We start from the raw sequence: 114836 nt of genomic DNA, 5'->3' as shown, positions 1-114836 counted from the left end.
GGACCCCAGATCTGGAAAGGGCAAAGGGAGTTGAGCACCAGCATTTATCACTCTGCTTCCTGATGCTGATGCAGCGTGACCAGCTGCCTCATGCTCCTGCTTCCATGCCTCTCCCACCTTGATGGACTGCTCCCTTGAACTGTGAGCCAAAATAAACCCTTAAGTTGCTTTTGTCAGGTAAATGCCGCAGCAATGAGAAAAGTAATTAATACAGTAAGTAAATGCAGGACCAAAGCCTGGCATCTCTGCCTTCATTCTGCTTTCACATTGGGTCATCATGTCAGTCACTCCAAGAGTATGTACCTAACCTCTTGTCTTCAAGTCATTGTCCTAAACCTAGAGTCTTAGAAGAACAGACCTCACGGGATAGAAACCCCAGCTTCCGGAGGACCAGGCTGCCCCAGGAGCAGAAGTGAGCACTCCCGAGACCTGCTTTTCCTCTTCACGCACTGACTTTTGAGCAACTTTGCAGCACCAGAGATGAGCCAGTTTTAGAGGGACCTCCTCTACACAAGAACTGTTTAATTGTGCACAAGTCTTGCCCCTGACCCAGTCCTTTTTCTAAAATCCATGTCAGTTCAAGCCCCTGGGCCCCTTTACTTCTTCCCTTTCCTACCATGACTGACTGAATCTCCTCCATTTTCATCATTAGTTAGCACTTCAATGGTCCAAGTAACTGAGCTGGTCTATCGGGGATGCTTGACCTGGAACTTTTGCTCCCAAATGAGAGTGACATCCTGGGGTCATCTCCAAAGCAGGACTCCCTCTAGCAGTGGCCAGCCCATGGACAACCTCTGTGGAGGTGACATGACCTATCAGAACATTTGTGTTTGTGGTTCTGTGTGTGATTTAGCATACATGAGTACGTTTTTAAAAACATACTGAATAGTGTCTATATTTGCATTTGTTTGATTATGAAAGTTGTGAAAAGTAATTTAATCAGCCCTGGGACTGCCAAGAGTTGTGAAGCTTTTTTCCCTTCTGGAAGGGTCCTTCCTGTACTCGAGTTTAAGGTCATGTGAAGAATTAGAGCCTGACCTCCGGGACCTCTGCCACCTGGTCAGGTGTTTGTTTATTCAGAGCTGGAAACTGGATCTTAAGCTTTGCACGTGGTAGGCAAGTGCCCCGCTGCTAGTTTACATCCCAACCCTTATTTTTTTGTTTTTAGTTTTCCAGACAGGGTGTCTTTGTGTAACATCTCTGGCTGTCCTGAACTCTGTAGACCAGACTGTCCTCAAACTCACAGAGATCGGCTGCCTCTGCTTCCCTAGTGCTGGGATTAAAGGCGTGCGCCACATCCCAGCCCAGCCCAACCCTGGTTTTCACGGGAATCTCACCAAGTTTTCCTTTATAGTTCAGGCCACCCTTGCATTTATTAACCTCCTGACTTGGCCTCCAGCCAGCGGTTCCAGCCTTTTTCTGTTTTTTGTTTTGTTGTTCTAAAATGTTCTCATGTTATATCCCAAGGCTGTCTGAAACGCTCCACACTCTGCCTCCCGAAGGTTGAAATAACAGCTATGAGCCCCCCTCCGTGCTTATCTTGCTCCCTAGTTCTAAGGTCCCTCTGAAAGTGAAGAAAGAGCCTGCAGAGCTGCAGTCACAGGTGGCAGGTGACATTTACACAGGCTCTACTAAGAGCAAGAGGAGACAGTGTCACAAGTGGGTAGCAGGGGCCCGTCTACTCTCTGAGGCTGGGGCCATCTTGGCTTTGATGAAACAGAAACACCCTGAGAGCCCTGGCTGATCACCCACAGATGATTAAGTGAGTACATGCTGAGTTTGTTGGACTAGATATTAGATAACATGGCAAGGTCTTCTAACCAAGATTCCAGAAGGTAACGGGACTGTGTGATGTTTGGTAAACCTCTGCTGCATTGAGAAACCATTTGCAATAAGCTGCAGCATTAAAGGCTTAGAATGCAAAATGAATAATAAAGTAAGGGGGAAGTAGCTCAGCCAGATTACCCGTGTTGGATTCCCCAGAAACCACATCAAACAAAAACAAAGGAATAATGAAATAAGCTAGGCAGTGGCAGCCCATGCCTTTAGTCCCAGCACTCAGGAGGCAGAGGCAGGTGGATCTCTGTGAGTCCGTGGCTAGCCTGATCTACAGAGCTAATTCCAAGACAGCCAGGGCTACACAAAGAAACCCTGTCTTGAAAAACCAAGACCAAACCAAAACAACTAGACAAAGCCAGGCCTGGTGACTCACAATTGTAACCCCAGCACCATGGAGAGAGGAATCCCTAAGGGTTGGTGATTAGCCAGTCTAGTTTACTTAGTCCCAGACCAGTAAGAGGTCTGTCTCAAAACAAAGCAAACCAGGGCTAGAGAGATGCCTCAGTAGTACCAGCTGTTCTTCCAGAGGACCTGGGTTCAATTCCCAGCACCTCTGAGGAAGCTTACAACCATCTGTAATTCGTAATTCTAGTTCTAAAGGATACTACACCCTCTTCTGACCTCTCACCATCAGGCAGGCATGCAAATGTTGCACAGACATACATGCAGGCAAAATGCTCATACACATAAAATTTTAAAATCGACAAAACAAACAAGGTAGACAAACTGTACAGTGCCCAAGGTTTGAGACCTGAGTTGACCTCTGGTTCCTGCCACCCATTGGTTTTTAGCCAGGCATGGTGGTGGTGTTGCAAGCCTGTAATCTCATGTAATCTCTAATCTCAGTACTCAGGAAGCAGGAAGCTGAGGTAGAAGGTTACATATTGAAACCATATATATATATATCTCCAGGCACTGGGTGGTAGTGGGGTGGTGTACACCTTTAATCCCAGCACTGGGGAGGCAGAGATAGGTGGATCTCTGTGAGTTCAAGGCTAGCCTGGTCTGCAAAGTGAATCCCAGCACAGCCAGTACTATTACACAGAGAAATGCTGTTTCAAAAAAAAAAGAAAAAAAAAGAAACAAAACTAGGCAAGTAGGCCAGGGAGATAGTTCAGTAGTTAAAAGCTCTTGGTAGGGGCTGGAGAGATGGCTCAGTGGTTAAGACCACTAACTGCTCTTGCAGAGGACTCGGTAAGCATAAACACATGGCCACTCACAATAGCTTGTAACTACAGACAGTTCAGAGATCTGATGCTCTCTTTTCCCTCTATAGGCACAAGATATATGTGCAGTGCATATACATACATCCAGGCAAACATTTAATTAGTTTTTTGTTTATTTGTTTTGAGACAGTGTCTATGTAGTCCTGACTATCCTGGAATTCACTATGTAGACTAGGCTGATATCAAACTCACTTCCTGAGTGCTCGGATTAGAGGTATATGCTACCATATCTGATTTAAAAATTAACAACAAGCCGGGCGTTGGTGGTGCATGCCTTTAATCCCAGCACTCGGGAGGCAGAGGCAGGCAGATCTCTGTGAGTTCGAGACCAGCCTGGACTACCACGTGAGTTCCAGGGCAGCCTCCAAAACCACAGAGAAACCCTGTCTCGAAAAAACAAAAAAACAAAAAATAAAAAATAAAAATTAACAACAACAGGCAGACAAATAACAACCTTTTGGTGACAAGAAATGAAAAGAATCCCCTCCCCCTCTTTACTCCCGGGACAGGGTTTCTTTGTGCAGCTTTGGAGGCTGTCCTGGCACTTGCTCTGTAGACCAGGCTGGCCTCAAACTCACAGATATCCGACTGCCTCTGCCTCCTGAGTGCTGGGATTAAAGGCATGTGCCATCACCACCACCAGGCTAGAAGTCCTCTTACTAGACTCCACCCTTGATGTTCCTGCTACCTTCCAGTATCGTACCAGTGGACAACCATGCCTGTAATACAACAGTGCCTGTAAAGAATATTCCAGGTCCAAACTAGAGATTTTCATTTCTGCCTTGTCTAAGGTGTCAATATTTTCTTTTGCTAAGATCTAATTTCTTTTGTCCCCTTTCTTTTTTTTGTAGTTTTGTTTTTATTTTTGAAACAGGGTTTCCATGTGTATCTTTGGAGCCTATCCTGGAGCTAGCTTTTGTAGACCAGGGTGATCTCGAACTCACAAAGATCCACCTCCCCCTGCCTCCCAAGTGCATGGGCCACCACTGCCTGGCTCTAATTTCTCTTTATGTGTATGTGCATGTGCATATGTACAGTGTATGTGCAGCTTATTTCCCTGGGACTACAGTTACAGGTTGCCACCATGTAGGTACTGAGGATCAAACCTAGGACCTCTGGTAGAGCAGTCAGTACACCTAACCACTGAGCCATCTCACCAGCCCCAAATATTTTAATTAATTTTTACATGTGTGGGTGTTTTGCCTGTATTTGTTTATGTACCATGTATATGCCTGTTGCCTATGGAGGCCAGCAGAGAGCCTTGGAACCTCAGTTACACATGGTTGTTAGCCATCACATAGGTGCTGGGAATCAAACCCAGGTGCCCTGAAATGTTCTTACCTATTGAGCCATCTCTCCAGTCTTAGCACCAGTATTTTAAAAACAACCTAAAGGTGCTTTAATAGAGAACCTGTAAAGTTGTAACAGCATGAGAAGATCATCACTTTCAAAAGCCAGCTCGCAGAGGTTCACCATGGCAGAAACTCACAGTCACTTCTGCTGCCTCCTAGGACAATAAAAAGCCTGGAAGTGTTTGTGTGTTTTAAGGTGCAAGGCAAAGGATGGATGGATATGAGCACTAGATGAGGCAGTGCACGTCCAGGCAATGCAGCCTCAGCATCTGCAGTGCCAATGAGTCAGAGGTGGTCATGTGTCCAGCATGTCCACAGCAGCCTGTCTTTAGGAAGCCTTGGCTCAGGCAGGTGCCAACCTGGACTTGAAAGGAGACCAGGAAGAGTGGTCTGAGCGAGGACAAGTGGTCCATTTGGGATGTCTTCACCCTTTTGGGGTTGTCCAGAATTTAATAGGATATCTTATGTGGGCAGAGCGACTTCTATGAGGAGTGTGGGCACCAAGAAATTGGAAAGAAAAAGCCACCAGCTCTAAGAAAGCCTCCAGGAGGAGGCGCTCAACAAGTTCCTGTCTGCCAGCCTCAGTAGCCCCCTAGGGTGGGGAGAAGGGGCCCAGGGTGATGTTCTAAAATAAGCCTTGCCCTTTGCAGCACACTGCCCTGAAGCCTCACTCACAGCTGGAGCTGTGAGCAGTTGCTCTGTGCTGAACACCAGGGAGAATGGGCTCAGAGAGCTGTGGGAGAGAAGTCAGAGAAGGAGCCCACTTTCAGTCCCTGCGCTTCATGGAGGCAGGGGCCCTCCTTGCTGGCAGGCAGACTTTTTTTTTCTTTTGGTTTTTGAAGACAAGGTTTCTCTTTGTAGCCCTGGCTGTCCTGGAACTTGCTCTGTAGACCAGGCTAGCATCTAACTCAGAGATCCTCCTGCCTCTGCCTCCCGAGTGCTGGGATTAAAAGTGTGTGCCACCACCACCCACCTGGCAGGCAGTTTCGAACTGAGGAACAAAGCCTCTGTGCAGTGCACTGTGAGCAGCAACCCAGGTTGATGGTGAAGAGGGCGGCAGGCTGCTATTGTGAAGTTCCTGGATGTTCATCTGCTTCCAGAGTACCACAAAGGCCAGGGAAGGATCACCTGAGAAAGGGGAGGGGCTGGTTGGACTGTGGGTGCTCATAGCCCATTAAGGATCAGGGCACGAAGGAGGGCCTAGGACTTCTTACCTGTTCCCTGGAAAGCCCACATGATGGATCTGTGACCCACATACCCAAGTAGGAAGTCTCTGCCCCTCCCAGCCCCATGCAGGTGAGGACACCAGCCCAGCCTTTATATTGTAACAGTTTATTTCAAACTCAGCCTCCACTCAGGCCCAAGGTCCCTACAGTCACTGGCCAGGTGAGGGCAATGTTTCCTTAGAACCCACTGCAGCCTTCTGGAAACCTGCCCGCTGTCACCACACCAAGGGGCAAGCTGGGGCCAGCCACACTAAGGAGGGGCTGCACAGCAGGTCTTCCTGCAGGCAGTGGGTGGTCGTCACCCACTGGGCAGTTCTACTCTACCTGTGTTATTGCATTTATACGCTGTTAGACTCAAGGGGGTGTTGGGTGCAGGCAGGCAAGGGCAGTCTGTTAAGGGGTATTGGGCTGGTGTAACTATAATATGGATCCTCCATATTTCCTACCTCCCCGCCAGTTTTTCAACCCCCCCACCCCTCCAAAAAAACAAAAAAGAAATTGCTGCTCTGGGCATGGGGTAAGGTGGTCCTAGCCTCAGGAGCTCTCCTGGGGCACATATTGAAAAAGGGAAGGGAGGATCCCACCCCAAATTTAGTTGTTAAGCTTTATTTCCACTCAGCCAGGACAGGGACAGTGGGCAGAGGTAGCTCTGCAGATCTGATTCACACCTCGGGTCAGTCCCCCTGTGTCAGGCCCAGACAGACTGCCCCCAGCTGCACAAAAGAGAAGTAGGGGAGTAAAACAGCCATGCCCTTTAATGTCCCTACAGGGCCAGCCTACTCCACCACTTAGCTTTCAGAGGCCATACCCAGCATCTGTTCCTGGTTGTTTAGTTCAGGCTATCCCCTCTGCCCCATGCTAGTGCTTCCTGCAAACTGCAGGGCTGGGCTCTTGCCCCAGGACTTGGGAAATAATGTGCTGGGGTCAGTGGAAGTGGGCTCACTGTCTCTCTCTCTCCTGCTGCATGGATGTATGTAGCATACATATACGTGTGTGTATGTGTATGTGTGTGTGTATGATGTATGTGTGTATGTATAGATAAGTATCTAAGACCTTGCATGCACTATATATTCAGGTCTGTACAGAAAGTGGCTCTGTGCCCCCACCTGGACACCAGGCATCATTTTTTCCGGGCTAGGAAGACCACACCAAGAATTAGGGCCATGGTGGCCACAGCCACACCCCCAGCCACTAGCAAAGGGGTCAAGTTCTCACAAGGCCAGGGACCTCGGCCTCCAGTGTTGGACTCATCTTCCTCTGCCCCATCCCCAGGACCCTTTGGCTCTGAGGTTGCATCAGGACTGCTGGGGGCTGTGGGCACTGCGGGGGCTGGCTTCAGGTTGCTGTGATTGTTGAGAAGTACAGGGTCTGCCTTGGCCGGTGTCTTCTTGGCAGTAGCTGGCCCAGGGGCTGTTGGTTGCTCCTGCTTCTCTGTTTGGGTGTCCTTCTTCACAGGCTTGGTCGAGGGGGCTTTCCCATCAGCAGCTGGAGTGCCCTTGGCCTCAGCTGTGGCCTGAGGCATCTTCGTGTCTGGCTTGGGGCTGCTGGCTGACTTTCCTCGGGACTCCATGGCGATTTGTGCCGGCAGCTGGCTCGGGGCTTGTGGGACTGGCAGGCGGCTGGATCACAATGTCTCAGGACAGCTCACCTCTGGGCATTATATGGGTCTAGAGGGAGACAGAAATGAGGTGGTAACGGGAACAAAGCACCTTCTGTTTAGCTCGCCCGGCCTTGCCCCTGCCCTTGGAGATAACCTTCTCAATTCCCTGGATTCTCCAGAAGCTCCAACCCAACTTCCTGTGAGCCAGTCCCTCCTCTTCCAAGGACTGGCCTCTGTTTGTTTCTGACCATTCTTGGAGAAGCCCCTCCAACTACTGAGAAGTTGGGGGGGACCAGAGGCCCATTTCCTCACCTGTAACCTAGTCTTGCTTCACATGAACTGCGTCTACCCCACATTGCTGTAGACGTATGGATCTAACCCTGGAAACTGGAAGAGAGGATTTGCTCAAGGGAGGCAGGGAGGAGTCACAGTGAGCTCTGACAGCTGAGCACTGCATGTCATCTTGGGAGCTTGTTGCTATTTCTCAGAATTGGATGCGATGGGCCTTGGTCTCAGCCTGACCAGAGTCTGAGAGGAAGGGAAGGGAAGGAGCTCAGAGTCTGAGTTCTCAGATCCTGTCTGGGGGAGAGTGAAAGGATCCAGGTCACCAGGACTCTCAGGACAAGACTGATAAAATGGAGGCAGAGAAGCCATTTGGGAATCTGCTAGCCTGTGCTTCTGGTCAGCCATCTGCCCCACCCAGCTGAAATCTAGTGCCCTTTCCTGTACAGGCCTCCACTTCATCCAGCTCAAGGGCAAGCATTTCTGGCTGTGCTATGGGAGCAAAGAGTGTCCCTGGCAGTAACATAGAATGGGGTGACAGAGAATGACTTCAGGCTATAGAAAGGCCTCACCTTGATTCTCTGTGTCCTAGCTGGGGAGATTGGGGCCTGGCTACCCTGTCCCACAGTGACGCCCGTCTGGAAGACCCAGGACCACCTGCCTGCCTCCACTCTGGGAGGACAATCGCCCGTATGCAGTGAGGGGGAGCCACTTTAAGAAACCAGACCTCAAGCTCCAAGCCCCCCATCAGGCAAAATGAACATAATGAAGGTCATTTGAAGGTCACATCATGATGGAGATGACCAGTGCAGAAACCCAGATGCTGCCCACCTACCAGAAAAACCCAGAGTCCCCTCCATGTCACTGTTCTGGAGAGACCTTAGTCACAGGGCACCAAGTTAGCATAGTGCAAATTTGTCCCGGGTTATTTTTGGCTTTCACTTATATCCCATTCTTCCAGTTGCCTCTTCTGCCTTCCTTCCCAGGGCTGCTGAGCCCGGGAGAGAAAGGTGTTCGTTCACACCACAACCCCGGTGACCTTCAGGGCCAAAGCACTACTGCTTGGCCACCAGACCCGGTGCCCCCAACCCACCCCACTTCCCAGTCCCGGTCTGCCCTTGGAAGGGCCTCCTTACGTCTTCCTTCGAACCTCCAGCTTCTCGCTGCGCACTCCCGCGGGTGGGATGACAGCGGGCGGCGGCTGCAGATACCGAGGAGTGCTCAGGAGTTTCCCATAATGCACCACTCCGGGCGCAGGACCAGGAGGACCAGCGGCAAGGGGAGGGGCAGGCAGCAGCGACAGCGGCTGCGTCAGCGGGGCCACGCCTGCCTGCTCCACCCTGGGAACCCGGGGGTGGGGTCGGGTAGAGTGTCCCTAAGCCTAGCTCCACTTCTCACATCTAAGGAGGCTGAACCAAAAGACCAGGCGAGGTTGCCTGCCCGCCCCTCCCTTATCCAGACTGAGGTAGGAAGGAGGTGGTTCAAGAGTGGGTCTGCTGGGCTGAGACCTGGGCAATGCTGGTCTGCAGAGGAGAGAGCCTGGCTAATGTGTCACCCTGTCCCCACTGTCCCACCCATGCACAGACTCTGAAAGCAAGCATCTATTTAGAATATTTTATTTATCTTTTACATGACAAGACACAAAAAGTTACAACTTCTTAAACTCTTCAAAAGAAAAAAATATAATTCTTTAAGCAGGAGCAGCAACTTCCAAGGTACAGACATGATAGGAGGGGAGGCTCCCAGGAGCAACCGTGAAGTAGGAGGCCCAGGCTTGAGCCCCAGGTAGTGTCACTGGGAAGGGGCCTCCACGGAGGGGGTCGGGCTTGAGGGACACAGCACCAGCACTTCAGTCAATCACCAAACACAATCACATGGCCAGGGCAGGGGAGGAGGACTGATTTGATTCAGAACAGAGGATCCAGGGCGTGGGGGGGGCCGGGGGCTTCCCAAATATGGACAGAGGCCCAGAAAGCTAGGTGGCCCGGGCTCCATACTGGCCTTCATGTCTACCCTTTCCCCACAAGCAATCTCTGTCCAGGAGTAGGGCTCTATCAGAAGAGCCACCAGGCTGGAGAAGTCAATTATTGGACGGGGTCAGCAGAAGACCTGAGACACAGCACTCAAGCACGGGATGCCTGACCCCACAGGGAAAGGCAACTGGGCCCTTAAGGGCCTATCCCCATGCAGCCTGGTCAGCCGGCTGCTGGGGGCAGAGCAGAGCAACCTGCCCCATCACAGGCACACAAAGACCTCAAGCATTCTGGGTCCCACACAGGGTGGGAGCCCAAAGGCTCACCAGGAAGAGTATGTGCGGGATGCCTGGGATCCGCATGGATGTGGCCACACACCCAGCCTAGGAATCCTAGCTTAACATGAGGGTAGAGCACTCCAGTCCTCCTGTAAGGCTGACTGGGGAGGCAGAGTGGGATTCTGGTTGAGGCAGAAAGAGCAGCAGGGGCAAACAGACCGATGGACGGAGACAGGCAGAGCCACGTGGGCACAGCAAATTCAATAAATAATTTTGTATGTGTAGATGGGTCCCCTTTGTAGACCAGGAGAGCCTCAGAGACCGGAGCCAGTGAACTACAGGGTAGGGTCTGCCTGCCCAAACCAGGCCTGGGAGCCCCAGCCCAGAGACCAGCTCTGTCTCAGGGGGTGTTCAGGCCAGGTGAGACTGGGTTGGGTACAGGGATGGGACAGGACTGGCTCAACAGGACTGGCTTGAGGAATGTACAGAATTCTGCATTTTCTACATAAATAAGACCTTGATCCCAATTTTTTGTCCCTCAGGACCCCATGGGGGCCTATGTGTGTACCACCCATGTGGACCCTGCACCCTCCCCCTGCCTTCCTGTTTGATGGGGAGGACTGGGGAGAGACCAGTCCTTCTCAGGCTTGTGCTGGTCACCCTGTTCTGGCCTCAGCCCATAGGCTGGGGAGAAGCAGCACGGGCTTAGGCCTGGGGTTCCTGCAGCAGCCCCAGCAGGGACTCAGCGATGCCCAGGAAGTAGACCACCTGAGCGATGCCGAACAGCGGGGCGATGACCAGTGCACGGCAGTACGCGCCTTTCAGGAAGGCCGAGGGGCCCTCATGTCTCCAGATCTTCCTGTAAAGGAAAGGATGCTCAGAACTGATGCCCAGCCCAGCCCAGCCCTGCCCCAGCTCATGGAACCTGGCCCCACCTGGCACAGTCCAGGAACCCTGAGTAAGTGTCCTCATTGACGCCTCGCTCAAGGGACTGAAGCCGAGTCTTCACCACTACAAGGGACATATGAGTCATTATGGCGACCTCGCCTCCTGCCCTCCTCCCTACTGTGGGCCAAACCCAAGCACTGACCATCACAGGGGTTGACAGCCACAGCGGCTGCACTCCCAGCCACACAGCCTGCCAGGAAGGACACATAGAAAGGTGACTTCTCCTCAGAAGGTGGGCGGCCCAGCTGGTTCAGGTTGGCAAACAAGGGGAAGTAGACAATGGAGAAGGGGACATCCCTGTGGGGAGGGAGGGAGAGAAGCGGGAATGATGCTGATGGTAGGGGCTAGCCCACAGACCTCTTCTTCCCACAAGCCCATCTTTCCACCTGAGTAGCGTGGCCCCCAGTCCCTTGTAGAGGCCAGCAATGCCATGGTTCCGCAGCAGGTCACGGGTCAGCTGGGTGGCTGTGGGCCGAGGAGCAGCTGGAGCCTCTACTGAGGGCTGGGTACCTCCCTGGGCCGAGAGCTGGGCCTGGGCAGCTAGAATCTTCCTCTGAGCAGCTGGTGAGAAAGGATCTCTGGTCTCTTCCTCCTGGCTTGGGGAAGGGTCAGGGGACAGGGTCTAGCTGTTGTCCCCACCCAGGCTCTGTCCCCTCCCTGCACCTTACCGATTCGGCCTGCATCTTGCAACTGGATCTTCAGCATCTCCATGGGGGTGGTCACAATCACCTGGCAGGTGCCAGCCCCGCAGCCTGCCAACATCTCCTTGGGCAGGGTCAGCTTCTGTCTACAGGGCAAGGGCAGGGCTGTGATTGAGGTGATAAGGAACACTACGTGGGGCAGTGACTGTCTGCTTCAGAGGTGTAAAGGGGGATGGGAACCGTGGAGGTCCCAAGGGGCACAGCCCTGGGCTCCTGACCCTCTAGCACGGGCATCCAGCCTAAAGGACAGATGATCTTATATGCAAGGGCTCATAAAGAGAAATGGGAACTAGAAGGGGCTAGACTTGTAGCTCTATACTCCAGTGATGGGGTGGCTGCTTAGTGCCCCCAAATTCTGGCGGCAGACAATGGCTAGGGGCCAACAGCCACTGACTCAGCAGATGCTTTATACCTCCTCTCGCGGCAGCAGGGAAGTGCCCGCCCTCACAAGGTCAGGGATGTTGAGCAAAGGGACTGGGGTAGAGGAGCCTCTGGGGGACACCAGCCAGAGGGACTGCTGAGTAGGGGTAGGATTAGCAACACACCCTTCCTTAGGACCCGGGCCCCAGCAGCTAGGGTGGCCGAGCCTCTTACCCATCCTTAGAGAGCTGATGTCTGAAGAAGTCATTAGCTGCCAGCTTGATAGCCTTCTCGGGGGTGACAAGGGTCAGGTTTACTGCTGCTCCTGTGGGGCATATGAGGGTCAGCTGAGGCTTGGGGGACACAGGTAGGTCAGGTGGGGACTGACTAGCTGGGTAGCTCGGGTTAGGGATGTTTTGGGATAGCACTTTGCTCCACGCTGGCAAAGCCCTGCCTGGCACTCCTTGGCTGCAGCCTCCTGCCCTCTCACCCACATATGGGCTTGTTTTGTGCCAGGCAGGCAGGAACCAGGCAGGATGGGGTGGCGCTGTGTCCTCCCTCCCCTCCCTGTTTGCCCTCCCCAGAATTCCACCTCCATCTGTCTCTGATTTTTGGCAGAGCAGGCCTCTCCTGGAAGGCAGTGAGGAGCAGGCCCCTAGAGACTGTGGTGAGCCTCCTTCCTGGGGACAGGTGCTCCCAATGGTGGGAGCTCAGTGTGGGTCAGGGCTCAGGGAAGGCTGTTGAGGGCTCAGCATCTGGGCAAATCCACCCTCAGGGATTGTTTTCTAAGCTGCTTTACATAATGCCCCCTGCCCTGCCTTCTAGGCACAGATGTGGTCCTGTCACATAAAGTAGTGGAGGAGATTTGAACCACCAAGATAGAGAAGAAGAAACACACCCTGTCCTGCTCTATTAGTAGGGGATAGGAGAGTGGTCAAGTGAGGGTTGAGAGCCCACCCCACAAAAGAAATCCCCTCAGACATCCAATTCTCCCAGCATGAGGGGTGGCAGATGTCCCATTGTGCTTGGGTGCACCAGCAACACATAACACGTCCATACTTACAGCCCAAGCCCAGGCATGCATCTCTGACCCTACTCCCAGCCAGACCGCCTGTCACCCATCCCAAGCCTCACCTCTGTACATGCCGAAGTAGCCCTCAGAGCGGATGGTCTTGATGAGGCAGTCAGACCTGTAGCCAAGGGAATGGCAATAAGCTGTGGCCAGCGGGGCCCTGGCCCTGAGTCAGGCAAGGGCAGCCAGTGCTTTCTCTGCCCAGTATGATATTCCAGGGCCCAGAGAGAAGCCAAACACTCTGCCAGGGATAGACTCTCCCTCAGGTCTGGCCCACCCTGCCCCCCTAACCCAGCCCAGGGGTGCAGAGTGGAGCTCACAGGTGGAAGCTGTGCCTCCCGCCTGTGCTGTCCTCACTCACATGCTGGCATACATGCGCTGGCCATTCTGCTGGTTCTGCAGCCGTGTCTTAGCCAGGTCGATGGGGAACACACAGGTGACCCCGATTAGCCCAGCGATGCCACCATTGATGAGCTTGGCCGGCAGGCTGTGTATGCAGGGTCAAGTGTCAGGACTAACATCCTCACCCACAGGACAGGGGGATGGGGAGGTCATGCTGGGGAAGGAGTGAAAGCCAAGACTGAAGCCCAGGGCTTGGGGTCCCTCTGACCTGATCTGCTTATCAGCCATTTACACCAAGTGATGCAGGAGGTTGACTCGGGCCAGGCGGGCCAGGCGATGCAAGTGGTGCTGATGGGGAGGGGCTGATGAGGACAACGTGGGTGGCTGGCGGTGGTGGCTGATGGTGGGGGAGGGGATGTCCTCACCTTCAGAGCAATTTCAAGACTCCTGCCACCTGAAAGAAAGAAAGGGACAGAATGAGTGACAGGTGGGGGCCTAACAGAGAAAGGAGCCTCCCCACCCACCAACCATCAAAGCCCCACACTCCCTAGACCCCATACTGCAGGCTGCAGCCATCAAAGTGCCCTGGGGGGTGGGTGAAGGAAGAAAGGGAGGCCACCCATCCCTGGAGCCACCTGGCTTTCCTTCAATGCCCTCCCCACGGCGTCCTCCCAGGCAGTCAGGAACTCACGCTCACACACGCATAAGCACGCACAGAAGGCAAGCTCCAGCTTTTAAAGGGCCAGGTGCCTTTTAGTGCAGTGGTACTTGGGACCCTGTACTTGAGCTGTGGTAATCATTCCCATCCCTGAGCAGAGGCAGCTAGCATCTGCCATTTTCAGTGGGATAGGGTGGTGGTGTCTTCTCCTTTGTGGCGCTCCTGGGCAGAGCAGACCTAGTTCCACAGCGCCTCACTCTGGGTCATGGAGCCCCTTTCCCACAGAGAAGCATGATGCCCACCCACACTGAGCTGGTTGCCCAGCTTCCTGACCACTTCCCAAGGGACACGGGAGTCCAGGGATAAGGACTTGGGGAAGACAGGGCAGGGATAAACGGTATGAGGAGGGAAGCAGAGGGATGTCTGTCTCCCAAGGCATCTGTGACCGGTATACCCTATCCCCTGGGGGGGGGGAAGGGCCTCTTCTATTAGCAGCATGGATGGGAATCTAAGAGCCAGCCTTGGGGGGGGGCGCTCCCCCGAAGGACACAATCATAAAAACTAAGCTAGAGTGGGTTCCAGGAGTCCTGGTCCTCCCCTGTGTATCTCCCTGAGCCCTCAGAGGTCAGCTGTCACACACATGTTAGTGTCCCCAGAGCTGCCACATGGGGTCACATGGTTGTCTCACAATTAAGAGTCCCCACTGGACTTGTGACCCTGAGCCTGCTACCTCCTCTCCCCACACAAGCTGCTGGGTTCTGCTCACCCTGAGCGTACCCCAGAGTGGGCACAACTGCTCCTCCACCGCTCCAGAGCAAGCTGGCTCACTGAGGAGATAAAAGAGGCTGGCCAGGGGGAGGAGGCGAAAGGCTACAGGGATTGGCCGAGGGGCGGGGCGGGGCGGGCCTCGGGGGGAGGACTTTCTCTTTCACTTTGGGCTAGATGATAATCTCTGCAGCTTCGGGTAAAGGCCGTGAGGGGTGAGACAACTTCTGGGGGTCTGGGGCTGGGCCCAGCCTGGGAGCTAAAGAAGGGACAGACTTTAACCATGAGAACCACAGGGACCGCATCCCAGGCCACCAAATTCTGAGGCCACTCAGTAGGTTTCTGTCTGCAGCCTATGAGCCGGGCACAGATCTGTCTATGGCCCTGGAACTCCAGGCACGGGACAACACTCACTGTGCTGTGAGACTCGGGTGTACCCATCGGGAACCTTAGGTCAGGCTACAAAATGGTATGCCTGCTCTCTGGAAAGAGCAACGAAGGGATGCCTCACTATCAAAGGCCACTGTCAAGCACACGCCCTGCTCACCTGGCAGGTCCAGAGGACATGGGGGTGGTACTCCGGGTGCCCTCTGCCCTCTGCCCCACCTCTGCAGACCAGGGGCCTGAGTGGAAGAGTATCTGTCCCTCCTAAGCCTGGTATGTGACAAAAGCCTGACCTCTGAACCACAGTCTGATTTCTCCCTCCCCACACAGCCCATGCTCCAGATGTAAACTAGCTACAGCAGCTCTCCTGCCGTTCCTTCTCCATCCTTCCCTGTGCCTCTGCCCTCAGGAATAGTGAGCCCGGGGTCCCTCAGGTGCTATCTCTCCTCACATCTGGACTCTGGGCACCTGGGTGTTGTTCGTGCCTGAGAAGTCAGAAGCTAGTAGGGAAGAGACAGGCAGGCACTGAGATCCCATGGGCTGAGTCAGCCCTGCACCCAGAACAAAACAGGCAAACACCAGACAGGACAGTTGCTTAGCTGAGAATGAGGGGCTCTGTTGCTTGGGAAAACAGGCAAGGGAGCCCTCTGGGCTGTTCTCTCCCTCTCCCATCCCCAGGGGTTGTTTTTGTCACCCCCCCCCCCCAGATTTCTCTGTGGATCCAGGGCTGTCCTAGAACTTCCTCTGTAGACCAGGCTTGGCCTCAAACTCAGATCTTTCTGCCTCTGCCTCTACCTCGAAGTGCTGGCGCTAAAGAGCTTGTTACCATAGAAACATGACGGTCCAGTCTAAAGGCTGAGGATCCAGAGCTTTCTGCCTAGCTGGCTCAACCTTCCCCAGTCAGGCCACGGCCCACTGAGAAAGATGAGTCTAGCATACAGAGGCTAACAGCTCCACACACCTTTCCCCCACATTTCCACGAATGAAGCTGCCCATTTCCTACCTAAAAGAAAAGCAGTCAGGTGGTGGTGGCGCTCACATAGCCAACACTTGGGAGATAAAGGCAAGTGGATTTCTGTTGAGTTCGAAGTCAGCCTGGTCTACACAGAGAGTTCCAGGACAGCCAGCGCCACACAGAGACCCCTGTCTCAGAATAAAGAAAAAGAGAGAGACGGAGAGGGAGAGGGAGAGGGAGAGGGAGAGGGAGAGGGAGAGGGAGAGGGAGAGGGAGAGAGGGAGAGGGAGAGGGAGAGAGGGAGAGAGAGAGAGAGAGAGAGAGAGAGAGAGAGAGAGAGAGAGAGAGAGAGAGAGAGAGAGAGAGGAAAAGGAAGAAAGAGGAGGAAAGGAAAAGGAAAAAAGACTGGGCTGGGGCTGAATCCCGCGTGCCCCTCCCCCAATCCAGTCTCCCTCACCCCTTCCTCTTAGGGAGTTAGCTCTCTCTGCCTTGCTAACTAGAAGGGCTGCAAAGAGTGCTTCACTGCGAGATGCCCTAGCGGACCACAAAGAAAAACCAGGGATGGAGCACATCCTCTGCTCCAAGACATATCATACCCTTTACCCTACGGTCGGAGCTGAGCTGGCCTCGCTATCTCCAGCCAGACGACGCAGACTCTGACCATGTACGTGCCCACGCACGTCCACCGGGTTCCCACGTGTGCGGCGCCCCCACCCCGGCAAAAAAATAAAATCTTCAGCTCTGGGGTTTTCACACTGCTGGGACACGTGTGCAGGGAGCGCGCCCGGCAGCGCCGGGACCGAGCACGGCCTTCCGAAACACCCGAGAGACAGCGGGTCAAGGTACCCGCAGGTCCAGGCTCTGCCGGAGACGCAGTGTCTGAACAGATGTCACCTCTCCCAGCCACCAATACCACCCCTTTCCACCCCGCAAGCCAGCCAGATTTGAGTGGGCGCCACAGAAACTGACCGGCTAGCACTCACCACACGGCCGCCGCCGGGATCGCCTCCCCGCTGTGCCGCGCGCGGGGCCTGCACCTAAGCTGGGAGGCGCGTCTCTCGGAGGCGCGCCCGCTCCGCCCTAAACCCTCGCTGCCGTCGACTCCCCCTCCCGGCCGGCGTGGTCACTGCCACAGCCTCAGGCCACCCTTGAGGGGGTGTGGGCTCCCTCCCGTATCCCTAGGCCCTCTCTTTGGTCTTTCCACCTCATGCCGGGGTAGAGACCAAGAACAGGTGGCAGGAAACGTGTAAGGCGTGACCTGGGGGAGACAGATGCTCCTTAGACACCGCCCAGGAGACCACGGTGGGCAGGCGCAGAGCTGTCACAGATAACTTTGTATCCACACCTGCTGCAGATGTAGATGTACAACGGCTCCTCCCCATCCCTGAGGAAGACACACGAGGACCTAGAAACGGCTCCCTGGGTAAAGGTGTTTGCAACCAAGCCTGATGACCCTGAGTTCATTCCCAGGGAGCACATGCGAGGGAGAGCAACCTCTGCAGTTATCCGCTGACACATACACACAATAAATAGCTTTTATTTTATGCATATGGATGTTTTGCCTGCATGCATGTCTGTGCTGTGGAAGCCAGATGAGGGTGTCCGATCCTCTGGAACTTGAGTTACAGACTGTTGAGAGCCCCCTTGTAGGCGCTAGAAATTGAAACTGGGTCCCCTGGAAGAGCAGCCAGTGCTGTTAACTGCTGAACCGTCTCTCCAGGCCTTCTCTGCCCTCATCTTAACGGGAGGACTTAGCATGGAAGGCGATGCGGACACACCCAGGGACTAGGCTTCAGCTCACTTAGGCAGCCCTCCCCTCTATCCCATATGTAAGTCAACCTCTGAGGTGTACTGGGAGTTGGAGGGTAGCTTGCGCTAGACTCTCCAAGAGTAAGTAAACCAAACTTTCAAAACTATGAGGAAGCTTTTGTATGCTGGGGCACTGTACCACACAGGTGAGGTAGAAGGAGAGGGGAGGGTTCTGCCCACTGGCCAAGGCAAGTCAAAGGCCAGCTAAGCTTAGGCCTGGGAAGACTCTGGGGCCTGTGAAGCCGAGGTGCCGGGCACAGTAGAGTCCTCAGAGGCCAGTCCTGTGCGCCGGATGCTGTCCTGATACTTGTGGCGGCCAAGCTCCAAGATGGCTCGTACTTCTTCAGCCACATCCTGCCGGTCACTCTGTTCCAAGGCCTGTACCAAGTGTCCCACAGCCCCAGGCTGTCCAGCCTGGCGCTCAGCCCAGGAGAAGAGCATGTGGCGGATCTGCCCATCTAGGTCATCCCTTGGAGGGGAAAACAGTGGTGATGAAGGTGTTCTGTCCAGGACCACACACCACGTACAGAGGCTCACTGTTCAAAATGGATGGAGTTCTTTGCTCCTTGGGCTAGTGACCAGACCTTCCTTTTCCAGGCTGGTGTTTGCTCCACCTCCATCATCTTGAAAGCTTTCAGCTAGTGTGTTTGTGGGGCTGGGGGGCAGGGAGATAGGGGTGTGGGGGGGGCCTGGGTGGTGGTGGGGTGTCTGTGTGTGGTAGGGTGTGGGGAGGTAGGGGTGGAGGGTGTCTGTGTGTGGTGGGGGATGTGGGGTTGGCCCTGAAGCTAAGGCTGGGAGTGAGAATGCTCACTAGAATTCATGAGGCTCACCTGAATTCATGCCGGATACGCTGTAGCTCACGGTAGGGCATGCCTAGGTGCAGGGCCACGGCTGGCCAGTCAGGACCTAGGCGCGAGGCCACACTCAGCAGGTTGCTCTGAGTCAGGAAACCAGTTTCTGCATCACCCAGGTTCAGAGGCATCAGGGAGAAATCAGTGCCCTGCCCACTTCCCTGGGGCCCCCCGAAGTCTCTGTCAGGAGGCAAGGGTACAGTAAGCTTGAACCCACCCTCTTGTGTTTGGTCACCCTGGGACTATGTCTCCTGTCAGCTCACGCCTCTCCAGCCTCACCGGCAGCTTGATGGGCAAGGTGGCCATCCACAGTGCATCCGTGCCCTTCCTCTGGCGGGCAGCCTCAGCCTCTTGAGGCACCTCCATGGGAAGTGAGCCCCGATAAAAGGACACCTGGGGAAGGATCAGGTGGGGTTCAGGGCTCTGGCCCCAGTCCAGGTACTTTGGGGGTCCTGACACATCAACCCACCTGGCCTCGAACGGCCTGAGCTTCCCGGTCCAAGGTTGTGGTAATGTACACCTCCTTCACATTCTTCAGATGTGAATAGAAAACAAAGCAGATCCTGCCATCCACGCAGTCTGGACGGTCTGTGGAGGGGGGCAAACTCAGTAGGAGGGGTCAAAGTATCAGACCTCAGTGTGCCCCGCCCCGAAGAAGAGACCTACCAGCATCTACATCAATGCCCCGCTCAAAGGCTGCAAAGAACTTCTCACCCTCAAACATCTCCACAGTATCAGAGGGCTCAGGGCCGTGGTATCGATCCAGCAGACGAGAGAGGGTGGCATCCACCTGTGGAGCACCCACAGGGACTGGAAGCCAAAGTTCCGTACCCACCCTAGCCTTCCAGTCACCCCGCTGCTTTCCTGCCGCCCCACCTTGTTCCGGGGCAGGCACTGCAGCAGGACCTGCTCAGGGTCCCGACGCCTCTGCAATGCAATGAGGTTTACACGGTGCAGCCGCAGCCGTTCCCAGGCCTTCCGGGCCAGGCCCCCCACACAGGTTTTGGTGGTATACCAGAGCCAGTACCTGCAAGTGCCAGAGTTGAGGTGTGGCCATTCAGATGAAGGGCAGATGGGGTGCTGAGGAAGCTAGGGGGACACTGACCAGGAGAAGTGTGTGACCTGGAAGCGTGCATACAGGTGGGTGAGTTCTAACGCCACCTGAGCGGTGATGTCATCCCAGGTGGCTGCCGAGGGTGTTCGGTGCAGCAGATGAAGGTGGGAGCGGTCCAGACCGAAACCTGGACAGGAAATGGCAGAAGGCTGAAAGCCCTCTACAAGCAGCTTCCCCTTCTCACACCCATCTTCGGTCTTATAACGTGCAGCCTCACCTGTAACGCCAGGGGGCAAGGGCAACTGCACAGTGACTGGTTGTAGGAAGCTGGGGGGGCCACTCTGTGAGAGGCACAGCAAGGGGCTCACCGACGCCTCTGCTTCTTCCAAGAGCGCTCTCAGCTCTAGGCCAGCCATATGCACCACCTGGACAGAGAACCGTTTGAGGATCCTCCTGCATGGTGAGGCACCTGCTGCCACCCTCGGCACTGCCCTGACTATACCTGCATGGAGACTTGCCGGGGCTCTTCTGTGGCCCCAGAGGGAAAGGTGACTTTGACCCCAGGATGACCTGAGGAGCAGAGAAGTGCTCCCTCTGGTGGCAACAGGCAAGTGTTGGATACAGGGCGTAAAACGACAAGGAACCAAGAGAAATGGGGCACCTGACATCGAGCCCAGAGCCTCTGGAACACATGGGAGGGTAGGGTCAGGTCAGGGACAGTGGGCAGGGGTGGGTGGTGTCAGGGCAGGCTGCTCCTGCCCCCTCACTCCCAAGGGCCTAGGCAGCTGTCACCTTGGGTGCCTCTTCCTCCAGGTGGGTTTCTAGGTCATTCCAGTTGTTGTCACTCCGTGTCCTCACAACTACCTCACGGCAGCGACGGACTCGTGGGGGGACAAAGAGCAGCCATAAGCTCACATCCTGTCAGGCAATGGTAATGTGTAGGAGGGCCAGGCCTAGGCCATGTCTGCCCTCCACCCATCCTTGACATACCTGCTGGAAAGCCACCCCATGGGGCTGCAGCTCCAGAACACCACTAAGCAGGAAGTCATGAGGTCCCAGGGAGACCAGGTGGGGCTCCGGCAGCCACAGTCTATAGTGGATGGTGATGGGGGTGGCGGTAGCTCCTGCTGGGAACTGGAGGCGGACACCACAGGCCAGGGTCACAGAACAGCCATGGGGAGTCACTAGGAAGCTGAGCGAGGAAAGAGGTATGAGGGCAGGTACCCTGACGTGACCAGGGAGACAGGGTAGACAGATGTCTTCTAGTCACCTTCCCACCGATAGATACCTGTCCAAATCTGAGGTCAGGAAAAGCCTGGGCATTTCTGGACTCGGGGATATGTCTGCACAAGGGACAGGTATGAGGTCAGAATGATGAGGGGCCTTCATCCTCTCACAGCCTGGCCACGCCCCAGGGACAAGCCTACCTGGGGGACTTAGAGGTGCTGGAGAGGCCTCCCCTAGAGGGTTCCCCTGCAGGCGGACAAAGGGAGCTTCTAGTAGCTCTGCAGGCAGGTCCCGGAGCTGGTTGTCCCTCAGGTCAAGCCGAGTGATCAGTGGCAGGTGGGCCAAGCCAGTGGGCACTGAGGTCAGGAGATTGCTGTGCAGAACAAGGATCTGCAGGGACCGCAGCCCCGCTGCAGGCAAGTGCTGGCTTAGGATTGGCAGAGAGCTACTCATGGTGGCCCTGGGCGCCTTGACAAGACACACTAAAGGAAGGCTTCAGGCTCTATCACATGGTGGGACAAAGACGCATGTGAGCTACGAGCAACCAAGCAGGCAGAAGCCAAGTCAGGGGCCACCCGGGAGCACTAAAGGTTCTTGGCCAAGCCAGTCCCAAGACTTTAGGGCTACAGGGACCCCCATGGGAGCGGAGGTCTAGGCAGTGGCCGAGGGGCACTCTACATTAGCTGGTGAAGCAAAGCTGGTACCATGGCTACTCACCAAGGGAGGCCGGGAGGTTCTGCAGCCGGTTGGAGGCCAGATTGAGTTCAATGAGGCTGCTCAGGTCTCCAATCTCAGAGGGTATGGTGTCTAGAAGATTCTCAGAGAGATCGAGACGCTGAAGGGTGGACAGGGACCCCAGTGTTGTGGGTAACCTTTCTAGGCAGTTGTGTCTCACAGAAAGGAAAGTAAGGGTGGGCAGGGCCCCCAGAGCCTCCGGCAGCTCTGAGAGACAGTTGTGAGAAAGCAGCAACGCATCCAATTTGCGCAGTTCCAGGATGCAGGTCGGCAGTGTCTTCAGTCTGTTGAAGCTCAGGTCCAGATGGGCCAGGCAGGCCAAGTCACTCAGGCCAGCAGGCAGGGCGGTCAAGGTACCATGGAGGCAGGCACCCAGGGCACCCCGGCTCTGGCCCCCTGGAAGTGGGGGAGACAGCTGTAGCCCTCAGAATTGGAGTCTCAGTTCAGCCCCGATTGCCAGAGAAAAAGCAGGAGGGAGGATGCTTCCCTTTGAAACCAGCCACAGGGACAGAGAAAGACAGACAAGCAGACAGAGAAGACCACCAGTTCATATCAGACGATAGTGTTGCCCAACTACAACTGGGAACCTTCATTGTCCAGGCTCAGGAGACAGAGTCCAGACAGCCTCATCTTGGGGAGGAAGGTTAGATAGGGCTGAGGACAGGGAACAGGGGAGGAGTAAGGGTTCACCCCTGAGGTGCAGGGAGAAGAGAGGTCTGGAGCTAGGGCTGGGACAAGATGGCCTTTGTGAACCAAGAAGTAGACTCAAAGCAGGGCTAGAGATGAGGATAAGGTCAGTAGTAAGGATACTCACCTTTGAGGACCAGAGAGCGCAGGCGCAGCAGACTCCACGGAACCCGGGCTAGGGTGTCAACTAGCAGTCCAGGGTCCTCGTGGGTACTGAGTCGCAAGAACTCCACCCGCAGCAGCTCTGGGGGCTGCTGGGAACACAGGTACTGCAGCCGATGGCAACCACCTGGACGTATGTCCAAGTTCAACTGGTTCCCAGCCAGGAGAAAAGGTGCTCCAGGCCTGGAATCCACAGCCTCCACAGCGGGCCTTGCAGCATCCTCTGCAGTGGCTGCAGTTTCCTCCGACTCCAGCCCCTCCAGCACTGTAGCCATCACCCATGGAAGGTCCTCGGGGACCAGACATGTCCCAGCTTGCCAAGCGAGCCTGCTCAGGCAAGGCTGAGGGAAGCTGCAGAAGCAGGGGGAGGAGTGAGCCGTAGGGGACCAGTTTGTTCTCCCGAGCAGAGTAACTCAGCCTGAAAGCAAGCAGCTCTTGAAACCACCGGCCCAAGAACTCAGGGCCTGAGGTGTACAGAGCGGAGTGGCCACTGCAGCCCTAGGACCTACATCTGTGCTGTTAATGAGAACTACTATGTCCTCCCGCCCGGGAGAGGTACCAGGCAGGGAGACTCTGTGAACAGCTAGACAGAACTCTACTAGATCAAGCACAAGGGTAATGTTGCCACGTGACCCCTGACACCACCTACAGGGCTCTTGTAATAAGGGTCCACCTTCAACCTTCACACTCATTAGTTTGGGGAGGACCCTCTTCCAGTGCAGGCTTCGCTTTGTATGAGAGGGTCAGCAAACAGTGCGAGGACTTTGGGGTCCCAGGCTCAGATCTCACATCCCGGCCCCTAGAAGAGGCTCTTGCGCCACAATTCCCAATTCACACCTCCGTTATATGGGAAACACAGAGAGGGGCTCCTTTGGTGTGCAATCACTTTGGTCCCGCCTCTGCAGTAAACTTCCCGCCGCCCACTGAGTACCTGCCACGATGATCTCCGCGCCTCCACAGGCGCGCTCCACATCGGCTTCCCGCCGGCGCGCTTCCGGGCGGGCAGCGGCTCGAGCTCCGCCCTTCCCTGCTAGCCAGTAGGAGCTCCCTGGAACTCTGACTCCCACCTCCTGTTCGGTTGCAAGCACTAGGGAGGCAGGCTTAGCGCAGGGAAACTCGCACTTTCAGACCTCCACAACCTGAGACCTGCTGCGGCACTGCATAGCCTGGGCCCCAAGTGCATTCTAAGGCAGGAATTTGGGAGAGAACTTAGAGAATTATCGCACTCCTTGTTAGAAGCTAGGACTCTGAATGCCCAAAGTGTAGCTAGCACCAAGGGCTTCCTGTGGGAACCCTGTAGTACAGCAGCTCTCAACTTGAGGGTCGCGACCTCTATCTTCAAAACATTTACATTATGATTCATGACACCAGTAAAATTACAATTATGAAGTAGCAATGAAAATAATTTTACGGTTAGGAAGATACTACAACATGAGGAACTGTATTAAAGGGTCACAACATTGGGAAACTTGAGGACCACTGAGTCCAGGACTGCCTTCCCAGGCTCTGCAGTGAGTGCCAACTTGTTGGAGCTTGGACGCCCTCCTCACTGAACATCACTGTGTCAGCTGCCCAGACAGTGAGTGAACTTTCCAGCTTTCTGGCTTTGCCTCTTTGAATCCTGTGGATATCATAAGAAAAAAAAAAAAAGAAACAAACCAAAATAAATAAATAAAGTTGAGATAGGAGATCTTGCTTAAATCCTTTAATTGACAAATACCGAAGCCAACACTCAGCATCCTCAACAGAGTGGTGGACTGGAGATGAGCAAGTGGACAGTCTACAGTCTATGTGATGGGCAGGCTCCCTGCTTCCATCCTTCCTAGCACCTGCCTCCTTTTCAGTTTCCATAAAGCTGCCAGAAGGATCCTTATAAAAACCAGTCCCAGGAGCTTAGTATAACTGTGCTCTTCTGCAAACCCAGTTCCTAGCTGAGATGGGAGGACTGCCATCCTGGGCTGTCTCAAAGCAATAATCGTAGGATATTACTTAACTTTATACTAGTAAACTGGGCATGGTGGAACATGCCTTCAATCTGAAAATTAAGCCATCTCTCCGGCCCTGTTGTGTATTAGAGTTAAAAATGAAAAACAAAATCATGCCGGGTAGATCTCTCTAAGTTCGAGATCAGCCTGGTCTACAGAGCGAGTTCCGTTCCAGGACAGGCTTCAAAACTACAGAGAAACCCTGTCTCGAAAAAAGCAAACACCACTTGGGAGGCAGAGGCAGGCGGATCTCTGTGAGTTCGAGGCCGGGCTGGACTGACAGCCTCCAAAACAATACAGAGAAACCCTGTCTCATAAAAACCAAAAAAAAAAAAAAAAAAAAAAAGAAAGAAAGAAAGAAAGAAAAAAAAAGAAAGAAAAAAAAGCAAACACCAACGAAAAAAATAACAACACTAAAAAAAAAAATCATGTCTCTGTGAGTTCGAGACCAGCCTGGACTACCAAGTGAGTTCCAGGACAGCCTCCAAAGCCACAGAGAAACCTTGTCTCGAAAAAACCAAAAAAAAAAAAAAAAAATCATGCCGGATATGGTGTCCATGTCTTTAATCCCAGCACTCTGAAAGTAGAGGCAAATGGATCTCTGTGAGTTCCAGGCCAGCTAGAGTCACATGATGAGACACTGTCTCAAAATAAAAAAATAAAATAGAAGTCTGGAGGAATGGCTCAGCACCCACACCAGTTCTGTACCTCCAGTTCCAGGGGAGTTGATGCCTTCTTCCTGCTTCTGAAGGCACTGCACACACATAGAACACATACAAACAAGTAGGCACATATACATTCACATTTAAAAAGAAAAACCAGTGAGGGCGCTAGAGAGATAACTCAGCTGTTAAGACTACAGGCTGCTGTTGCAGATCTTGGTTTGGTTCCCAGCACCCACAGGGCAGTTTACCATCATGCCTAATTTCAGAGGGGGCTGGAGAGATGGCTCAGTGGTTAAGAGCACTGGCTGCCCTTCCAGAGGACCCGTGTTCAATTCCCAGCACTCACATGGCAGTTCACAACTGTAACTCCAGTTCCAGGGGATCTGACACCTTCACACCAATGCACTAAAATAAATAAATTATTTAAAAAAATAAATTTCAGTCCCAGAGCATCTGGTACCCTCTTCTGACCTCAAGGAGCACCAGGCGCACACTTGCTGCACATACATGCAAGTAAAACACATAAACTAAATGAATCTTTTTGTTGGTTGGTTGGTTGATTTTTCGAGATAGAATTTCTCTGTGTAACAGTCCTCCTGACTGTCCTGGAACTCACTTTGTATACCAGGCTGGCCTCAAACTCACTGAAATCTGCCTGCCTCTACCTCCCAAGTGCTGGGGCTAAAAGGTGTACACCACCAAAACTAAATGAATGTTCCTTTAAAAAAAAAAAAAGCTACCTTGCCAGGTGGCTTCCCTAACTCATTCTAGCTCTATTAAGAAAATCCCCCTAGGGGGCTCGAGAGATGATGCAGTGGTTGGGAGCACTGGCTGCTCTTCCAGAGGTCCCCAGCTCAATTCCCAGCAACCACATGGTGGCTCACAAACATCTATAATGAGATCTGGTGCCCTCTTCTGGCACATAGGCAGAATACTGTATATATAATAAAAAATAAATAAATAAATCTTTTAAAAAGAAAGAAAATTCCTCTGGGGGCTAGAGAGATGGCTCAGTGTTTAAGAGCACTGGTTGCTCTTCCAGAGGACTTGAGTTCAATTCCCAGAACCCACATGGTGGCTCAGAACCATCTATAATGGGATCTGATGCTTTCTTCTATCATGCAGACATACAGGAAGACAGCGTACTCATATACATAAATGAATAAATCTTAAAAAACAAAAGCCTCTGTGCCTTACGTGTGGGTGAGAACAGCCACATCACGTAGTGTGGGCTCAGTCTAGCAATGTGAGGCACTCCACACAAAGTAGGCGTACACTATGCAGGAGGCTGCCCTCCCCAGTTGGGCTGTCAGCATAACCTTATGTCCAGGCAACTTCTAGTCTTGGCACGGAAAGCAAAGGCCTCTCTCAGCTCAAAGTTACTACTTGGGAAGATTTACTGGTCTTGGAAGACAAAAAGCTTCCTGATCTAAGGCTAGGATTTTCTTTCTGTTTCTTTTGTTTGTTTTGTTTTTTGGGGTAGGGTTTCTCTGTATTGTTTTGGAGGCTGTCCTGGAACTCGACTGTAGACCAGGCTGGCCTTGAACTCACAGAGGTCCGCCTGCTTTTTGCCTCCCGAGTGCTGGGATTAAAGGCGTGTGTCGCCGGGCGTTGGTGGCACACGCCTTTAATCCCAGCACTCGGGAGGCAGAGGCAGGCGGATCTCTGTGAGTTCGAGACCAGCCTGGACTACCAAGCGAGCTCCAGGACAGCCTCCAAAGCCACAGAGAAACCCTGTCTCGAAAAGCCAAAAAAATAAAAAATAAAAAAATAAAGGCGTGTGTCACCAACGCCCGGCTTCTTTCTGTTTCTGTGTTTATTTATGAAGTCCTGAGTTGGAGGACAACTTGAGGGAGGAACTTTTTTCTATCATGTGAACCCTTTGCCTCACGATTGCTGGGATTAAAGGTGTGCCACCACGCCAGCACTCTCCGAAGTAAGAGGCAGACGGATTTCGGTGAGGTCGAGGCCAACATGGTTTACATAGAGATTTCCAGGATAGCCAGGATTATATAGAGAAACCCTGTCTCAAAAAAGAAAAAGAAAGCCACGAGATATGGCCGCAGTCACTAAACTCCAGACAGCCCGACTTCAGATCCCTGGTGTCCAAGGCCAGGAAACAAGCCACACACCCAATTTAAACCTTCAAGACATCTAGCCCTCATGCAACAAGAGAAAGCTAACGGGGCGGAACTTCCGGTGGCAAGGTCCACTCTGGCAGCGATGGATCATGGGGCTTGAAGTTCGCCTTGAAAGTTACGGCTCGGGCGGGGTCTCAGCACGGCATACTGGGAGCTATAGGGCCGGGGCATGCTGGGAAGGCCAGGCGTTAAAAGGGTTTGAAACCTCCTTGAGGTCTTTCGCCCGTGCCCTCATGGATTTCGGGGAGTCTCGCCCACGTTACATGAGCACCTGGCCACTAAACAACCCGTTGTCTTTGTTGCGGGGTACACCACCGGAGACGGGGCAATGGCTGCTTCACTTCCGGTCGCTCATTTCGTCAATGGGAGGCGCCGTGCGCGTCCCGGGGGCTTCTGGGTAGCGGTTTACCCCCGCCCACTGCATCAGCGTCTTCCTTTCGCTGCCGGACGCCGACGAGGTCGCACGCGTGAGGCCTGTCCGCAGCTGCCAAGTGAGTGGGCCTGCTGGCCCGGCCGCGGGCGGGGGTCGGGACTGAAGGGCGGGTTGGCGGCCGGGAGTCGAGGGGGTGCACGGCCTCGCATGGACGGAAGCTTCGGCCCGCACGTGGCCTCACTTGTTGGCTAAAATGGAGGAGTGAGCAGAAGGCCTCTTGGGTAACGCCACCGCCGTATCCTCTCTCTGTCCCTTTCAGCATGCGCTACGTCGCCTCTTACCTGCTTGCCGCCCTTGGGGGCAACTCCTCTCCCAGCGCCAAAGACATTAAGAAGATACTAGAAAGCGTGGGCATTGAGGCGGACGATGACCGACTCAACAAGGTATCTTGGTGCTTCCTGCACCCTGTGGTGTGGTTACAAATGTCGACTCGCGGCGGCCCTTGTTACCATGTTAGACCTAGGATCTAGCCTAAAAGGAGATGTGGATGACTTTGTGGGAAAGATGGAGGGAGGAGACCTAAGCCCAACGTTGTGGTGGTTTCTTTTATTTGTTTTTTTGGTTGTTCGAGACGGTTTGTCTGTAACAGCCGTAGCTATCCTGGATATAGCTTTGTGGACCAGGCTCGAACTCCCAAGAGATCCGCTTGCCCCTGCCTCCCGAGTGCTGGGACTAAAGGAGAAGCACACCACCGCCGCCCGGCTAAATATTCTTTTGAGGACCTTGTTTAGTCAAAGGATTTAGTGCAAGCCACCAAAGGTCTGATCATCGTGCTTTTTAGAAGTTTGATGCGACTTATTTGCGTGGTATTATTATTTTGCTACTTTTTCATGACAACAGTCCAGCCTGTTCTGGAACTTGCTCTGTACACCAGCCTGGCCTCGAACTCAGATGAACTTGCCTCTGCCTCCCAAGTGCTGGTTTGAAGGCATGTGCCTCCCCTCACGGCGGTTTTATAATGGTTTGTGACAAAGTCTCACAGTATTAGCTCTGGTTATCCTGGACATCATGTAGATGCCCTTTTTTTTTCCTTCAAGACAGGGTTTCTCTGTAGCTTTGGAACCTGTACTGGAACTGGTTCTGTAGACCAGGCTGGCTTGAAACTCCTCCTGAGTACTGTGACTAAAGGTGTGTGCTACCACACTTGGCCTAGACCAGATTTGTGTGTGTGTGTGTTTTTTGTTTTTTTTTGTTTTTTTGTTTTTGGTTTTTCGAGACAGGGTTTCTCTGTATTTTGGAGGATCTCCTGGAACTCGCTTTGTAGACCAGGCTGGCCTCGAAATCACAGAGATCCACCTGCCTCTGCCTCCCAAGTGCTGGGATTAAAGGCATGTGCCACCAACGCCCGGCTGTGGTTTTTTTTTTTTAATTTAAATTAGAAACAATCTTATTTCACATCTCAGTTTCCCTCCCATATCCCTTACTGACCCTCCCCAAGATCCATCCTTTCTCTGCTCCCCTGGGAGGGTGAGGCCTCCCCTGTGTGTCTCTGCTGAGGGAGTATCCCGCAGTGGGCTCTCCCAGAGTACATTCCTACACTAGGTGTAAATACTGTTCTGCCCAGACCTGGTAACTGACACTTTCAGGGGGCCTGGTTCTGTTCTCATGCTGGTTTCTCAGCTATCAGTCTGGGATCCATGAACTCCCCCTTGTTTAGGTCAGCTGTTTCTGTGTTTCCACAGCCTGATCTTGACCTCTTTGTTCACTCCTCCCTCTATAGATCAGGTGTTTTTTAAGGGTTATTATTACTGTGTACAGTAGGTGTTATTTTCACAGAGTGTAGATGGCTTGTCAGTCTCCCTGGTGCTGGAGTTATAAGTGTTGAGAATCAAACACCAGAACTTAGCAAGAGTAGTAGCCCAAGCTACAGAGTGAGATCCTGTCTGGAAAAAAAGACAACCCAAAACAGTAGTATATGACTTTAGTGGTGGAGCTTTCTCTTTGCTCCTAAAATCCATTAGAAAAGTATTTTTACTCTTTAGGTTGTGCAGGGATAGAACCTAAGCTCCATCATGAGCCTTAGAATGTTAGCTTAAAAATTTCCTATTGCCAGCGTCTTTGTTTACAAGACTGAGTCCTGTGGCTCTGAAGCAGGTCTAGAAGCTTCAGAACACTTCACTGTGTATTGCACTACCAGTTCTGTCCACATATGTGTTGATACTGACCACTGGATATGTTTATCTACTCAGGTAATCAGTGAGCTGAATGGAAAAAACATTGAGGATGTCATCGCCCAGGGTGAGTTTATTTAGGGTAAGATTGTGTTTGGGGTCCATACTAATCCCTGCTGGTCAGTCAATGATCTGCCAGGCTTCGCTTGTGGACCAGAGCATCCTAGAAGCCATGACAGTTGAGCAAAGCCTTTTTTATCTTAGGCTTGTGCCAGCAGCACTTCTGAACACACTTGGGACTGGGCAGAGGGAGCACACTTACTGTTCCTTCCAGGATGTGAAAGGCCTTTTTGGTGAACAGGGACTGGGTTTTCTAAAATGGTACAAGCTCTTAATCCTCTCTTGGTGGTGGATAGATAGATTTCTCTGCTGTAGACTGAGACTTAACTTAAGTTCATCTTAAGTTTTTTGGGGGAGGGTTGGAATTCAAGACAGGGTTTCTCTGTGTGTGACATTTGTGGTTGTCCTAGAACTCACTTTGTATCCAGACTGGCCCCTAACTCACAGGATTAAGAGCATGTACTACCACTGCCCAGCCCGGTCTTTAAGTTTTTAGCTTGATTTAGTTATTTGGGGGCATGATTTTTTCTGAGTAGCCCCAATGTTCTGGAACTCCCTGAATGTGCCAGCTTGGCCTTGATGTCAGATCCACCTACCTCCTGGCTACTGGATTATAAGCATGTATCATTGTCTTGATATATACATGCATGTATTGTATATGTATGTAAAGTTTATTTCTATGTTCATTGGTGTTTTGTCTGCCTGTGAGGGTATCAGATCCCCTGTTTGTTTTTGTGTAGCTCAGGCTGATCATGAACTCATCTTTCTGGGATTAAAAAGTACTGTACCTGGATTGTCCATCTTAAGATCATGATGAGTCAGGATAGGGGAAAGAAGTATTATGTGCCTCAGTGTGTACAAGGTTGGTTGCCTTGTGATCAGAGTGAAGCAGGTGACAGTGGTATGAGTATGCTGAGCCACTGGTGTGATAGCTTCCTTTGGTTGGTCACTCTATCCTTGTGGAAGAGCTTTCTTGGCCGGGCCTCTTTTCTGGTCTCACGTTCTTTTTTTATTTATTTAGGTGTTGGCAAACTTGCTAGTATGCCTGCTGGTGGAGCTGTGGCTGTTTCTGCTGCCCCTGGCTCTGCAGCTCCTGCTGCTAGTTCTGCCCCTGCTGCAGGTAAGTAGGTAGAGGTGGCGATCTGTAGGGATTGGTATTTAAGACTTGGTGTTGGGTGGGGCTTGCAGGGCAACCTGTGAATGAGTTCTTGGGGCTGTGCTTACTATGGTGTTCTTCCACAGCAGAGGAGAAGAAAGACGAGAAGAAGGAAGAGTCCGAAGAGTCAGATGATGACATGGGATTTGGCTTGTTTGATTAAATTCCTGCTCCCCTGCAAATAAAGCCTTTTTATGTATCTTGAGTGGCCTTTGAGCACAATTGTTAGCACGCAACACCCATACTCCATCCAGAGAGCTGAAGTATGTTGTGTAAAAGAGGAGGAACAAGAACCTCCCATGTCCCTTAGCTTCAGTGAACTTTCAGGTTCTGTGAGAGATCACTGCAGCTTTCACGGAACACTGAAAAGTGTATGTGCCAAATGTGAGACTGAGTTACGCTGTTTGAGGGGTTCAGTGCTCTGCTGTAAGGGGAGAGGTACCTGGACCTCCACAAGCTGGTCAACAAGGGACTTACTAGGTCAGACTGCACCCCAATAAAAATGGGTTGGCTTGCTTTTAGTTCCATACAGAGGGGCTGGAGGCAATCTGGTGCTTGTGTTGGAACAAAATAGAGACCTATGTATACAGGAAGAGTGGGTCTAGGAAGCATAAGAAGTCACAGCTTTATTGCAGTGGAGTAAGCTACGAGGGAGCAGGTAAAGGTAGGGCTGAGGAAAGGATGGTCTCAAGGGCAGCTTTGGTGGTCTTGGCCAGGCTGGATTTCAGTCTGGACCCTAAAGAAAGGGGCCTGTCCTCATAAGACCGCAAGTGGGAGTTGCCTAGTCAGGATTCTGAGAAAGGACAGCCATGTTCTTGGCACCAGCATCTCCCAAAGGGCCTGAAAGCATGTGTACCCAAACAGCCTGACTGTTCTGTGGAAATAAGAGCAGAGGTCCCATTGAGTTGGCAGCACTGTCCCTTGAGCCTGTTACTGAAACCGTGGAGAGGATCTTCAAGGTTCTTAGCTTTTTTTTCTCTCGAGACAGGGTTTCTCTGTATTGTTTTGGAGGCTGTCCTGGATGGAACTCCTTGGCTACTTGTGACCACCATAAACCTTAGATTTACTCGCCACCGCTGAGGACTTGTTCCTATTGTACCATGCTTCTAAACTGGTCGTATTAATCAGGACATACTCATACCCCCACCTTGAGAGCATTTGGCCTAAAAGTCACTAGGTGCCCTAGGCCAGTATGGAACAAACTTGCCAGCATGGAAGACCTTCAAAAATTAAGGTCACAAGCTAGGTCGGTGGTGATGCATGCCTTTAATCCTAGTAGGGGTATCTCTGAGGTTAAGGCTAGTCAGGGTGGTTACACAGAAAACTATAACCCTGTCTCAAAATCAGGGATTGAGAGATGTTTTAAGAGTACTGTTCTAGCCGGGTGTTGGTGGCGCACACCTTTAATCCCAGCACTCAGGAGACAGAGGCAGGCGGATTTCTGAGTTCGAGGCCAGCCTGGTCTACAGAGCGAGTAAAAGTACTGTTCCCAGTATCCACTCTAATTCAAAGGGATCTGACCTACACTCAAGTGTACCTGCCCTTTATACATGTAATTTGAAAAGTAAACATGGATGTTGTGCCCTTGAGAGGTAGAAATGGGTATATCTGAGTTTAAGAAATCCAGGACAGCCAGGGTCACAAAAACTCAAAGCAATTCTATTACATCTTTCCCTGCTCACCCCTCCTTGAGTTCTGTCTGCTAGAGCTCAAGTAGTCTCAGGGCATCTTCACTCCTTTTGATTGCACGTGTACTGGGGCACTGTTGACTTCACCTTGCTACCTATTCCTGTACCCATGCCTGTTCTTAGTTGTGCTGAGTGTGAAATGACTCCATCACAGGATGAATCATTCTGATTTCCGAGAATGTCTCTTGTGCCCTTGCAGCCACACAGCTCTCCATTCCAGACGCTAGGATCCCTTCTGTGGCTTCACTTCTTTCCCTCCATCTATCAGCAGTCCCACCATGTCTCCTGGCTTCATTCCCAACTTAGTCCTTGCCCTGGGAACCGCCAGAGGGATTTAAAACCCAGCCCTGGCAGCAGCTCACCCAGCCCTCACTCTGCTGGTGCACATTTCTTTCTCTTGATGTCTGACATCCAGGGGTTTTCAACATTACTGACCAGACCACCTGCCAAAGAACTGTACTCCCTTTTCTGAGAAACTTCACAAACACAATGGCTAGCAAACTCAACTGCCTCTATCCCAGCATCCCTGTGGCATGTGTGAGGCTTCCCCTGAGTTTTTTCTTCCCTACACACGTCCTTCTCCAGCTGTAAACCTGTATGGTGTACCTTTAAAAGGCTCTTAAGGTAGGCATCTCTAATCCCAGCACTTGAGAGGTGGAAACAGGTTCAAGACTACAAGGACTGAAGTCCATAGATAAGAAAAAAAGTGTATCAGCACATCCTTTAGTTTATAGATTGAACAGCTTCGAAATTCCCCCAAGACACAAATACAACTACTGCTCAGGCACTTAGGCACTTTACTAAGGCCTGCATTTGACTCTTAAAAGTGCCTCTCATTTGTATGCTTAACTTCATTCCTACTGGTCTTGGAATTCTTTGTGGTGCTTGTCAAGGACCTGGGTCACCTGAATAAGAGTCACTGGCTTGCCGGGCGTTGGTTGCGCACGCCTTTAATCCCAGCACTCGGGAGGCAGAGGCGGGCGGATCTCTGTGAGTTCGAGACCAGCCTAGACTACCAAGCGAGTTCCAGGACAGCCTCCAAAGCCACAGAGAAACCCTGTCTCGAAAAAAAAAAAAAAAAAAAAAAAAAGAGTCACTGGCTCAGATCTTCTGACTGAGTTGTTGGTAACATATGTATACTTCAGCTGTTGTGACAGGTCTAAAGCTGAGCTGGGAGTGAGAATTTCTGGGCAAAAAGACACACTGTCATCCATCACCCCAACCTGGACCCGCACCTTGTTTAGGGTAGGGCAAGATGAGAGCTGTTCCTAGGTCTAAGCTAGCCTAGCCTGTCCCACAGCTGAGGGAACAATGCGGAAAAAGGGCGGGAGGGTGACATTATCCCAGGAGCACGCCGCTTCCTGGGACAATTATTGGGGGTGTGGCCTTAGTCTGAGATCAGGTGAATCACAAATCAGGAGCCAGAGTCAGACAACTATACACCCAGGTGAGCAGTCAGGGTATCGAGGGACCCTCTAGGGTGGAACAGGACTTGGGTCTGTGTTTGCTGGGTCAGTGTCAGTCTGTTGTTGGGACCGTGGGTCTTGGGAGCTGAAGTCTCAATGGCTTAGGTTTTCAGGCCCAAGGGGATACTATCTCTGCGTTTTCACCCAGGTTCCAGCTCTTCTGTGTCTGGGTGGGTGTCCCTGGAGAACGGGGAGACGCCTGATCACAAACCAGAGCTCTTCTTAGTCCTGGTACTCAGGCGGCTCTAAGCCCGGGTGCTAACCACGATGTGGGGTCGAAGGAAGGAGGATCAAGGGCTGGGAGGCCCTTTGAATCTCAGATGGCTTTGCCCACCCAGCAGGTGTCGTGAGGGGCGGGGCCTCGGGGGCGCGGCCGTTCCTGGCGCCATCCAGTTGGGTCTCGCGCCCAGGTCCTGCCCCCTGTCGACCAGGCCCCGCCCTCGTCCCCGCACTAAAACACCTCCTCTTCTGCCTCCCCGTACAGCGTCTCCGCCTCCGCCGGCGGGGACCCCAAGCTACCACGACTGCGGGACCCACAGCCCGCAGGCTACTAAGCCACGATGTTCCCGAGGGAGACCAAGTGGAACATCTCGTTCGCTGGCTGTGGCTTCCTCGGCGTCTACCACATTGGCGTGGCCTCCTGCCTCAGCGAGCACGCGCCCTTCCTGGTGGCCAACGCCACGCACATCTACGGCGCCTCGGCCGGGGCGCTCACCGCCACGGCTCTTGTCACTGGGGCCTGCCTGGGTGAGCCGGGCTGCGCGGAAGTTGGGCAGGGTGTGGTGGGTACGGCGCGGGGCCGGGTGGATGCTCTAGCGTCCCACGCCCAACCCGCGTAGGGAAGCCGATACAGCCGCTAGTGCAGTAACGCTGTGGAGTCTCTGCCTGTATCCCGGAACTGCGACCGAAGGTCCAGTTCTGAGCCCTGGTCCGGGGCGGGTTTTGGTTTGTTTTGTTTCAAGAGTGTCCAGGGATTGGGGTAGGGCCTGGCGCGCTCCCGACTGGTGGCATTCTCTCCGCGTAACCCACCTCAAGGGGCACAAAAGTTGGGAACAGGCAGGTGCTGCCAGTCTGTGTTATTGGAAAGAGAAAGTAAATAGTGGGCGGGACTATGAGAGAGAGAGAGAGGAGGGGCATACTTCACTTCGAACCGGCTGCCAGCGGTCACTGCGTCCTGAGGCTCTGCTGCTGCAAACTGCTGTGGCTCTGGGGCCTAGTACCAGGGTATCTCGAGTGGGCATCTGGACACTGTGGTAGTGTCCTTAAAGGGATCTCTGCAGGCAAAGCCCAGCTGAAATCAGGGGTGGGCATAAGTGTATCCTCTGTCCATGGTGCATTGACAGCCTGACACCCCAGCTGTGGCCAGCTGACCCACTTCACGGGGTGGCCATACTTCTGTGTTCTGAAGGGTTTCAAGAGTACAGAGATGGGAGGGGGACTGCGTCTCCGGCTACTTCCATGGGACTTCCGGCTACCACGTGGGGTGTTGTTTACAGTACACTACGTTCTTCCTCCTAAGAGTCCTGGAAACTGCTGCCCATCCCCCGTCCCATAGGTCAGCCAAGGTGGCAAGGGAGTCCTGCTCAGTTGGAGCCTGTCTGGGGTTCTCTGCTGTCTCTTTCCCATCCCCTTTGCCCTGAGGAGGGAAAAGGAGAAGGAACACAGCTCTTGTTCCTGGTACCTTGGGGATTCACCCTGTGATCTTGCCCCCTGGCTCTCATGGAGGCCTTCAGAGGAGTGGGTATAGTGGCCAGCTGGGCTCAGACATACATCGAGACTCCACCTGAGTTGAGACTGAATTAGGGATACCAGTGTCACAGAACTACTTACTGCCAGTACTTTTCACAGGTCATCTTGGGCAGCTAGAACCATGACAATGTGGTAGGTGTCAGCTGTGAGTCCTTGGCCTGTATACCCCATGACTGACAAGGAGCCTTAGAGGAGGGCATGGATCCTCAGGGGAAAAGCCCTAGACTCTCCTTTCCCTGGCCACTATTGGCCACTCCTCTCCTTTACTATTGCTCTGGGCCAGCACCCATGGACTCCTAAGAGTGTTGGAGGACTTGGTTTTGACTGAATTGAGACCATCATGTCTTCCCAAGAGGTGGGCTCCTCACTTTAGCTTTGTGGACCTGCCCACCCACCCATATCTGGCCAAGTAGATGAAGGTTGAAGCAGGTCAGAGTTGACCCTATGTCTTCCCCGCTCTCTGGGCCACGTGCCATACCACGCTAGGCACAGTGACTCATGGGGACAGGCAGTTGGGAAATACCAGGCATAGGGCAGGTTCCAATCCCAGCTGGCCAGCTCTTGCTGTATACTATCCCCAGGGTGGTGGCCTGTCTCCTTCCACTTAGGTGGCAAAGTCCCAACTGTGAGCCAGTCCCCAGTGTGAGTATGCGTCTTCAGGGTCAACAGAATGTAACACATCTGAATGTCTTCTGGGTGTGGAGTCCTGGGGGAAGGATGGTTACTAATCTGGGAGTGTTGTCCCTGATCCTGGCCCTGCTGTCCCAGGTGAAGCAGGTGCCAACATTATCGAGGTGTCCAAGGAGGCCCGGAAACGGTTCCTGGGCCCTCTACACCCTTCCTTCAACCTGGTGAAGACCATCCGTGGCTGTCTACTGAAGACCCTGCCTGCTGATTGCCATGAGCGTGCCAGTGGACGCCTAGGCATTTCCCTGACTCGTGTTTCTGATGGGGAGAATGTCATCATATCTCACTTTAGCTCCAAGGATGAGCTCATCCAGGTAGGCCCTGGAGAAACTGTGGTGGGGTATGGGATTAACTCAAGGCAGGGCCCTGCTACTGTCCTGTGTCTTGTTTTTCAGGCCAATGTCTGCAGCACTTTTATCCCAGTATACTGTGGCCTCATTCCTCCCACCCTCCAAGGAGTGGTAAGTATCCCTGCTTAGCCCTGCCCTGGAATGGCAAGCATCATCTACTGTCTGGGCTGTCAGATAAAGGGGTAGATCAGAAGGCCAGGGGGCACCTCGCTCCTCTCCTGTCCCTCACTGCCTATGTCTCACTTCCCATGACTCAAGATGGGGGGAATCCCTGGAGAGATACACACTTCCTGTGGCTGGCGCCCACCTGAATTCCATCTGTCTGCCATTTGTTGAGCCCCAGTGAGTGGCCAATGCCTAGTGGGCAAAAGGCTCAAATGGAACAGCTACTAGCTAGAGCTACCAGAACACCCCGCAGGCCCCTAACCATGTGACTATGAATGTGTGTTCTTGCAAAGCGCTATGTGGACGGCGGCATCTCAGACAACTTGCCACTCTATGAGCTGAAGAATACCATCACAGTGTCCCCGTTCTCAGGCGAGAGTGACATCTGCCCACAGGATAGCTCCACCAATATCCATGAGCTTCGTGTCACCAACACCAGCATCCAGTTCAACCTGCGCAATCTCTACCGCCTCTCAAAGGCTCTCTTCCCACCAGAGCCCATGGTGAGCCAGCACAGCTAATCCTAACTAAGTACCAGGGGAGAGAGCTGCTCGTGACTTCTGAGCGCTGGGACAACATCAGAACTTTGCATGTATGCTTTGCAAGGTTTACAGCACTTGAAGTCACCTATCCGTGGATAACCTATCCGTGGAAGTGGCTGGTACAGGAACTTAGCTGTTACAGTAGGACTTGACCGCACTGGTCTGGGCTGATTTATACGTTCCTCTCGTAGGTTCTCCGAGAGATGTGCAAGCAGGGCTACAGAGACGGACTTCGATTCCTTAGGAGGAATGGTGTGTGGGCAGCCCTGGGTTGGGAGAAGCTGGCTCTGCAATGCCCCCTGCTGGCCACAGACTCTGATGGCATCTCTGTCACCCCACCCCCAACCCAGGCCTTCTGAACCAGCCCAACCCCTTGCTGGCGCTGCCCCCGGTTGTCCCCCAGGAAAAGGATGCAGAGGAAGCTGCTGTGACTGAGGAGAGGACTGGAGAGGAGGACCAATTGCAGCCCCATGGAAAAGATCGAATTCTAGAACACCTGCCCGCCAGACTCAATGAGGGTGTGCCATGGAGAGGGAGGGCCGAGGAAGGGACAGGGTCCTTTGGAGAAGCTTGACCAGCAGGTCTGCGAGGCTTCCACTTCCCTAATTGGCTACCACCTTCCCACCTGCAGCTCTGCTGGAGGCCTGTGTGGAGCCTAAGGACTTGATGACCACTCTCTCCAACATGCTGCCAGTGCGCCTGGCGACTGCCATGATGGTGCCCTATACTCTGCCGCTGGAGAGTGCAGTGTCCTTCACCATCCGGTGAGGGTGGGAAGGGGAGTCTGGGGAGAGTGCATCAACAGAAGTCTAGGATCATCTATGAGCCATGAGCTGCTTGGGAGATCTGGGGAGGGTGGATATTCAGTATCTGTCAGGTGAACATCAGAACCCAACCTGTTATTTCTGAGGTCATACTTGGTGCCCCCTCCTTAGCTTGTTGGAGTGGCTGCCTGATGTTCCTGATGATATCCGGTGGATGAAAGAGCAGACAGGCAGCATCTGCCAGTATCTGGTGATGAGGGCCAAAAGGAAACTGGGTGATCATCTGCCCTCCAGGTGAGCGACCACGGCTGCCAATCCACCTGGGGCCTGGGGCCTGGAGCCTGGGGCCTCCACTAAGCCTTCCTTTCCTCCATGCTTCCCCATATACAGACTGTCTGAGCAGGTGGAACTGCGCCGAGCCCAGTCTCTGCCCTCTGTGCCACTATCTTGTGCCACCTACAGTGAGGCACTGCCCAGCTGGGTACGAAACAACCTCTCGCTGGGGGACGCGCTGGCCAAGTGGGAGGAATGCCAGCGTCAGCTGCTGCTGGGTCTCTTCTGCACCAATGTGGCCTTCCCTCCGGATGCCTTGCGTATGCGCACACCCACCAGCCCGGCCTCCACAGACCCCGCCACCCCACAGCATCCACCTGGCCTCCCGCCTTGCTGAGAACCATCAGTCCCCGTTTCCTCGGCTACCAGCCAAGCTCCAAGTCTGCTCTGCCTCACTTAAGAGGAGCCCTGGGGCAGACCAAGTCGCTGTCCCTTGGCTTTCCCCCTTACATGCTATGGAATGGGGACATAGGACCCTGCCCAGCTGGAAAGGGGGTTTGGATGTAAAGCCTTTTGCCAGCTGCACTGATGCTACTCCTGGTGGGGAGGGATGAGGAGTAACCTCCCCTGGAGCCCACCAAGCCCTCCCTTCCCCGAGCCTTACTCTCCTCCTGCCCTCCACCTTTTCAGTGCAGGCTCAGTCCTGAGAACTCCACAGCTGCTGCTGCTTCTCCCAGCCTCTCCAGTTTCCTTGCAGAGTCTGTGAAGAATTATTTATTTTTGCCAAAGTAGATATAATAAAAGCCACAGCTCAGCTTCTGCCTTGCTCATTTCAGCATGTTATTCATGCCTCTGAATGAGGCCAGGGGACAGCCATTTCTCAGATGACCAGTGTCTCAACAGCTAGCAGTTGGGCCTCAGAGTTGCTTTAAGCCCTGGCATCTGGGGACCCTCCCTTAGGGTCACCCTCTGACAAGGACACATGTATGCTCCTCTGTTTGCTCTGAGGCCTACTGACTGTCTCTTGGGCAGCGTTTCAAGCTCCAGCTGATATGTTTAGGGCTGAGAACCGTAAGGTATAAATAAGAACTAAAATGTTGGGTTGGAGTATCTCAGTTGTTGAGCATTTTTCCAGCATGTACCAGGCCCAGATTCCATCTCAAGCACGAGGGGGAAAATGTTTACAAAAGGTGTCACCCACACTTCTGCTCCACATGGTGACACAGTAAGGGTGTGGATCAAGGCTGACTTCAGGGCTGGATCCTTGTGAAGGGTGAAGCTTCTGGAACCGAGGCTTGGGGACAGGGAGGCTCAGTCCCTGACCCACACTGGGCGTCTTGCTCAGAACTTGGTTGTCACACCATCATTGGCAGGGACATGTGTCCATGTGCCTTGTCTATACTGTGAACATACCCGTTTCCTCCCAGAACCTTGGGAGTGGTCTGGAGCACTGAGGCAAGGTAGTGAGGTCTTAACTCCAGGGGGCCGCTCACCATGGTTTCCTCAAAGTACCCTCTGCTGGGATGTGTGTGTTGTACTGTCTTGAGGAAGGAGAGCTGTGATGGGTGAGCTTAGTTGCCAATCTGTGGAACTTGGCTTAGCACCCACTTGCCCCTCCCAAAAGCTGCACAGTGGCTGCGGTTGCAAGCCCCTAGCCAACAATAACGGTTGGTCTGGTTATGGGACCTGGGACAGCAGGACTGGGCGAGCCGGCCAGGCAGGTCCCTTGCCTAGGTGCCAGGGGCCGCCCCTCCTCTTGTCTCCAGGTCCTGTCCTATAGGGCCAGCCTGTTGTGATTCTCCTTGAGAAGCACAGGGCTCCCAGCACCTCAGCAGCCTGTGACAGCCAGGGCAGCCTTTCAGGTCAGTTTAGGGGCTTGGTGGGGGGCATACCCTTGGAAGTGGATGGATTTCCTCCTAAGTAGGACTTTGACATCATCTCCTAGAGTTCTTCTAGGCCTAGGGGAACCCTAACCAGGACTGTGCCCCAGAAGGAGTGCTGGGGGCAGACTGCTGATGTGGTCTCACTGTGACCCCACACTCACTTCACCCATACGCGAGTGCTGCTAACTTACATGCCATTCGCTAGCGTTAAAACTTAGAAGACTCCAAACTGGAAAAGTATAGAGAAGCAAGTGTAGTCTCCCAAGTCCTGGATACAGCCACTGAAAGTATTTGTTCTATTTCCTGCTCGGCATTTTCCTACACACACTTCTTGGCACCCTAAGTCTGGATATTCCGGGAGGGGTGGGGGTTGGTATCTGCCCCTCCGCGGCCTTGATCCTGTCCTGGAAGGGTCTTGGGGGGGGCGGTGAGGGACACGACGTCAACATTGCTGCCCCCTGTGGCTCTCCCGGGAGAGCTAGCCACCCTGGGTCGAGTCGCCAAGATAAGAGAGGCGGGACAAAGCAACAACAGCCCTCTGGTGGATCCACCCGGACGTGCTATCCCGGGGTCTCCCAGCCTTACAGGCCGCAAGGTCGCTGTGGGCCGGCGCCCCTCGCAGGCTGTCAGGGTCCGGGCAGGGGTGGGGCACGCCGCGCGTTTCCGGGAGGAGCGGCCGGTCTGCGGCAGGTGCGGCGACGCGGCTCCCAGGTAGGCATAGGCTCCTAGGTCCCGCGGCTGGGGTCCCAGAGCTGCACCTGCCGGACTTCCCTACCCCTAACCCCGGGTCCGGGTGGTCGCACCTTCGGACCGCTGTGTGGAGCGGCGACCCGCACACGTCAATCTGGGACGGCTGTGATTCCGCGGTGCAGCGCAGCTAGCCTTAGACGTGTGTGGATGAGGTTTGCCTGTGGGTCCACCCGCTGCCCTTCCTCTGGACTCCCTGGAGCCTGGCTGCAGTTCAGTTTCCGGCTCGGATGGACCTCCCGTCCTGTAGAGCCCGGGGGCGGTTGGTGACTGTGCCTGGTTGAAGTGAGGGTAGCCGTCAAGGGGGCAATGACTCCAGGTTGCCCTGTCATGCTGCTTCCTCGTGTTTGCTTATTGGATTATCGTCCCTCTCCTCCTCAAATATGGGTAGGGGGAAGATAACCCTAAGGACTGTGAGATAGTCTGGGTTGGTGTCACTGTGTGGCTTTGGGAAATCAGGGGTTAGTACACTGTGGGGCAGACAGGGGACTCTGATTAGAGGTGGGGTGTTCATTCCAGGAGGTGAGAGGGAGGCTCCAGGGGAAGAGAAAACGACTAGAGGCTGTATTAAACCAAGATGTGGGGGTGTTTCCTACAGAAGCTGTCCAGTGCCCAGGGCTGGGGCCTTGCACCTGCACCCTTAAGGCCTTATTGGAAGGTGGGAGGGACTGATGGAGTTTACTCTCTGCTTGCCAGCTGTCAGAGGGCCAGGGTATCACAGGCTCAGTCCCGAGGCTAGGGACTTGGTCAGAAGTGATTCAGCCCTCTTCCTTAAGCAAGATCTCCCAAGTCCAGGATGTGGCAGACTCTTCACACTCTGGCCCTCTTTCACTACAAAATCTCTCTCTTGGCTGCCAAGAGTTGGTCACCTGTTTTTACAAGTCTTCTGTGGTGGTAAAGTCACACTCTCACTTTCTTCCTCTTCTTCTTGTTTTTTAGAGAAAGGGGTTCTTTGTGTAACAGCTGTTCTGGAACTCACTCTATAGACTATGCTGGCCTTGAACTCAAGAGATCTGCCTGTCTCTCCCTCCCGAGTGCTGGGGTTAAGGCTTGCCCCACTATATCTGGTTTCATTTTCTCTTTTTCTTTTATCTTTCATTCTTTCTTTTTTTTTTTTTTGAGGTACGATCTCACTATGTAGCTTTACATGTCTTGGAACAGATATCTGCCTAACTTTGCCTCCAGAGTGCTGGGATGAAAAGTGTATGCCACTTCAGGACAGCCAGGACTGTTACACAGAAACCCTGTCTCCAAAAAAAAAAAAAAAAAAAAAAAGTATAAGCCACCATATTCAGCTAACCCTCACTTCTCCAACTGGCTCCATCCAGGGATTCAGGCTTTCCCCAGAATTTCTACTTCCTGAGTCTGCCTCATCCCATCCCAGTGGCCACGGACCATCCCTGTCCCAATGCCTTGCCTTCTGTTCACTTTCCTACTTGGTGCAAGGAGGCCCCAAGCCCTCTGTCTTCACCCTCTGACACACCTTCATCCTTCCTCCCCTTTCTTCTGACCTTCCCTTGGCTTCTCAGTACCTACTAGAACCAAGAATTGCTCCTATGGCCAGCCCTGGGCAGCCTGGGCCTGGGGAGGGCCAGGAGGAAGAGGAGACAAAGGGAATCTCGGCAGGACATGGTGCCGAGGTGCTGCAGCAGGCCCAGGAGCTCTTTCTACTGTGTGACAAGGATGCTAAGGGCTTCATCACTAGGCAGGACTTGCAGGTGAGCCACAGTTCCAAGAGGCTGCCAGGCCCAAGGCCGACCCTGGCTGCTCACCTTGATCTTCCTTGCCTGGCTAGGGCCTGCAGAGTGACCTTCCCCTAACTCCTGAGCAGCTGGAGGCTGTGTTCGAAAGTCTGGACCAGGCCCACACTGGCTTCCTCACAGCCCGGGAGTTCTGTCTAGGCCTGGGTGAGCAGGTCCCAGCCACCTGGAGACCCTATTCAGGCCCCTGTGAGACTACATAGCCTGTGCCTTTCGCAACTACCCAGGCATTTGGTGTCTACAAGCAGTCACTCTGTGAGCTGCACCCCCCATCCCCCCCCCCTCTGTGCAGTGTGCACGGTCTGCCCTCCCCCAATCCCTTCTCCTCTGCCAACCCAGGTGGGGCGGGGGAGCTGGCTGTCATTTCCATTCCCAGGCCAATGGAACCAGAACAAGGAAGAAAAACAGGAAACTGGGCCCTGAGAGAGGGCAGGATATGCTGTGTGTGGTCAGGGGAGTTGGGTAGGCCTGGGGTGTTAACCCACAGTCCTGGTCATCTCTCCTCCCATGTCTGCAGGAAAGTTTGTGGGGGTGGAGTCGGCCCAAGGTGGGTCCTCCTTGAGGACTCCTGAGGAAACCTTTGAGTCAAGCACAGGAGGCTCTCTGGAGGAGGACGACGATGCTGAGACATTCTGCACTTCCTTAGAGAAGCTGGGAGTGGCCCGGGTCCTGGGCGAGTGAGTTGATGCTAAGCCCACTCCCTTTGTGCGCCTGATCCCTCTCCTCTGTGTGTTCTGTCCACCTTGCCCTCCTGGCTGCTGCCACAGAATCCCTAGGCCGGGCCAATCCATCCTTTGTCACTTGTGGTTGTCTGGGAGAGCGCCCTGGCGTGATTTTCCTCAGGATTTGCATTTCAGGAGGTCATAGCTCTGTGGGGCGGGGTGCCACAAGACACCTAGTCACTCGTGCAAGGCCACTTTGCACTCATAGAGGCTAAGCAGGCATGAGAGCACATTCCATAGAGTGCGCCGCGGATGTTCTGGGCCGCTGGGTTCTCTTACGGGTTCACCTTTGCAAAGGGGACACGCCCCCAGCACCGGCCAGCTCGTCTCTATTCACACCCTCTAGGCAATGGGCTGTGAGGACACTCTGGGTTCGGCTGCAGCGCGAGCGACCCGAGCTGTTGGGCTCTCTGGAGGAAGTTTTGATGCGCGCGTCGGCCTGCCTGGAGGCTGCAGCCCGGGAACGCGACGGTTTGGAGCAGGCACTGCGGCGGTGAGGAACGGCCTGGCGAGGTCTGGGGTCTCACGAGGGGACAGAGAAAACTGGCAAATGCTCATGCTTGTGATATCCCGGTTCCTCGAAGGCGGGAGAGTGAGCACGAGAGGGAGGTGCGCGGACTCTACGAAGAGCTGGAGCAGCAGATGTGGGAGCAGCGACACCGCGGCCAGAGCCAGGTGGGCCCGCGTATGCCACGCCCAGCCACGCTGGCTTCTCTGGCTCCGCCTTCCCCGAACTGGTCCCGCCCTAGAGGACTCACCTCGGGAGTCCAAGCTGCCCTAAGTCCAGGGAACTCTGCTCTGCCTCCGCAAGTGCCCCCTCCCGCGCTCCACCCCTTTGCTCCCCACCCTTGCCTCTCCGCCTGCCTCCTCTGAGCCTGGAACTAGTGCGGCTGTACATCCCAGAAACTGTCCCGGGAGGAACAGAGGGGCCACCTGGAGCTGGAGCTGCAGACCCGCGAGCAGGAGCTGGAGCGCGCAGGCCTGCGGCAGCGGGAGGTAAACCGTAGTCACTTTACCTCCGCATCCTCGCAGACTCACCTTCTTTGGGGGCTCCCCGTGCCTCGGAGCCCTCGAGCTGCAGGAATAAGGGGGTCACCTTGGCACTGGGGGGCGGGCGGGGAGCGTGGCTCGCCAGCCAGCATCCCACCATTCCTCAGCTGGAGCAGCAGCTGCAGGTCAGGACTGCAGAACAACTAGAGACACAGGCCCAGCACACCCAGCTGCGTAGGGCCTACGAGGTGCTAAGGGCACAGCTGGACCAGGCGCTAGAGCAGCTCAGCCGATTGGAGGGCGAAGCACAGGGTCGTCAGGAGCAAACCCAAAGGTGTGGTGAGGTGCCTGTGGACAGGGGAGAGGGTCCCTTCTCCCACCTTGCATCTGGATCACCACCTTCTACCTACAGAGATGTGGTTGCTGTCTCCAGGAACATGCAGAAGGAGAAACTCAGCCTCCTAAGGCAGCTGGAGCTGCTGAGGTGGGTCAGGCCTACCTAGGCTGTTTGGAGAAGTGGTTTCAAGTTTCTGAATAGTCTTGGCTCTCACCCATCTTGCTGGAAGTCCTTATGTCTGCCCTAGAGCCTTCATGCTGCACTCTCTGTTGTCCTCAGGACTCAGGAGAGCTGGACCATCTTCCCCATCCACTGCTTCCTCTAGATCTTTTTTGTTTGTTTGTTTGTTTTTTGTTTTTTTCGAGACAGGGTTTCTCTGTAGCTTTGGAGGCTGTCCTGGAACTCACTTTGTAGACCAGGCTGGCCTCGAACTCACAGAGATCCACCTGCCTCTGCCTCCCGAGTGCTGGGATTAAAGGCGTGCACCACCAATGCCCGGCTCCTCTAGATTTTTTTTTTGTTTTTGTTTTTTTGTTTTTTTTTGTTTTTCGAGACAGGGTTTCTCTGTGGCTTTGGAGGCTGTCCTGGAACTTGCTCTATAGACCAGGCTGGCCTCGAACTCACAGAGATCCGCCTGCCTCTGCCTCCCGAGTGCTGGGATTAAAGGCGTGCACCACCAATGCCCGGCTCCTCTAGATCTTAATTAGCCTCCACAGTCTCAAACTCTTCCTCTCTAGGGAACTGAATCTGCGACTTCGAGACGAGAGGGATGCCTGTGAGACTAAGCTGCTGGGCAGTAGCCACAGGAAGGCTCTAGCTATTGCCCACAAGCCTGGACCCACCTACTGCTGCTGCTGCTGTGGCTGGGCTCGGCCCCCGAGACGAGGCTCTGGCCATCTTCCCAGTGCCCGATGACCAGCCCCAAAACACTCACCAGACCTTCCTTATCTAGAAGGGGACTGGTTGTGGGTGGCAGTTGCCTGATAGGTATGTGGCTCTAGCCAGAAAGCATCACCTGCCTGGAGGAACTGAGCTCTGAATGGTCAAAGTCTTCAGTTTCCACGCTGTCTTCGTCTCTGTTTAGCTGACCAATAAAGGCCACTGGCCACTGTGTACTCCTTTCTTTTTGTGTCTCAGAGCCACAGTGCATTTGTGGTTCATGCTTGGTGTCCACAGCGCAAGGTGACATGGAGAGATTCACAGGCACACACTAGCCTGTCATTTCTGTGGCTGTGGCTTCCTGTGTGTTTTTGTATGTTCTGTGATCCTGGTCACTCATCAAGCTCTGCTTTGCGGTCCATCACAGGACTCGGGTTTCAACAAGGGTCCACTCCACTCCCACGCTAGTCCTCATGTGGAAAGGGAGTCCTGCCCTCACTTCTGTGGTCAGCTAGCTCTCTGGTCCCCGTCCTTACTCTCCATCGTCTGGCACCATTCCTAGACAGACCGTGTGCCCTCCAGACTGGGTACCTCTTGCAGGGCCCTCATGTGATGGTGGGTCTCAGCACTCTTCACACTGTACCTGGAGCTACCCCTCTGGCATGTCCGCAGCCGCTAGAACCTGCAGCCTCAGAGTAGTTCCCCGGGCTTAGACTGGAGGAGGATTTGGTCTGGGCCTCAGTTCTGGGCTCTGCTGGGTTAAGTGCTATCTTCCCCACCTCTCCACTCACCACCTGGGTTCTGCCTCCATCCAAGCTCCTCGGTCTTTGGGTGAGTAGGGGTCTTACTGATCACCGGCGCCCTCAAGTTAACTTTCTGGCCCCATAGACTGGAAAGGTGCCCCAGGTCTTACTGCGCGGTCTTCCTCGAGCCCTAGCACCAAACCAGTTGGGACTTGCCCAGCCCAGGCCGGCCGTGGGCGGGGCTGCGCCTGGGGCGGGGTCGCGCGCGGGGCGTGTCCTTGAAGGCCCCGGGCCGAGCATTTTCTGCACTCGGAGCACTCCTACAGCCGCCCGCCGGCGTTGGTACTACAAAGTGTGGTTGGTAAGTGCTCCGCAGAGCAAGGCCGCAGGGTGTGGGGAGCAGTGTACTCAGTGACTGGCGCCCCGGTGTCCCTAGTCCTCACCACTGGCCTCGGGGACACCCAGGAGGCAGCGCCGGTAGGACAGGGCTGCAGGCTCCTTTCCGGAAGATCGACGCCGGGGCGGGAAGAAACAGAGGGGGGGGGAGGGAGAGAGCCTCCGAGGTTCTTGGACAGGCCTGGAAGTCCCTTTCATGCAGAAACCAAGAAAGTCAAAGTCTGATCACCCTGTTCATTGTCACTGGACACCGGTTCCCTCCCCTGAGACCGCAGGTCCGCCCATCGGCAGCGGGGGAATGGGGAGACGGGCAGGGGCGGTGGTGACTTCATCTCGGTGACGCGGGGATTCCTCGTCTAGCTGCCTTCAGTGCCCAGTCCCCTCGGTGGGGCGGATGCCGAGCGCCATCGAGGGCACAGGACTCAGGGGCTGAGTGTAGGGCGGCCTCCAGGCCGCAGGAGCTATTTCTGGCTGATTGCGACTCCTACGCCGGCCATTTCTCAGGAAATTAACATTCAGTCTGCTGATTGTGCCTTGGCTGGATGTGTTCAGAAGCAGCACCGCATAGGTTCTGGGCTTTTAGAGCTGGCCTCAGTTTGTGTCATGCCACTCCTTCAGTGAAGCAGCGTGTATTTGAGTCTTATTTCCAAATGGAAGTCTGTAATCTCCAGGAGTGGACAGTTGATTGTCCCGCCTCCCCCTCCCCCGCGCCAGTCTGCAGTCCATGCTGTTTGGTGGGGGAGGGACAGTGATGGATGGGTCTGGAGGGTGGGGCACCTGGAGAAGGCATTTGGTTCCTCCCTAGATCAAGCTGGCCAGCAATGTCCTCTGCCCCACCCTGGTCCAGAAGAAAATAGACCTGACTGTTATGCCTGCTTCCAGATCTGGTGGCTCTGGGAATCATTCTGACCACTGCTTCAGCCACCACAGGAGGAGTGGCAAGATCCTACCTGCCAGGCGAAGAAGCGCAGACCACTGACTTTTGACCTGTACCTGCTGGTCCTTCTGACTTATAGGGGTGAGTGCTGGTGCTTGGGCAGAGCCCGCAGGTGGCAGGTGAGAAGTCCTGCACACTTGCTTGTCTAGAAACTGGTCCTGGGGTGTTCAGCTGAGGTCTGTGCCGCAGACTGTCCACATTGCAGACACTAGTGTGTCTAGGGCAGAATGTACCTTTGGGGGAATGACATAATCAAATCTGTGGAACTGAGGGCCTCCTCCATCAGCCTGGAGGGGAGCTGATTGTGTAGGCTCCACCTACTGGCACCTCTATTGTCCCTGCCCTGGTTGAGAGTAGAGAGGTTGCTCACAGAGCCCTGTCTACCTGAGGTCTGTCTGAACTTTCTGCTTCTCTGCCGCATCTGGGGTGTTAGTGTTAAAACCGTCAGCCTGTGATGTGGGGTCAGGGAATGCCGTGGGGGACTACATCCTGAAGATCTGCCCCCCATTTGCCAGCAGGAGTGAGTCAGCAGATGGTTGGGGGTCTCCATGACAATTCATTATGGGTGTCTGGCTTCAAGGAGGGGTGTTAGACTGATCAGTTGTCCAGGAAGTGACTCATATATGGTTCCTGGGAAGGCTCCTCTTAAGGCAGAGAGCTGGCTGCGCTCCAGGCTCTGGAAGTATCTAGGGATTGCTGCATCCCCTCCTGTGTCTTTCTAGTTGGCGGCCTTGTGCTTCAGGCCATCTGACCTCCTCCACATTTCTGCAGGCCCAGCATGGGTGAATTCAATGAGAAGAAGGCAACATGTGGCACGGTCTGCCTCAAGTACCTGCTGTTCACCTACAACTGCTGCTTCTGGGTGAGAAGTGATTCTCCCTACACTCCTCTCCTTCCTCATCTGGGAGGCCTGGCCTGGGGGCTTGGTCCTAGCTTCCAGACCCAGGCCAGATGTGGTGACCAGTACATACTTCCTGCAGCTGGCTGGCTTGGCCGTCATGGCAGTGGGCATTTGGACACTGGCACTCAAGAGTGACTACATTAGTCTGCTGGCTTCAAACACCTACCTAGCCACAGCCTATATCTTAGTGGTGGCTGGTGGTGTTGTCATGGTGACCGGAGTGCTGGGCTGCTGTGCCACTTTCAAGGAGCGACGGAACCTGTTACGATTGGTCAGCAGGGCCTGGTAGCACATGTGGGAGCATGGGGCTGGGGATGCCTGGCATGGCTTTCTCAGGGGCTTCTGGGGCTTGACTCTGGTTAAGTATGTTACTGCAGGCTGTCCCTGTTGAACTCTCTGGGGCATCCCCCAGCTGAGGGCATAACTAGATCAGAGAAGTATCGGGAGCTGGGTGGCCCCAGCCTGTAGCTGCTAATTGGATTCCTCCTATTGGCCTCTTGGGTTGGGGACTTGCTTTGTGGTGCTCTGGCACTAGGAACCTCAACTCACTGGGTCCCTGCTTCCTAGTACTTCATCTTGCTCCTCATCATCTTCCTCCTGGAGGTCATTGCTGGCATCCTGGCCTATGTCTACTACCAGCAGGTAAGGGCCTGAACTGTACATGGGTTATGTCCAGAACAGGTGTGCTCACAGGCAGGTGATCCCAGGGCTGACTTTGGACTTATGGGGAGGCAGGTATGCCTAGGGTTGAGAGTGTTACTCATTCGCTTGCCTGCTTGGTGACTCTAGTCTTGCCAGTCCCACTGGGGGTCCTGACTCTAGCTTTGCCCTTGGGGGTCTTAGACTTTGATCCTACCCACAGCTGAACACAGAGCTCAAGGAAAATCTCAAGGACACCATGACCAAGAAATACCAGCAGTCAGGTCAAGATGGTGTGACGAATGCTGTAGATAAGCTACAGCAAGAGGTGGGTGTCCCCCTGTGACTCTCCACTTGCCTAGCGTGGGGCTATGTGCTGGCAGGCTGGAGAGCTCACCGCATACCCCTTGTAGTTCCACTGCTGTGGCAGCAACAACTCTCAAGACTGGCGAGACAGTGAATGGATCCGCTCTGGTGAGGCAGGCGACCGTGTGGTTCCGGACAGCTGCTGTAAGACTATGGTATCTGGCTGTGGTAGGCGGGACCATGCCTCCAACATCTATAAAGTGGAGGTAGGTGGGTGCTGAGCAAGGGGCTAGACTGACTGGGTGGCTGGTCTGGCTACATCTCAGGGCAGCCTGGTCCGATAGGGCTGCATGCGGGAGCCAGCAAGGTCCACCACCACTCTCTCCCCACTAGGGTGGCTGTATCAGTAAGCTGGAGACCTTCATTCAGGAGCACCTGCGGGTCATCGGGGCTGTGGGCATCGGCATTGCCTGTGTGCAGGTGCGGAAACATGGAGGTGACTAGGTGGGAACACTGGGGTGGCTGGTGGCCCACAGCTCTGTTTACACCAGCCTGGCCCTATGCAGGTCTTCGGCATGATCTTCACCTGCTGCTTATACAGAAGCCTCAAGCTGGAGCACTACTGACCATGGTGCCAGCCAGGCCGCCGGCAGTGCACTGTGTCCTACCCCACTACAAAGTACTACTGAGTTAGACTGCTGACTGCCAGAGAGGTAGCTGTCCTCATGCCGTCACCACGACCCCTGGCGACCCCACCTCGGGCAGCTTCAAGTGCCTTTCACTGCATACCAAAGTCCCAAGGCTCAAGGCAGTGTACTTGCCCCAGGATAAGAGGGGCAGGTATGCCAGTGTTGGGCTAGGCCTACCTGGTAGAATAGGGTTTAGATTATTTGACAAAAGTGCCTCTTGCCCACAGGCTACTTTCCTTGGGTAGCTGTGATTTGCAGTAAGTGTTGGGGGAGAACTTGGGTTTACCACCTGTATGGTGGATAGAAGCAGGTGGGAAGGGCCATTCTGGGTGGTCTAGGTACCTTTCATGCCTGCTGCTGGGAACCCTCAGATCTGCTTGCCCCAAACCAATGGGGCAAGCTGAGGGGAACTCCAACCCCACTCACTGTGTATGCAGTCCTTTCCACCCAGGCCTCTCTTGCTCCTAACAGCCTCAGCCCTGCCTGGCTTTCCCCCACTTCTGATAACACTATGAAAATGCCCCATGTCTCCTTTTGGAACATCTCTGAATGGAGCATGGCTATTTCCATCCACTGCTGTATCCCAGATGCCCACATGTGCTCCTGCTATGTAACAGGTGCTCAATAAATGTATGAACAGTTGAGTGAGCTTGCTGACAGGACCTTAGGGTCCAGGATTGCTGGAATACTTGTAAGAGTCAAGGATGGGGAAGCCCAGTGGCAGGGCAGCTAGGCTGACCTCTGGTAGCTGGAGAGCCTCCAGCTTACTGTGGCCTGAATTTGGCCAGGCAAAGGATTGCCCATACTCAAGGGCTCAAAAATATACCTTAAGAGCCAATTCTCTGTTTAGTGCCAGCTGGAGGAATGGGGTTCAAGGGGCTCTCTGACTCCAGTCCAAGGCAAAACTTTTTTCCTCTCTAAAAACTAGTGTGCATGTGATTCATTTAATCCCAGCCTTCTCCTTCAAGAGAGGGAGAAGCAGGCAGATTGCTATGAGTTTCAGACCAGCCAAGGCTACATAGTGAGACCCTATCTCAAACAACCCCCCCAAAACAAAACCAAAAACCCAAACAACAAAATCTCAATGGGATCAATGTGCTAAAAAAAAAAAGAAAGAAAAGAAAAGAACCTTGGGATATTTACTGCAACTACCTAGGAGCCAGAGCCTTAAATGGGCCTCCTTTGGCCTTGAGTAGGTTTCTTAGGGCTGGGTACTTTTCCTCTCCTGTGGGGATTGGGTTAAGGGGCAGGGATGCCTAGCTGCTGGGTCTGGGAAGATTTTGGAAACAAAATCTCTCACACATGAGTAGCAGATGGGCTCACAGCTAATGTTCTTTAGGATCTAGGAAACTAGGGCTTGACTGTGGCCTTGGGAGCACTCAGGAGCTGCAAATGCTTGGAGGTTAAGAGTACTGGCTGAGCCGGGCGGTGGTGGCGCACGCCTTTAATCCCAGAGGCAGAGGCAGGCGGATCTCTGAATTCAAGGCCAGCCTGAGCTACATATTGAGTTCCAAGATAGCCAGGGATATACCGAGAAACCCAAAGGAATCCGTGGTAGCTGAATACTGTGTAACCTTTGGCTTCTGTGGGTACACAGGTGGCACAAAGACATACAGGTAGAGAAGACGCCACACACATAAAAAGAATCTCTATAGCATGGCCTCCAAGCACTCTCCACTCTCAGCACTCTAAAGGAGCATCCTCCCAGGCTTGGGCCCTGCCTTGTAGATGGTGTGGCCACATCTCCCCTGCCCACCCTGAGCACTGGCAGGAAGAGGTGAGGCCCCAGAGCAATGAGTACAAGACTGTACTGTAGATTACCTAGTGGATCAAGCAGAGAAACAGAAGCAGTGGTCTCCCTAAAAGACTGGACTCCCAAGTCGGGGGAGGGGAAGGAGACCAGCCCTGGGGGAAAATCTGGAGCCAGGCCAGGTAACCTCAAAGACAGCACAGACATGATGCTGAGGGTCTTATAAAGTTAGACCTGTTGTTTCTGCAAAGGTCTTTACTGAACTGTTCCTTCCAGGGTGAGGGGACTTAGCCACAGGGTCACAGCCAGGCACCACACCCACCTCCCAACACCTCAGTTTGAATTCAGCATGATAGATTGTCCATGGCCAGCAGAGGAGGAGGGTGAGCTCCAGCAGTCACTTCTCTAGGGGAGCATAGTTAAGTAGCTTTTCAATCAGGTCCACGTGTGCTAGCAGCATGCGGCGGCAGCAGTAGCGCTTCAGGCCCAGAGCATCCAGGGCATCCCTGTGAGGAGAGAGAAGGAGGCTGGATATGGTATCTGTAGTCTGCATAGGTCCTCCGTGTGTCACTGGACAGGGGTTACCAGAGCATCTCTACATAAATGGGGACTGAAACCTCACAGCACACCACAGGGAAACGGCCTGGAGATTTCTGAATATGCACCCAGATGCTTAGGGTGGAGGCTGGCGAGTCCCTCTCTCACCTAGAAGTACACCTGATTTCCCAGGTTACACCTATCCCATGTATATGTCCACATGCCTGTCTTCAGTGCCCTATACCCTTCCCTGCCTTCTGCCCATACTTGCTTTTTAAATTTCACTTTATGTGTTATGATGTTTTGTACATGAATGCCTGGTGCCTGCCAAAACCCAAAAGAGTTATGGACATTTGTGCCACCACCACCGGGCTCTGTCCTGCATTTTAAAGGGAACACAAGGTTCTCAGTACATAGACGTAGAGCCTGAAAGCAGACACAGGTTAGGGAGTAGGTGGGCAGAGAACACTTGGGTGTTCTCCTGCGGATGAAGAGGTGCCTGTCACCCATGGGAAGGATACTCAGAAGTTTCCAGAAGGACAGCAGCTTGTAACCCACTTTCCAATTTTCAGAGAACTTGGGCGTGATAGTGCACGCCTTTAATCCCAACAACTCCGGAGTGTGGCGGAGAATGTGAGTTCAGGACCAGCCTGATTTACACAGTTCCAGGCCAGCCAGAGTTACACAGAGACCCTGCCTCGAAAACATACTAAAGATAGAATCATTCTTCCGGGAATACATCACAGGGCTGGCCTGGAGGGTAACCAGAGTTTGGAATTCCTAATGCACAGGTTACCTACTCTCGCTGTCGGAGACCCTCCACCTCACTTGATCCCTCAATCCCTGACCTGCTTCGGCAGGCCGGATCTCAGCCAATTCTCCATCCAAAAGTTTCACCTATCCCCTGGCCCGGGGTACCTTAGTCTTAGCCCCGGGTCCACCGCAGAACTCTCACCCCGGCCCTTCTGCTTCATGACCCCAGCCCGGTCTCTCCGCCCCCTCCCCCGCAGGCCCGCCGCCTCACCCCTCGGTGTACTCGGCCTGCAGCAGACCCAGGTAGGCTTCCCATTTGTTGCCGACGATTTTCCCGCAGGTGAAGCAGCGCACCGGGATGATCATGGCGGCGTCTGGCGCTCAGGCTGCCCGCAGCGGTATTTCAAGGTCCGCCCAGGCGCGTCCATAGCGCGGGGCCCTTTGCGTCGGAGCTCCGCCCCGCGCTATCCTGAGCTCCGCCCCGCATCTCCCCGAACCCTGCCGCGGCCCCGACCCGGCTCCCGCGATCACCCTGCAGCTGCGGTGTTCTCTGCTTGCGCCCACCCGGGGCTCCTAGAGTCTGTGTGCCTGCGGCAGCATCCCGGGAGTCCCCTCCCTTAGTGGTGGTACGTCCCGGCGCTACGGCGTCCGAGCAAGGCCTAAAGGTCCGCGGCGCTGGCGGTTCGCGTTTCTCGTGTCTGTTTGACTGACAGCTGCTCCGCGGAGCGGCGGCGCGCGCAGGTACGGCGGGTCTGCGGGCTGGGGTCCCGCCGGCTCGATGGCTTCCAGACTCGAGCCAAGAGATGGCAACAAGTGGTGGTGGCGCGGCCGGGGCCATGAGGTCTTCCCGCCTCCTGGCCCGCACTCAAAGGGGTCTCGGTCTGGAACCCTTACCCGAGGTGCCCAGCCAGAGTCCCAACCGTGGAGTTTGGGACGTCCCCTCCCTTCCGCCGCTGCGGAACCGTCGGTCATACGGTGTCCCGGGTGCCGACAGCGTCCTCCCGCGCCCAGCAGTCCTCTTCTTCCTTGAGAAGGGGCTAGGGAAGGCTGTTCCCGCGGAGAGAGCAGGGTGGTGGTCCGGCAAGGCGTCGTGTAGGAGGCACCCTATGAACAGGCCTTCTTACTTTTTTTCTCTTGGGAAACTTGGCTCAGACGAGGAGATTGCCTGCGGGACCGCTAGGGGCCACAGGGCTGCCTCACCTGGAGTTGACCTAAGGACTTAAGGGAATGGACGAGTGCTGGTGTCTTAGGGACTGTATCACCCTCACCGCAGCGCCTTCTCGCTGTCCGGTTGGCTACCCTTGGGAGGACGAGGCAGCATGCAGTGAGAAGCTGGAAAGGTTCGTAGAGCTTGGGAAGTTTGGAGTCTGGTTAGAGTGAAGCCTCTGGTGTCCTAGACATTTGCCAGGTTCCTCTGTGGGAACAAAAGCTGTACTCTCCTTCGTTGCAGAAGAGGTCAAGAAGGGCCCTCAGGATCTTGCGTGTGGCTGGCCGGAGCCACTGCCCAGCTTGGTGGTTATGCCCCCGCTGTTACCCTGGACAGCCTCTCTAGCAATATTTGACATCCCCCAAGAAGCCACGTGCAGAGCCACGAGCTAGGCGACTTCCCGGTCCTGTCCCCTCCCCCAACATCCTGCCCTGGTCAGAGGGGCAGTGGGGCCTGTGAGTCACTGTGGCCTGGGATCAGACTCCGGATCAGGACTGAAGACTGCTGGTGGCCAGAGGTGAGGGTGGCAGGGGAGTAGGTTAGGAGATGGTGGGCCCTAAGGATGGGGTGGAGGCCAAAGACTTCTTGGAGGAGGGGCTCAGTTCGGGCCTGCCCCTGGAAGACTTGTTTACTTAGGGAGAGTTGGGGAGTGAAGGCTGTGCCAAGTTGACATTCCTAGAATTCCTGTGTGTGTGTGTGTGTGTGTGTGTGTGTGTGTGTTTTGTGTGTGTGTCGAAAGCCCACTAGCTTCCAGTGCCTATTGTGGGTGGTGGCATCTTCTCCTCCCCTAGTTCCTGCTCCAGCCCCCTGGATTCCCAGAAATGGTCGAGGCTAGAGAACTTCAGGCTATTGCTCATCTGCCCAGCGTGTGTGTGTGTGTGTGTGTGTGTGTGTGTGTGTGTGTGTGTGTGTGTGTGTCAGGATGTGTGTGTGTCAGGGTGGACACTCTGCCTCACTTCCCTTCAGAGCCCTGGCCAGGATCCCAGGCTCAGCTTCTGCCGCTACCTTTCCCTAACGTTATGTTGTGGAGTTCTCAGCTGGTGCTGTAGGAGACAGATGTGGGTCTCTGGACTGGCAAATGGCTCCCTGAGAATGGATGCTCAGCCTCTGGTGGAGGGTGGAGGGCACATTGAAGGAGGTGTGCCCATGTGTAGTTTCTAACCTATTTGCCACAGTTCCTGCCAGAGGAGGGGTCACTTCAGGGCAGGGGACAAGGAGGAAACCCATGATTGAAGCTTTAGCTGCCCAGCCCCTCCTACCCTGGGTGTTGCCCTGAAAACAGCCAGCCAAGAGAGGGTGCTGTACTGTGTGGTCTGGAGCACTGGGCTGGGTTTCAGCTGGCTTTACCGCCTGCACTGAGATGACAGCCTTAGTTTCCCCACTTGTAAACCTCTGGTGGGACCAGGGAGGGTCTCGATTCCTCAACTTAAGGCTGGCCATAAACTGGGGGAAGTGGGCGGGAGTGACTTCTCCCCAGGAACTCCAGCCTTGTGCTCTCTGTCTTGCTCCTGCAGGACAGTCGATCACCCTTAGGGTATGGTGTGTGAACGTACACACGCCTATACCTCACTCCCAGGTCATAGCTGTGGCACAGTGTGTCCGGTACACGCTGTCTAAATAGCTTTTGGAGCCTGTGGCTGAAACTGAAGTGACTAACTTAAGAACCTTTTAGGCTGTTGAGGCTGGGGTACTTGGGACCCGCACCTGAGCCACCTCAGTGCTTGGGGTCCTTGGCATTTTGGGGCAGGTGTGCTTTGTTCACACTTGGGTCTCAGTTAGGTTCCTTCTGTTTCCACTGCCCCAGGAGCTCTAACAGAAATACCGGAGGGGAAAGGCAGGAGGTGTATGGAAGGTGTTGTTTGGGGTGGCCAGAGCCCAGGGAGAAAGACTGGGCCCCTTTTCTGTCTTCACACAGAGAGATCTGCACTCCAAGCCCTGGCTCTATCCCTGAAGTGGTGGGAGGCTAGAGGTGTGTCTTCAGTGTCCAGGAGCTCCTGTGAGGCTGTGTGTGGCCCTCAGTCCCTGCTTCTTGGTGGGAGGTTTCAGCCTACTGGACCAGGAATTTGTGGTGCTCCTGCCCAGGGTGGGGGTCTAGGGCGGGCACTGAGGCCCTGCAGGGGCTGAAGCCACAGCAGGAAGGCAGACACCACAGCCTGTTTGGATTGGCACAAGTCTCCATGCTTCCTCAAAGAAGTGTGGAGCCTCTCAGCCTAGGGCCGGGGTAGGAGGAGGAGTGAGTGAGTGTGTGTGTGTGCGTGTGCGCGTGCTCTGCTTTCCCTCCTGAGCTGACTGGGCTAGGAGTGGTTGCTTACTCAGGGGTCCAAACAAGCTTCTGGGCCATTTCAGCTGCCACCCCACTGAGAGGTCCAAAGGTGGCTTGCTTTGCTTGCTGGCAACTACTTGCACCAGGCAGCAATGGTCAAACTTTGTCTAGAGTTTGGGCAGGTCTCTTTTTGAGTAGGAACCTGTTCTGGTCAGGTGGGTGTTCATGGTTTCCTTGGCCCATCCCCCAGGCTTCCCATCTGTACTTATTCACAACTGAGGATGGCCTTAGCTGGGAACCCTGTTGGCAGATGGCCCTCATGCCCAGACCACGGTGGTTGGGCACTAGGCCAGGGTGTTGAGGAGGTACCCCCTCCTGGCTCAGATGGCGTGGCCTTGCCTTGACCCTTTACTGTTATTGATCAGCCTGCACACCACACCCTGTGAGTTCTGTACTTGGCAGCAGAAATGGACCCGGTTCCTCACATGACTGTCCTGAAGCCGGCTAGACCAGCAGACTTCATGTTCATGTGGGTTTTCTAGATAGGGCCTTCTAAGCAGGAGAGTGGCACATGGTTTAGAGGCCAGCATCCAAATGCTGGCTCAGTGCTGAAACCAAACCGTTTCTCCTTTGCCTCAAGAACTTTTGGCACTTCTTGGGGAGCCCTTCCTATCCCCTTCCAGTTTTGGCTGTGTTAGTCACTTTCTTTATTTTAATTTTTGTTTTTCAAGACAGGGTTTCTCTGTATTGTTTTGGAGCCAGTCCTGGAACTTGCTCGGTAGACCAGGATGGTCTCGAACTCACAGTGATCCACCTGTCTCTGCCTCCCGAGCGCTGGGATTAAAGGCGTGCGCCACCAACACCCGGCTCTTTTCTGTTTTTGAGGTTCTTTATGCATCCTTGGTTGTCCTGGAACTCACTTTATAGACCAGGCTAGCCTCAAACTCAAAGAGACCCACCTGTCCTTGCCTCCTAAATGCTGGGGGTAAAGGTGTGTGCCACCACTGCCCAACAGTAATTTCTTTCTATTACTGTGATGAACATGACCAGAGCAATTTTTTTTTTGGTTTTACAACGAGACAGGGTTTCTCTGTATTGTTTTGGAGGCTGTCAGTCCAGCCTGGCCTCCTCGAACTCACAGAGATCCGCCTGCCTCTGCCTCCCGAGTGCTGGGATTAAAGGCATGCGCCGCCACCGTCTGGCTTGACCAGAGCAATTTTTAAAAAATGATTTATTTTTCTCTTTTCTGTAAATTGTTGTTTTGCCTGCATGTATGTCTATGTGAGGGTGTTTGATCCCCCAGGAACTAAAGTTACAGACAGTTGTGAGTGACTATGTGGGTGCTGGGAATTGAACCTGGGTTCTCTAGAAGAACAGCCAGCACTCTTACCGTCTGACTCATCTCTCCAGCCGGCCCAAAGCAATTTGGAGACATTTAATCTTTTTTTTTTTTTTTTTTGGTTTTTCGAGACAGGGTTTCTCTGTGGCTTTGGAGCCTGTCCTGGAACTAGCTCTTGTAGACCAGGCTGGCCTCGAACTCACAGAGATCCACCTGCCTCTGCCTCCCAAGTGCTGGGATTAAAGGCGTGCGCCACCAACGCCCAGCCTGAGAGATTTAATCTTACAGTACAATATGAAGGGAAGTCAGAACAGAAAATTCAGGCAGGAACCTAGAGGAAGGAACTGAAGAGACCAAGGAGGAACGATGCTTATTGGTTTGTTCTTCATGGCTTACTTAGCTTGCTTTTTTTTTTTTTTTTTCTCGAGACAGGGTTTCTCTGTGGCTTTGGAGGCTGTCCTGGAACTCACTTTGTAGACCAGGCTGGCCTCGAACTCACAGAGATCCGCCTGCCTCTGCCTCCCGAGTGCTGGGATTAAAGGCGTGCGCCACCACTGCCCGGCTTAATCCTATATTTTTGTATTTTTAAAAATATAACAAACAAAACAAACCAGGGCTGGAGAGATGGCTCAGCAGTTAAGAGCACTGACTGTTCTTCCAGAGGTCCTGAGTTCAATTCCCAGCAACCACATGGTGGCTTACAACCACCATGAATGAGATCTGGTACCCTCTGCTGGCCTGCAGGCCGAAGACTGTATACACAATAAATAAATAAAATATTAAAAAAGAGCTGGGCGGTGGTGGCACATGCCTTTAATCCCAGCACTCGGGAGGCAGAGGCAGGCGGATCTCTCTCTGAGTTCAAGGCGGGGCTGGACCGACAGCCTCTAAAACAATACAGAGAAACCCTGTCTCTTAAAAACCAAAAAAAAAAAAATTAACAAAGTTATTTTTTAAAAAATATAACAAACATCCATACCCTATCAAATAACCAAAGGCCATCCATATCTCCTCCCCCCAATTCTTTGGAATGTGGATGTCATTTTCTCCAAACTGCTTCCTGTTGTCTGTGGATGAAGTATCTTTATGATCACAGATACCTTTTAGGGGGGTCTTGCTTGATCAAGCCATATTAGCCTGGATGGAATCTTGCTTTTTATCCTCTGTGGAAACAAAAATAGAACTCCTCTCCAAAAGTAACATGTCCTTAGACTTAAATCTTGAAGTCAGGATTCCTTTAAAATATATATGTTGGTATAGCAACTGTCTCTCTGCAGTTAGCTCATTAATAATCAAAAATTCAATGAAAACACAATAATATACATAATTCAGAAAGCCTGTGTATTTTCCATCTTTACATGGCCCATTATAATTTTTTTATTCTATTCTTTTTTTTTTTTTGATTTTTCAAGACAGGGTTTCTCTGTATTGTTTTGGAAGCTGTCTGGAACTCGCTTTGTAGACCAGGCTGGCCTCAAACTCACAGAGATCCACCTGCCTCTGCCTCCCGAGTGCTGGGATTAAAGGCATGAACCACCAATGCCTGGATCTATTTGTTCTTTAAGGATCTTAGTTTATTATCCCTAAATTATTTTTTATGACTCTATCTTTTTTTTTTTTTGGTTTTTCGAGACAGGGTTTCTCTGTATTGTTTTGGAAGCTGTCTGGAACTCGCTTGGTAGTCCAGGTTGGTCTCGAACTCACAGAGATCCGCCTGCCTCTGCCTCCCGAGTGCTGGGATGAAAGGCGTGTGGCTAGCTTGCTTGCTTATACTCTGCAGGACCATCTGCTCAGGGTTGCACCACCCACAAGGGGGCTGAGTCCTTTCACATCCCATTGTTAATCATGAAAACGCCCTACAGAAAATTTTATTTATATATCTGCATGTATATCTATCTGTACACTATGTGAGTGCCCAGTGTCCACAGGGGCCAGGAGAGGGATTCAGAGCCCCTGGAACTGGAGTTACAGATTATTACAAGGGTGTTGGGAATCAAATCTAGGTTTTCTGGAATAGTCAGTGCTCTTAACTGTTGAGACATCTCTAATACCCTACAAGCTTTTTTTTTTTTTTTTTTTTTCTTTTGACACAGGTTCTCACTATGTATCCCTGGCTGTCCAGGAACTCACTATATAGATCACGCAGGCCTCAAACTCACAGAAATCAGCCTGCCTCTGCTTCCTGAGTGTTCAGATTAAGGCAAGAGCCACCATACCCAGCCTTTTTTTTTTTTTTAATTTGAGATAAGATCTCTCTATGTAGCCCTGGCTGTCCTGGAACTTGTGTGGACCAGATTGACCTTGAACTCATGGAGATTCCCCCTGACTCTGCTTCCTGAGTGGTCAATTTGATGGAGTCATTTTCTCAGTTGAGGTTTTCTCTTCTCAGATAACTTTCTCTCGTGTCAAGTTGACAAAAAACTAACTAGCACAGCTACGTGTGTGTGTGTGTGTGTGTGTGTGTGTGTGTGTGTGTGTAGAACTGGGGCTCAGGATGGCTGCTCCTGGGTTCTCTTGCATATATCCTCAGTCTGCAGTTCTGACTCTTGGTTTCCTCACAGCTCCATCGGATGCCTCTGGAGCACATCATGGGGAATTGCAACCCCAGCCTCAGGTCCAGGGGATAAAGGTGACCAGGTAGACTAGGCTTATTTATATACTGCTGAGAGGTCAGCCGCATGTTCTTGACCCAGGGCTTCAGGCTTACCTCCAGAGGAGTGCTCTGGTACCTAATCCCATTGGGGTGATGTCAGTATGGGTGACGGTTTGGTCAGTGGGGGTATAGCTTTTCTGGTCAGTTCTGGATCTTTCCTGGGTCCTGTGGCTCCTGTCTCCACTGGTGGCTAGATATTGTATGTACATGGCCTACATGCATTAATACCATTATATAGGCACCTCTCCACCCCAGCCCTCAGTGGTGTCTATCTGACTGAGTCAAGCCAAGGGAAGAAGATCAGGGACCATGGGTCACAAGGATTTTTTTTAGGAGTCATCAGCTGCTTGCTGCTCTCTAGGCAGAGCCTGCAGGCTGTGGTTTCTGCTGGGTAAAGGATGTGGTACCACCCAGCTCTGTCTCTTTCTTGGGGTCCAGACACATCAAAGAAAACTTAAGGGGAATGGAGAGGTAGGGGACTGAGGCAAACCCCACGTTGAGCAGGCACTAGCAGGCACATATCTTGGGCTCCCCTGTCCTCACCCCAAGAACACCCTGAGCACTTAGGCTTGTGTGCTGGGGTTGCAGTTTGCCATTGTTCCCTCTGGGGGGCAGCAGTAGGCTGGTGCAGTGAGCCTAGGTGCTGGGCTGGGACCTGCAAATCTCATTTAAGCATGGGGTTCCTACTAAGAGGCAGCCCATTTAAGAGCTATCCATGGACATCCTTCACTTTTCTCTTTTCCTCATTCCTCCTGCTACCTCTTGTGCTGCCTCGCTCAGAGACATTCAGCTAAAGTTGTTCTTGTTTTGCCTTCCCTCTTGTCTTCTGGGCTGCAGATCAGATGGGAAAACTTGGTCCCATGTTTAGTTCCTGGGGATCTCATGATTTTTATCCTTTGATGTGCTGGGGCTCAGAGATTGGAGGATGTGGCCCGTCAAGGGATCATCACCCCTCATCTTTGATGGACTAGTATGTATCTGGGCACACCTGCAAGGGGCATTGGTGCCACTTACCATGCACTTGTCTGCCTGAGATGGTGTTCATTATTCTCCCTGAGCTGGTCAAAGTGAAATTCCAGGTTCCTGGCTATGCAGTTTATAGAATGGCACCAGCAGGACTCTCAAAATGGCCCATGGCTCTGATGGAATCTGGCTTTGCTCCCACTACCCCTAGGAGAATGGACTAGACCAGAGGTTGGGCTGATTCAGTGAGCACTCTGGACCAGCAGGGGGCTGTCTGGGGTTCTTTGGCGTCTTTTCTTGGCTACTTTGGTTCTTGAATTCTCTTTTTAAGTTAGAAAAATCTCATGGACACCGTACCCTCTCAGGCACTACGGGCCCGCCAAGGTGCTTGAAAGCCAGAGCAGCCCAAGTTGCCACCAACAGCAATTGGGGTCACCTTTTCATTTGCTTGGAGCTTTGCAGATCCTTTTGTGGTTGGAGATCTGCCGCAGAATGACCGGCGGGCCTGTTGGGGGTGGCCTGGGGTGTAGGTTTGGGGCCGAGAACTGCTGCGACCTCATTCCCCGCCCAGTCCCCTCAAACGTTCCCCCTGTCCTTCAGCTGCATCTTCCTCGGAGACCCCGGGAGGAGGCGGGGGCTCGGGGTCGTAGCTATTGGCCGGTGGGGCGGGGTCCTTGAGGGGCGGGGCCGCGCTGGATTGGCTGGGCGCGCTTCGGGCGCAGCGGGCCGGCCCGCAGGTGTCTGGCCGAGGGGTGGGAGCCAAGCTGCGCGCCCGCTGCTACCGCGGGCCCGGGAGGGGCGGGAGCCCGCTGGTATGGTGCGGATGGGGCGTACAGCGGCAGCGGGCGCGGATCGCTGACAACGGTCGCTGCCAGTGAACCTGGCGGTGGGAGCCTAGCCTCCCCAGCGCGATGCGCCGCTCCAGCACGGACGAGTCCACATACCGGCGCAGCCCTTCTCCGGAGAGCAAAGAGCCGGGCTTCGCGCGCGGCGGCCCCTTTCGGCGCTGCAGCAGCTTGTATGGGCAAGCGGGCGCTGGCGACGCCGGGGATGCGGGCGGCGGCTTCTTCGGCCTGCACACGAACCCCGGCCCCAAGGCGGCCCAGGCGCGCTATACGACTCCCAAGGGCAACAAGTATGTGGTCTTCTACCTAGACCTCTCCTTCATCTTCCTTCTAGAGCTGAAGCGCTGCAGCATGGCGCGCGGCTGCCTCCAGGGTGTCAAGTACCTCATGTTCGCCTTCAACCTGCTCTTCTGGGTGAGTGTGGGGTTCGCTGCTCTGCCAGTGGCTGCCAGGAGCCCACACCTCTTTTCTCCTCTGCTGTGGAGACAGGGCGTGTGCGCACGTGCTCACAGGACCAGTCGGTACCGAGCCTTGCCTCTCCTGGGCTCCAGGCGTAGAACTGATCACCTTCTCTGTGCACTGAGCCACGGGTGCCTCTTCGTCACCCTCTTCCCCGCCCTTCCTCTTCAGCCTATGTCCTTGCCTCACCCCCTTCAGACTCTGCCCCTCTGGGAGATTAACCCACCAGGTCCTGATGCCCAGCTGGTCCCCCAGGATCCAGAAGATCAAGGGTATGTGTACTGCCTGACCAATAGAGCCTAGGGAGGTATCACAGACATTGGCCACAGACTTTCCACGCACATGGGTGGCATTTGGCTCCCTGCCACCTCAGCAGAGACTCCAACTTTTGCTGGGGTATGTTGAGGTTGCTCAGACATGGGATAACGCTCAGTTGGGGCTTGCATGATGGTAGAGCAGAAGATGGCCCTCTCCAGGCTAGATGGAGGACAATTTGCACACATCCTCACCCCCACTCCACGATACTGTGGAGTGGGCCAGGTGTCACATCTGATTATCACCTGGTGTTGGACTTGACTGAGTCTGGAGTCTGAGCACAGGATGCTGGATTTGATTAGAGGTGACCCTTTATTACCTGGGCATGGCCTGGAGCTACACTTACTAGCTGGAAAGCTTGGAGAATGGTGCCCAAGGTCATTCCATACTCTACCTTGGTTCCTTAGCCAACTTTCTGGGAGTGGGTGTGTGTGACTGAGGACAAGGGGTGTGGTTGGAGTGAGGGAGTCTGGGAGTGAGAGGATGAGGGGCATCACTGGGATCCCCGCTTGCTGCGCATTTGCATGCAGCTCAGTTCAAGTCAAATGTGTAGAAACCTAGGTCCACCTTCCTGACCTCCCTGTTGCTGGGATTTGCTGCGACTCTGGGCTGCCCCACCTGTCCCATCTTCCCCTACCCCATCAAGAGTTCTCAGCAAGAGGCTCCTAAGAGATGGGCCAGGTCCGGGAATACTCACATACCAGGTGGCATCAGCGATAGTGTGGGCTGAAGCTGTAACCAGCCCGTGTAAGGCGAATGCTTCTGCCTGAGGGACTTCAGTGGGCACCGGTATGTGATCAGTAGCAAATGGTTCGCAGGGTCAGGGTGTCTCTGACATTGTGACAGTGGGGAGGAGGATGACTGTAGGCAACAGTATGACAGGTGGAAGAGGCCCAGGAACTGCAAATGACAATGTGACAGTGTAGCAGTGCCCAGACCTGACAGCTCTAGGTCACTTGATGGTAGCAGGCAGTATATCTGCAGAAGAGGGAGAGGAAACAGGCGTGTGGGGGCTGGGTAGTGTTTGCTTTGGGGAGGCAGAGGCTGCTCCGGCAGACCTTGTCCCTCCATTCATTGCCCTCTTCCTGATCTGGACACAAGGAGAAGAGCCCACCTTCTCTAGAGCAGACACAGTCCACTGAGCAGTGGATACCATTCTCTACCAGAGAAAGAAACAACCAACACCCCTTCTCTTATGCACATGGACCTCCAGCTTTGCAAACAGGAGTGCATGCCTCAACACCATTAGGGTTTCCCTCCAGCTTGCTTCCCACTGAGGGGTTGCAGGCAACCATGTGAAGGGTGCTGTGAACAGCATGGCTTTGCCTAGAAGTGCCTGTGCTGGGTTTGGCAGAGTCTGTCTGGGCTAGCAAATATGAGAGTCCATCCATCTGGCCTGGTCAGTGTGATGCCAGTTCACATTGTCCCTGGTACCTGTGAACTAAATCCCCCTCCTGCTGGTGACAGGCTGTGGGTGGGAGGGCCAAAGCACCCCCTACCTGAGACCCTGACTCCTGAGCCACTTAAACAATTCAAGATCACAGGCAGGACCCCAGTCTCTGCTACGTATCCTGCCTCAGTATCCCTACTAGAATTAACCAGACAACCAGAGTCAGAGCTACAGTGACCCCTAGACCTGTGTGAGGACCTGAAGGGCCTTTTCCCTCCTTCAGCAAATAGGCTCTTACTGAGCAGTGATGCTCAATGCTACTGGGCAGTTGGCCAACCTAGTATTGAGGTGTGCATGGGGTAAGGACTAGTTGGTAGGGGCTGGAGTGCCTCAGGGAAGTGGGCTGAGTATATGACCCTTGAACACAGTTGAGTGGGTAGGTGGTATTGGGTGCTGGCCACTGGCAGTAAGGGAGTGGGGGCTGAACAGCTCCTGGGACCCCTGTTTCAAGCCTCTGAGGCTGCATTGTCAGCTGGGCCTCTGCCAGCAAAGCTCTTTCTGTAATGGAAGTTGAGGTCCCCTGGGATGGAGGGGAGTCAGTGAAGCCTGCTTCTTCCTGTCTCTTCTCTCCTTTGCCCTCCCCTCCCCTGGCCTGGGCTTAGGGACCCATCCACCTTCCTGGGCAGCTACTGTGGTGTAAGGGCTAGGGCTAGTCTGAGTGGGGCTGAGCTCCTCAGCAAGATGAGGACCTTTCCATGACTCTTCCGTGTCCAGATGCTAGAGATGCTGGTAGCCAGGCCTTAGCTGTGTAGTTGGCCCCTCTACACACGCACTGGCCAGTCTGCGGCCTTTCCTTTAGTGCTTCCGGGCAGGTGTCCCTCTCCTGTCTTCAGTCTAGCACAAAGTACAGCTGTTCCCTGCATGGTATGGTCAGTGTCTGTTTAGATGAACAAGATAGAGGTCAGATTCATGCCTGCCACCCAGACACTGTGTGACCTGAGAAAGTCCTGTATTCTTGGCATCTCAGATGCTCCATCTTGACCACACTGGATCATGCAAGGTGATCCAAAGGAAAGGCTTGTGGATCAGGGTCCCTTAGCTCCCACCTAGGTGGCCTGTGATGACCCTAGGTGGATAACCCGCTGGGCAGAGGCCCTGAGCCAGAAGGGGTGCAGGAGGCAAGCTCCACTTGTCTCTCCTTAAGGAGGGTACTTGGGCCCCAACCTGGCCCTGCTCTGCCTGGGCTGTCACCATTGCAGCCTTGCTACTTGCCTTATGCTCTCCGAGAGGAAGGCACAGGGGTCTGCCCCTCCCTACACTGGCAGTAAGATGCAGGGTACACACCTTGCTGGCCCTTGGTTGTCTTTTGCTTTTGATGAGCTGAGATGGTATCTGATGGACAGTGACCCTATTGTTGGCTGACACTTTCAATCTGGTGGATGAGGGGACCAGAAAATGGCAAAGGGTTCTGTCCAGCTCCTTGGAAGAATCAGGACGTTCAGGGACTAGGAGACCTCCTTGATTCTGTTACAGCTTATATTTGTGATGGGGGGCGGTGGCAGGGAATTGCCCCCTACAAGAAGTCACAGTTTTGTCTGTTCTTTGGTATGTTAGTGGCTCTGACAATGTCCTGAGCTGAAAGACAACAAAGTGTATTTTTTATGATTTATTTATTTGATGTATATGAGTGCTCCATCTGCATGCACACTTTATGACAGAAGAAGGCATCAGATTCCACTATAGATGGTTGTGAGCCACCAGGTAGGTTCTGGGAATTGAACTCAGGACCTCTGGAAGAGCAGAGACAAGTTGGGCCGTGGTTGTGCCTGCCTTTAATCCCAGCACTTGGGAGGCAGAGGCAGGCGATCTCTTGAATTCAAGCTACAGAACGTGTGCCAGGACAGGATCCAAAGCTACACAGGGAAACCCTGTCTTGAAACACACACACACACACACACACACACACACACACACACACACACACACACACACACACACACACACACACTCGGGTTCTCCCTGTCCCTTCTCCCCAGGTTATTAGAAGTCCGGCAGCCTGAGCAGCATTGTGGGCCTGAGCGGGGTGTCCCTGTGCCCCTCACCACTCCCCCTGGCTTGCCCTGGGCCACACACCGAGCTACCCCAACCCTGCCCTCCATCCTCTAGCGCTTCCTCCCCCTGTGGGGGCACTGGGGGTGATGGGAAGGTCGAAAGGCGCTGGGAGTGGGGAAAGGGTTTTAAAAAAATGTTATTAATAATATGCAGAAGAGATGATGATGCCAGCAGACACCCCCAGCCTCACTCCCCACATACTAGAGAACCCCAGGATAGTGGGGACAGGGCTGGAGCCTGTTCTTCCCCAACTCTCTCCCCTCTCCAAACACACACACCACACGCTGAGACAGCTTCACTTATCCCATCTTTCCTCATTTATGATGACATTGAACTCCTAACCCTGCTGTTTCCACCTTTCAAGTGCCAGGAATACTGGTGTGCACCACCACATATGGTTTATGTGGCGCTGGGTGTCTAACTCAGTGCATGTTTGACAAACACTCTACTCACTCAGCCATATCCCCAGGTGTCCATTCAATTTTAAGTGCACAAATTCACCCCACTGGGATAACCAGCATCCTAGCTAAGATGAGGAAGGTTCCTGACAACCTGACAGGAGAGAGGCTTCTGAACAAAGCCTTGGCTTATACAGGAGGTCTAGCCCCTCCACCTCCACCAAAGATGTGGCTAGCTGCCCAGCCATCTGCCACATTGAGCTGTATGACTGGAGGGGTGGTGGGCAGAGACCTGTTGGCACCCACCTCTGTCGATCTGGACAGGCACATTTGGTGGGCACCTAGTATACCATGTGGCACTCAGCCTGAGGTTGATCTAAGGGGCTAGAGGCTAAGGCACCTGCTGTGCACAGGTTTGGGTGGTATCTGGGTAACAGCTCATTACCCCTCTTAGGGACTGCCATGGGTATCATAGCAGAGTGATTGGCATGTGGCTGAGGTAGGCTGTGCTTGGGGCCAGGCACACTGCATGAAGATCAGCCAGGTTAGGATGGCGGATCATGGTGGCAGGAGGTCTTGTCCCTGAGCGATGTTCCCAGCTACTGTCTCTTAGGATCCTAGCTTCTCTGCAGACTGCTGTGGGAAGTGGGCTTTGCCTCCCACCAGGGCTTCTCTCTAGTCTTCGGAGAAGAGAGCCAGCAATGGGAGGTGGTCTGTCTTAGGAGATGGGCTCAGGATGCTGGGGGAGCATTGTAGATTTGGGATGGGAGTCTGAGCTCCATCCCCAGTTTTGATTCAGGAGAGGCCTTGCTTCAGGCCCTCAGGGCTCAGCCCTGAGTCCTGCCCTTCTCATCTTGTGAGTCTAATGGACCCATTTTCTCTTGCTCTTTGAAGCTGTAATTTCCCTGCCAAAATGTTTTAAAAGCTGCATGTACTGAAACATTTTCAAAATTACAGGTACAATACTCTTACCCCATACACAGTTTCATTAGTGCCACCCATGTGTGCTCAGGCTGTCAAAGGGGTGGCCCCTTAGGATGGTGGTAGTTCCGGATGTGCTGCTCATGTATGACAATGCATGTAACACCGCTGGGTGGCAGTGAGGAGCACCTGGGCTGGTGTTTGTCACAGTGAGACTATCTGGTAGTGAGTTATTGTCTTTCCTGCTGTCTCTGGGTGGAGGGAAGCATGTCTTAACCATGTCAGTGAAGGAGACCAGTTCTCTTCTTTGTGTGGGGTCCCTCTCTGCCATTCCTGTCTTGGAGACTGTCCCCTCTTGGAATGGGGCATCTTCCCCCACCCCCAGTGGTGTCAGCTGCTTTGCACAGCATGTCCTCCCTATGCCCTTCTTGGTCTAATGGGGCCGGGGGCACTCCAACAGCTCACTTTCCTGCTGACATGAGCCGTCTGCTGTCCTTGAAAGACAGAGGCGGATGTGTAGACAGCTTGGGTCTTAGTGACATTTATTACCATTGCACCAGCATCTTTCCCTTCCCCCGTTCAAGGACCTGCCATCATAAGCATGAGTGCTCACCCTGGATGTGACCCTCCCAGATGTGACTCATTTGGGGTCACGACTCCTCTGGGGCAGTATTATGCCTGAGGTCAGCCCTATGTGTTGGTGTCTCTTGAGGCCTCTTGCTACTTTTGACTTGCAGCTCTTCTAGGGCAAGTACAGTGTGGAGTGAGGGTGGGGTGTCCTGCTCTTTCCACTTCAGTCTTGGTAGTTCTGATCCAGTCCAGAGTTGCAGGCAGGGTATTAACTTCTGCTTAGCAGTGTAGGGGCCCTGGAGGTCCTTCCATAACCTTTGAGCCACACTACTGGTTCTTGGAAGGCCTCTTGATGCTTGGGAACTGCCAGAGGCCATGGGAACAGCCCACAAGACAGGTGAGGCCCTGCTTGCTATGCCCTGGAGAAGCCTCCCAGATCCAGCAGCTTTCTGTGTTTGTGGAATGATATTGTCAAGAGCTCCCTCAAACCATAAAGGAGGCATCTCTGTAGACTGGCTTACCAGAACTACCTTGTGGCTGTGAAGTCACCCAGGCCATATGCTCACCTTCTCCAGGCAGGTTCCCTGACTTTTCTCCAGGATCCAGAGCTTCCCATATGGCCAGCCTTTCCAGGTCCCTTTGCTTCCTGATGACTCCACAGTAGTGTCTCCAGGAGCTACCTGGAACTCACAACCTTGGGTTAGAGCCCACATCATGGGCTCCTGTGCCATGTCCTCTCCAGTTCTGTTGGATTGCCAGGCCTTTTTCCAGAGCTCGTCAGCTGTTGGTCCATCCCTAGCCTTCTGGAATGCATCACCCTTCCTCCCCAAATGACACAGAGCACAAGACCTCAAATGAGGGTGGAGCCATAGTTCCCCCCCCCACCATGGCAGCCCTGTATCCTGAGACAGACTAGATGTCCCTGTCACCATGCCATGATGAGCCCTCTAGTCAACCACCACCACATGCCTTTCTTCTCTGCTTTCTCTTGTTTTGGTTTTTATGAAAATGAGTGATGAGAGCCCAGTGGGTGGGTGGCATGCACATTTAATTATACCACTCAGGAGTCAGAGTCAAGTGGATCTCTGAGTTTGAGGCCAGCCTAGCCTATAAAGTGAGTTCCAGGACAGCCAGGATTACACGGAGAAATCCTGTCTCAAGAAAACAAAACAACAACATAAAAAGTGGAAGAAAAAGTGATGAGACGCAGGTGGGCGAGTAGTTGCAGGTGCTCTGGTGAGATCCTCTGATTGGTACCAAAGAGCTATTGCTAACTTGATTATGAGCAGAAGTGTGCTGAGCCAGGGCTCTCCCTGCTCAGGGTTATGGGTAGCCCAGGACACTAGAAGCCCAGGGCAAAGGAAGCCACATGGTTGGGTGGGCCACTCAACTGCCATGGCCTCTGTAGGGTGTTGGGGAAGGAAGGTTGTAGGGCCAGAGGGCCATAGGAGATTCAGTGCCTTCTGACCAGGCATAGGGCTGGTGGATGCTTCCTGCAGGGAATCTGAAGGCATAGTCTCGCTGGGGTTGTATAAGGAGGTGTACTCTGCCACAGACCACTGTGAGTGGGAGGAAGGGGAGGAACTTGTGGATGGAGCCCTGCCACAGCAATCAAGCTGTCTCCAGTGGTTCCCAGGCTGACAGCGTTGGCCTGAACTTGTGGATGGAGCCCTGCCAGTCACCTTACCCTTTCTGTTTCTTCACTGCCTTGGTCCTAGCTGGGTGGCTGTGGTGTCCTGGGCGTTGGCATCTGGTTGGCTGCCACACAGGGGAACTTTGCCACCCTGTCATCCTCATTCCCATCTTTGTCGGCTGCCAATCTACTCATCGTCACTGGTACCTTCGTCATGGCTATCGGCTTCGTGGGCTGCATTGGGGCCCTCAAGGAGAACAAGTGCCTACTGCTCACCGTGAGTTGTTGAGCCACTGTGGGTGGCTTGCCATGCCATCAGCTCCACCTGGGGCTGTCCAGCACCAGGGTTCTGTGTGGTCTTCCAGGCCAGGTGGGGCTGGAGGGGTCACTCAAGAGAATACATCATAGCTGGGGCTGGGGCTGAGACAGGACAACCATGAGGTCCAGGATAGTCTGGGGTACAGAGTAAGACTCTGCTCAAAATAAAGTTTAAAAGGGAGAGGGCTCTAGAGCTATACATCTAGAAGAATGCTTGCATGATATGCATGAGGCTCTGGGTTTGAGTTCCAGCACCACATGTGCAAAAGGGCATACCACAGTTTGGAGAGACTTCTCTTGACAAGGCTTAGACCCAAGAACTTAGGCATGCCCACATGTGTGGCCCTTAATGGACTATTCTGAGGCTTATCCTTGTAGTGGCTCTACCCCAGCTTCTTGTCCTGCCCCTGCCCCTGCCCCTGCCCCTGCCCTCTGTGGAAATCTCACAGCACCATTTGGTCTTGGGAATATATTTATGGGAAGGAAGCTATTTCCTCCTCCACAGTTTATAAAGTTAATCACAGGTAATTAGGAAAGGATTCCTGGAGGTGCTTACAAATTAATGTGCCTGACAGAGGCCTCAAGCGGCACGGCTGGCGGACTGAAGCTCCATGTCAAGACACTTTCCCCTACCTGGGGCAGGGGTTTGCTCAGGGCCTCAATCTCTTGTAGAGACAAACTGTTCCCTCTCCCATCCCTCTAGGGGGATACGGCAGAATGTTCACAGGCCCCTACTAGGTGTTATTTGGGATCTCTTTGAACTGTCCAAATTGTGGCTGGGAATGGAGCTTAGCAGCAGAGTACTTGCCTAACATATCCTGGCATGGGGGTGGGGCTAGTGGGAGCAAATAGGGCAGGAGTCTGGGGAACAGGGACACATAACCACATGATGTTTAGATCAGGTGTGGGGGTAGAATCCAGGCCAGCAGACCACTTAGGCTCTGGGGGATGATCTGGCCTGGCTCTGAGTTCTATGGTGTAGTGGGAGCTCGGGGACTCTCCAGGAGGAGGGTGTGACTAAGGGACATCTTCTCTACAGTTCTTTGTGCTGCTGCTGCTGGTATTCCTGCTGGAAGCCACCATTGCTGTGCTCTTCTTTGCCTACAGTGACAAGGTATGTTGCTACAAATGGGCAGCATATAGGGTGCTGGGAGACTCAGTGTAGACACAGTACGCAGGGATCTGTGTAGTGGCTCTGGTTGTATGGATGGCATAATGTTCTTAATTCCTAGGTCAGGGTCCTCCAGTGAGTGCAGGTTGCTAAGCATACTCCGTCCCAGCCACCCCAACTTACACTGCAGCATACTGTGTGACATACCTATCTGTCTGGTCACAGTTGGATGGGTTTACTGACATATGTGAGGATCTTGAGTCATAGTAGTGCTATGTTCCAAGCTCCTGTGTCCCTGACTTCCTCATAGGACCTCCTTTCTGTAAAGTGCCCCTGGACTACAGGAAGCTCCCTGTACATGCTGGAACTGTCCTCTTCAGTGCCCTAGTTCCTTTAGTGGAGATCTAGGGATGAGGCCCATGCCCTCAGCTGTAGAGCAGACATGCCTGCTTGTACTAGCAAGTAGACTGCAGCCCTCCCTTAGCCAACAAGAGGAGAGATGAGAGGGTAAAGGCCTGCACTAGGGTCCTTGGAATTCTGGGAAGATATGAGCCTGGGCCTATGTCCTGGGTGTGACTGGGTGGCAGGGTAAGGGGTAGTCCTAGGAAACAGGCAAGTTCAGGTGGGAGGGGCATGTGATATTGATGAGGGATGGTGTCTGTTTTGGTATTCACTGGTGGCCTGTTAACAGATTGACAGTTATGCCCAACAAGACCTGAAGAAGGGCCTGCATCTGTATGGCACACAGGGCAATGTGGGCCTCACCAACGCCTGGAGCATCATCCAGACTGATGTGAGGCTTGGGCAGCCTTCTTGGTATGGCGGGGCCAGCAGGCGGGGGTGGGTGTTGTGACTGCCTCTCTACCCGTCCTTTGCTTTCCTCCTGCTCCTAGTTCCGTTGCTGTGGAGTCTCCAACTACACTGACTGGTTTGAGGTATACAATGCCACCCGTGTTCCTGACTCCTGCTGCCTGGAGTTCAGTGACAGCTGTGGGTTACACGCACCTGGTACCTGGTGGAAATCGGTAAGGGCTTTTTCCCTCCTCTGGTGGGTGGCTGCAGAGGTGGGGTCCCCCAGCTGATCCTGGTTCCCCTGCAGCCCTGTTATGAGACAGTGAAGGCCTGGCTCCAGGAGAACCTGCTAGCTGTGGGCATCTTTGGACTGTGCACGGCGCTGGTGCAGGTGAGCAGAGCTGGGCAGGGCCGGGCAGAGCCAGGCAGGGTTGGGCCTGGTGTTCCTGACCAGAGAACACAGTGGCAGAGGATTTACCCTCAAGAGCCTGTGACCTGGGCAGGCAGGTAACAATGCAGATTATAAGAAGTCATTGTCTCAGAGGAAGTTCACTAGGGGAGGTGATTTTTGGTATCTCAAGGACCAAGTACTACCCAGTGCAGAGCCTGTTGTCACTTAGTGGGTCAAGCACTGCCAGGCAGCTATACTGGTTGGTAGTAACAGGACTTCCTAGTGCAGGATGAGGGTAGCACTTGAGACCCTGATACCTCCCCCTAGGGTCATAGCCATCCACAGAAGTGCTGAGAGTTGGCTGTGGGACACTCCAGGCTAAGTGGGACAGACCTACAGGGCAGCCATAACTTGGTAAGCAGATACTCAGTTGGCTACAGCTAGGTCAGTGGGTACACTAGGGTAAGCAGCCTGACTTAGACCAGGTAGGAGAGAGGTGTGACCTAAGGTACAGAACACAACTTTCCCTGGGGATGAGTTATAAGAGTCGGGTAATAGCCTGCTGTCCCAGGAAGCTTAGTCTGAACACAGCCAGAGTACTGCTGAAGACCAGGCCCTTCCGCCTATGGGCAAAGGCCTGTGACCTCTTGTTTCCACAGATTCTGGGCCTCACCTTCGCCATGACCATGTACTGCCAAGTGGTAAAGGCGGACACCTACTGTGCATAGGTCTCTCAGCTTCTGCTTCTCTGCCAAAGGACCCTGCCCATGGGGAGATGTCCAAACCCGCTTCTCATGCAGGACGTGGTGCTCCGCTGAATGGAGGGGGAAGAGCTTGAGGCCAGAGCACCCAGGATCCACCCCTGTACCTAAGGGGCTTCTGCTTGGGTGGCTGCAGAGTCACCAGATTATAGGGTTGGTGCCAACCAAGCATGGCACCCAGGGCTAATTGCCCAGGGAACTTTGACACTTTTTATATCCATATATCTTCCAGTATTCACACAGGATAGGGTCCCCAATCTTGCATGAATGCCAGGTTGGAGTCAGGCCCAGTCTGCTCAAGGCCCACGATGGTCCTGGTGCTCAAGGCACGACCAGGTCCCATGATTCCATTCCATGATGATGTCGTGGTACCGGGTGCATCTTAATAAAGTGTGTGAGCAGTCCCTGTGACTAGCTGGACACACAAAAGTTGTACAGCCACAGCCTTCAGCTGAGGAAGTTCTTTCATTAGCCAAGGGTCAGCAGAGTTGGGAACACTGCTGACTGTTGCAGGGTGGGGGAAGACATGGCCTCTGTCTACTCCTGTTTCTTCTGGGATGTCTCAGACACTCTTCTATGTCTGTCCTAGGAACTCTACCTAGCAACACTAGGAGACACAGAGCCTGTGCCCTGGCCAAAGTTAAAGCACCAAGCCACTAACAGGACATCAAAGGCAGGGTCTTCTTAACCAGGGGTAAACAAGAGCCCCAGGTGAGGGCCTCTGTCTGTAGGGCCCTAAACTCTGGGTGTTTAGGTTAAGGTGAGTTCCTCACAGGACCCTCAGGAGCTATGCAGTGCCTGACTCCCAGCCCCTACACCCTGGTGCCTGACAGTGACACACTTCTCTCATTAGGAGTCAGCCTTGAGACTGTCACACCAAGTGCGGCATGCACTGGAATCTGACCCGGCTGTCTGGGGCCGCCGCCGCCCTTCCTGTTCTTTGGTTCTGGGCTGAGTCCTCGTGTCACACTGTCCCCCCTCTAGTGGAAGCCATAGGACCTGAAGAATCTCTGAGGATTAACTATGTAGTCAGCTGTTCCAAAGAACAGCCCTTTCACTTTTGGTGGGCAAACTGAGAGGAAGCTGCGTTTACAGTACACAGGATGCTGCTGACTCTCCCTCTGCTCAAAGCCTTGGCCCTTTTGAGCTCCACTCAGGTTCCTGGATGCCTTTCCCACCCCCAAGCTAAGCAGCTCTCTGCAGGGCTCATGGTCACCAGTCCACCAGCCACACAGCCCACAGTGCCTTGCCCTACTGACTGGACTTCTATCCACCAGTCTTGTCAGTTCTTGGACAGCAGCTCTGTACACCCCAACTTCACAGACCCAAGCCCAGAACCTGAAGGTCTGCTCAGTGGGGTTGTCCCTGCATGGCTCTCAGGTCAATCTCCAGCACCAATGAGGAAAATGAAGTCAGAGGGGAAGTGGTTGCCCAGTTTTCTGTGGCCCCAGAGACCTCACCCAAGTTCCCATCTACTGCCACCATTTGATATCCCCACCAGGACCCTTGCTGTGGCACTCTGACCTCTACTGTCTTGTCCCCATATCACCTTGGCCACTCTACCTGCTCACAGCAGGCTGCTCCCCAGTCCATTGCTATTACTTCTCCAGTGCTCAGCCCACAACCAGGTAAGTTCCATGTCACTCACTTGGTTTTTTTCTGTTTTCAAGACAGGGTTTCTCTGTGTAACAGCCCAGGCTGTCCTCAAATTCACAGAGATCTGCCTGTGCCTGCTTCCCAAGTAATGGGATTAAAGGTGTGCACCACCATGCCCGGCTGTCACTCACTCCTTATATTCAGAGTACTCCCATTCACTAAACACTCAGAGTCAAGGCTGGAAAGACCCAGGCTCAGTCACTGGCCAGACAGTACAGGACCCTGGCCCCACAGTGCCAGCCAGTATCCCAACTCCTACCATCCCTGTAACACACATAGCACATGAGCACACTGGTGACCACTTCATATAGAACTGGAGGACAAGATGCCTTTCTGTCCCCTCACACTGGCCTTTTTGTCCGGGCCTGGCTATATCCCTCTCAGGCCCCTGAAGCCTCTGTAGGTGTCAGAAGGTTGGCAGAATATGTCCACCTCACAATCCTCTGATCCAACACCCGAAGTTCTCAGCTCAGGCTACAGTGACCTGAGTGGCCAGGAACCACCTCAATTCTGGCAGGATAGTCAGTAGGTAGTCCAACTGATGGTTAGGTGGAACTTTACCTATTCCAAAACAACTTCAAGTGGGACAGGTTTAGCCATGTCTTTTATGAGTTGGGGCTGGGCCTGTTGCCTTAGCATCTTCCAATTCTAACCCTCAAGATCCTGAGTTACGTATCAGAAATTGACAGGGCAGAGTCCTGGTCAGAGTTTCTGGCCTCTATGGCTTAGGCCTTGGCTAGTGGATTAGAAGGCTCCACCCAAGGGTCTGTAGGACCAGGAATCTCACTACCTTAAGATCATACCCAGCAGGGGATGAGGAGGGGCCAGGAGCCCAGGCACAAGTGATGGATGAAAGAACTTGGAATGAAGGAATGAGGTAATAAGGGTCAGCTACTCTTCACCTGTTGTTGCCTCAGAATTCTTAAGACATTTCCCCCGCCTGTTGCTGTTTAATAGGGTGGACAGACTTCTCTGGTCCCATGATACCTGTCCCACTCAGTCTACAAGTCCTGCTGCTGCCCTATAGGCATGCCCTATCCTTCTGTCGTCTGGTGAACAGTCTAGGTTATGGTCCAGGACACTGCACAGAATTAAGGGCAGTTTCTCTGGGCCAGTTTCCAACATGGTCCCACAACCTGGTCACATGAAGCTTGGTGGGGATAGGTGTAAAAGCTGCTGCAGTTATCAGGCAGCTTGAACACACACCTGTGTCTATGGCAGGCAGGTGATTGGAGTATAAGGCAAGAGCCCTCTGTACTACCCTTGTCAGGTTTTAGGGTGATGCTAGGCAAGGCTGCTTTTTCGAGGAGTAGAAGAGTCTGTGATTACATCTTCCCACCCACACCTAACTCAGGCCTTGAAAAATACCCAAGAGCTCTGAGCCAGTCTGTCCTAGGGATGGGAACTGTGTTTTCAGATGGTCCACAGGAAGCAGCTATGAGCAGTAAGTAGGAGGGGCCCCAATTCTTAGCCCAGGCCAGTAAACACCCATGCATGTGGGCCCTGCTAAGGACCATAGCAGATGTCTCACAGAAAACAGAAAAGAGGCCTGTATTTCACCAGTCACTCCAATGGCTTAGAAAAGTCCATAGTCACTTGGGTGTTGCTGTCCAGCCTACAGCAGGTCATAGAAGTAATCCAGGCCTTGGCCCAGCTCCCAGATGGAGACCCCGACGCCCAGCTCCCTGGCTAGCTCCAGCCGCACCTGCAGAGACTGTGGGCAGACAGAGGTGTAGGCACCTGCTCCACCCACTTTCTCACTACCCCCACAATGTACCCAGAATTATCCTAAACATGGGGGCAGTATGTGGCCTAGACTCAAGACCACAGGACAGACCTCCAATGCAGATGGCAAATTATGGAATAATGGTACCATTGATATCATCTGGCCCAAACTGTCACCCCCACCACAGTGTTATGGTTGACAGTCAAAGCACGTGGCACATACCTTCAGAGTTGGGTAGAAGACAACATGCCTCCCTCCTCGATTCCTGCAGGAGAAATGGGACCATGTACCCTGCCTCTGGCTAAGCCCAAGGGCCACACTATCTTACCACCAGGGTTAAGCTCCACCAGTCCTGGCCCTCACTGTTCCCCACCCCCACTGCTCCCTCACCAATGTCCTCCCCACAAGGCTTACTGCCTACAAATGGTGGACCACAAGTCACTCACTTCTTGTACTCCAAGAAGTGCTCTGCAGCTTGGCTGTCCCATACCACTCGGGGCCTGTGGTCCTTCAGCGTCTGTATGTACCTGGAGAGATCAGGTTACAGGTGTGAGAACTAGTCACATGCCCTAGCCCACCTGGCCCCCAGCTTCTATGTGGCTGTAGCTATCACAGAAAGGGTCAGGGATACATTGTCCCTAAAAAGGTTCATAGACAGCCAGCAGCACTCACCAGCACTTGGGTGGTCAAGCCTCAAAGTCCCACTGCACACAAGTCCTGCACTACGAAACAGCACTTTTTGTGAGCGTCCTAGTAGTCAGCACTCAGACCACCTGATGCTTTGCTCTGCCCAGGGCCCAGATAATAAACTATTCGGTGTCTAGGCTTCAAGTGCTCTACCAGACTATGGGCTAAGGATTACAGGACAGTGCTTTCTCTAGGACAGTGGGTGGAAACATTGGCTTTCATAGGCTAAGTCTCCCAGGCTTTCCTTTCCCGGGTGGATACTGCTGCCTCATTTCCAGAGCTGCAGTACTGCTGCCCTGCCCTAAGAAAGGCTTGCTCTTAACTGCTGGGGCCAGGAGGACCAACAATGCTAGGAGAACACACAGCACACAGTCCTGCCATCACATGCTGCACACCAGAGACCAGAGCAGTGTCCCTACCCTATAGGCCATGGCCACAAGCACGTTAATAGATGTCTCTACTCTATAGGCCATGGCCATAAGCATGTTAATAAATGGCCTGGGAGATTCTCCTCTGTCTGCAGCTGGGAGTCTGCAGGTAGAGTTTTCCCTGGTTCAGCGGGCACAATTAAGACCTGTTGGAGGAGAATGGTTACAGTGTACGTGCAGCTGTAGCCTGAAGTGGAAGGGTCTTCAGGGCTATTAGCCTACACTCTGAGAGAAGGCACAGTGGGCAGCAGAGGCTCCAGCATGTTGGTCTCTGAGGCATGGAAGCCTCTAGTATGTGGGGGTTAAGGGAATGATGGAGTAGCAGAGAAGTTGCCTTCTAAATCTGAGCTTATAGTTGTCTTAGGCTCCTGACAAAAGGAGGCTACAGTGCTGGGCAGGACAGAGCCCCAGCAGTACCAAGGTATTTTGGAGACTTGAACAGCTGTCATCTTGTCCAGTAGTGCTCCAGAGAGTATCCTTGGAGAATGGCCTGGGCCTCATGGCACATAGAATGGGAGCTACTGTGCAGGTATTAGGGCTTCCTAGACACTGAATAAGACATAAGGAACAAGGTATGGTGCTTAGGAAACAAATAGCCCTAACTAGACAGCCTGGCTCACAGCCACCTCTCAGCCTTGCAAGCTTGTGGTCACAGTTCCACCTCCCCATAGCACTGTTGTCCTCTCTTCCCCTCAGACATCACTCCAGCTGAGCTGAGCTGGTTCTTCAGTGGCACAGCAAATGAAGGCACGGTAGTCCTGGGAAAGGCGGGGCAGTGACACCCCACCCATGGCAGTAACCGATTGGCTGCACTAGGGTTCTATGGTTCTGCACTTATTGCTGAAGATAGTCTCATTCTGTTGCCCAGGCTGGACTCTGGCTCACAGCCCTCTTGTTGAGTGCTAAGATCACAGGCCTGCATTCCCACACTAGCTTTGTTGACAAACTCAGCTTGCTCTCTATGCAGCACCATATCTTTCTGGTCTTCACTGGTCCCTTCTGAAACTTATCAAAGGCAGGTGACTATTCAGGAGGGGTAGCACCCAGGAAATAGTAAGGGGTTTGTGGAGCTCAGCTCCCTGAAGAGGATCACCAAATACTACTTGGCCACCCAACTCAAATGCCAATGAAGGTACTAGTATGGTTTGTGGCTTTCCACCCAGGGTCAGCTGAGGCTCTGGAAGAAGCTGAGATGTGCAGGGCATAGGGCAGAGGCCCACAGGGCTGGGGGCCCTTTGGGTCTGTGGTCACACACGCTGCTACTTATGGAGACTTTTGTGGTCACTCTCACAAGACCTGTAGCCTCCTGGGTCTCTGCCAGTATACTTTTGAGAGCTGTGTCCCCCTTCTCAGCTAGTGTATGTGTGTATATATGTGTGCGAGTGCTTGACCCCACAGAAGCAGATGTGACCAGAAGGACCCTATGCCTCCTTTCAGCATCAACCCCAGGAACTGCTCCTCTAAGCAGGTTCTGAGGACAAAGAATTGAGAGTCAGGTCAAGGTGTGAGAAAAAGTCAAGCATGACTGCTCTGGGAACCACATGTAGCTGCCAACTTGTCAAGAAAGGGGGCAACAGCCAAGGTATGTGCCACCACCTCCTGTGCACACCTCCTGTCTAGGCTCACCCATGATAAGCTTGTTACAGAAGTCAGTCTGTGCCAGGAGGTGGTGGCGCACACCTTTAATCCCAGCACTTGGGAGGCAGAGGCAGGCAGATCTCTGTGAGTTCAAGGCCAGCCTGGTCTACAGAGCGAGTTCCAGAACAGCCAGGATTGTTACACAGAGAAACCCTGTCTTGAGAAAACAAACAAAAAAAGAAGTCAATTTGTAAATGCCTAGAATGGGCACAGGACAGACAGACACTCAGACTTAACAGCAGAAACCAAGGCCATGGCTTGGAGCCCTCCAGGGCTTTACGTGACTCCTGAGGAACAGCATGTGAAGGACAAGTTCCATCTGAGGGCCAGGCTTCCAGGTACAACAGCAAGGATTACACACAGCTTTCTGAGCAAATAGGATGCCAGGAGACATGCAGTGACAGGATAAAGGAACCTTTGTGAGAGGATGGAGAGGCACAGAAAAGGTAAACAAGCCCAGAGGATGGCATGCAGAGCTGGCCATGGGCATCACTTGAAGTCTTCAGCAAGGTACAGTAAATATTTAAGACAGAAAAAGCCAGAATGCCTACAGTCAGGAAGATCACCTGAGTCTAGGGGTTGGGGCCAGTTCAGAGACGCAACACCGACTTCAAGGAAGGAGAATTAAGGACTAGGCATTTCCCTAAGCTAAGAAAAGCCTCAAACACGCAATAAATTATTCCATTTTCATGTAACAACAGGCAAATCTTCAGAGACATGACCCAGAGTGGAGGTCAACAGGAACTGGGAAGATCAAGGCATGACTAATAAGGGGTAGAAGGCTTCTTTGGGGAGTAATGAGATGTTTGGGAATTAGAGGGAATTATACAATTTTGTGGATATATTATTTACACACTTTGAAATAGAGGGGTACAGCATATGACACAAGGCCTCAGATGAAAGGGTCAGGGATACTGATGGGACCTTGTGTGAAAACCTACCTAAATACTTTCCAGAGGAGCTTAGAGTACCAGGGACAGAGGATGCCTTACATGTTTCCAGTAATAAAAAGGTTCTCAGGCCTTCCTGGCCTAGAGTCTAATGAGTCCACTGTGATACTGTGATTAACACACAGGGCCAAGGATCAAACTGCTCAGAGACTGGGAAGGAACTCCTAGTCTCAGATCAAATCTACAGTGGGACCTCAGTCTCCATGGTAGGGCCTAGAGTGATAACTCAAAACAAGGTTCAACCCCACACAGCTGACACCATGGCACTGGTCCTTTCTAGTTCAGCGGTATATGGATCCCTGACATCCCACTAAACCCAAAATTCCACTAGGAATTGACTACAGCTAGACACACTGCCAGGTCAGTACCAACAAAAGCTATGTTGGGGGTAGGCTAGAGAGATGGCTCAGCAGTTAAGAGCACTTACTACTCTTACAGTGGACCCAAGATTGCTTCCTGGTACCCACACAGTAGCTCATAACTGTTTGTAATTCTAGTTCCAGGAGTTTTGGATCTCTTTTCTTTTCTTTTCTTTTTTTTTCCAGACAGGGTTTCTCTGTATTGTTTTGGAGGCTACCAGTCCAGCCCGGCCTCGAACTCACAGAGATCCGCCTGCCTCTGCCTCCCGAGTGCTGGGATTAAAGGAGTGCGCCACCACCGCCCGGCTTGGATCTCTTTTCTTTTCTTTTTTTTTTTTTTTGGTTTTACAAGACAGGGTTTCTCTGTTTTTGGAGGCTGTCGGTCCAGCCTGGCCTCGAACTCACAGAGATCCGCCTGCCTCTGCCTCCCGAGTGCTGGGATTAAAGGCGTGCGCCACCAACGCCCGGCTTGGATCTCTTTTCTTACATCTGTGAGCACCAGGCATGTACATGCTGTACATACATACACACATGCAGGCAGAGCACTCATACATAGGGGCTGGAGATACGGATGAGCAGTTATGAGCACTGGCTGCTCTTCTAGAGGACTAGGGTTTAATCCACATGGCGACTCAGAACTGTCTTTAATTCCAGTTCCAGGAGATCTAGTGCTCTTTTCTGGCCTCTGTGAGCATCAGGCATGCATGTGGTGCCCAGACATACAAGCAGGCAAAATATCCACACACACAAAATAGTTTTTTTAATTAAAATATAAATAGGTAAATCTTTTTGTTTTTTCAAGACAGGGTTTGTTTGTGTAGCCTTGGCTATCCTGGAATTAGCTCTGTAGACTAGGTTGGCCTTGAACTCACAGAGATCCACCTGCTCATTGCCTGGTCTTTTCTTATGTTTTATTTTTATTTTATGTTCATTAGTGTTTTATCAGCATGCGTGTCTGTGTGTGGGTGTTGGGTTCCCTGGAACTGGAGTTACAGACAGTTGTGAGCTGCCATGTAGGTGCTGGGAATTGAACCAGGGTCCTCTGGAAGAACAGTGAGTGCTCTTAACCCAAAAGCAAAAATTTTAAAGCTAGGCTGGAGTCAGTCCTACAGGACAGGAGGTCGGGCATTTCCATTACCCTGATCTGCCCAGGCCCAATTCTGTAAGCTCAGTCCAGAGGGAGCCCCATCATTTCCCTAGGGTATCCCTCACATAACACCCGAGCTGAGGGTCAACTCCAGAAAGGCCTTGAGCAAGGCCAGTGTCATAGACTGACCATGCAGAGCTGGCAGGTGACAGAAAGCCTTTTTCTTGGACTTGCTCAAGAGGTCTCCTAAAAACCAGGGCTGTCAAACAGAAGAATGAAGTCACATTATTTGCAGGAGAATGGATGCTATCAGAGATAATCATTTTAGTTTAAGTCAATCTCAGAGAAGTATTATGTTTTCTCTCTCCTCTCTCTCCTCTCTCTCTCTCTCTCTCTCTCTCTCTCTCTCTCTCTCTCTCTCTCTCTCTCTCTCTCTCTCTCTCTCTCTCACACACACACACACACACACACACAAGCAGAAGCCAAACTGTCTAGGGGTCACAAGACTAAAAAAGCAGGCAGAAGGGGTGAGGAAAAGGAGGATGAGGACAAGAAGGGGAAAATGCTCAATATACAATATATACATTTAAGAAAACATTTTAAAATTCACTTAAAAAACAGGGGCTGGAAGCAGGTGGTGGTTGCACACTCCTTTAATCCCAGTACTCAGGATGTAGAAGTTTGGGGATCTCTGAGTTTGAAGTCAGCCTAGTCTACAGAGTGAGTTCCAGGGCAGCCAGCCAAGGTTACATAGAGAAATCCTGTCTCAGGAAGTGAAAACAAACAAACAAACAAAAAAATAGGGGCTGGAATGATGGATCAGCAGTTAAGAATGCACAGAGTGTTCTGCTCTTGCAGAGAACCCAAATTCGGTTCCCAACACCCACACTGTGTGGGTCACACCAACCTGTAACTCCAGCTCCAGGGGACTCTTATATCTTTGACACTTGCATTCATATACATATAATTGAAAATAAAAACAAATTAAAAATTAATTTAAGGGGCTGGAGAGATGGCTCAGTGGTTAAGAGCACTGATTGTTGTTCTAGAGGACCTGGGTTCAATTTTCAGCATCCACATGGCAGCTCACAACTGTCTATAATTCCAAGATCTAACACCCTCACATAGACACATACGTAGGCAAAACACCAATTCACATAAAATAAAAGTAAATTTAAAAAATTAACTTAAACAAAACAGGGCCAGTGAGATGGCTCATGGGTAAAGGTACTTGCCACCAAGCCAGATGACTGAGCATGATCCCCAGAACCCACACAGTGCAAGGAGAGAACCAACTTCTGCATGTTGTTCTCTGACCTCCACACAAGTGCCATGGCATATGTGTGCTTCCCCATCCCAAAATAAACTCATAAAGTTAAACACAAAAAAGCAGGCATGTGTAAGAGGGTTTGTGATGGGGAAGTCCTGTGTATATGTCAATAAAGCATTGTTGGCCAATAGGGAAGCAAGATAGGTGGGACTAGGAGTTGAGGAGGACTCTGGGTAGGAGAAACACAGGGAGTCATGATGTAGCCCGCCAGAGAAGTAAGATGTCCGGACCCTCTCTCCGGTAAGAGAAATACTTAGAATAACAATTATGGAGTGAATACTTAAGTCAGAGATAGCCAGTAAGAAATCAAGCAAATGGCCAACAGCTTCATAATTAATACAGTGTCTTGTGTGTTATTTGGGGACTATAACGCGGCAGAGCCCAGGTGACTGGTGGGGGAAAAACCAAAGCGGCTGGCAAGGAAAAGGCTTCACTCAACAGGTTTGGTCAGAATGTTCTGGACATGTTGACATGCACAAAGCCAGTGGCAGCTGAGCAAGGAGGGGTTCAGGAAGGTGGGCCAGGATCTCTCTTGGGCCTTCTAGGTGAGAGATGCATAGGCAGGATGGGTAGGAATGAGAACCATGCTGCCAGGTCCCATCTTTGTCTGGTTTCTGTCTTTGCCATAGTTAGTAGCTTCTCACCACAGGACACAAAGTTATATGCTGATAATGGAACTCGCACTGGCATCACAGGGTAGAGATGATCATTAGCACCAAGGTTGGCCCCCCATTTGACAGGCTGCCTGGACCATGATGACTTCCAAATGTATCACAGGATAATTACAGCATCACCATGTTGGGAGTATCAACAGCCCATGCTGGGAGGATCCCACACACTTCCTGGCCAGCTGGCCTTGATTCATCATATCACCAAGTAAACTATGGCTCATTGCTAGGATGATTCTATGGTCTGGAGGCAGGGTGGAGCCAGGGGACACAGCTCATGGAATAGAAGGGAGGAGATAGCTGTCCAGTAAGTGCAAGAGAGCCCATGCACTTGATCAGCTTAGCTATTCTCAGTCAGCCAAGTGAGGGGACAAAGACTGGCACCCTGAACCTCAGTTTCTGCTATTGTGAGGCGTGCCATAACTCTAAAGGCAGGCAATGAGCAGGCCATTCCAGAGTTTCACTAGGAGCCCTAGTCACACCAAAAAGGGGCACTACTCTGCGGATCCCACCACAGGGCACAGATGGTCTGCCTGGCTGGTAGAGGCAAACACACCACAGCCACTGGCTTGAGTGAGGTGGCTAATCACCTCTATCTCAGGGCCTTGGCTCTATCTACACCTGAGCAGATGGTTATATGCCTCCCATGGAGAGGACTAGGGCTTTGTGCTAGAGGCTAAGGAAAGCTGGCAGATCATCCTGAGACCCTGCTTGGATTCTCACAAAAAGGGCAACTGAATCCTAAAGAACTGAAGAAGCTCACCTGCATCTCACACCAGGTCATTATCTTCCCTGATGGGGCATTGGTAGAGGTACTCATGGTGACTGACAGGAAGGGGCTGCATCCTGCTAAGCTGTGTTGTTGAGGAGCAGCTAGACCCTAGTCAGTATGTCCTCTAACACCTTCCCCTAGATTCTGGGGCCTAGATGCCTGGGGCCTAAGGTACTGCAGCTGGGTCTTGTCTCATGTCTACCTCTCTTATCTGGAGTCAACTCTACCAGAGGGGCTGGACCACAAGAGGGAAGAGACAGTGACCCATGGCCCCATGATCCCTGTGCCATCAACCTGAAACAAATTCTGCTTTGGGAAGAAAAGTCAATGAAAACCCTTGTAGAGGCCCTGTTTATGACAGGCCCCTTGACCCCACACACAAATCTAAGAGAATTTGGTGGGTGAGCAGCAGGAAGGGTTGGGCCCTAGATAGAAGGAAGAATGAGGTTGACACTCAGGGTCAAATGGCTGCTGTCACTGGTGGGGTACCAGGCAAGGGCAGGTTTGACAGCCTCAGAAGTAAAGCTGAGATGCTCAGTGGGGTTCAGCTTTCAGAGTGTGAAGACTAATGCCAAGCAAAGCCAACAGGTGCCTAACCTGCGATGCTGCTACCACTGACTGTCCACCTATGGCCAACGCCTAACCAAAGGTGGCTCTGACACAAGAAAGCGCTAGAGCTGGAACTAGAGCTCCCTTATGAGACCCATCATTGAGAACAGGACATGTGCAGGCCTGTGGGCTGAGTGCACTTGCACACAGTAGACCTGGCTACCCCTACCTAGGACCAATTCTGGGCTCAGGCTGTATGCAGAGAGACTCTTCCTTGGAACTCCCTGGTTTCCCACAGCACTCTGAAGCCATCCTGGTCAGTGAAAGCCACTTAAAAAGCCAGGGTGCCCCCATCCCAGACCTGGGGACCTCGAGGGGAAGGAACCCTTTACCCCAACACTGGTTGTCATGTGACGCTTGGAGTTTGAGAGAACAAACTAAATAGAAAGCATAAGATTTGGGAACCGGAGCTAGCTCAAAGGCTTGAGGCATGAGGATTGTCCTGAGACAGAAGCCAGCCTAAGCTACAGAGTAAGTTCTGGGTCAGTCTGGGCTACAGCGTATGACTATCTCCAAAGCAAGACCAAGGATAATGAGATAAGAAGAGGACATGTGGTTTCTGTGAATTTTGGCAGCAGGGACAAAGAAGGGCCACAGTATTGGATTCTTCCTGTCTTGCCACCTTGCTTGCACACACCCCAGTGGGAGGAGACTCACAGGATAAAAGGATGAGAGCTTTGCACTTTGGAACAACATGGCCTGGGAGGGGACCCTAGGAACAATTTCACCAGACAGCAAACAGTGTGTATGGGCTAGGAGCAGCAATTTGCTTTACCCAAGGCTCAGGTCCAATTGCAGTTGACATGACATCAGTAAGAAACAGAAACTTGGTGCCAACATCAGAAGGGGAGGCAGAGGGTGAGGGGAGGCTCTGAGCTGAAAGCATAGCACTTCCAGAAATAAGGATGATTATCCCCAGATTCATGCCCTGCAAGGAGAAGACCCCACAGGACACCCCCAAATAGGAAGCCTACTCACCCTGTGGTCCTAGAAAGCTGAATTCTGAGTCAAGAGTGGACACCACACAGCTGAGGCGTGATCATGGGGTTGCATAGGGGAAGCTTCTAAGAGATGGGGTAAGAGGCAAGCATAGGAAGCATCACAGGAAGGGATGAGATGTCACTGGGGGTGAGGAGAGATCAGGAAGGGTGTTCTGTGAATCTGAAAGCCTGGAAACAAGTGAGTAGCCGGAGCATGCCCATTCAGGGGACTTTAGAGTCCTGAGCCAGAGAGCTCCCAAGCAAAGGCTCTAGCAGTCGCCAAACATAAAACTACCCATGGGCAGCAGGGTCCGTGGAGCATTCTTGCTCTCTCCCTGCAGGTCAGCCCCATAGATCAGAACCAAGGTAAGGGGCACATGCTCCTTGATAAGCACCTTGAGGCAGGAGTCAGTTGTGCAGGGCCAGTGCTCTGGCTGCTCTGCAGCCACAAGGATGGCTGTGTGAGTAAGTCTGGCTGGTTATTTATTCCAGCCTTGGGGAAGTGGCCCTGCTGAGTAGGCATCTATACTATTGCAGTCCTGGCAAGGTGAGGCTGGGCAGGCAGCATCTTTCTGCACAAGCAGGCTGGCAAAAGCAATCAGCTGGCCAGGCCTAGCCCCAGGAAAGCACTTTCTTTGCCTAATTGCTTCCCTTGGGTAGGCCCATGTCCAGGTTGGAGCATACATGCTCTCATCTTGCCTCACAGGAGCCATTAGCAGGGTGAGGAATGAGAGGTAGTGCCTTCCTTCCTAGATGGGCAAATCCTGATGGGCCAGGAGGCTAAGAACAGCCTGTGTAGATATGTGTGTTTGAAGTGGAGCAGCAGTAGTCTTCACCTGTGTGGCAACACATATCTAGTTCCTGTCACACACATCTTCAGACATAGGACACAGCTATGAGGGGCTGACTTCCAAACAGTCTACTGGAAAATAGCAGGTAACCAGCCACCAAGGCCTTGACCAGCTTCCCACCTTGTCGGCCCCATGTGCAGGTTCCTTCTCAGTCAGCACCCCTGCCCTACCTTGTCTGCTATTAGACCTCAGCCAGCAGCACTGTGGGCCAGAAGAACTCAAGTCTGTGATGAACCCCTGATGCGGAGACCAGTTGTGTGGATACAGAAGCGTACAGGTGTGTAGGGAAGACAGGACTCCCATCCACAGCTTTGGAGCATGGCCCACCCTATTGCCTCACCATGGAGAGACCAACTGAAGAGGGGTTGGATGAGAGGCAGTCTCAGCTTTGATGAGTGTACCTCCACAAAACACAGACAACCAGGGGCGGCAGAGAAGTATTCCAACTTTCCCACTTAACTGCAAGAAACTCCCGGGAAAGCTGCACCCAGTTTCTGGGCAGCATTTTCCCTGGAAAACTACTAGGAAAGTGGGTAATTTAAATGTCTTCTCTTTGTTTGAAATAGGGTCTCAGTACGTATCCCTGGCTAGCCTGGAACTTGCTACATAGATCATGCTGCCCCAAAAACTCGCAGAAATCCACCTGCCTCAGCTTTCCAAGTATTGGAATTAAAGATATGCACTATCATGCCTGGTTAGATTTCTAAGCAACTAGCTGATAGCTGAACCCAGAACAAAGACCCTAGATTTGTAAGAATACTAAAATATCTAGCATTCAGTCATGAAGTTCAGTACATTTAACACCCTCAGAGGAGGCTACACAGCAGTCCCCACCCCCTCAGTGAGAGAGGTCACCAGTGAAGGCCAACCAGTACTGACCCAGAAGTCAGGATTCACAAAGGCAGACCTTGAGCACCACCACAAATGGATCCATAGAAATGTAAAACAAGAACTAGAAAACTCACAGATGTGAGACAAAAAGAAGCGGGGTGGAGAGGGAAGACAGCAAGAGAAAGCAAACAATCAAAAGAAAAACATCTGAAGTCCAACACATCTCAGGAGCCAAGGGGCAATCTAACCAGGCCAGCACACAACACATACATTCTTATCTGAGGGAGTGGAGAGGGAGGAAGAGAGTAGAAGAAACTACCAAATGCTCTCCAAACCTGGTAAAAAGTGTAAGTGTGGCTAGGCGATGGTGGCACAGGCCTTAAATCATAGCACTTGGGAGGCAGAGGCAGGTGGATCTCTGAGTTTGAGGCTAGCCTGGTCTACAGAGGAAGTTCCAGGCCAGCCTCCAAAACAATGCAGAGAAACCCTGTCTCGAAAGAGAAAAAGAAAGTGTGAGTGCACAGTCCATGGAGAGCTCAATGAACACTGAGCACAGGTGAAACCGAAGCAGCTGAAACCCAATAGCTCGCTCTGAAGCCTGGTGGGAGTGGGGAGATAAGTATCCAGGAAAAGCACAGGGAAAAAGTAGAAGCAAGTCTGTAAAACTACAGAGATGCTTGGACTCACACTAATAAAAACACAGAGCCAAGATGTTGGAAGAGACCCTCAGGGGAGGAAATGATGGGACCAGAAAAAGAGAAGCCAGTCTTGGCCAGGTCCACATGACACGGGGCCACCCAGAGAAACCATGCACTAAGCCATGTCGAACCCAGCCAGTTATGTCCAACGCTCTCCCCAATGGCAGGACAACTGCACAATGGATGCAGATCTTGGCTATGGTGCCAGCACTGTGGGGGAGGTGCTAGCTAGCCCTCATAGGCCTGAGGTGTGTGTCCAACAAAGAACGGAGGTTTTCTGTTCAACTATCTCAGACTCCATAGTCTGCAAAGTCCAAGAGAACCTACACCCTAACCTTCTTAGTCCCAGCTTTTCTCCCTTTTTCTAGGGATTGAAACCCACACCTCTATGACTGGCCACATCTGGAATGTGACCTGGAGGGCCCCGGGCTCACCTGGGCCCAATGACAATTTCACGGGCATCCTTGGAGGCTGCGTAATCCATGCCATAGAAGTTCAGCCCCAGGAGGATCTTGCTTCGCCACTGTGACTTGGGGTCTAGGACCTGGACACAGGCTCGAATCCATGACAATGGAGCATTAGGGCCAGGCCTGCAAGTTCAATGAAGAATGGGGTCACTCTTAGCAGCTGGCAGGAAGCCCTGTGTCTGACTCCTGTCCAGTCCTCTTATCAACTTGGGCCCATTTCCTTCTGTGTTATGGCAAATGCCTCTCAAGAACTGGAGAGCCAGGTATAGTGGCACACACCTCTAACCCCAGTACTCAGAAGAGGCAGAGGCAGGCAGATCTGCGAGCTCAAGGCCAGTCCAGTCTAAATGGTGAGCACTAGGACAGCCAGGGCACACAGAGAAAACCTATCTTTAAAAAGAAAAGAAAAAAATCAGTTGGGAAGAAGCTTGACTGGTGGCACACATCTGCTATAAGTACAAGGCTAACCTCGGCATAAAGTGAGTTCGAGACCAGTCTGGGATATAAAATGAGACCCAATTAAAAAAAAATCAGCAGCTAAGAGCTGATACTGCTCTTGCAGAGGACATGAGTTCAGTTCCCAGAAGCCATACCCAAAGGCTTGTAAGTACCTATAACTCCAACTCCAGCAGATCCAACACCTCTGGGCTCCTTGAGAACACACACACATGCTTATAATACCCCCAAAAAGAGACACATGTATATATAGTTAAAAATAACAAAACAAATCTTAGAAAAATGAGACACTAAACACATTACATTTTTTTGTTGTTTTTTGAGACACAGTTTCTCTGTGTAACAGCCCTGATTGTCCTGGAACTCACTAGGCAGACCAGGGTGGCCTTAAACTAGCAGAGATCAGTCTGTCTCTGTCTCCTGAGTGCTGGGACTAAAGGCATGCACCTCCACCACAGGCCCACATTACAATTTTTTTTAAAAAGGGGTAGAACCATAAACATATCATTGAAGTACCATAGGCAAATTGGCCTAAGCACTTTTTGATGGGACCCACAGATGTCTTGAATGGTACAGAGTACTAATGTATAGCCTGCCCATCCCTAGAGCAATAGGAACAGGTCTAAAATACTGGGCAAGGAAAGGTCAGTGTAGCTGGGGCCAAGGCCCAGGAAAAAAAGACGTAGCAGACATACTATGCCTTTGTCACTGGTAACAAAGTTCCACCCAAGGAGAGACTTCCCAAAGAATCACCTCTCCTGAGAATGGGGCAGGTACAACACCATCAGATTCCATCTGGCATCATCCAGGTGCATAGAAAGTGACCGTCCATCTATGCTGAGCTACAGAGACCATAGGCATATGTCTGCTTGAGAGACCAAGATATCTTCCTGAAGACTCACTGTTACCTACAGTACCCTACCAGCCCATACTCACTGCTGTGATGTGGAGTAGTCATATGTCATGAGGCTGAAGCCATCTAGTACAGGGGCCAGTTGTTCGAACTCCTTGTGTGTAAACATTCCCAGCTGGTCAGTCCTGTTAAAAGACAAGCACACCTACCTTGGGTTACTAGGTATAGCCTTTGCTAATCAGTGTCAGCTCAAGCATGCTGTCTGGCATCCCTGCCTGTATCCCTTCTCTTCCCTCTAAGAGGAGCCTGGGCTACTTTCCCTTGGGAAAAGAGGCAGTGTACTATTTGGCTGGGGCTATACACACTCCAGGTCCCCAGTTGCTAGGATGAGGGCTGAAGCCAGAGATGTCCCCATTTCCTTGCCCCTAGAAGGCTCTGAGAGAAAGGGGGGAGGCAAGAGCTATACAACATACCTGGGATCCAGCCCTGTGCAGAACCATCCCATAGTGGGAATATAGGAGACAGGATAGATCCATGGAGGTCCCTGTTGTCTAGATATGGATACGCAATTTCCCCATGGCCCCAGGCCTTAGCCTTGTAGTATAACAGTCGCTCTTACTCCTGCTCCCAATCAAATGGGGCCCAAACAGCCAATCTAAAACATGACAAGGGCTCTGTAGTGGCTAGAATGAGAAGCACCCCTTCATATATAATATATAGGCTCATATATTTGAATATTTAGTCACCAGTTAGTTGAACTGTTTGGGAAGGATTAGCAGGTGTGGTCTTGTTGGAGGAGGTACATCACTGAGAATGGACTTTGAGGCTTCAAAACCCTATACCACAGCAGATGGAAGATACTGTCTACTTTGACTAGTCCTTGTCTACAGTTCGCTCTGAGCTTCTGGCCTAGGGTCAGAGTGCCCTGGCAGCCTGTCATTTAGCACGGGAAGAGGTTCTTCTGGAACCTTCAGAGAGGATCCATGCCCCCTCCCTGTGCAAGGTATAAATGTCTATGCAGATTTATCCTCCCATTGCTAGATGCCTGCTTTCTTTCATGGTGTCTGGGGGTTGGCTGATACCGCTGAAAGACTTCAGGGATAAGTGTTCTTTCCCAGCATTCAGTGAGGATCCTTGTGTGAGACTTTTCCAGGTGTAGCTGCTCTGCTTGGAGCTTTCTAGGCCTCAACAGCCTGTTCTTGCCCAAAGGCTTCAGCCACACCTTTCTGAGCCTTCCTCTGATTGTACTGCACAGCCTTTTAGGAAGAAAGGCTATGCAGAAGCTGTTGCTAGAGCCATCCTTCCTCAGCCTGTCCTGCCTCAGAACCCTGGGAAAGCTGGCCACTAGCTGTTTCTCTTTGATCACAGAACCAGGACAAAAGAGGAACATAAGAACAGCTTGTCAACAGGCCACACATGGCATGACTTCCAATAGACAGAAATTACTACTCATGCTGTAAACCTCATGTCCTGAATTAATTTCTAAGGGACACAATATAACAAAACACATCACTGTCAGTGCCTGTGTCTTAGTGCAGTGCAGGTAATAGCAAAGAAGGAATCCAGCACCAGCAGTGAGACTCTTTTAAGTGCCCACTAAGTGCTTAAGACGGGGTGATTCTCAGGCCACCTTATCTTTCCAGTGATTAGTTCCTCTCTTCTCCAGAGATCAGGATTGTAATGACACTGAATAAAGTCACATACTCCTTTATTCAGACATTCTGCAGCTAGGGAAAGAAGCCCAAATGGGTGCTGGGGTACACAGTACAGCTGCAGCCTGCAGAAATTACTCATAACAAGCCAGGTGTGGTGGTACACACCTTTAATACCAGTGCTCAGGAGGCAGAGGCAGGTAGATCTGTGAGTTCAAGGACAGCCTGATTTACAGAGCTAGTTCTAGGACAGCCAAGGCACACAAAGAACCCCTACCTCAAAAACCAAACAAATAAATAACAGCAGTTTCTCATGAACACTGAGAGCTAGTGAGAGCACACAGCTATGGGCCCACTCAGCTATCACCTGCAACCCCGGGGAAGACAGAAGGGCTCTTAATCACACCCCAGGGCCACCTTATCTAAGAAGTGCAGCACCCTTTCCTACTCGGGAGAGTCCAATACACAAAACTTTGTCCCTTATACTTCAGCTAACAGAGTGTGTGCCTCCCTCCTTCAGTGCGCCATTAATACCATCTATAGATGGCAGCTCCACATTGGAGTTACAGCCAGACAGAAGGTGCAGACTTGTCCCACGGCTTTCCTCTGAAACTTCCTGCCCTTGCCCGTGACCCCAGCCTCCTCTGACTCCTATTTTTTCATGCCCTTGGGTGGTGAGCCAGCTCCCTGTCCAACTTCTTATAGAACAACCAAGTGGGTGGTTTATTGCAGGCTTACCCTACAGTCAACAGTCCTGATTGCCCATCTTGCCTGGCCTTGTTGTTCCTATGGTCTCTGTAATCAACCTAAGAGGTCCCAGTAGGTAAAGAAGCCAAGTAAATGTAAAGAGCCGGTTGGAGACTGACCCGACATTTACCTTGCCACACCTCTCACCACTACTTTGGACAGTATGTTACTGGCCCCTGAGAAACACAAGAAGCTAGCTACAAGCAGACCTACCATCTCCTATGGTAGGATGGATAGTGTCTTGCTGGCCCCTGCAGGTTTGGGGATCTAATTAAACTAGGTCTTCAAGGCTGCCACTCTGCCATGGTTTTTATATTCCTGAGTGCACCCAGGTGACCTTGGAAGAAGTGTTTAAGGTCAGCATGCCTGAAGAGCTGCCCAATTCTAGGGCAAGACCCCCAAGACTCTTCAGTGTTGCGGTAGCCCAGCTGGAAGCCAGCACTAGCGGCTCTGACCTAACCTGACTTTGATGACAAAAGATATAAGTGAATTTTCATTTGATGACTAGAAGCCACCCCCGCCCCGCCCTGCCACCCACACCAGAGCTGTGTCTTCCCAGAGCTGCCTTTGTGAGGTGAATTACAATATGACTGTCCTGCTGAAGATGCAGGGAAGTTGCTGACTGGGCTTCCTTCTAGAGGTGACTTTCTAGCAAAGGGTGGGGGAGGACAAACAAAACAAAACCCACCCGATGCCCTGGAGTAGTACCAACAGCCTCCACAGAAGCCGAGGGGTCTAGCACCCCACTGCATTCAAGGCAGAAGGGTTTACCCCCAAACCCATAGCTCCTCAACCTGCTCAGGGCGCTGCTTCCCCTTGGACTCTTACTGCCTCTTAGTCCACTTTCCAGTCATTTCAGATGTCCCTCTCCCTCTGGGTACCCTCAAGAATCCCTTTCCCCATGGCCAAATAAGGTAAACTGTGTGCCTCAGTCACTGCAAAGGACTGGGACCTTGGGTAGCACCCTAGCCCTGACCAGAATCTGAGGGCAGCTTCCACAGCCTCATCAACTGCTCCAGGCTTTTGAACTGTCTACTCCAAGTTTCCACACAGCTATGGCATGCCAACCAACATTATACCAAGAGATCCAGAAACAAGCACCTGGCGGAAGCAGCTGAGACCACAGCTCTGGAGACCCTTCTGAAAGACTTTGGCCCCCTGACTGCCTCTTCTCCCCTAGGTCTGTAAGATAGCTTGTTTAGCTGAGGAAGAAAATAGCCACTCTGCTACACCCTCACCAGCCTTAGGCAAGCTCAAGGACCAGGGTGTCAGATAGTCTAAATGCTTCACACAAAGAAGATGCAGCTTGGAGAATAACACAGGCCCCAATCCCCAGACAAACCCCTGACTTGGATTCCTCTCACTGGCAAGGGTAGGGTCACTGAGCTATAGGTGCAGATCCGACCTGGGATGGACCAAGGCAAAGATGGATACCTCCTCACCTAGCATCCCGTGGTCAGTTCAGCAGACACAGTAAAGGAAGGTGCTAGTAGGGAGGGGTTCTCAGAGCTGAGGACCAGGCAGGAATGAGGAGTATCCCTGGGCAACACCAAGCAAAAGATTTAGGACGAATAAAACAGAGCCCTACCACACACATAAAAACATAGCCTTCTAGAGGCATGTTGAGTCCCAGGCTAGCCAGAGCTACACAGTGAAATGTTGTCTCAAATTTTTAAAAAGTGATGAGTTAATGTAGCGCCTGCAACATGCTTGGGCAGTTGACATGGACACTAACTGCTAAAGACTTACCCCATGTTACCTAGTGCTACTAGAGCTCACTCCTGGGCACAGTGGCAGACTGCCCTGATGCTTTCCACTTTCCAGCTCCCTAACTAGAGGTTCCAGAACCCATGGCACTCTGGATCAGGACTCCTGGGATGTGTTCAACAGTCCTTACTAATGGGCTGAGAGCTGAGGGAACGTTAGGGAGAAAAGTGAGGCAGATATCCAGGCCATTCAAATGACCTTGGAACCCTCAAGTTTGGGATACAGAAATCACCTTGAGCTGGTGGGTCTTAAGTGTTGAACTGCTTGAGTAGTATCATCTATACTACTAGTGACAGGTGGCACTAGGTGATACAGTGGGTCTCCAACAACTAGTGTCTATATCAGCTGCTTAAGCACCTTGCAAATGCTACATTAACTCAAGTCTTTTTTTTTTTTTTTTTCCTTTTTCGAGACATCTCACTGTGTAGCCCTGGCTAGTCTGGAACTTGCTATGTAGACAAGACTCCCCTTGAACTCACAGAGATCTGTTTGCTTCTACCTCCCAAGTGCTTGGATTAAAGGGATGCACCAACATTTCTTTTTAAAAGCATCCATCAGCCTGCCAGTGATATACCACAGGCCCTGGAGGCATATCTAACCACATCCAGCTACTGTTATTTCAGATAGCGGAAGGCTTACAGATGACCAGAGAGAAGGATGCTTTCTTTTAATGTGTGGGTCAGGGAGCTCAGCATCCATCTGAGGGACTAAAGGCCAAACAGGGCTGGCCATGGAAGTTAGTGGATACCAGAAAGATTCCCAGAACATCCACCCAATAGTTCTGCCTCTTCCTCCTGTACCATACCTGCTATGCCCCAGGTCTACCCTCAGGTGATTCTGAGTCTCCTATTGCCCAGTATTGTTATTTCTAAGCCAACACTGGTGATTTCTGTAAGATGTTCAAGGCTGAGGAGACATGGGAATCCAACTGCCTCGGTTCCACTCAGGTTACTACATCTTGTCCCAAAGGTTCTAAAAGAGCTGCCTCCAAGGGCTGGAAATGGTAAAGAGCTACAGTCTGGATCAAAGGCCCAGGTCCATTCAGTAGCCCCAGTTGGCAGCAGCTTGCCTAGTTATAGTCTACTATGCCATAGGCACTGAACTAAGTGCCTCAGAACCCCAGAGACAGATAATGAGTCAGCTGCAGGTCAGTTTCTCCCACCCAACAACCCAAGCAGAACGTAAGGTAATTAGCATACAAAGATCCAAAGATTTTTTTTTTTTTGAGAGGGGAGCTCATGCTGATGAGAGAGGAGGGCCCTTGAGTAACTGTTTTCCAACCTTAGTGTGTACTTACCCAGGGGTGACAGCAGGTGGGATGACCAGAATGGCCAGCAGCCTGGCCTGGTGCAGCGCCTCAGCCAAGTGAGTAAGCATGTGGATGAGGCCTCTGCAAGAACCAAGAATCAAGGTTAGCTCAGGATACTGTGGGGCTCCCTTGCACCCTCTGCTTCAAGAACATAACAGCTGAAGTCCCAGCCTTAGGCCCTGTTACAGATCTACAAGCCCCTACACAGGGTTCCCCACACCACCCTTCAGTGAGAACCCATATAGGGACTGAATAAAAGAAGACTCTGGACCCAAGATGAGCCTGCCTTTCATTGTACTTGGGTATCCCCAGAGAACGAGTGTTTTTGGGTCACTTAAGGGCCTAGAACACTGACCCAGAGGAATCCTAGACACCTTCAGGCTAAGGAACACCACAAAACACTTTGAGCAACATAGCAAGTAGGGGCCCTGAGAAGGAAGATGGGGTAGGACACCTGGAGTAGATACCAGGAGAACAGGATGCAAGAGGTGAGGGAACAAAACAGGAAAGTGAAGGAGACAGCTGGCAGTATAACCTGCTTCTCTCTGCACGTGGCCTGGGAGCCCACTCCTTACCCCTCTAATGGACTGCCCATGACATGTTCCACACTAGCTGCTTCCCTAAATGTGCAACGTTCTACTGTTGTTGTGTAAAGGTCTTCCCTCCTTCTTGTACAGCTAGACCCTTGGGAACAACTCCATTGGCAGACACCTTGACAAGTTCTACACTTGCAGGGCCAAAGCTGAGTGCCCTACTGGCCATTAGACCTGTCCCTAGTATATCTCTGCAAACAGCATCCTCTCAGTGACCAACCACTGGACAGCAATGGCTTCAGTCTCTCTGATGTGGCCCAAATTGATCTATAATTTTTCAACCTGAGTATCAGTGATTCTAGTGTGACAACTCTAGCCATGAGGGGCTAAGGGCACTTAAGTCCCAACTGTCTGTCCTTTGGGCTGGTACACACTTTGCAGGTTGCAGGTGGCAATACAAGTATGATGCAAGGTTTGGGGGCAGCCCATTCTCACTTCAGTGGCTTGTTACCTACCTGTACATCACTTACACAGGTGGACCAGGAGAATGCTGTCTGTGGAAGTGCCAGAAACCCAGAATATGGAAAGTCAACCCCACTAAAGAGGACCCTTCTCCCTGACTGTAGGATGAACAGCAGGATGATCTTGTTCAAGGACATACAAGACCTAAGGACTATGAGGTGCCTAAGATTGCTCCAGGGGCTTTCAGAAGACAAGTATGAGCCCACCTCATCCCTCTCAAGGGCCCACACTACAGTTACTCTGGACGTAGGGACTCTATAAGAGTACCCCAGAGTTCTAGTGGGACTGGCAGCAACAGTGTCCCCATAAAGAGTCTGAGTCTGTGCCTAGTAGTGGCCAATGCATGTGACCAGAAGCCACTGAGCCTAGCTTTAGGGCTGGTACACTGGGACAAGACCAGTTTGGGGTGGGGCACAGAAAACAGGAACTTGGTTAGCAGAATCTCTTCCACATTACTGAGGGACCAGCATCTTCCGGAGACAAGGTGACCACAGAGCTGACATACCCAAAAATCTACTGCTGCCTCCAATGGCCACCACTTCCTCTGTCACTGTTGCCATCCACACTTTGGGGAAGATTACTACTATAAGACCCATGGTGTTTACTGAGATGAGCCCTGGAAATGGAACTAATTCCTGATTAGGGCTGGTTAAAGCCAGACTGCTGCCCATAGCGCTACCTAGTTTATGGGCTCAAATTAACTGGTACTTCATGGGGATCAGGGGTTTGGCTCCTTCCCTGATGACCCTTTGGTGGGGGAACTAAGAAAAGCAGCAACCTAGGCAGGGCCTGTTCTCATAGGTACCTGAAACTAGGTGGTCCTGAAGGCTGTCTGCAAAGCCTCGCCTCCTATGTCTAGCAGCTTCTGCCTAAGAGCAGATGATTGTGACAGACAGCAATCTGAAGAAAAGTCCTCAGAGATGAGTCACACAGTTCCTTGACACATCCACTATGCTCTAGGAAAGTTGGACAATAGGCTGTCTCCTGAGACAAAGAGTCATGGGTCCTACCATCACCTTGGATGAAGGGCAAACACATTAAGTACCAGACATGTTGACTTAGCTCTTCAAATCCAAGATAGACACCTATCAGTCAGTGAGAGGTAGGAAATGGCAACCAGAGCTGGAGTCTCCTTAAATATTCCCGTTGTGTTTTACCACAACCAGGTTCATCCTTGGGGCAGTATCCAGTGGAATCAGCTCTTTCTGCTGAGGAGCCTGGCCACTACCTATGCCTCAGGCCAATCACTACTCTACAAACAGCTCTTCACTGTCTCCTGAGCACAAAAGCCCATGTAGGTTGCTCCTACCTCCACCTCTCCTATTGCAGACACTAAAATTCCCACCCCTAGACCTCCCTATCTGATATTAAAGATCCAATGGGAGCCCAGACACAATGTAGCTGTGTCTCGCTGCCTACTTAACGTGCTGAAACACAAAATGATTATAGCGAATCTCTGATTTATAGATCTATAGTCTTCAGAATTAAAAGAAGGGATGGCTGGCAGCAGAGCCAGCTTGTGGGGCCCTCTGCCCAGCAAGGACACAAAGCTGGGCCTGGAGATGTCATATGGTTGATAGTCTGGGGCACCTAGCCCTCAGGTCAGAGTTAGGATCTTTCAGGGACAGTGCCAGCAGAAGGTTCCCCAATAACTCAGGAACACACTTCTCCTGCTGTGGTGTCCCCTGGGTGGGGTCTCTCACCAAGGGCAAAGCTCAGGCACACCTGGCTCTAGGCATACCTTCCTAGGGCTCTCAGAATGGAGGGTCTGGACATCCCTTCATCAAATGACCCCTTCATTCCCACCCCTCTAGTGCTTCATCTAAACCAAAACCTCCCTTGAAGACCACAGGAGAGTCGTGTGGGGATGTTGCCTCCAAGTGGAAAGAGTTGAGACCTACAGCCTTCTGCGAAGCTTCTAAGAGCAACACAGGGGAGAGAGAGCCCAGAACCTTGTGATACAGTAAAGGTGAAGAGAACTGCTCAGCCACTTCTGAGCTGTGGCTTAGAAAGCATAAGTGGAACTCCCGTATGCAGGAAGAGGAAGTGGAGCTGACTCCGCTACTGCCCAAACACCTGCTATGGGCTGCTCAAACCTCTACTTGAGGGTGCTCACAGACAGCACCAGACCTTTGCAGGGCAAAATGTTCTCGTGTCATCCTCTATAGGGCAGAACTCCCAATCTGACAGAGCTAGAAAAGGTAGCTGTTTCAGGTTTGCCAAAGAGCCTGAGCTAAGGATCAAGGCGGGGTCATTCATTCCTCAGTGCTGTGGTCAGCCTCCAGCTATGTTGGAGGGTCTGGTACTTTCCTACGGTTCCCTCCCTTCCTGGCTAACTGGAAAGGTAGTAGGATCATGTGAGTTTAAGATGTGTTATCTGCTGCTGGTACTATGGTAGCAAGGAAACGTGAGGGTCTTCTGCAGCCTCCCCCAGGGGACTACTCCCATGCTCTTGGACATTCTTTCCCCAGTAGACACTGTGATCATCATACCCCAGGTCTTGGCTACACTTGCTCAGCCTCTTTTCAATGTCCCCGGGAGTTTCCTTTGTGTTCAGTGAGGAAATCTCTACTTGGTCCAAGCTGAACATCTATAGCATAGACCTGGCCACCCTTTTCTCACTCTTGGATGAGGATCTCCCATTTCCTTTAGCCATTCAGAAAGAGCCTTGAGATTAGCACAGTGATGTGGTCAGGACAAGCTGTCTGCCCCATGGCTATTCCTGGCTTCTCTGAGTAGGCCTCCACCTTTTGCAGGGTCCCATCCCCCACCCCAGAGACCAGATACTGAGGAAGGAAAGCCCTCCCAGGCAGATTCCCTCTCCCTTGGTCCTTCCTCTGGCTCCTCCAAACATAGGGGCCAGAAAGAGACCTAAGCAGCTACACACATTCCCACTCACACATGCTTCTGGCTCAGCAACTGGCTCCAGACTTCCACCACAAAACCGTCAAAATGCTGGTTCTGAAAGAAACGGGCAGTGAGAAGAGATGGGAATCTAGGAGAAGACAGAAAAGATGCCACTGGCTCTGCCGACATGGCAAAATAGCCCATCACTTACTCATGAAGCAAGACCTAAGTCTGCACTACACATTTGTTAGTTCCTCTGAAGCAGGCAGCATGGGGAGGAGATACCCATAGTAGTCACAAGGACAGAGGTGTTCAGCGGCCCATACTTCTCCACCCTTACAGTAGCCAGGCATACTGACGGGCAGCAGGGGTGGGTCCACACGAGGGAGAGTTATGGGGTTTTAGCCAAAGGAAGCTTTCTGGCCCTAGAGAGAAAAACTATCTCACCTTTGGGACTCCCAAAGCTATGAGCAAGAGGTGGTACAGCCTGAGTGGGGCTTATGCTATCCACCCTGGAAGACACAGGTTGCACAAGAAATATCCATGAAAAAAGTCAGACAAGAAGAGCCAAGTCATTCTATCTGTAATCTCAGCCCTGGAGGTAGAGGCTGGTGGATCAGAAGTGCAAGGCCAGCCTCAGGTACATAGTGAATTCAAAGATAAGTCTGGGTTATGTGAGATACTGTCCCAAAAATTTTAAATAAAGAAAGACCACTAAGTTACTTTAGCAGGTAATGGCACTTTCTACCAGGCCTGAAAACCTGAGTTTGATCCCTGGAATTCACATGGTAGGAAAGAATAATTCCAGCAAGTGGTCCTCTGCCCTCTATAAATGTGTTGTGCCATTTACTCTCTACACACATGCACACAAAAATAAAAAATTATGTTTAAAAAAAAAAGAGACACTGGGCACAGTAGCACAGGCCTTTAACCCCAGCATTCAGGAAACAGACACAGGTGGATCTCTGTGAGTTCGAGGCCAGCCTGGTCTACAGAGGGAGTTCCAGGACAGCTAGGGCTATTACCCAGAGAAACCCTATGGAAAAAAAAACAAAAACAAAAAAAGAAAAAAGGAAAGAGGAGTCAGGTGAGGCCCTTTGGAAGCCTCGGCCAGAGAGGGAAGAAAGACAAGCAGGAGAGCTGGGAGTGGGAGGCACAGCCTATCGGGGAAGTTGGACCTGGTGGCCTGTGCTTTAAGCCTTACTGAGCTTGGAGGCCCTGGGGGATGTACGGGTCTCACCTTTGCCACCTGTATCATAGTCTTGCTGAGTTCTTCTATTTCATCCTCACTGTCTAAGACATTCCGGAAATCATCATAAGTCCAGTCTTCAAAGAGAAGCCGAGGCACTGGCAGCAAGAGAGAACACACAGAAAGATTGTGCCCAGGAAACACTGAATTATCCTCTGCTGCTTGTTGTCTGCAAAAAAGTGTCCCCTTGGCTCCCAGACCAGTCACATGCAAAGCAATCATGGATCTATCCAGTGCAGCTATCCTAACTCACACAGGAGGAAGGAGGGAATAAGGAGATGCTAACATATCAAATACCCCTAGAGCTCCACCTTTCAGGAAACTGGCTGGGCCAGACCCCAGTTCATCTGAATCCTTGCTGTTGCTACCCTGTCTACCTCATTCTAACCTGATGGCTTTCACTCCTGAACCACAGGTTCCCTCCTGCCATTGCCTCTGAGCCTCTAGTAGTTTCTCCTGAGCCTGAGCCCCATAGGCTTCCTCTGCTGTCCTCTGGTTCATGATGTTTTTTGGGAAAAATTTCCTTCCCATACTAACTATGAGCTTCAGAGGCATAGGAAAGGTAGGGACAATGTCACCCTCAGGAAGGCCCAGCCTAGGGTCTGGCTCCAGGAAACTCAGTAAGGCTTACTAGACAGGAAGAAAGAAGGAAGAGAGAGAACTATGCAGGAAAATCACCAGCCAAGTATGAAGGTGCTTGTGTTGGTGACCAAGCTCAGCTGACTGCTCAGAGCATTCAGGGGAGAGATTTACCCTCAAGTAGCATAGCCTAGACTAGAAGGAACATAAAAGGACCCTAGGTCTACCCTCAGGGTCATCTATACGGTATGGCCGAGGCTGCTCTCCTGACCATCCGCAGGCCTGCTGGACTCACCTATGCGCAGGCTTTTGGCATGCTTCTTGACAGCTCGCATCCATCCTATTAGAGATAAAAGGGACAGTCAGTATACGGCATACATCCAGTTCAAAGATCCAGACCATTACTCACTCCTCTCCTAACCCAGGGGCCTATTCTCTACCTCCTCTATTGCACTCCCTCATCCTGCGCCCCCCATCCATCCCCCCGTCCCCATGCCCCCCACTCCTGGTTCCAGAATTCCAGTTAACACTATCCTGACAATTCTGTCAGAGGTCAAATGTGGTTCAGGTGTGTAGATCAGGCCCCCTCCAACAGTATGTCACCAGTGAACTGTCCTTCTCTAGCCTATCTTCCTCTTTGAAGGAACTCTTGAACACCAAATTCAGAGTACTAAGGAAGAGACAGAAAAAGGGGAGCCAACCACCTCACCACCCAGCTGCACAAGTCACCTCAGAGACTACCTTCCTTACACTCACATGCAGCCCTGACATTCAAGAGAAGCTTCTGGGACTAGAGTCAGAAACGGAGAGGGCACAAATTCCCAGTGCTCTTCAATCTGTCATCTCCTGGACAGCCTCTCACCTCCTATAGCTGACCATACAGAGGACCTCACAGTGGTGACCACCTAAGGGACTATCTTTACCTGGCAGTCCATGTCTCACACTGTGCATACCAGGCTTCACTCTGGGCCCAGCCATGTGATGTGAGACAGCAAACAACACAAAGTCTATCACACTCACACCCAGTTACATACCTAGTCACACTTGACATCTCTTAGGGTGATACTCCTATAATCACATCCAGAGTCACACACAGATAGGCCTTGAACTTGTAATTCTCCTGCTTCAACCTCCTGAGTAGCAGGGATTACAGGCCTATAACAGCAGAGTCATAATCGATATATTTATATACATTTACACTAATATTCACTAGTCATAATACATAACCTAGCTAGGTGTGGTGGTGCATGCCTTTAATCCTAGCATTTGGGAGGCAGAGGCAGGTGGACCTTTGTGATTTCAAGGCCAGCCTGGAATGCCAGGGCAGCCAGAGCTACAAAGTAAAACCCTGTTTCAAAACAAAACAAAGAAAGCACATAACCAGAGTCACATACTTTCATACATCCACACCCACTACACTTTTATACTCACACAGGCACATTTGCACACTATCATACTCTTCTAGCACAGATAAAAAGGAAGTGGGAAAACCTTGGTCCACATCATGGAGGCCTGTGATTTCGAACATCTCACGACCACGTCTCTTTAGCTGCAGCCAGACTGGTGAGATGTGTGTGAACTTGCTCCCAAAGACCTTGGCAACATCATAGCCGTGGCTGTTCCACTGGCAGAAGAGAGAGAGCGGAAACAAAGAACAGGTAAATGTATACTGAATTGCCAATGCTGCTGTCACATGATGCTTTGGACATGCTCAGGACAGTCATCAGTATCAACAGTGCTGGACTTGAGCTGCCGTCAATCCCTGCCTAGGTTTTCCTCTCCCATTCTGCAAAACTACTGGGATTGTATGTAACCCACCACCTGGGCTCTGCACCAATGTCCCTTCACCAGGGTTCTACAAGACCCCACCCTGAGCTAGACAGTCCTAGAGTCTCCCTCTACACTCAGGAGAAATTGATAGGGGTCGCCTGAAGCCACAAGAAGCAAGCCCCAAGAAATCCCTGGTACCCTTCCCTCTGACATCTTTTTGTTTGTTTGTGACAGGGTTTTTTATGTAGCCCTGGCTGTCCTGGAACTAGCTCTGTAAAAGATCCTCCTGCCCCTGCCTCCCTTGTGCTGGGATTAAAGGCATGTGCCACCACTGCCTAGCTAAAGAATTATGTGTAGGAGCATTTTTGTCTGTGCTGTGACATGTGTGCAGGGCCCATAGAGGCCAGAGTATGGTATCAGATCCCCTGGGACTGGAGATAGGTTTTGAATTGCCATGTAGGTGCTAGGGATTGAACTTGGGTCCTCTGGAAGAGCAACCAGTGCTCTTAACCACTCAGCCATCTCTCCAGCTCCTTCCCTTTGACATCTTCCTTCTAGCATTTCTCCTACAGTCGCATAGTAGCAGCACCTGCGGAGAAAACACCAGCCAGGAGGACAGCCCTGTTCTACACCACAGAACCCTGACTTACTGGAGTGACATAGCCTAGGATGTCTCCAGCAAAGTTTCTCTCCCGAGCCCTTGCTGAACAGTAGCTACGATGTTCAAGAACCACATCCTCAGCTTTGACGTCCGTCACCACCAGACCCCGATCTTGGACAGGTTTATCTGAAAATTGAGTCTGAAACAAAAGGGAGAGAAGAGAGCTATCTGACATCTGTTCTCAGCATGGAATGTGGCATCAGAAGCAGCAGTGGCAGCAGTAGGTCTGTTCTGTTCAGACACAGGCCGTGTCTCTGGATTAACATGGCATTGCTCATCTGACGATTTTGTGGGTAAAGGATTAGGGCCACAGTGATGACTTATTTCAGAAGGGCTCTGGCACTCAGTGAGCACAGCAGCCATTTTCTGGGGGCTATTAAACCCTTAATTTGAGCTAGAGATCTGGTAGGAGGCTATAGTGACTCCTCAGACCACTGGGCATCTAGGCACCCTATGTCCAAACACTGAAGATGTGTCAAGCATATGCCATCCCATGGGTCAAGCCCTATCTGAGTCTCCCAATCTGGATGCTATTACACCTGCCTCTACCCCACCTCTGCTCCTAGAAGTCTTCCATCAGATTCTCACCTTGCCAGTTCTATCCACACTTTGGGGGTTCATTGCAGCCTTCCCTGATAGTGTTTGACTCCCTGTGAGACAGTGTTTTAGGGCTTCTATTGCTGTGATGAAACACCATGAACCAAGATACTTGGGGAGGAAAGGGTTTATTTAGTTTATACTTCCATATCATTGTTCATCTCTGAAGGAAGTCAGAACAGGAACACAAACAGGGCAGGAACCCAGAGGCAGGAGTGTAGCAGTATCCAGCTGGCCTGGTACTGCAGTAAGAGCAACTAGCCCTAACCACACACTTAACCTAGCTCCAGAGAGCTAGCACCTAGCATAATCCATTCTTTGACCTACTGGATACCTTTTGTCGCCTTGTGTGAACCTTGTTTGGGAGTTTCCCAAGGATACGAAGTCTATACAAAACTTGGTTCAGGAAACCTGGAAAATTGTGGTACCTGATGAATCCAGTCTTTGCACATGGCACTGTCTTTTTGGAAGCCTCATTCAAGTTGTTCTGAGCATAAAGTAATCATTTGCAAAAGTATAAATATTGAGAAATATAAAAATGCCTTGGGCATAGGGAATGTACTTTAGTTACTCAAAAATGAGGTCCCCTGTAGCCACAACAGCTAAATTCATTCTTAAAGTGTCTCTGAGTTTTCTTTCCACAGACCCGCATAAACCCACACCTGCACTGTGACATCCGCGACACAGGAGTCCATGCAGAAGTCATGGAGGAGTGCTGCTTACTGGCTTGCTCATCATGGCTCAGCCAGCTTTCTTAAAAAAAAAAAAAAAAAACAGGACCACACCAAGCATTGATGATACATAGCTTTAATCCCAAAACCCAGGACCACAACCCCAGGTATGACACCACCCACAATGGCTTGGGCCCTCCCCCATCTATTACTAATTAAGAAAATGCCTTATAGGTTTGCTTATAACCAGATCTTTTGGAGGCATTCTCTTAATTAAGGTTCCCTCCTCTCAGATGACTTTAGCTTGTTGACATAAAACCATCCAGTACAGATAGAGATGCCCACTGTATGGGTTCTCTGCCCCAAAGTACAGAGCATCTATCAGTTCAGGTCAGGGTCATAGGTATGGTTCTGTGTCAGCAGCAGGACTATTGATGCTAAACAGTGAGATGGGTGGGGGACCACACTTGGGTTTGCAATCCCTAGGAATGTCCCAAACAATACAAGGAGCCATGATGGAAACACAGTTTGGGTCTGTAAAGATGAGAACTCAACAACCATGGGATAATGAAAGCAGACAGGAGATGGAAATTGTCACAGGATACAGAGTCTGAGTAGGGAATGTAATGATACCAAAGAGCCTATTGCCTCTACTTCCAGAGGCTGTAAACTAACAGCCTCAGCAAGGTTCATCCCCAGAGTCACACAGGCTGCCTACTGGTACACGACCAGTTTGTCACAGAAAGCTGTATAAGCAGTCAGGAGCCAAGATCCTCCTGTGTCCTGATTCACAAAGGCCCCAGCCAGGTAGAACAGGTTAGTCTTAGCCGCTGTCGTCACCTCAAGTTCCCTACCTTTTCCAGCAGTGTCTTCGAGGCGGCTTTTTTGGCATCTGACTTTGACAGGGTGGTGTGAACAGAGCCACAGGCCAGAACAAGCCAGAAGACATGAAGAAGTGGCCACATGGTGGGTGTGTCACAGTAGGAACCAACCTCTAGGTCCAGGGGGCTGCAGAAAGAAAGGAGTACATGAAGGCAGACGACTAGCACAGAGATATGGCATGAACTAGACAAGTAAAGCTAATCTAATAGGGCATAAATCCTCAGGGCCCTTAAGCCAGCCCTGATCTCTAGAACTTCTAGATTTCCCTGCCCAGATCACCAGGTCCCAATGGACAATCACAAGCTGTTCAAAAGATGTCTTCTCAACCACAAACAGACAACTAGGAAAACTGACTCCCACATCGCCTCAAATCTAAAGAAACCTCAGCTGGGAGTTGGTGGCACACACCTTTAATTCCAGCACTCGGGAGGCAGAGGCAGGCGGATCTCTGTGAGTTCAAGGCCAGTCTGGTCTACAGAGTGAGTTCCAGGACAGCCCCCAAAACAATACAGAGAAACCCTGTCTCGAAAAACCAAAAGAAAAAGAAAAAAAGAAACCTCAGCAGCAAAGGGGCTAAAGTGTGAAATAATGAAGCCATAGCAGGTGCTATTAACAACTATGCATGTAATCCCAGGGTAGAGAAGCCTTTCCCAATAAGGAGAAAGATTACAAAAGAAAATATCATCTGAGTTTAATATTTAATATTTTAAAATGTGTAACTTTCAGGGCTGGAGAGATGGCTCAGCAGTTAAGAGCACTGACTTCTTTTTTGTTTGTTTTTCGAGACAGGGTTGCTCTGTATAACCTGGCTGTCCTGGAACTCCCTCTGTAGACCAGGCTGACCTCAAACTCAGAGATCCACCTGCCTCTGCCTCCCGAGTATTGGGATTAAAAGTGTGTGCTACCACCACCCAGCTAGCTCTGACTTCTTATCCCAGGATCAATTCCTAGCTCCTATATGGCAATTCACAATTGTCTGTAACTCTAGTTGCAGGGGATCTGACAGCCTTACACAGACATACATGCAGGCAAAAACACCAATGCACATGAAATAAAAACAGTTTTAAAAATGTGTAACTTTCGGCCAGGTATGGTGGCGCACACCTTTAATCCCAGCACTCAGGAGGCAGAGGCAGGCAGATCTCTGTGAGTTTGAGACCAGCCTGGTCTACAAGAGCTAGTTCTAGGACACTCTAAAGCCACAGAGAAACCCTGTCTCAAAAAACAAGCAAACAAACAAAAAAAAGTGTGACTTTCAAAGCAGGACACCATTACTAGGGAGGCTGAAACACAAAGCCTGCTTGAGCCCAATGAGTTCATGGCTAGCTTGGGTAACATAATAAGCCCATCTCAAAATTTTAACAAAATTAGTCAGAAAAACTTATTTGGGACACATTTGACAAATTTCTACCCATAACTATCCATAATAATAATTTTTTTGGTTTTTCTAGCCAGAGTTTCTTTGTGTAGCCTTGGCTGGCCTGGAACTCACTCTGTAAACCAGACTGCCTTTGAATTAGAGATCCACCTGCCTCTGCCTCCTGAATGCTGGGATCAAAGAAATATTACAAATAAAAAAGCCAGGTGTGGTAGCACATGTCTGTAAGCCAGAACTTGGAAGGCAGAGGCAGGAGGATTAGGAGCTCCAAGACTAGGGATGGATATGGAAGCCAGCTTGCTAAATGAAACTCTGTCTCAAAAATAAACAAGCAAACAAATAACCCAAAAAGACACCCCAGTAAACAATGCCCTATTATAAATACCAGAATGGGTTTCAAATATAGAGACACCCAGAACCCCAGAAAAGAAAGAAACACAGATGAAACATAAGATGGTGTCTCCACTCAGTATGTGAAAGGTTACAAAGAATGCTTCCTGGGAAAACAACTAACTCTTGGGCTAAGTGGGAATTTCAGCTGGGAAAGCCCATTGAATGACAATTTGGCCATAAATATTACACTGTCCACCACACACTTCCTTCCTTTTACAAGTTCCACTCCAAGGATGTCCTGCACACAGGAACAAAGCTTAGGGACCCAGCACTTCTGATACTGGAACACAAACAAGCATGGAGGTGCCTATGATGGTAATCACTGCAAAAATACCACAAAACGGCATTTCTGCAGCACAGTCTGTTGTCATTTGCTTGAGACAGGTTCATGTAGGAATATCCCAGCTAATCTCCAAATCAAGATCATCCTGCTTCAGCCTCCCAAGTGACAGGACTATAGGCATATACCATCATCCTAGCCCAACAGTCTTGTTTTTATGTGCATATAAAGAAAGCACGTGCAGGGCAGTGGTGGCACACACGCCTTTAATCCCAGCACTCGGAAGGCAGAGTCAGGCGGACCTCCGTGAGTTCGAGGCCAGCCTGGTCTTCAAAGCCTCCAAAAACTACAGAGAAACCCTGGAGAGAGAGAGAGAGAGAGAGAGAGAGAGAGAGAGAGAGAGAGAGAGAGAGAGAGAGAGAGAGAGAGAGAGAGAGAGAGAGAGAGAGAGAGAGAGAGAGAGTATATAAAATAATGCTGGATGCTTAACGCCTCCAGCAAAGGCACTGACTGCTCTAAAAGCTGGGGGTTTAAAGGGATAAGACCCATGACTCTCACCTTGGTCTCCCTTCCTACCAGTTTTTCCTCCATGACAAAATGAGAATTAGGAGATAACTTTCTATGTCTCACTTTATCCCAGCTCACTACCCTGACTTCACAACTGTGGTCCACAGCCCCAGGGAATGGGAAATCCTGACCACAGTATAGGCTTGGGACCAGTGGCCCAGAAAAACCCAGAGCTTGCTTGGCCAGTGTGAGGCTGTGACTACCCTACTTCCCAGAGACGTCTTTAGCCTCTGCACCTACATAAGCAAGGCTTCTCCCTTGGGTGAAGAACTGGGTCACAGAAGGAAAATAAGAAACTGGAGTCGTCCAGGACTGAGAGTATATGCAGGTTCCCTGTGATCAAGTCTCTACTAATATCTGTTGCCTAGACTCACAGCTGGACCACTGTTCACCTAGGGAAAAGTCCCTCTGCCCGTCACCTCCTCACCCTCTGACCTGTGACTTTATAGCTACAGGAAGAGTGAAAGAAACGTAGCCTGCAGGGCCAGGCCTATAACCCCACCAACCTGGGACTTGAAATTCAAGAATCTGAAGTTTAAGTTCTATCTGTACTATATATAGACTTCTAAGCCAGCCTATATTATTTATCAAGACCCTTTCTCAAAATAGAAAGAGGAGGAAAAAGGCCTGGGAATGTAGTTCAGTAATTCAGCATTTTCCGAGGATGCACGAGGCCCTGCATTCAACCCCAAATACCCATCACCAAAAATAAGGGAGATGGGATGTGCTGAAGAGATGGCTCAGCAACTCAAAGCACTACTGTGCTCAGAGTCAGGTTCCCGGCACCAGCATCCACATCAGGTGTGCACAACCATCTATAATCCCAGCTCCAACGGATCTGACACCCCATTCTGATTTCTACAAACACCTGTACTCACATGCTCACTCACAGACACAAACATCTATGTGCACTTAAAATTTTTTTTAAAAAGGTGGGGGCCTATCTGGACACATGGAGGAAGAAAATAGGTCCAATAGTTTGTGTCTAGCAGCAAGGCAGAACCCATATCAACATAATACTACTACCTTGTACCTAACTGCTCATAAATGTGGGTCTCCAACCTTCTAGACTACCAGGGTGTGCATGGGTGAGGCATGTGTTATGATAGGAAGGGTGCTCAAGCTACTGCACCCTCCATGGCCCCCAATGCCCACTTCTCTGATGACCATTAGGGTAAACTCTCCATCGTGTTCTTTGTATAGCAAACTCCTAGAGTATCACAATATTCTCACATCAAAATGTGTTTTGAGCCGTGCCTTTAGTTCCAGCACAGAGGCAGGCAGATCTCTGTGATCTGAAGACCAGCCTGGTCTACAAGAGATAGTTCCAGGACAGCCTCCAAGGCCACAGAGAAACTTTGTCTCAAAAACAAACAAACAAAAAAAAACAAAATGTGTTTTGTCCTCAAGCATTAATGACCATCCTTCAGGCAAAACACCCATTATGCAGTGTAGAATGTTATGAATTTGACCTATTTGAGTTTTGGCTCCTGTTATATACAATGGAGAACATGCTATAGGTCCTGAAACTCTGGGGCTACAAATTCACAACACTGGGCCTGGCATTGGTGGTGCATGCCTTTAATCCCAGCACTCGGGAGGCAGAAGCAGGTGAATCTCTGTGAGTTTGAAGCTGGCCTGGTCTACAGAGAGAGTTCTAGGACAGGCTCCAAAGCTACACAGAGAAACCCTGTCTCAAAAAACAAAACAAACAAGCAAAACAATTCACAGCACTGGAAGGACTGTCTTAGTGAGGCTGACAAAAGCATTCAAATCTTCTTCAAGCAGATTCAAAACAAGAAGTGTCAGATGCTGCCTACAAAAAATGCATTAATGTATGCATATAGTGTGTATACATCTGTTGTGGGTATGCAGAATTAAAAAGCTAATCAGAGTCAACCCTACTTTGTGATACACTGTCAACTTCAGTTCTCTTTTAAGAACTAGCTTTTGGGGGCTGGAGAGATGGCTCAGAAGTTAAGAGCACTGGCTAGTCTTCCAGAGGTCTTGAGTTCAATTCCCAGCAACCACATGGTAGCTCACAACTATCTGTAATGAAATCTCATACTCTCTTCTGGCATGCATTCCAGAACACTATATGGATAATAAACAAATTAATTAAAAAAAAAAAGAACTAGCTTTTGGCCAGGCAGTGGAGGAACACAACTTTAATCCCAGCACTTGGGAGACAGAGGCAGGCAGATTTATGTGAGTTCAAGACCAGCCTGGTCTACAAGAGCTAGTTCCAGAACAGGCTCAAAAGCTACACAGGGGGGCCAGGCGTTGGTGGCGCACGCCTTTAATCCCAGCACTCGGGAGGCAGAGGCAGGTGGATCTCTGTGAGTTCGAGGCCAGCCTGGTCTACAGAGCTAGTTCCAGGACAGCCTCCAAAACAATACAGAGAAACCCTGTCTCGAAAAACAAAAAAACAAACAAACAAACGCTACACAGGGGAACTCTATCTTGGAAAAACAAAACAAAACTAGGCTTTGGGGTCTGGAGAGATGGCTAAGCTGCTGCTTTTCCAGAGGACCTGAGTTCAATTCCTAGCATCTACATGGCAGCTCACAGCTGCCTGTGACTCCAGCCCCAGGAGATCCAATGCCCTCTTTTGTTCTCTGTGAGCACTGCACACACAAGGAGCACAGACATACAGGGAGGCAAAAATCCCACACCCATAATAATGGGGAGGGCTGGAGAGATGGCTCAGCAGTTAAGAGCACCGGCTACTCTTCCAGAGGATCTGGGTTCAATTCCTAGCACCCACGTGGCAGCTCACAACTGTTTGTAACTCCAGTTCCAGGGGATCTGACAGATATACATATATATATATATCTGCAAAACAATACACAATAAAATAAAGCATTTTAGGAAATAAAAAAGGAAAGAATTAGCTTTAGATTGGGCATAATGGGTTATGTCTGTGATGCAGCATTTGGAAGATAGAAGCAGAAAGATTAAGAGTATAAAATCTCAAAAAACAAACCAAAACAAGAGTACAAGGTCAATTGTACCCATGTAGTTGAGTTCAAGGCCAGGCTGGGCTACAAGACCCTATCTCAAAACAACAACAATAACAACAAAAAGATGGCCTTTGGCCCTCAGACTGATCTGCTTTGGTAATGAGGGACTTAAGGCATGCGACTGATGTGCCCTGAGTATCTTTTATGCCACCATTTATTATTAGTTTCTTAGTACCAGGTTTGAACCCATGACTCCACAAATACTAAGCAAACACCGGGCCACACTTTCAGCTCTTTGAGTACTCGGAATAGATTCACTGCTCTACAGCAAGTACAATGGATATCCTACATTTGTACTTTTATGAACAAACTGTTCATATGAGGAGGTAGGTGAGTGTATGATTGGAAATGAAGGTGTCGTAAGAAGCAGGATGATCACAACCCCAGGTGACATTTATTGACCATATGTTACATGCCAAACCTGGTGAGTTACCCACAAGTTCTCTCCACAGCTCAGGACCCAGTGTTATTCCCATTCACAGATGAGGAGGCCACACAGGGGGCAGCCCACCAAGCCTTGGGGCATGCGGCTACCACACCATGACCAGCTGCACAAGGCAATGCAAGCATGACTGCTAGAAGATGGCTCGAGTTTTAGCTCTGTCACAAGCACACTGTCTCTTGGCCTCCCTGGGCTCCAGTCTAGTGACCTGTGGAAAGCCCTTTGGAAAATTTCCAGCACAGTGTATTTAAGGCTTTAGGCTGTGCTGAGAATAAGGCCTCTCGTGCACCCAGCAAACTTGAAGGAACCCTCCTACCGCAGGCTGGGTCTACCAGCTACCATTCTGCCTCCCTGAGCGCACGCCTCCACTATGGCCCCACTAACTTGCTTGCACACTTCCCCTCCCGACTCCACAAGTTCTGCACGTTAACTCACAAGTCTTAACATCTCTCACTTCATTACCTTACTTACTGGCTCTTGTTTACACTGCTTTATACTCACTAATCCATCATGCTTCTCTATACCCAGGCACGCACAGGCACACACACTCACACTCACTCCTGCCGATGTTCATACACACTTCCTGCTGATTCTCCTCTCATCCCCTTTTTTTGAGACAAGGTTTCATTATGAAGCCCGGCTGTCCTGAAACTCACTCTGTAGACCAGGCTGGCTTAGAGCCCACAGAGATGCACCTGTCTGCCTCTGCCTCCCGAGAGTCACGCGCCATCCCGGCCGGCTCTCATTTCTGCACAACGCCGTGTGCGCTCTCGTATTCTCACGTTACTATTTGCTCTGAAGTTCCCTCACACTTCCACACAAGAACAATGTCACATTCCCCGCCACGCTTCCTCTCAACCAGGCACTTACTCTTTCACTCTGGCACAGTGGCTTCTGTCCTCACACGCATTCTCACCCTAATAAACTCACTCATCTTCACGCCTGTTCTAATCTCACACACACTCCCATACAAACGCATTCCGGCCCTGACGCTGCCTCTCGCCTTCACACCAGCTCGCTTCCTCACATACTCGCTCACTCTCACGCGGACACCTATTTTCTCACCCTCACATCTGCTCATTCTCACACTAGCTCACATTCACCCTCACATCTGTCTATCCTCACACTAGCTCGTCCTCACACTGACACACCGTTCTCACCTCAGTCCCGCTTATTCTCATACTCCCTCGCCCTCACACCCGCATCTCCCCCATTCGCTCTCATTCACGCGCTGTCCTTCCCGCTCACACTCTGCCCGTTCTGCCCGGGGAGAGCCTCGCTGCCCCGCATTCGCGCATCATGACGCGGAAGCAGAAGCAGTCCAAGAAGTAGCAGGCATCGTCGCCACCGCCGCCGGGCTCACCTTCATGTCAGAACACCGGCCAGACCCATCAAGCACGGCCGGAAGACGATGCATCGGGCCGGAAGTTCCGCCCACAGGCCGCTACACGCTAACGCTGCGCCACGCCAGCTTCCTATATGCCATGCGCACGGCATGCTGGGATGAGGCGGGGCCAAGATGGTTGGAGGGCGGGGTTAGAGGTGGAGCCTTGTTGATGTAGACTAGGTGGAGAAGGGAGGAGAGTGGGTAGGGACAGTGCTGGGAGCGCGGGCCGGGGACTGCGTGGCTGTGGGTCTGTTTCCGCTCCTGCAGCCGGTCTCCTGATTGCTCAGGGTCTGGCCTGCTGCAGGATCGTGGAGTCAGATCCGAGGTCCTCTCAGGGCTCCTG

General features: G+C 52.0%; 10 protein-coding genes, 2 long non-coding RNA genes and 1 other non-coding gene across 27 annotated transcripts; 8 read left to right on the top strand and 5 right to left on the bottom strand.

The window, feature by feature from the left end:
* Positions 1 to 5733: 5733 nt before the first annotated feature.
* Cend1 (cell cycle exit and neuronal differentiation 1) lies at positions 5734 to 8816 on the bottom strand. The gene is made up of 2 exons (XM_005064209.4): positions 8662 to 8816; positions 5734 to 7310 (listed from the first exon to the last, which is right to left on the bottom strand). Exon 2 carries the CDS (start codon positions 7211 to 7213, stop codon positions 6764 to 6766), a length of 450 nt encoding a protein of 149 aa, XP_005064266.1. The 5' UTR covers positions 7214 to 7310; positions 8662 to 8816; the 3' UTR covers positions 5734 to 6763.
* Positions 8817 to 9125: 309 nt separating this feature from the next.
* Slc25a22 (solute carrier family 25 member 22) lies at positions 9126 to 17085 on the bottom strand. Of its 5 annotated transcripts, none has more exons than XM_040751455.1 (10): positions 16945 to 17085; positions 13468 to 13653; positions 13219 to 13344; positions 12920 to 12975; positions 12020 to 12110; positions 11393 to 11511; positions 11111 to 11285; positions 10867 to 11021; positions 10712 to 10787; positions 9126 to 10635 (listed from the first exon to the last, which is right to left on the bottom strand). In XM_040751455.1, the coding sequence occupies exons 2-10, from the start codon at positions 13485 to 13487 to the stop codon at positions 10482 to 10484; spliced, it is 972 nt and encodes a 323-aa protein (XP_040607389.1). In that variant the 5' UTR covers positions 13488 to 13653; positions 16945 to 17085; the 3' UTR covers positions 9126 to 10481. The 5 variants fall into 5 exon arrangements, with proteins under 5 accessions (XP_040607389.1, XP_040607392.1, XP_040607394.1 ...); XM_040751458.1 differs by having other exon boundaries at positions 16931 to 17017; XM_040751460.1 differs by lacking the exon at positions 16945 to 17085 and adding an exon at positions 16558 to 16582.
* A 397-nt stretch (positions 17086 to 17482) lies between these two features.
* Pidd1 (p53-induced death domain protein 1) lies at positions 17483 to 23462 on the bottom strand. Its single transcript, XM_005064206.4, is given in 17 exon segments — positions 17483 to 18239; positions 18601 to 18785; positions 18787 to 18801; positions 18901 to 19014; positions 19091 to 19209; positions 19288 to 19411; positions 19498 to 19648; positions 19727 to 19862; positions 19953 to 20100; positions 20178 to 20357; positions 20468 to 20593; positions 20666 to 20867; positions 20964 to 21018; positions 21103 to 21312; positions 21620 to 22033; positions 22452 to 22837; positions 23418 to 23462. Coding segments are annotated over 16 exon segments (2748 nt in total). The 5' UTR covers positions 22762 to 22837; positions 23418 to 23462; the 3' UTR covers positions 17483 to 17980.
* Positions 23463 to 27617: 4155 nt separating this feature from the next.
* Rplp2 (ribosomal protein lateral stalk subunit P2) lies at positions 27618 to 31302 on the top strand. Of its 2 annotated transcripts, none has more exons than XM_013122634.3 (5): positions 27618 to 27768; positions 27970 to 28093; positions 29900 to 29948; positions 30963 to 31061; positions 31187 to 31302. In XM_013122634.3, exons 2-5 carry the CDS (start codon positions 27971 to 27973, stop codon positions 31258 to 31260), a joined length of 345 nt encoding a protein of 114 aa, XP_012978088.1. In that variant the 5' UTR covers positions 27618 to 27768; position 27970; the 3' UTR covers positions 31261 to 31302. The 2 variants fall into 2 exon arrangements, with proteins under 2 accessions (XP_012978088.1, XP_005064262.1); XM_005064205.4 differs by having other exon boundaries at positions 27621 to 27768; positions 31184 to 31302.
* On the top strand, positions 29979 to 30114 carry LOC121135640. Its single transcript, XR_005872740.1, has one exon. It is a non-coding gene; the product is annotated as a small nucleolar RNA SNORA52 (small nucleolar RNA).
* Positions 31303 to 34707: 3405 nt separating the features above from the next.
* Positions 34708 to 39595, top strand: Pnpla2 (patatin like phospholipase domain containing 2). The gene is made up of 9 exons (XM_005064203.4): positions 34708 to 34998; positions 36769 to 37001; positions 37083 to 37148; positions 37496 to 37705; positions 37936 to 37996; positions 38095 to 38262; positions 38376 to 38508; positions 38680 to 38802; positions 38899 to 39595. The coding sequence occupies exons 1-9, from the start codon at positions 34812 to 34814 to the stop codon at positions 39176 to 39178; spliced, it is 1461 nt and encodes a 486-aa protein (XP_005064260.1). The 5' UTR covers positions 34708 to 34811; the 3' UTR covers positions 39179 to 39595.
* Positions 39596 to 40491: 896 nt separating this feature from the next.
* Positions 40492 to 46333, top strand: Cracr2b (calcium release activated channel regulator 2B). 4 transcript variants are annotated; one of them, XM_021227712.2, is made up of 10 exons: positions 40493 to 40643; positions 42941 to 43129; positions 43207 to 43318; positions 43689 to 43848; positions 44240 to 44386; positions 44478 to 44568; positions 44797 to 44889; positions 45051 to 45217; positions 45296 to 45367; positions 45958 to 46333. In XM_021227712.2, exons 2-10 carry the CDS (start codon positions 42968 to 42970, stop codon positions 46133 to 46135), a joined length of 1182 nt encoding a protein of 393 aa, XP_021083371.1. In that variant the 5' UTR covers positions 40493 to 40643; positions 42941 to 42967; the 3' UTR covers positions 46136 to 46333. The 4 variants fall into 4 exon arrangements, with proteins under 4 accessions (XP_040607376.1, XP_021083371.1, XP_012974662.1 ...); XM_013119208.3 differs by lacking the exon at positions 40493 to 40643 and adding an exon at positions 40680 to 41375; XM_040751442.1 differs by lacking the exon at positions 45051 to 45217 and having other exon boundaries at positions 40492 to 40643; positions 45958 to 46137.
* Positions 46334 to 47087: 754 nt separating this feature from the next.
* Cd151 (CD151 molecule (Raph blood group)) lies at positions 47088 to 51352 on the top strand. Of its 4 annotated transcripts, none has more exons than XM_005064201.4 (9): positions 47088 to 47203; positions 48121 to 48256; positions 48947 to 49037; positions 49156 to 49347; positions 49644 to 49718; positions 49939 to 50043; positions 50129 to 50287; positions 50415 to 50501; positions 50588 to 51352. In XM_005064201.4, exons 3-9 carry the CDS (start codon positions 48954 to 48956, stop codon positions 50645 to 50647), a joined length of 762 nt encoding a protein of 253 aa, XP_005064258.1. In that variant the 5' UTR covers positions 47088 to 47203; positions 48121 to 48256; positions 48947 to 48953; the 3' UTR covers positions 50648 to 51352. The 4 variants fall into 4 exon arrangements, with proteins under 4 accessions (XP_005064258.1, XP_012969034.1, XP_021083381.1 ...); XM_013113580.3 differs by having other exon boundaries at positions 48898 to 49037; XM_040751464.1 differs by having other exon boundaries at positions 47127 to 47203; positions 48160 to 48256.
* Positions 51353 to 52697: 1345 nt separating this feature from the next.
* On the bottom strand, positions 52698 to 54210 carry Polr2l (RNA polymerase II, I and III subunit L). The gene is made up of 2 exons (XM_005064200.4): positions 54022 to 54210; positions 52698 to 52966 (listed from the first exon to the last, which is right to left on the bottom strand). The coding sequence occupies exons 1-2, from the start codon at positions 54114 to 54116 to the stop codon at positions 52858 to 52860; spliced, it is 204 nt and encodes a 67-aa protein (XP_005064257.1). The 5' UTR covers positions 54117 to 54210; the 3' UTR covers positions 52698 to 52857.
* A 38-nt stretch (positions 54211 to 54248) lies between these two features.
* Tspan4 (tetraspanin 4) lies at positions 54249 to 74628 on the top strand. Of its 4 annotated transcripts, none has more exons than XM_040751453.1 (8): positions 54249 to 54376; positions 63355 to 63434; positions 70904 to 71095; positions 72176 to 72250; positions 72939 to 73040; positions 73141 to 73272; positions 73347 to 73430; positions 74090 to 74628. In XM_040751453.1, the coding sequence occupies exons 2-8, from the start codon at positions 63372 to 63374 to the stop codon at positions 74156 to 74158; spliced, it is 717 nt and encodes a 238-aa protein (XP_040607387.1). In that variant the 5' UTR covers positions 54249 to 54376; positions 63355 to 63371; the 3' UTR covers positions 74159 to 74628. The 4 variants fall into 4 exon arrangements, with proteins under 4 accessions (XP_040607387.1, XP_005064254.1, XP_005064255.1 ...); XM_005064197.4 differs by having other exon boundaries at positions 54352 to 54491; XM_005064198.4 differs by lacking the exon at positions 54249 to 54376 and adding an exon at positions 55339 to 55474.
* Positions 74629 to 77374: 2746 nt separating this feature from the next.
* On the bottom strand, positions 77375 to 114589 carry Chid1 (chitinase domain containing 1). The gene is made up of 13 exons (XM_005064196.4): positions 114470 to 114589; positions 106996 to 107149; positions 104863 to 105012; positions 103934 to 104066; positions 102738 to 102782; positions 101855 to 101961; positions 100667 to 100728; positions 96701 to 96793; positions 91321 to 91422; positions 89896 to 90051; positions 78020 to 78100; positions 77796 to 77838; positions 77375 to 77561 (listed from the first exon to the last, which is right to left on the bottom strand). Exons 2-13 carry the CDS (start codon positions 107104 to 107106, stop codon positions 77463 to 77465), a joined length of 1182 nt encoding a protein of 393 aa, XP_005064253.1. The 5' UTR covers positions 107107 to 107149; positions 114470 to 114589; the 3' UTR covers positions 77375 to 77462.
* On the top strand, positions 84252 to 88493 carry LOC121142157. Its single transcript, XR_005879133.1, has 2 exons — positions 84252 to 84292; positions 88073 to 88493. It is a non-coding gene; the product is annotated as an uncharacterized LOC121142157 (long non-coding RNA).
* LOC121142159 lies at positions 103967 to 106089 on the top strand. The gene is made up of 2 exons (XR_005879134.1): positions 103967 to 104100; positions 104771 to 106089. It is a non-coding gene; the product is annotated as an uncharacterized LOC121142159 (long non-coding RNA).
* Positions 114590 to 114836: the final 247 nt, after the last annotated feature.

Source organism: Mesocricetus auratus, unplaced genomic scaffold (assembly GCF_017639785.1).
Source record: "Mesocricetus auratus isolate SY011 unplaced genomic scaffold, BCM_Maur_2.0 Super-Scaffold_4256, whole genome shotgun sequence".
Taxonomy (NCBI): domain Eukaryota; kingdom Metazoa; phylum Chordata; class Mammalia; order Rodentia; family Cricetidae; genus Mesocricetus; species Mesocricetus auratus.
Note: the sequence above shows the minus strand (reverse complement) of the source record. Positions and strands in the feature narration are given on the sequence as shown.

Bases quoted from the DNA above. Each gene is read 5' to 3' on its own strand.
- Tspan4 (XM_021227687.2), top strand. From the start codon at position 63,087: ATGCGCCGCTCCAGCACGGACGAGTCCACATACCGGCGCAGCCCTTCT. The intron at 72,251-72,938 runs GTATGTTGCTAC...GCCTGTTAACAG, and splicing joins TCTTTGCCTACAGTGACAAG to ATTGACAGTTATGCCCAACA. The intron at 73,431-74,089 runs GTGAGCAGAGCT...TTGTTTCCACAG, and splicing joins TGTGCACGGCGCTGGTGCAG to ATTCTGGGCCTCACCTTCGC.
- Cend1 (XM_005064209.4), bottom strand. From the start codon at position 7,213: ATGGAGTCCCGAGGAAAGTCAGCCAGCAGCCCCAAGCCAGACACGAAG.
- Polr2l (XM_005064200.4), bottom strand. From the start codon at position 54,116: ATGATCATCCCGGTGCGCTGCTTCACCTGCGGGAAAATCGTCGGCAAC. The intron at 52,967-54,021 runs GTGAGGCGGCGG...CTCTCCTCACAG, and splicing joins CAGGCCGAGTACACCGAGGG to GGATGCCCTGGATGCTCTGG.
- Chid1 (XM_005064196.4), bottom strand. From the start codon at position 107,106: ATGTGGCCACTTCTTCATGTCTTCTGGCTTGTTCTGGCCTGTGGCTCT. The intron at 101,962-102,737 runs GTGAGTCCAGCA...TCTTGCTGCCAG, and splicing joins TGCCAAAAGCCTGCGCATAG to TGCCTCGGCTTCTCTTTGAA. The intron at 78,101-89,895 runs GTGAGCCCGGGG...TGATCTCTCCAG, and splicing joins GAAATTGTCATTGGGCCCAG to GTACATACAGACGCTGAAGG.
- Slc25a22 (XM_040751455.1), bottom strand. From the start codon at position 13,487: ATGGCTGATAAGCAGATCAG. The intron at 11,286-11,392 runs GTAAGGTGCAGG...CTTTCTCACCAG, and splicing joins GCAAGATGCAGGCCGAATCG to CTGCTCAGAGGAAGATTCTA. The intron at 10,636-10,711 runs GTGGGGCCAGGT...TTTCCTTTACAG, and splicing joins GGGTTCCTGGACTGTGCCAG to GAAGATCTGGAGACATGAGG.
- Pnpla2 (XM_005064203.4), top strand. From the start codon at position 34,812: ATGTTCCCGAGGGAGACCAAGTGGAACATCTCGTTCGCTGGCTGTGGC. The intron at 37,149-37,495 runs GTAAGTATCCCT...GTTCTTGCAAAG, and splicing joins CTCCCACCCTCCAAGGAGTG to CGCTATGTGGACGGCGGCAT. The intron at 38,803-38,898 runs GTGAGCGACCAC...CCCCATATACAG, and splicing joins GGTGATCATCTGCCCTCCAG to ACTGTCTGAGCAGGTGGAAC.
- Cd151 (XM_005064201.4), top strand. From the start codon at position 48,954: ATGGGTGAATTCAATGAGAAGAAGGCAACATGTGGCACGGTCTGCCTC. The intron at 50,044-50,128 runs GTGGGTGTCCCC...TACCCCTTGTAG, and splicing joins TAGATAAGCTACAGCAAGAG to TTCCACTGCTGTGGCAGCAA. The intron at 50,502-50,587 runs GTGCGGAAACAT...GGCCCTATGCAG, and splicing joins TCGGCATTGCCTGTGTGCAG to GTCTTCGGCATGATCTTCAC.
- Cracr2b (XM_021227712.2), top strand. From the start codon at position 42,968: ATGGCCAGCCCTGGGCAGCCTGGGCCTGGGGAGGGCCAGGAGGAAGAG. The intron at 43,319-43,688 runs GTGAGCAGGTCC...CCATGTCTGCAG, and splicing joins GGAGTTCTGTCTAGGCCTGG to GAAAGTTTGTGGGGGTGGAG. The intron at 45,368-45,957 runs GTGGGTCAGGCC...CTTCCTCTCTAG, and splicing joins AGGCAGCTGGAGCTGCTGAG to GGAACTGAATCTGCGACTTC.
- Rplp2 (XM_005064205.4), top strand. From the start codon at position 27,971: ATGCGCTACGTCGCCTCTTACCTGCTTGCCGCCCTTGGGGGCAACTCC. The intron at 28,094-29,899 runs GTATCTTGGTGC...TTATCTACTCAG, and splicing joins ACGATGACCGACTCAACAAG to GTAATCAGTGAGCTGAATGG. The intron at 29,949-30,962 runs GTGAGTTTATTT...TTATTTATTTAG, and splicing joins TGAGGATGTCATCGCCCAGG to GTGTTGGCAAACTTGCTAGT.